We start from the raw sequence: 139,078 nt of genomic DNA, 5'->3' as shown, positions 1-139,078 counted from the left end.
CAGCCCTCACCGTTCTCCTGGGCAAAGCGGGAGGCCTCCAGGAAAGTGACCTCACGCTCCAGGTCCAGGTCCTTCTTGTTGCCACAGAGAATGACCACGATATTGGGGCTGGCCAGCGTGCGGGCGTCCGTCAGCCAGGCGGCCAGCGAGTTGTAGGTCTCCCGGCTGTGGAGAAGGGAGCCAGGAGGGAGGCGGACGCGGGTCGGGGGCAGCCCAGGCCCCACCCCGCCCCACTCCGTGCACCCACCTGGTGATGTCATACACCAGCAGGGCTCCAGCCGCCCCTCGGTAGTAACTCCGTGTCACCGACCTGTGGGGCCAGGGGGACCCAGTCACCCCCGAGGCTGGGGTGTGCCCCAGGACTGCCCCCCTCTGCGGAGAGAGACTGGTGGTTCGGAAGCCCCCCTTCACTGCTGGCCCATCCCCCTAAACCCGGCCGTGGTCTACAGTTTCTCCCACTTGCAGTCTCTCTGTTTCCCTCAATCTCTATCGCACTTAGCTGCCTGCCTCCGCCTCAGTCTCCCTACGTTTTTTTTCATTTTTTAAAAGTTTTTGGCCATGCCATTTGGCCTGTGGGATCTTAGTTCCCTGACCAGGGATTAAACCTGGGGCCGCGGCAGTGAAAGCACTGAGTCCTAACTACTGGACGGCCAGGGAATTCTCTCTTCTTACCTTTGACTCTCTCTGTGTCCCTGTCTTTCTGCATCTCTTCATTGGTCCGTGCCTTTCTGTCTCTTGTGTGCATGTGTATCTTTAATTCTCTATTTCTCTCCATCTCTGTTGCTCTGGCTCTGTCGTCCTCACCCTTTCCCATTCATTCATTCATTCATTCATTCAACATTTTCTGTCATCCCCCCTTTGCCCAGTCCTAGCCAAGCACTACACAACTACATCCGCTTGGCCCTCTCCTGCTCTGGTTGGGGGAGGCCCCCTTCCCAGAGTGGCCGACTGTCTGCTTCTCCCTGGAACAGGCTGGGTCCCTCTGGAACTCAGGCAATCATGCCGCATTTATGGAGCACTTGCGGCCAGCCCAGTGCACGTCATACACCTATCTCCCCTCCACCCTCTCAGTCTCTATCTCTGTGCACCTCACGCAGAGAACTCACACACAAATATTAACTCAGCAGCTACTCAGTGCTGCCCAGGGACCACGCTTCCCCATGGACTGGATTCCCTTGCTTCTCTCTCCCTGCTGTCTGTTTCTCAGACTCAGGGTTTCCATGTGTGTGTCACCTTTTCTGCAGAGATGTCCTGAAGACATACTGTGTGCTGAGTCCTACACATTTCCCTCTCCCCACAAAACATCCATTTCTCCATCTCTCTGGCCACCCCTGTCCCACTCTCCCTGTCTCTCACCTCTGTTTCTCTTTGAGTCTCCTTATCTCCCTTCTCTTTCTCTTCTCTCTTAGTCTGTCTCTCTTTCTCTCTCTCTTCCTGAGTGTTTGTATCTCTCTTTCAAGTTTCCTTTTCTGTTTTAGTCATTCTCTGTCATTCTCTACCCCTCGCCCCACCTCAAGCATCTCCTTGTCTCCAGGCCTCGTTTCTCCCTGGGGACAAGTCTCCGTCCCTCCAGCCACATGGGTCTATCCCACAGAGTCTCGCTAGGGTCTGCAGTCCCTCCCTGGCCCTCTCACTCTTCATTATGCTTCCTTCTCAATCTCTTTTTCTCATTGTCTCTGCCGTCCTCTCTCCAAGATGCCTTCTTTCTTTGACTGCATGGACCTGCTCATCAGTCTCTTTCTCTCTCTCTCCCTCTACCTTGCCTGCCCTCTCAGCGTCTCCTTGCTCCTGTCATTATGTTTCCAGGTAACTCTGCACGCCTCTATCCCTCCTCTCTCCTCCCCTCTCCCCTACCTTCTCTCCATGGGGGCCCAGCCCACCTACCGAAACCGCTCCTGGCCGGCTGTGTCCCAAATCTGTAGCTTCACGGTCTTCCCACCCACGTTGACCACCCGAGATCCAAACTCCACGCCGATTGTGTGGTTGGAGTCCTGTTTGACTGGGAGTGGGAAGGGGAGAAGAGGCAGTGCGGGGGCTCAGAGGATTCCCTGTCCTCCAAGGCCTCCTCAGCTGGTACAAACCCATTCTCATTGCTGGGGTGACTGAGGCTCAAGGAGGGCCTAGCAAAGAGCATATACCAAGGTAAGGACCAGGCAGCCAGCACTGGAGTTGTACCTCTGGCCAGCCCTGCCCCTGCCCACCCCGGCAGCTGCCTACTTGCCCACACCATGGCCATGCCCACAGTTTAGTGCTCCCAGGACCACTGTCAGAAACTCACACTTATTCTCAATGAACTGATGAAGGAGACATGATTTGCCCGTTCCTGCACTGCCAATCACCAGGAATTTGAAGAGGAAGTCTGAGCAGATGGAGCCAAATTCAAGGAAACCCATGCAGAGAGAAAGATAGACATGAAAAGATGGAATCCAAAGAACATCACAATTATGGGGAGAGAACAGACACAGACAGATACAGAACAGTGGGTAAAAACTGTAACGGGTAATTCTTATATAGTGCTTACCACATACCAGTCACAGTTCTAAAGGTCTTTACTTACATCAACAACTCAACCCTCAGGAAAACTCTGTGAGGGAGATATACTAATAATTATCCCCATTTTCCAGATGAGGAAACTGAGGCCAGAAAGGTTAACTGACTTGTCCAAGATCCCACTGCTAGGTAGAGCTGGGACTCACCATTTTATCAAGGACTACAATCTTGCCCTTGTCCCCCACAACTCAGCTCCTACCACTTTCTGATTCATTCACTCCACTCCAGCCTCTGGCCTTTAGTCTACTCCCTAAAGATAACAAGCTGGTTCCTACCTCAAGGTCTTTGCATAGTTCCCTCTGCTTTTCTCTGTTTGTTGAATGAATGCAGCTCCCTCTGACCCCTAAACCAGTGCTCCTTTTACCGCACCCTGTTCTCCTACTTCCTATCTATCCATCCATCCATATTTTCCAATTCTCAGTCCCTCCATCCCTCCCTCAGCCCAAGGCCTTACCCCTATTCTCAAGCTTAAGCCCCACCCCTTGCCATTAGCCCCACCGCCTAAAGGACAACTCACCCCCAACCGCATTCCAGACCTCTCTCAGAGTAATCCCAGGGCCAGAGCATCCCTTCAGCGTCCCCCCAGCCCATCAAGGTTGATCCCTGCCATTCACAAATCAGCCCCGCCCCATCCACTCAGGCTCCGCCCAGACACATTAAGGCTCACCCTTCCCCTCAAGACCTACCATGATCCATCAGGACTGTTGCCCTCAAATCCCGCCCCAGATCTATTTCGCCCAGACACCAGACCCTCAGGCTCCGCCCAAACTGTTTAAGCCCAGCCTCAGACCCACTAAGCCCCTCCCAGCATCAACTAGGCCCTGCCCCATAACACCTGACCCCGCCCCCTGACATATAAAGCCCCGCCCCATACGCACAGGCCGCATCCTTTCTGGGCCCAGACCCCAGACCCCAGCTTCCGCCCACCACCCTCACCGTAGGTCTCAGCCATGACTCGGTCGCGGCCGCTTAGGGCCGCAATATGGCGACGCGGCCGCGACTGCTCCTCGGCTGGCAGCCGCTCCACTCGGGCTGCAGCCCCGGCTCCTTCCTACTCCCCGGGCCGGCGCCGCCACTTCCGCCTCCACCCCCCTCCGGCGCGACCCGCTAATGCTGCGGGACACCAGGCCACGCTTTCCAAGACAAGGATTGGCGGACTGTGCAGGCAGGGGGCGGGACAAAAGCGCAGATTGGTGGGGAGAGAGGGGCAGGGCCTAAAGGGGCGGGACCAGTACGAGCGATTGGCGGTGCCAGAGACGCTTCGCCGAGCAGAGAAACGGATTTGGCCGGGTGTCCGTGGGCAGAGTCGAGATTCCAGATTGGGTAGAAGAGGACTTGGGGGCGGGGATACGAATGCAAAGAAGGGAGCAGGGGTAGGAGCCGATCCAGAGCTGGGGCGTACTGATCTCTAAGAAAAGGAGGATGAAAGCTGGGATGGTACGCATGATACGCACAAATTAACCTCCTACCTCCCTTTGCGGATAATCTTCCAAGAAATCCTAGAAAACCTCTGCTCTGTGATTTATGTCTTCCTCATGGTCCAATTGGCTCATTCCCAATAGTTCAATAGTTCTCTTATTGGTCTAGAGAAGACACTATAATCCCCCAGTTTGGCTGTTTAGTTGTTCCATCTTCTCATCTGTTTGTAATATCTAAGTTTACGAGCCCACCTCTGGTACCCAGCTTGGAGCAAAGAGCTTTTAGTCCGTGAAATTCTGCCTAGCAACCACTGACGTTACCACAGTCAGTGGGTTGATTGGCTAGATTAAGAAGCCTGGGGAAACACTTCCTTTCTAGAGACCCACCACAAAGACCACCGAGACCCATAGTTTGCACTTGGCTGATGTATTTGCATAAAGTCAGGGAGAAACAACAGCAGAGACAGCGGTAGACTGAGCTCACTGGCAGTAGAAATCCCATTTCTGAAAAAGAGAAAGGGGAAACAGTGGGGAGAAAACTAGCAGTCACACCACAAAGGATCTAGTGGTTTTACCAAATGCTGCAGCCATAGGCGCCAGGTTTGGCTGCACAAGTGCTATGCAAATTAGCCTAGAGCCCTCTACCCTTTGCACCTCTCAATCGGACTAGGATTTAGAAATCACTCCTCATTTTTCAGATAAGAAAAGGCAGGGGATTTGTTCCAGCGCATACAGCTAGGATGCCAGGGAGCCAAGGGTAGGAGCATCTTTGCCCAAGGGCCCTCCCTCCAAGTCCCTGCCAGCCCCCAAGACACTCACATCTGTCTTCACATCAGTTTTGCCAGGCTTCAGGGTCTGGTCTTCGCGAACAATGCTACTGGGGAAATAGCCCAGGCGAGCAGCTACGTCTCCATAGTAATCTCCCTGAACCTGGGGAAGAGGAGTTAAAAGCCGGGGTCTGGGAAGATGGCAAGCTCACTCCTGCTGAAGATCTTTGCACTCTCTTCTCCCTGATCTCGACTTGGCTTGCTCCATCCTTGTCATTCCAATCCCAGCTTAAAGTCACTCGCTCGAAGGTCCTCCCTGACCACCCCATGTGAATTAGTCACCCAGTCACTTTATATTAATTCTCAAAGCAGCACATACTTGCTGATATTTTTGATGGCTTGTCTCCCTCCATTAGAATAAAAGGGGTCGTTCTTTATTGTACCCACCATAGTAGGTGCCCTAATAATTGCTAAACAAAGTAAAGTAGACCACAATAGCCTCCCCTCCAAAACTATATTTCAGTTCACTCCCTCAGATTTTCCCTTCAGGTGAAAAATCAGGGTGCACGCCCACCCCAGCCACCCTACCCTTTCCTCCTCTGTTCTCCCAAGACTCACGCTGCCTCCCCAGAAGAGCCGCCCTCGGCCCTTCAGCTTGGAGAAGACATACACGACTTGGCCCTGGCGTATGGTCAGGAAACGGCAGTCGGGGGCCACGTAGTCCTGAAGGGCCACGGCCATGGAGATGGGGTCTGGGGAAGGAACAGAAGGGAGCAACAGCACCCTCCCCACAGGCTAGCAATCCAAGCCCCCAACGCCCCCAACCCCCAACTCTTACGGCTGCATTCCTCGTCAGCACACAGCTTCCAGTCAGCCAGCTTGGGCATCGGGTAGCCCCCGGCACTAGGACCTGGGAAGGCAGACAGCAAGACAACACCAAGAAACACCGAGGACCAAGCCATCGTGGACTGTGAGCAAGAGAGTGCCTAAGGGAGGAACGGGGTCTCCAGTTCCCTCCTGCCCTCCCTCTCCAGCAGCACAAGGAAGCCTATGTTCGGGTCTTGTCCCCGCCTTAAACTAGTCCCAAATTTCACCCACACCACCTAGAGTCTGCTACCCAGCCAGAACCATTTCAAGGACAGGGTGAGGGCTGCCAGCACAAGGAAATACCCAGATAGGCTCAAGGCAGCCCAGGCCACTCCAAGTAAGAGCCACCCCCTCAACAGAGACGGGGTTAAGACAGGCAAGTTGATATTCAATTCCATCTTTTATGAGTTGGCTTGGGGACCTGGGCCCCTCTGCTCTCCCCCGCAGGGACAGAACCAGAGAAGCCAGTATGGAAAAACCACCTTGGAATTTCCTGTGCTGAGGGGCAGCAGAACAAGGCAGCCCTTTGATTGCCAGGAATAGCCCCAGCCTCCCAAGTATGGAGTGAATATTATATGTTGGACCTTAGGCTAGGCGATGCCCTACCACGATCACTATTTATCCTCATAAGCCACTTCCTGACTGGGTGACCTGGGCTAAGCTATTCCTCCTCCCAGAGCCTCACCTTTCTCATCTGAAATAGAAATAATAAAAACTAGTAGTTATTTATAGAGCATTCACCATGCATATTTTTATTAACTCAAATGTATACTCTGCACCCCCTTTAAGAGGAGCGATCATAACCCCATTTTACGTAGAAATGGAAGCACAGAGCCTTAAAGAACTTGTCCAAGGTTACAGAGTTGGGAAGTGGAGGGGCTAGATCTGGCTCCAGGCCCACACCCATCACTACTGATCTTGGAGCTCAGTCAGTTGCCCAGGGTCAGAATGAGAAAGCGGCAGAGGATTTGAACTCAAGACTCATTTCTAAAACTGTGCTTCAAACAGAGATCTACATGCCTGAAGACCCACCTCTTTCCTCAGGTATTCTCACCCCTGGTCAGCAAGTCCGAACTTTAGTTTTAGGGGAAGCGGATGGACACACACAGGCTTGGGGTGGGGAAGAATTCATCAGAGGCAAAGACTGGGCCTAAGCCATCTCCACATACCCAACACCCAGCACCAAGTACCATGAGAGCATCAAACAGCTCTACTCAAGTATCACCTACTCAGAGGGGCTTCCCGTGATCCCCCGTTACTGCTTCCCAGCTCCACCAACACATCACCCCATTATGTCAGTTCTGTTTCTATCAGAACCCAGCATTTGAAATTAGCGTGTCTATTTGCCACCGCACAACCTGTGCCAAGAACAGTACTTAGTGTGTAATAGGTACTCGGCAAGTTATCTGCTGAATTTATTCAGTGCTTGCTACGTGCCTGGTGGGGCAGCAGTGGGTGGGGGGGAAGAGGGGGGCAGGCGGTGCACCACAGAAAGAGTCCTCTTTGCACCGGAAGAAAATGAAGCTCAGACAGAGCGCAGACATCAACTGCCCATGGAGGAAACAGCCAGGGAGCCCCCCAGCAGGCGGACAGTAGAAACCAGGATCCACGGACCACAGACTCCGCGTTCCCACGAGCCATCTGCAATAACACTGTGCCATTTAGTGAAGACGGCAATCGCCTTCCCCTTTTCATCTTTCAGATCCTACAAGGTGAAAGTGTGCATCTGGTGCCACAAACCCTGATGTTCAAACGCTTCGAACACTGATGTTCCTCTTTAATGGAGGGAGTGCAGCAGGAGGAGGCTGGGGCTGAGCCTCGACAGGACAAAAATATCCAGGGAGAATTTAGCACTATGTCTTATTGTATTTATTTTTGTGGTTAATTTTCTACTCTGGCAAGTGATGGCACTTTCCCACCTACATGGTGTGAGAAAAGGTTTTAAGCTATATATATATACTTTAGTCGATTTAAAAATTGCCAGCTCAGGTGTATGACAGACTGTGAAGGAAGGTCCCCCATTCAATCTCCCCTTCTTATCCACAGCTTCAGCTGGGTACGTGACTGTCCAGCCAGGAACCACATTTCCTAGCCTCCCCTGCAGTCGGGGCACTGGAGGGGAGACTGGTTCAGCCATCTGCCTGAAGCTCCTGGCTGGCATCTGGCCAGCGGGGGAAGCAGCTGTGTGTGAACTGGCCACGCTCCTGGTACCAGCATCTCATCAGAAGCTTCCCATGTGTGAAGTTTAGGCACTCCCAACAGCAGCATTGACATCTTCCTGAACTCTAGAGACTGCAGCTCAATCGAGGGCTGCAAATTTGAATTCAAACGTCTCCAACCCAGACTGCCATCACTAACATCCTCCCGACGATTTCATGAATACCCAATTCCCTTCCCTTTCTTCCTGAAGTACCTAGAATGGTTTCTGTGGGACTCTTGCTATGACAGAAGGCATTTTTGTCTAGAAAAAGATGAAGAAAAACCTCTTTCTTAACACTCCATCACGTTAGACAATTATTGGAATCAACACACAAGTCTACGAAGTGAATGGTGTGCCATTAAAAGTGGCATCCTTGCACAGTACAGAACCTGGCCAACTGTACCTGGCAGCATGGGTTTTAATTTCCTGCCCTGAATGCTGACTGAGACAAAATAAAAATCTACCAAAGTGGTAAAAGGGGCTTTAGTTTGGACAATGTTGCTACACTATTCTGGGTTTTCCCAAGGTTGCAATCCCCAACATGCTGAGGCCCAAACGCTCAGAATATTCTGATGTGCAGGGAAGGGAAACACACAGGACAAGAAAATAAAAACAACAAATGGTTGTGGAAAAAACAAACCTCAAAAAAACACTTTAATTCCAGCCTAACAGCGCCAGGTGCAATGTCTGGGGACAGACTCTGGGTACAATGCTGTGTGGCGACCATTCACTCACACACGGCTCCAAGAAGGCCCCCGAGGGGGACTTACCTTCAGGAGGGCTGAGCCAAGGGGGGGAGGGGGTCGCCCCAGAACAGGGGACAGAGACATGGGGAAAGGGTGCTACTTCTTGGCAAAGGAGATCTTCATGGCGTTGTTCTGGGTGATCTTGAAACCCTGCAGGGCGTCGCGTGCGGCCCCTGCCTGCACCTCATTGTCAAACTCCACGAAGGCAATGTCGTGCCGCCCTGGGACCAGCCGGACCTCCTTGAAGCCAGGGAACCTGAGAGATGGTCAGAGACCTTAGGAATCCAGACTCAGCACTTCCCCCTAACATGCTGGCATCCTGGGGTAGGGGCCAGGAATGTTGCTAAACATCCCACAATGCAGAGGACAGCCCCAATAACAAAGAATTATCCAGCCCCAAATGAGTATGACGCTAAGTTGATAAACCCTAATATAAAAAAGTGCGCACAAAGGAAACATACCATTTAAAGAAAACTGTTAACATGAACACCCGTGCAACCATAACCTCCGTCAAGACAAAGAACACTGCCTCCTCCCCACCCTCCACGTCCTCTCTCAATCTAAGGAATCGTAGAGATAACCACTCCGGAAATAACCACCATCCCGACTTTCATGGTCTGCTGTTTCTTTCATTTCCCTCTTCTCATTCCTTACTTCCTTCCCCATTAGGCAACCATCCTCAGGTTTACTGGTTATCCTTTTCTCCATGAGTATCCTTAGAAAATATGCATTTTTCTGTGGAGATGGTATATGAATGCATGGCATTCTTTTCCTGTTTTATTCAGCTTCTCAAAATTGCCCCTCGGCATTAGCATAAGGAACCACGCATACTGCTCTTCCTGTTCCCTCTAGCTGCCACGTGGGGTGCAGTCGCGAGCACCTGCACTTGACCTCTCCCTTCTCCCAGGCTGCCTCCGGCTCCCTGCCACACTGTGAGGAATGCCCTACCCACAGCCCCTGAGGCCTCATGTTAGAATTTCTGTAGGATATTAGAAACATGTACAGATGAAAATGGTATAGGTGAACCTATCTGCAGGGCTGGAAGAGAAACGCAGACGTAGAGAACAGACATGTGAACACAGGGGGGTCAGGGGAGGGTGGGATAAATTGGCGATTAGGTTTGACATGAATACACTACCATGTGTAAAATAGATAGCTAGTGGGAACCTGCTGTATAGCACAGGGAGCTCAGCTTGGTGCTCTGTGATGACCTAGATGGGTGGGATGGCGGGGGAGTAGGGAGGTCCAAAAGGGATGGGATATATATACACATATAGCTGATTCACTTCATTGTACAGCAGAAACTAACACAACATTGTAAAGCAATTATACTCCAATAAAAAAAAAATGTGGGGGAAAAAAAAAGCAGCAAAGCCACCAGGTGAGCATGACTAAACAGTGGCCAGTTACCCTACACAACGCCCGCAGTGACCTGCATCCCATCTGCAGGGCACACAAGGTCAAGCATCCCCACCTCCCATACTTGCAGTCTAAACAGGCTGACTCCCACGAGTCTAGCCAGTGTTCAGCCACATCTCACTGTTGTTTGACTTGCCTATGTCCAATTTAGAGACTCCAAAGATGAGACCCAGAGCCTGGATCCCCACTGCAGCCCCATGAAGGCAGAGGACGGCCCACCCACCCTGGCCACTGCTGCCCTCCACACCCCGCCGCTGCAGGCCCGACTTCAGCCTCCTCCTTTTAACCTCTAGTCGTTGTCCCGCCTGTACAGCCTAAGCAGGCTTGGGACTCCACCAGCAGAATTGTGAAGCTCGTCCATCCCCATGGTGCCACCTCCTGGCCATCACCCTCTGGCCCCCGGTCAGCCACAGGCCCCACTTACTGGTTGAAAAGCATGGAAAGCATGAGCTCGTTGGTCTCTTCAGGCAGGTTGGTGAGGAACAAGATGTGATTTGGTGGATTTTCTGAAAGCTGCAGGAGAGTGACGGGAGCCCATTGAGTCTGGTTGGGGGTCTACAGCCCTCGTGCTCTCCAGCCCCTGCCCCACCCCACCCCCGCCCCTTCCTGAATTCTTTCTAGTCCTTCACCTGACATACCCTGTGTTGTTGCCTGCCTTGCCCCCACTAGACTGTAAGCCACAAGAGAGCACTGCTGTGCCCATAAGCAGGTGCTCAGAAGTTCACTGAATGAACCTAGGTGCAGCCTACCCCCACTCCAGCCTCACCATGACCTTCCAAAGCTTCTCCAACGAACACACCAATTTCTCTGTCCCCAGGGCCTGACACCATTGCTACATCCTCATCCTCCAGTATCACCTTCTCAGGGAGGCCTGCCCAGACCACCCAACCTAAAACAGTGCTCCCACTGGCCCCTTGCCATTCCTGTCTTCTGACTATAGCAGACCCCAGGAGGACCAGACACTTACAGGCTGTGCAGGCGGCATCTGTCCCGGCATAAGCTGCTGTGGAGGCATGGCCCCTGGTGGGATCTGGCCGGGTGCGAGGCCCGGAGGCGGGATCATGCCGGGGGGCGGCATGTAGGGCGGCTGGCCTGGCATGTGGTGCATGATGCGGGGTGCCTGAGTCATCGGCGGCATGCCCTGCAGGGAGAGAAGGGCAGGACTGAGAGGGGCGCCAGCAGGTGGGAGGAGACGAGCTTTCAGTGTCGGCAGGAAACAGAGAGAAGAAAAGGTTGTTACAGGAAACCCAGGGTGTGAGAGACACAGGGAGAAAGATCCAGTCTTGGAAAAGGCAAAAAAGGCACCCAAAGAGGGATGGATGGAGCAAAACAGACCCAAGGTCACAGTAGACATTAAATCAAAGAGTTTCGAAAAACCTTTTTTTTAACATATAAAAATTGGTCAGGGGGGGCTTCCCTGGTGGCGCAGCTGTTGAGAGTCCACCTGCCGATACAGGGGACACGGGTTTGTGCCCCGGTCCGGAAAGATCCCACATGCCATGGAGCAGCTAGGCCCGTGACCATGGCTGCTGAGCCTGCGCGTCCGGAGCCTGTGCTCTGCAACGGGAGAGGCCACAATAGTAAGAGGTCCGCGTACCGAAGGAAAAAAAAAAAAAATTGGTCAGGGGGACTTCCCTGGCGGTCTAGTGGTTAGGACTCTGAGCTTCCACTGCAGCGGGCACGGATTCAATCCCTGGTCAGGGAGCTAAGATCCCACGTGCCATGTGGTGTGGCCAAAAAAAAAAAAAATTGCCAGGAGGGCCTAACTTTGTTTAGAGACATATGAGTAGAAAAATAGCCTAGGAAAAAAAAAAAAAAAATTATCAACTAAAAGGGGTGGAAATAAACACTGTAAGCAGCATGCTGTACTCCTGCTTCTAAAAATAAACTTCATGGAGAAAGAAACAGACCCAGAGGACAGTGGAAGGCAGAGGTAGCTAGGAATGGTCAAGGCAGGTGCATGAAGAAGTGGGAGGGCTGGTGGCAAGGGGAAGGGAGACAGCCTGGAGGCCAAGAGCGTGTGCACCCAGGGGAGACAGGAGCTGGAATCACATCTAAGAGTCAAAGGTGGAGAGAAAGCTGGGCACAGAAGAGTGGAGAGGGTAAGAGTGGCGAAGCTCGATGGTAAGCCAGACACCATCACCGACACAAGACACAATAGAGCACAACCCATCAGAAAAGCTGACGTGGAGGTTCGGAGACCTGAGTGGGTCCAATTCGTCCATCTTTTCTTTAATACTCTGTGCTTTCTGTATCCTGTTTAGAAAACAGGATGTTTCCACTCTTCATGCCCTCACCAAGGTCGTAGACATTTTCCTGTTTTCTTCTAGAACATTTATTGTTGTAGCTGTCACGTTCAGGTCTATGATTCACCTCAAAGTAACTTATACATTGTTAAGGCAGGGCTAACTTTTCCCCTTACAGATATCCAATTGGCCCAGTATCATTTACTAGGAGAGAAAGTCCTTTTACCACTGGACTCCAAGTGGTACCTTGACATACATGGAGTGACTACATACACGTGTGGATGTTTCAGGACTCTATTCTGCCCCACTAGTCCATCTTTCTACCCTTATGCCAATACCATACCATCTTGATTACTATATAGCAGGCCCCCAGCTTTGTTCTCGTCTGCCTTGCTTTGCCTTTCCAGACATTTACAGACAGCCTGTCTGTCCCCACAAGTCCCTGCTGGGATTTTGATTGGAATTGTGTTGAATTTTAAATTAATTTGCAGAGAACTGAAGTCTTAATAGCAGTGAGTAGTCTTCCTATCCATTTGATGAGGTCATCTCCAGTTTCGCTCAGCCATGTTCTATAGTTTCAGTGGGTGGCCTTGCACACTTTTTGTTGAATTTACTCCTCAGAGCTATTTTTCAATTTGAAGTCTACTTGTTTGTGGCCAACGTGTAGAAATAAAACTGACTTTTTCCATACTGACCTTATATCTGGTGACCTTGTTAAATTAAATTCTTTTTAACCCTAACAGTTGATTAGTAGTTTTCTCTGGATTTTCTACAGACAGCAAAATCAAGGTCAAGGAGAAAGAGAAAACAAAACAGGGAGGCACAGAGAAAGAAAGATCCTGAGAAACAGGCAGGCAGGCACAGACATTTCCAAGTGGAGATATCGTCACTCACATGCTCAACCCCTCCCTAGAGAGAAGCACACAATCTCTCTAAGAAAAATGGAAGGGGGGTGTGTCTGAATCCACAAGGGGAGACCCCTCCCCACCCCACCCCCAAGCCAGCCCACGTGGCTGAGGAAGACCTGGTGGTGAGAAGGCCGCGTCTCTGGGCCCCAGCTTACCGGGACAGGCCCCTGGACAGCGCCCACCACAGGGGCAGCCGCCCCACCCTGCACGGCCTTCTTGGCCGCCGGGGTCTCCTGGCTCTTGGGCTTCCTCTTCTCCCGCTTGCGGTCCCGCTCCACAAAGGTGCCCTTCATCTTGGCAATGATATCCGAGTCAGTCTTGGCGTACTGGATGCGCTGCCAAACCGAGAGCAGAAGGGTTAAGGAGACTGGTCTGGGGCCAGACCACCCGGATGCCAAATCAGACCTTGCCAGGAGCTTGGTGAGTAATGTCACAGAAATCACTTGGCCTCAACGTCCTCATCTGTCAAATAGGGACTGCGGTATTTCCCAGTTCAAAGAACAATCGTGAGGACCATGAGTTAAAGTGCTCCCAAAGGTGCCTGGCACACAGCATGTGCTCAGTCAGTGGTTGCTGAGATTTTGAAGGGAAGATGATGCCCCAAGCATCAGGCCCAAGGCAGAAGGAAGGAAACAAGGTCAGGACAGGAACACTGTGCAGGGGGATTTCCATCACACAGGAAGAGAACTGAGTCTCCAGGCTAAATCTCATTCATTCAGCAGTTTATGAAGCACCTATATTTGCTCTGGCGGTACAGCAATGAGCAAATCACACAAAAGCCCCCGCTCTCATGGAGTCTGTTCGCTGGGAAAGATATGACAGAGATTAAAAAGTGAACTGGAGAAGGGTATGTGAGGAGTTGAGAAGAACTGAAACTTTCAGAGTGTGGCCAGGAAAGACCTCAGTGAGAAAACACTGGTGTAGAGACAGAGGGAGGGAGGGAGCCACGCAGACATCTAGGGAAAAGAGCATCCTGGCAAAGGAACAGCCATCAAAGAGCTAAGGAGTGCAGGGTGTGTTCAAGGAAAAGCAAGGAGGCCAACACAGATGAGGAGGGAGAAAGCCAGGAGCGATGGAGTGTTATAAGCAGGGGAGTGACGAGCTCTCACTTGTGACCCCCAAGGAGCGCTGTGGCCACGGGACGGAGAGTGGCCTGTGAGGACCAGGTGTCAGACCAGGGAGAAGGGTGGCGGCTGGGACCAGGTGGGTGGCAGTGGGGGGGAGTGAGAAGAACGGGTGGAGGGTTTTGTTTGTTTGGTTTGGGGGCTTTTTGGTTTTTTTCTTTTTTTTTTTGGTAGAGGTTTTGAAGGTAGAGTTGACGGGACTCACTGACAGAACTCACAGTGGCTCAGTGCTTCATATGGTCCAAGCAATGATTTCAGAGAAAAGCAGGAGAGGAGGGTCTACACGAAACGATTTACTGGTTTTAGTCCTCAAAAGTGAATTCCTGGCAGCTCCAGAGAAACGACGGAAGATGTGGCAACTGTGGGCTCGCATAGCCAGAGGCAATGACAAGCGGCCCACTCCAGAAGGAGGTGAGGGCTCCAGGCGGCCCCGCTAAACCCGGGGCCAGTGTCTTCAACATGAAGTGGCCTGCCTGGGACCTGCAGGCACTGACACTTCTCTCACCTCCCCAAGGGAACTGGTTCAGGGAAGCATATTACAATCAGGTGAAACTGGAAAACTGACTGAGGAACAAAGAAAAAAGCCCGAAGAACCAAAAACATCTCCCACTGATAACGGCAGGAATTCTAGTTCAGGGCAGGGACTTTAAGCCACGCCTCACCTCCTGGACAGCAGTCCCCATGGCCACCCACCTGGCCTCCTGAACATCCATAACCCATTTCTTCCCATCCCACGGCCCCTGCCCTGGTCCCGGCCCAACCCCACCACCTGGGAGCCAACCCAGCCTCACCTTCACAACGGAACCCCATCTCCCTCCTAACCCCCCTACCCAACAGCCACAGGCAGCCCCCAAACCCTCCCTTGTTTCCCCAGCACCCTCGGAATCAAGTCCACTTTCAGGACCAACTCCAGCTCCTTAGCCTGACTTCTGACTGGCTCTACAGGCCAGGCCCTCCCACCACGTCCCACCCTTCACTCCAGCTAAGGGAACTTGACTCACTTCCTCAACTACACATGCTCTTGCTTATCTCCAGGCCTTAGTCCACTGTCTTTCTCCCTCTCCTTCCCCAGCTACTCTTCTCCAAGTCTTACTCATCCAGAAAGGCTTCCCGGCAAACTCCCAGAATGGGTGAGAGGCCGCGCCTAAGCTCCCCCAGTTCTGTGCACTTGCCCGGTCGGTCCCAGCCCTAACCCCTCCGGGTCATCGCCATCTGGAGGCAGGCGTGTCTCTCCAACTACACTGTGGGGCCGAGAGGGCAGAGCTAGGCCTTCCCTTGATCACGGTGTTTCCACAGCCCCAGTGCAATGAACAGTGGATGCTGAGGACTAGCAAGAGAAACTCCCGTCCTCAATGGTCTGGACTACAGGCGACAGGAAGTCCAGACCCATCCAGCCTGCAAGAGCCTTGCACAGGCATACACCCATACCCTCCACACCCAGTGCTCACCATGGGCTTGTCGTAGAAGGGGAAACCCTGCATGGAGCGCAGGGCATTGGTGGCGCTGCTGACCTCCTTGAAGATGACAAAGGCCTGGCCCCTCATCTTCAGGCTTCGTGATACCAGGATATCCAGGATCTGGCCAAACTGGGAGAAGATAGCGTACAGGGACTTCTTCAGCTCTGCGGTGGGAGGAGGAAAGACCCATAGGTGACTGGAGGCCTTGGTATCATGTCCTGCATCTCGAGCTCCCCTTCGCAGAGAAGATGCAGCCCAGGAGGGAAACCATCAGTCCACTGACAACGAGTACAGAGCAATACCAGCAGCAGCCTAGAACCCCTCAAGTGGTCGTGTGCACTCCTCTGTGAGAGATCGACAGTAACAATACCTACCCCACAATGTCGCTGTACGAGGAACATGAGTCACACATACAAAGGACACACAGTAAATGCTTGATAAATGTGAGCACTTCTTCTCATTGTCTCCAGCACCTTGACATACGCCCCTCTGATGGGGCCCTGGCTGACTTCTACCACCTCATCTCTCCCCACACTCCACCTTCACTCCTATAGCTCCAGCCACACTGGCTTTCCTGCCCTTTCTCAGGCCCATCACAGCTACTCTGCCTCAGGACTTTTGCATTGGCTGCTCCCTCTGCTAGGAGCATCCTTCTGATGTGTACATGGCCTCCTTCCATTCAACCAGAGCTCAGCAGATATGTTGCCACCTGAGGCATTCCCTGACCACCCTGTGTGAATAGGTGCCCTCTCATGTCACTCTCCCCCACTCCTGGGACCCTACCTGCTCTTCCTTCATGGCATTTCCCACCTCTTGACATCATGTTTGTTTACTTGTTGTTTAGCTCTCCTTCTGAAGAGCTACAAGCTTTCTTATTTATCACCTTATCCCCATGAGCAGTACGGTCACCAGCACACAAACCTCCAAAAGCATTTGCATGAATAAAGGTACCATTAAATGATTTATGGAAATAACTTCACTAAATTCTTACAACTACTCCATGAAACAGCAGTTATAACTGTCTCAATTTTACTAACATGGATAGAAGCTCTCAGAGGATCTGTCACTGGCCCAGGAGGAGTGTCCCAACGGTGTTGGGAAGACCCTGAGGAGCCAGGACAAGGACAAGGGGCCAAGTCCATCCGAACCCAGTACCGCCATACCTCACTAGCGAACTGCCACAGCTGACAGCAAGAAAAGGGTACCAGTCTTATGCAAAGAAGGTATCTGAGCTTAAGATGTTTGGTCAAAGAGATACAGGAGAGGAAAGAAAAGGCGGGGCAGGGTAATGAGGGAAGCAAATAGCCAAAAATTCTGATGACATTTCTGGGCTTTTTGTCTCCACTCCCCGTCCCCATGAACCCAGTTTGGGCTTTAGTCATTCCGCTGGACTCTGGGCCTCTCCCCAGTCTCCTTTCTTGCCCACTCAAGTTCACCCTCCACAGCTGGAAAGATCTTTCACAATTAATTGCATCCCTTGCCTGGCTCCCCAAAGCCCTCAGGACAAAGTCCAACACCTCACCCAGCCCACAAGGCCCCATGAGCCAGAGTGCACCGTTCTCCATGAGTCATAGGCCTCTAAGTGCCAGACACAGAAAACTACAGTACATGTAGTTCCCAGAATGCCCTGGGCTCTCTTTTGCCCCTGGATATTTGCACGTGCTGGTCCAGGTTAAGAACTCTCTTCCCGGCCCGTGCGGGAGGGGGCAGGTGGGGAAGGATCCCCAGCGAGATCCCGAGGCGAGGCTCGCGCGCCTGCGCCCGACCCGCCCTGGCCCCCAGCTCCCACCCGGTAGGCCCGGCTCAGCCATGATCAAGGGGATCCTCATCTTTAACAACCACGGGAAGCCGCGGCTCTCCAAGTCCTACCAGCCCTTCAGTGAAGATACACAACAGCAAATCATCAGGGAGACATTCCATTTGGTATCTAAGAGAGATGAAAATGTTTGTAATTTCCTAGAAGGAGGATTATTAACTGGAGAATCTGACAACAAACTGATTTATAGACATTATGCAACATTATATCTTGTCTTCTGTGTGGATTCTTCAGAAAGTGAACTTGGCATTTTAGATCTAATTCAAGTATTTGTGGAAACATTAGACAAGTGTTTTGAAAACGTCTGTGAACCGGATTTAATTTTCCATGTAGACAAGGTTCACAATATTCTCGCAGAAATGGTGATGGGGGGATGGTATTGGAGACCAACATGAATGAGACTGTTACACAAATTGATGCACAAAATAAACTGGAGAAATCTGAGGCAGCCTTAGCGGGAGCTCCAGCCTGTGCTGTATCAGCTGTAAAGAATATGAATCTTCCTGAGATCCCAAGAAATATTAACATTGGTGACATCAGTATAAAAGTGCCAAACCTGCCCTCTTTTAAATAAAAAATTTAAAAGGCCACTCCCAGGTAAAATCCGGGGGAAATGTCATCTAAGTTTACCATGCAGTTGTTTACCAAAAATAGAGGAGAGTCTTAACTTTTGCTCTTGGATTTAAGTCAAGGTACTGTATAGAAGTTATGTAAAATCAGTATGGAAGTTCATTGTTGCTTTTCTTGCTCAGTGATTTTGAAGAAATTGAGTAGTTACAGTGTGATTTTTTTCTTTATTTTCTAAACTGCATTCCTATGGCCACCTAAGGCATGCCTCTATGTATTGGCTACTACAGTATTTTGAAAAGTGTTTGGGACATTTCTTTAAATTATGTATAACCCAAAATGTTGGTGTTTTGTATGGATCACAAATACAGCATTCCTTAATTCTTTCTGTTATTTGTCAGAATTGTTATTTAAAGAACGAAGTATATATTGTATGAAAACATTATGACCTTTTTCTCTTAGTTTAAATAAACTCCAAGGTAACTGGAAAAAAAATAAAAAAAGAACTCTCTTCCCCCACATCATAACATAAATAACATAAATACTGCTTCTTCTACCTGTTAGGCTTTTCCAAAATGTCTCCTTTTCTATGAAACTGAATGAATACCTCTTTCTAGGTGCCCCATCTCAACCCTGACAACTCTGCCTGTGCTTCCCCAATCATGGCCTTGGCTACTCTGGGATATCACTGTCTGGTAGCAGGTCTGTCATCCCTATTGGACTGTGGCTCCATGAAGCTAGGACCAGGACTGTCTCAGTCACCAGTGTGTCCCCAGCTCCACAAAGCACTGGCTGGGCACAACGTTCTAAAAGTATATGGGGGATTTACGTGGCTCGTTTCATTATCTTCAACCGCAACTTTATTGGTAACGTCAAACTTAATCCCAGTGAGCTCCTTTGGTTCCCCTAATAATTTTCTTGAGGCAATAAGAGCTAACGCTTATCCAACACTTACTAACCGCTGAGCACCATAAAAAGAAGCTGAATGGCTGAATGGAAGTTTATCTAATATAATCCCCATAACACCCACACAGAGAAGATATGACTTTGCCCAGTCTTCCTATATAGAAAATGAGTGTCAACAAAAAGTGGTAACTTGCTCAAGAAAATGGAAAAATATGTCTGATGTCAAGAATTGAGTTGTTAAGCAGAATTCCATAATGGTGGCGTCAACCACTTTTCAGTGCTGTGTGACCCTGGGCAAATCATATCACCCCTGAGTCTTAGTTTCCTAATCCGAGAAATGGGAAGAATAGGTCCTTCCTGCAGGGTTGCTGTGAAAGTTAAAAGTAACCAAGATTTATATTTACGTCAGCACCTGGTACCGAGTGTTAGCCATCAGTATTGTTCATTTCATTTTCATTTTGAAATGAAACATTTCATTGTGGGCTAATCACTGACCAAGACAGTTGCAGTTCTTACCTTCCTGGAACTCACAGGCCAGGAAATAAACAGCCCCATGACAGCCCAGAGCTTGAAGGGGGATGTCCAGGGTTATGGGAAGTCAGAGGCAGGCACGTGGGTGGAAAAGGGAGGGGGAAGGCATCCTGGAGGAGGGGTCCTGTGAGCTGAAACCTTGAAGCATGAGTAAGTGACCAGGTTAATGGGCAGAGCGTAAGATGAACTGAGGAAATGTTAAAGGCAGAGGAAGCAGCATGTGCAAAGGCCGAGGGGTTAACTCTAACAGTTTGAGTGGACAAGCCTAAGGAAGAGACATGGATGCTGGGGACAGAAGAGGGGGCCGGCTCTTGCGGGATAGCCTGGAGTCCGGACTATCCCGAGAACTCACCATCCTTCTTGATCTTCTCGTTGAGATTGTTGATATAAATAGTGTGGTTGGGGCGGGTCTCGGGAACTGCCATGGAGTGAGTTGCTGAGGTAGGGCTGAAAGAATGAAAAAGTCCCACTCAGCCTTGGGTATCTGCAAATCCTTCGTCCCAACGCGGGCTGTTTAGGGATCTTCCTTTCAAGAGGAAGTCAGGTAAAGCAGAGAGAAGAGGGAAGAACAGCTCGGAAAACAAAGCAAACCCAGGACACCGCTTCTCCCCGCGTGGTGAGGGAAATCTCGTGAGGTTTACTACGAGTCCCAGGATGCTCTACGCGACTCAGTAGGCGAGTGTCCTAGGTGGCGATTCCCACTGGCCCACGACCTCAAAGGCGGTCCAGGAGAAAAAGCCCGGATGTAGAGGCACTTAAGGAGGGAGGACGACTTTGCAGAGCCCTGGCCTCGAGCAGCAGGAAAAGAATTCCCCAACACGAGGCGCGGGAAGACCCGGGCGCCAAGCCCTCCACCCGCCAGGCACCCAAGGCCGCCTGCGCCCAAGGATACTCACCGAAAGAGTCGAAGCTCCCGCAAGTGGCTTCTGCTACGTTGCTGAGCGCCGACCACAAAACTTCCTCTCCTGGTCCCGCCTTTGTCTTTCTACAAGCCAATCCCTGCGCGGTAACCTGGAGCTTGGCCAATCAGAATCCTGGGCCCAGATTTTTGCCAATCAAAACGACACTTGGGTTCCCGCCTCGGCAGGAAAACACCGCCCACCGCCTGCAAGCCCTCCTCCTTCTGCGGCACTCGGGGCTACGGACCAATCAGTGAAGGCCGCGCCCCCTCTCGCGCTTCTTGCCAATCGGAACGCGGTTCTCGCGGCCGTCTCTTCGGAGGCCTTTCTTTGGAAGCCCCACCTCTCCCCAGCGGCTACGCGTTCTCTGTCACGTGATTGTTAAAGGGGCGGACACGAGTTGCGAGTTTTACCTCCGGGTTTGGGAGCGGTTGTGCTCTGCGGCCGCCATTTTGCTGGAAGGGGAGGCGCGTCTTACTTCCCGACTCCGTACCCTATCTCAGCGGTATCGCGGCTCCCCACGACCTCCAATCTATGAGTCTTCCCCTACCCACAAGACTCTTCCTGTTGCGCTCTGATTTCAGGACTTTCTCCACAACTAGGCCGTTTTCCCTGCCAGGTGTCCTTTTGACCTCTTGACCTCTGACTCAAAGGTCAGCTCTAAGGTTCCAAACTCGGGCCTGGGATGCGAAGGGGCGATCTATTCTAAATTCTCCAAGTCTTTAGCACTGGGGCCGTAAATCCCACGCTTTAGGTGCCTCGTCCCAGGTCTGAGCTTTCATGTCCTGAAATTGAACACCAGGTTTCCAAATCTAGCCAGGGATAAGAAGTTAACTCCTACTAAGTGTCAGTCTTTGAGCCCTGCATCCCAACTTATACCACAAATCTGGTTCCACATTAAAGGACCCCGTTAACCCTCAGATTCCTTGTGGTTTAAGTCAGCCTCAATCCCACCTCCCAAGGTTCCAGATTTTAGCCTTGGTGTTTTCAGTCCCACTGCTCCGGCCCGAAAATCTGGAACGCAGTTCTAAAACCTTCAAAATCTCCATCCCTGCGACCAGCACATTTTGGAAGATCCTTCCCTCTCTCATTCTCGATCTTACAACCCAAGTCACAGATCCTAAAATGATTTCTCCATGCTCTCCTTCTTTAGAGCCACCAATTCCTCCTCCCCAAACCCCTGCATCCCAGGCCCCCATAATTCCACCTCCTCCCCTACCCCCAAATCTCCCGGAATTAGCTTTTCCACCTTCTCCCTCAAGTCTCCAGACCCCTATCCCCCCACCACCCCCACTGCCGCCTCCACCCCCTACCACCAGGTTTTCTCCCCCTCATGTCTTCGGCTTGGAGAAGAGCCAGCTCCTGAAGGAGGCCTTGGAGAGGGCTGGCCCAGTCCCCAGGAGCAGAGAGGACGTGAAGAGGCTCCTGAAGCTGCACAAGAGCCGGTAGGGCCCCCATGCCCCTTCCCACCCACCCACCCAGGGTCTCACCCAACCACTTGTCCCCAGGTCGCTGCTGCCATCTCCTCTTGGGGTTTCCCATTTCCTCAAGGTCAAACAGTCTGACTGCTTCTGCCCCCTTCCTTAGACCCCTTCAGTGGCGGTGTGTCTTCAGCAATGAGGAAAGCTGCCCTCACAGGAGCACCTCGTCCAGTGGGAGAGACAGATCCCTCCCTCCACCGGTGACAGCCCAGAGTGGTCAGAGCCGTGAGGAGGGAGCCCAGAGGGAGTGCCCGACCGAGGCTGGGGGGTCAGTGGGGCCTGCCTAAGGAGGGGATCCCTGAGTGCTGTCGAGCAAGTTATGCCAGGGTACGTGATGAGGAGAGTAAACAGCTTGTACCCGGGCCCAGAGTGACATGAAAAGCTGTTCTTTTCAAGGACCTGCAAATATTTCTTTATTGGGACAGAGGAGGTGGCACATGTGGGGTTTCCCAGGTGGGCAGGAGCAGACCGCACAGGGCATAGGGGGGCAGGCGTGTGAAGGAAGGTGGACTGTCCCGAGGGCACTGGGGAGCTGTGGAATGGATCTGTGCCCTTCCAGGGAGGGAGAGAGACTGCCTTCGAGGAGTGGAGTGGTGAGATTGGAGTCTAGGGGCCCAGGAGGAAGCTGGAGCACCAGGAGATCAGGCAGGAGGGGAGGGGGCTAGACTTGGGCTGGGGCTGAAGGGAAGAGAGACAAGTGACCTGCCCAGACTCACCGAAGAAACTTCCAGCTCTCTAGACAAGTTTATAATCTGCACTAAATGCCCCAACCATAGTGAGGCAAATTTTTTGTTTGTTTTTTGTTTTGGCTGTGCTGCACAGCTTGCAGGATCTTAATTCCCTGACCGGAGATCGAACCTGTGCCCCTTGCAATGGAAGTGCAGAGTCCTAACCACTGGACCGCTGGGGAATTCCCCCATAATGAGGCAAATTTAATGCAAGTAACAACTACCTGTTGTATGCCAGATGCTGTTCTAAATGTTTTTACTTATTAATTTAACCTCAGCAATTCCATGAGACAGGAACTGTTTTTTTTTAATTGAAGTATAATTGATTTACAAGGTCGTGTTAGTTTCAGGTGTACAGCACAGTGATTTAGATATATATATATATGTAAAAACATACATATATACGTCTGTATATATTCTTTTTCAGGTTCTTTTCCCTCATGGGTTATTACAAAATATTGACTATATAGTTCCCTGTGCTATACAGTAGATCCTTGTTGTCCAGTAGGTCTTACTTTATAGACAGTAGTGTGCATCTGTTAATTCCAAACTCCTAATTTATCCCTCCCCCTGCAAGATAGGAACTATTATTATCCCATTTTCCACATGAGGAAACTGAGGCTCATAGAGGTGAAGTCACTTAGCCACAGTGCTTAGGAGAGGAAGGGCATGGCACTAGGGCTCCCTGCTTTGAACCACTGTGCTGATAATCATCTCCTTTCATCAGTAAGGTGCCCCCCTCAGCCTTACCCTTGCACTGGCTTTGGGATAGAAATATAAGCACATTGCCCGGCACCTCCTGAGCCCTGGTGGGGGAGTGGGGGAGGGGTTGGGATCACCAAAATATTCTGAGTGGCCTCCCCAAGAATGGGGCTGGTGAAGCCTGTGAGGAGTCTATCAAGGTGATCTCTTAGGCCTGGAGCAGTTGTTACCTGGTTTTGCTCAAGGCTGAGTGGAAGGGATTCCCACCTTATCTAACTGCCTGAAAAACAGGTTTGAGAGGGGAAAAACATTCAGAGTTTGGGTATTCATATTTTATGGCAAGACGAGAGAATTTTAAACATGAAATTTTTCTTTGCCCACTGGGGCCTCCTCCCTCCCATTTAGCGTGTATTGTGCATTTGCATTCACCAGACCTCCTTAGGGGATAACATTTCTTCTTGATCTCATCAAGGGTCACAACTCCTTAGGAGACAGCTTTCCTTCTTAATTTTGTTAAGGGATCGCAATGACCCATGACCCGTAACTTGCTTTGTACTTGTAGATCTGGATTGAGTAAACTGTCAATAGTATGTCATTTGGCATATAACCAACCCTTTGTCTCAAAAACTTATATATAACTGTGTTTTGATCTCTCACAGGCGGAACAGTCCTCAGGGCTTTCTGAGAGACTGTCTCCCAGGTTATAATCCTCAGGTTGGCTCGAATAAAAGTTTCTCTTTCTTCCGTAGATTGACTATTGATTAATTTTTCCATCCATGGTGTAGAGACACCCCTTCTAATAATTTAATCCCTCTGGCTCCTAGTTGCAAAGCTTTTGCACATCTGCTCTTTGCCCCTTCAGTAACTGAGAGAAAGAGCAGGGAGCAGCAGGCAGAAGGATGATTCCCACTGAGCAGATGAGGAAACTGAGGCTGGGGAGGGGAGGAGTCTCCACAGGAATGAAGGAAGTCTGACCCAGCCAAGAGCGGCCCTCGGGCCTCAGGACAGCTGGGCCCATGCTCCTCCCCTTCACCATCCCTGACACCCCATTCCCAGCCAGCCCTCGATGGGGGGACCCTAGGAGCTGGTTCCCGCATGACCTGAATGCGACTGTGATTCAGTTTCAGAAGTGACCTGCAGTGGATCCTCTTCTGTGCTGACCTGCCCTCCCTCATCCAAGAAGGCCCTCAGTACGTGCCCTAATCCGGGACCCCAACCCCTTGGCCGGCCGTGCGTTCTGAGCCTCTGCCCTCGCCAGGCTTTGTGAGGATTGACCCAGGAGTGTGGGAAGAGTGGGTTCATGCCAGGCAGCCTGGGGAGAAGGAGGAGGCCGAGGAGGGAGGGAGACGGGGAACCTACCAGGTGAGGGTCCTGGGTGCATGCGCAGTAAACAGTTGGAACGAATAAGCAAGTGAACAAACGAACCTGGTCCATTATCTCTGACTCCACCTTGGCACCTGCTCCTCCTAGAAGCCCAGGTGACATCTCTCCCTACCCTCCCACCCACACCCCCAGCCCTCCAGCCCTGGTTCAGGCCTTGGCCAGCCTCTGTCCCAGGAGGGGGAGTCAGGTCTCCCCACTTGGCCTGGGAGAGGAGAAGGGAACTCCCCCAGGGCGGCAAACCTGTTCCCCACACTCCAGTTTCCAGGCGAGAGGGGGCCCAGGAAAGACACGAGTTAGGGGTTGGGGGGCTGGGCCTGTGTCTCCGCAGGTGCGGGCTGGTGGTTAGGGGTTGTGGGGCTGGGCCTGTGTCTCCCCAGGTGCGGGCTGGTGGTTAGGGGTTGTGGGGCTGGGCCTGTGTCTCCCCAGGTGCGGGCTGGTGGCCTTGTGGATGGCAGGCACTCTCCTGGCGCCCCTCAGCAGCACCCCCCTGGAGAGACTGGTGCAGGTGGCCATGGAGAGAGGTTACACGGCCCAGGGGGAGATGTTCTCAGGTAGGTTGGGTGTGGAAGGGATTCAAGCCAGGTGTTCTGCAGGAGGGGACTGGAGAGCTTGGCTAGGACACACCGGGCACATAAGGGGGCTTTGTTCCATTCTTTGGGCCCTTGTCCCCCCCCAGTAGAGCAGAGTGTCACAGGGTGGACTCTGGAGCCAGGCCACCTGGGGTTTCCATCCCAGCTCCGCCATTTCCTACTGTGTGGCCATGGACAAGCAGCTAACCCTCTCTGCCCCTCATCTTCTGCATTTGTTAGAAGAGGTGATGGTCAAGGCGAGAGTTATAGGCGTTGAGTCCCGAAAGCCTTTGGCATGGTGCCAGGCACACAGCGATCGCTCTTTCTGTGTCTGCTCTGTCCCTGCAGTGACCGACATGGGCAGGCTGGCCCAAGAGGCACTGGGCTGCCAGGCAGAGGTGCTCTACGGTGGCCTGGGTGGTCCCAACAGAGACCACATCCTGCAGCACCTTGTCGCCGGACATCCCCTGCTTATCCCGTATCCCAGGGCCTGGAAGGGAGCAGCAGGGCAGGGGTGGAGACGGGTGGGTCCCAGAGCCACACCACAGCTTTGGCCTTAACCCCAGTGCCAGCTATGACGAGGACTTCAACCACGAGCCGTGTCAGAGGAAGGGCCACAAGGCCCACTGGGCAGTGAGTGCAGGTGGGTCCCCCCTCCCATGCCCTGTGCCCTCACCCTGGATCTCCCCAGCCCCGTCTCCCCTCCTCACATTCTTACCCTCGCACTGGCACCTCCCCACTACCCAAGGCAGGAACCAGGGTTGGGCTGTCCCTGTCCCTACAGGGTACTTAGCAGGGACCTGGCCAGCAACAGGTACTTCAGTGTCCGCCAATCAGGGTTTTCCACACACAGAAACTCAGAGCGCAGACAAGGATCAGACAGTCTGGGCTGCAGACTTGGTCCAGCCACTTCCAGGCTCTGTGACTCTGGGCCTCCATTGCCCTATATCTAGAGATCAAGGCGACAGTAGCACCCACATCATAGGCAGAGGACGTAAAACTCTTTGAATGGTGCCTGGTATGTTACATGTCTCAGTAAGTGTTAGCTACAGTCAGCATCCTCGTCTTTCCACCTGCCTGAGAGAAGGCCAGAGTTGCACGTCAGGTGGCCTGGATGGAGGCCCCCTTGTGTGCATGCCTCTCTGAACATTGCTCTTCTGGACAGCTGGTGACAACGAGCTGACGATGTTTGCACTGTTCAGTGCCGCCTTGGCACCTCCCTGTGCTGACAGGCTGTTGGAGGCCCGACTTAAAATGCCTGCAGCTCTAGAGCCCAACACCATGGATCTAAATCCCGGCCCAGCTGTCTGCCTGCTGGCCCGTGCTGACCTCTCTGTGACAGTGTGGGGATGGAGGCAGCACCTACCATGGAGGGCTGTGGTGGGACTCAGGGAGCCCCAGCCCCTCGTCAGGGCTCAGCTCCCACTCACAGCCTCCCTCTCTCCTCCCAGGGGTCCTTCTGGGTGTGCAGGGTATGCCCAGCCTCGGCTACAAGGAGGACCCTGAGCTGCCAGGCCTGTTCCACCCAGCACCCGGCACGCCCCGCCAGCCACCATCCCTGCCAGAGGAAGGCTCCCCAGGAGCCGTCTACCTTCTCGCCAAGCAGGGCAAGAGTTGGAACTACCAGCTGTGGGACTACGACCGAGTCCGGGACAGCAACCTGCAGCTGACAGACTTCTCGCCCGCCCGGGCCGCCGATGGCCGGGCGTACGTGGTACCTGTCGGCGGGGTGCGGGCCGGCCTCTGCGGCCAGGCCCTTCTCCTCCGACCACAGGACTCTGGCCACTAGCCTGCTGCAGCCCCGAGCCGGGGTGACAGGGCGCAGCCACAGCTCAGCTGTCACCATTCGCAGAGTGCCCCATCTTCTCCTCTGTACGACAGCCTGGGGGCTTAGGCTGGATCTCTGAGGACCTCCAACCAGAGATCCTTCATGCAGGGTCCCCCGCCCCGAATCTATCCCATCCCAGTCCTGGGCCTCGGCTCCCCCAAGCCCGTCCCCCAGTATTAAGCACCTACTCTGGGCTGGGGTTATAGCCAGGAGCCCCACAGACAAACTCCCTCTCTGCAAGAGAGAGACTGACAACCGCTGAGACCCCAGGGCTTGTCCACCCCACCTCAGGGTTGCAGCCACCCGTTTCTGGCTGCTGTCCGCCCTCTCTCTGGACCCCTTGCTGCTTCCCAGCCTCTGTCCATGTGGAGCCAGGGAAGCCTTTTGAAACGCAAACCAGGGACTTCCCTGGCAGTCCAGTGTTTAGGACTGTGCGCTTGCACTGCAGGGGGTACAGTTCGATCCCTGGTGGGGGGAACTTGAGACCCTGCATGCCACGCAGCGCAGCCAAAAAACAAAACGCAAACCAGGTCTCAGCACTCCCCTCCAGAGAAGCTGCCAGCATCTCCTCCAGCCCTCCTCTTGCAGGGCAGGGACTAAACTCACCCCGCCCCAGGTCACCTCCCTTACCCCAGGCTGTTCTTCCTCACGCTTTCTGCCACCAGCCAGGCATAGTGGTCTCTCAGGTGCCTAGGGTGTCCTGTCTCCCCCACCCCCCAGCCCTGTGTTACAGACAATTCTGTAACTGCTCTACCCTGGCTCCTTGTCACTTCTGGGAAGACTCCCTCTGGCTGAGCACCTCCTCCACCTGTGTGTTCTCCTGATTTAAAAACAAAAGCAAAAGCCTCTAAGACTAGTTATTTGCGCCAACCCCTTTACCCCCGTTAACTCATCAAATCCTCCAACCCTGTAAGGAAGGTACTAGATCCTCCCTGTTTGACAGATGGAGAGACTGAGGCCTGAAGAAGTGCAGTCACTGGCCTAAGGTCACATGGCTGGCAAGTGGCAGGGCCGGGGATTCAAACCAGGCAGAGTGTGTACCTGTACAGATGGGGGAGGGGGGAGAGGGAAAGACAGCATTTAACGAATACCTGTTGCATCCGTTCCGAAAGGGGAGGAACAGCTCTGTCTTGGTCACTGCTGTGTCCCCCATGCCCAACAAAGGCTTTTGTTAGAAACTACAGTGTAGTGTTTCTTACCTACCCCAGCCCTGACACCCTGGTTGGCACTGTATCTGGTGCACTGTCCTGGGAGCCCTGGAGGACAGGGCTTGGAGTTGTCTTGGTCACCCCTGTGTCCCCTGCACAGAGCCAGGCACAAGAGTAGCAACTCAGTGAAGCGGATGAATGAACCCGCCCACCCTGAGCCTGCCTCTACCCCAGACCATTATCCCATCACCCCACCCGACGCTAATGCTCCAATTACGAGCCTTGAGCCCACAAACCCCAGATGCAAAAGACAAAGGTGACTGTAAATGTGCTGTTTATTGGGGTGTCGTCATGGGAAGGCAGTGAAGCAGTTTTGCCTCCTGTTCCCCAGCGCTGCCCCGTCCTAACAACTACCTCTCATATAAATAAGTATAAAGATGGTCAGTAGAAAAGGAACGCACGTCCGCCGGAAGACCACGTTAGAGCTTTGGCTAAGGGCGGGGGGGCGCCTGTCCTCCCCAAGCCCAGCCTTGCGGGCCAGGAACCCAAAGTTAGGTGCAGGAGGAGGACAGAGGGGCTCTACCCACACCTCAGAGTGCTGGGGTCTTTGGTTTGGACCAGGTTGCAGGCCCGCCAACCCTGCACAGCAGGCCCAAGCGGGGCCTCTTCACAGCAGAGGCCAGGGACGGGGCCCCTCCCGAGGAAGGCAGCTGCTTCCCAAGCCTGCTTTTCCCTTTTCCTTCTGAACGCCCTTCCTGCCACCACAGTCCGCTAGGAGGAAGGAGACAGAAGAAGGTAAAGGGCAGGAGGAGGAAGTCCCGAGGCTGAGGCTGGTGCCTGAGGAACGAGCTTGTGCTGGTCACAGTGCTGGCACGGGACGTGGCTGTGGTTTCAGTCGGCAGGGGGGTCAGCAGAGTTCTCCCAGGCGCAGGGCAGGAGCCCATGGGGCCGAGGGCAGGTAGGACAGGGTGAACTGGGCCCTGCCCAGCAGTGGCAGCTCTCAAGTCAGTCCCAGGGTGCCACACCCTCAGAGCCCCTGTCAGCACTTGGAGGGACCCCAGATGAAGAGACTGGGCTGTAACTCTCCCGGGCGGGCCGACCAAGGGCTGCTACATTTGCTCACAAATGAGGTCTGGTTCTCGGGCCTGCGAGGGGCCAGCTCATAGAGGGCGGGGCTGACGAGGAGGCCGAGGTTACATTCATCCATGTGACAGGCCTGAGGTCACGCCTGTGCCCTGCAGTACATGCACTGTGTTCTCTCAGGGCGTGTGGTTTAGTTGTGGCCTCTGCAGCCCCTCAGAAGCCTTCCTGGCTGGTCAGGGGACCCAGTCTGGTTCTGACTCACCACGGGACCCAGCCATGGCACGCGCCTCTCGGGCTCTTAACGACCTCCCTACCCCAGAGAGGGTGCGGTGCCACCTGACCGCCAAGGCCCTCTGCATCGTCTGCACTGGTCCTGCGTGGTGTGCAGTGCAACCTTTCCCATCCCTGGACTTCAGGCCCCCGTGCATCTCAGGGCCCCTCCAGCCACACGAGCACCATCCAATAGATAAACGTGATGGTGGGTGAGCAGGTCAGCTATGGGCCAGGCCCTGGAGGAGGCGAATCACGTTGTCCAGGCCCCAGAGGTAGCCGTCCTCGCGGTTGCCCTCAGCCCAGGGCAGCCGGTGGCTGAGCGTCTGGTGGTCAGGCAGGGCCACTGTCTTGCCAAAGTCGATCATCCAGACCTTGGCCAGGCCGGTGTGGTCATGCACAAAGAGGAGGGAGCTGCCTACCACCTGCAGAGGGAGAGGCAGGAGGTTAGAGGGAGGGGCAGGCACTGGCCAAGGTCCCGGCCCCACTGACTGCTGGGCAGGGTGGCTGACGGCATGAACTTTGGAGCCAGGCTGCCTGGGTTCAAACCCTAGCTCTGCCACTTATGGCTGTGTGGCCTTGGGCAGGGGACTTAACTTCTCCTTATCTCTTTGTCCTCATATACAAAGTGGGAATAACAGAATAAGAGTACCATTTACCTCAAAGGTTGCTGTGCATATTATATGTGTGAATTAATCCACAGAAAGCTCTTAGAAGAGTTGCCCGTATAAACAAATGCACAACAGTGTTAACTGTTATCCTTTTTCAAGCTGGGGTACAAACTCAAATGCCCGCAGGATCCTGAAGCCGTCAGGGGGCCTGGCGGGGACTGAGGGAGTGGATAATGCCTCCCCGCGGGAAGGGGCAGCAACCACTCAGCCCCAGCTGATTGCTGCTGGTGACGCCAGGCAAGTGGCTTCCTTTGTCCGGCTCAGTTTCCTCATCTGTAGAATGGGGGTGATGGTAACTGCCCCGCCTCCTGGGGTCACTGCAGCATTCCACGTTCCACAGCTCACAAGCTGCCTCGTGGAGCTGGCCACACAGCCCTCCGGAGATACTGTTTTTTTTCTTTTTTAGTTAGAAATATATTCCTTCCCTTCATCTAACGCCAGGTTTGCAAGCCTCTCCCTTTTTCTAGGCGGGTTTCAGACACCAGTGCTCCCAGAGAACCCGGGTGACGGGGCAGGCGAGCAGGTGGCTGTCAGAAGAGGCAGACGCTGCCCAGCTCTGGATGGCTGTTGGCATGTGGCGAGCGGCCCAGGGTTACCATGTCTCTCTTGGTGTCAAGAGAAACTGGAAATCCCGATTTTAGTGTGAACTCTCATGTTTTCAATGTTGGCAACTAATTTTTTTTAAATGTTTAGTCACCGGGCAGGTGAAACCAAACCTGAGGACATAAGAGGTGGGGTCCCCAGGCCTCCTCTTTGTGACTTGCGTGTAAAGCTCAAAGGCAGTAACAAGGGTGATAAGGGTGATGTTTGGTGATAACAAACGTGACCATAAAAGCTGGCACATACTGCAGGGTTCCTATGGGCTGGGCTTTAACTATATTAATCCACTTAACCTTCGTTACACCCATGCGGCAGGTGCTACTGTTACCCTGTCCTACAGGTCAGGAGACAGGCCTGCGGAGCTGCTGCCCAGGCTCAGGTGGCTGGGATTCGAACACAGGCTGGCCTGACGCCCAGATCGGTGCTCTTTCAGAAGTCAGTGATACCAGGAAAGAGAGGACAGAGGGGCTTGAGGGGGGAGGCGGAAGAACTTGGAGACAGACACAGTGACGTCACCACGGACTTTCTGAGACAGCCCCAGAGAGATGAATGTTTCCAAAGAGACACAGGCTGCGGAAAGGAGAGAGAGGAAAGGGGAGTGGGGAGAGCCACCGAATGAGGAAGGCAGGTAACAGTAATTGTAAATAATCATGGGTATAAAATAATCACAAGAGCTACGAGTCAAGAGCACTTCTGCGCTCCTCATGGCACTCTGCATTTGCTCATCTCCCGCCTCAGCAGCTCTGTAAGGAAGGTACTATTGTTCCTCCCCACGTTAGGAGGAAACTGAGGCCTGAGAGGGTAGGTCCTATGCCCAGGGTCACCCAGCAGAGCCAGCCTTCATCCCAAGGCCACCTGGCTGGGGTCCATGCTCCTAACTGTCCCACCTCCCTGAAATCCCTCGTGCTGCCTACCCTAAAGAAGCAAACCCCCAGACTCGGGGCTTCCTTTTATAGATTTGGCCTGTGACCCTGTTGGTGGTTTCTGCTGGGTACCACCTGGACCCCGACACTCCCCCTCACACAGGGCCCTCTGTTCCCATGGGGGCTGGGGCTCGCACCTCGTGGGTCTTGAAGAAGGGGGAGTTCTCCAGAGCTTCGCGAAGTTCTTCTAGGCGTGCCACATACTGCTTCTGTGCATGAGAGGGAGGATTTCTTGGTTAGCTTATGGACTTTGTGGGTCCTTACCCACCTTGAGATCTGACCTCATCCCATACCCACAAAGGAGTAGGCATACCCCAGCCAGAATGGGATAAAGGGGGCCATGGGGAAATGGGAGGTGGAGCGGGGGCAGGGGTTGGATGCATCAGGGTGGCACAGACAAGAGTGTGGTTGGGGACTTCCCTGGTGGCACAGTGGTTAAGAATCCGCCGGCCAATGTAGGAGACACGGGTTCGAGCCCTGGTCCGGGAAGATCCCACATGCCACGGAGCAACTAAGCCTGTGCACCACAACTACTGAGCCTGTGCTCTAGAGCCCATGAGCCACAACTACTGAGCCCGTGTGCCGCCACAACTACTGAGCCTGTGTGCCACCACAAGAGAAGCCACCGCAGTGAGAAGCCCGCACACTGCAACAAAGAGTAGCCCCTGCAACTAGAGAAAGCCCATGTGCAGCAACGAAGAGCCAATGCATCCAAAAATAAATAAATGAACACAATAAATAAAAATTTAAAAAAAAAAGAGTGTGGTTGGTAGATTACATGAATACCCACAATTCCTAGCAGCTCCTCCCACCAAGAGGTGGAGTCTTTCCCTTGTAATCTAGTCTTGGTCAATGACTTGCTTTGGCCAATAGAACATGGCGAGAATGATGGTGGCCATTCTGAGCCTAGCCATCGAGAGGCTTTGCTTTTTCACTTGTTTTCTTGGCCCGCTGCTTCCACCGTGAGAACAAGCCCAGGCTGGTCTGCTGGATGGAGCCAGGAGCCAAGACAGTGAGGCAGCCACCAGACATGAGAGCAGGGCCCTCCCACCAGCTGGCCTGATGGTGAGCAATGCCAGCCAGTGTCAGCCAACCTCGGCCCAAGGCAAAAGACTGTTGACGTGGGAGGAACAACGATGGTGGTGGTCCTAAGCTGCTAAATTTGGGGGCATAGGTGTCCCGCTCACCAGGATTGCGCGGTTCCCATCCACAAAGTCCTCCAACATCTTTGTCACCTCCTCCAGCTTCCGCGTCTTCTTGAAGTTAGTGTTGCAGGTCCCATCGGCTTTCTACAGGATGAGGGGTGTCATACCTTTTCCTTCCCACGCCCAACACCAAGCAGCCTCAGGCACTTCCAGGGGCCACCTACCCACATCCAGGCTCACTCGCTGTTCAGGGGAAGCTAGCCCACCTGCCCTAGCCCCAAGTCATATTCCTGAGCAACCAGTACTTCAAGTCTAACCTTGAACCCCCTGGTTGAGCCAGTCTAGCCAAGTGGGCTTTGGAGCTGGGTGGATCTGGCTTTGAATCATGGCTCTGCTAACTCCTAGCTAGGTGGCGTTAAGCAAGTCACTTCACCTGCCTCAGCCTTGATTTCCTCCTCTGGAAAATGGGAATTGTGTTAGTATCTACCTCCTAAAGCTGGTATAAGGAGGAGGAGAGATTGGGTGTGTAGGATACACCACACAGTGCCTGGCACATAGTAAGTAAGCACTCAGTAAAAGAGACTAATGTTATTTTTTGTCTGAGAGGGGCACAGAGAGCCCCCCGAGTCATTCTGCCATGCTGTGCCAGGTGCCCTGTAGGCAATGGTAACATGGAGGTAACAGCACAGGTAACAGCACAGATGAGGGATGCAAATACTGAATAAGATCATCACAAAGGGAGATAAGAATAATGGAGCATAGGGAGTTATAAGGAGGTAAAGAGAGGGCCCTGAACTAGTCGAATGGAACTCAAGGAGGGCTTCCCAGAGGAAGTGAAATTTGGAAGGAGTCAGGAAAATGACTGGGAGTCAGTCAACCAGGGGAACAGGGGGAAAGTACTCCTGGCACAGGAAACAGCATGTGCAGAGGGCCTGTGGCAGGAGAGAACAGGACCCTTTCAAAGAAATGAAAGTGTTTCACTGTGCCATCTATAGGGGACTGTGGCACATCCACAAAGAGCTATTATAGAAGGAATAGGAAGGAAGAGAAGGAGGGAGGGAGGGATGGAGGAAGAGGATCTCCTATCTCTCTACGAAATGATATGGGAAACTCTCCAGGACTATGCCACCTTTTGTAAAAACGAAAAAGGGAGGAGGGACTTCCCCGGTGGTCCAGCGGCTAAGACTCCATGCTCCCAATGCAGGGGGCCCGGATTCAATCCCCGGTCAGGGAACTAGATCCCACATGCCGCAACTAAGAGTTCACATGCCGTGACTAAAAAGATCCTGCATACTGCAACTAAGACCCAGCTCAGCCAAATAAATAAATTAAAAAATGGGAGGAAAAGGTAGTATATACAACTGCATTTGTTTGTATATACAGGAAGAAATATAAGAAACTGATAAAGTGGCTCCCCATGAGGAGGGGGTGGTGGAGGGACAGAATGGGAAGGACGGCAAAGGGTTGGGAGAGAGATTCCTCCTCTACACCCTTCTATAATATTGTTTTGACTTTCAAGCTGTGTGAATAGCTATTCAAACAGTTAGATTTAATTTACAAAAAAAAGGAAGAAAGGGGCTACCCTAGTGGCACAGTGGTTAAGAATCCGCCTGCCAATGCAGGGGACACGGGTTCGAGCTCTGGTCCGGGAAGATCCCACATGCCGCAGAGCAACTAAGCCCGTGCGCCACAACTACTGAGCCTGCGTTCTAGAGCCCGCGAGCTACAATTACTGAGCCTGCGTTCTAGAGCCCATGCTCCACAACAAGAGAAGCCACCGTAATGAGAATCCCGCACACCGCAACGAAGAGTAGCCCCTGCTCTCCGCAACTACAGGAAGCCCGCGCACAGCAACGAAGACCCAACGCAGCCAAAAATAAATAAATAAAATAAACAACTTTTGAAAAAAGAAATAAAGAAGAAAAGAGAACATTTTTCTCCATAAGGAAGAAAAAGCCCCTCCAGCTGCTGTGCTGGATGATGGATCAGAGGAGGTGAGACCAGCATCTGGGAGGCCAGGGAGGCTGAGTCAGGAGAAGATGCGGCTGGACTAGGACAGGGTCTTGGTCTTGGGGAGGGGAAAGAAGATGGAATCAAGAGACCTTCAGGCAGATGGATAAACAAAACTTGGTCTGTGATAGACACAGGGGTAAGAGAGAAGCAGGAGCCCTCCTAGTGCATCTTTCCATCCTCTGCAGTCTCCTGCTCTCTCTCCAGATCTTGCTTCTTTCCTGCCTTCTCTGACACCCTGGTTCCTTGGGAAGCCCTGCCTCAGATCTAGCTCTTAGCTCTCTACAAACAGGCTAGCAGCTCCTGGCCCTCACCTTGATGCCCTCGATCCGGAAACCCAGGGTGGAGGTCGAGCTCACGGTCTCCCTCCACTGCATGTAGCGGGGCTTGGTGACTGCACCCTGGGCATGTTCCTCGGGGGTGGGGGCCCCAGGGTCCACAGCCACCATCTTCTCATACATGTCCTTCCGGGGCCGGGGCCGTTCTCGCGCCTTCACCAGCTCCTCCTCCAGGTAGGTCCTGGGACACAGAGGATATAACAAGGGAAATTATGAAGAACAAAGCTGGAGGACTTACACTCCCTGATATCAAGGCATGTTACAAAACGACAGCATGGCACAAGAATAGACAAATAGATCAATGGACCAGAACAGAGTCCACAAACACACACACGTACGTTCACCCAATTTATGACAAAGAAGTCACCACAATTCAGTGGGGAGAGGGCAGTCTTTTCAATAAATGGTGCTAGGTCAATAGGATATCCATATGGCAGTGAGGAGCGGGGAATGAATCTCGATCCCTACCTCAGACCATATACAAAAATTAAATCTAGGTGGATTGCAGATCTAAACGTGATAATTAAAACAAAGCTTGTAGAAGAAAACATAGGAGAAGACCTTTGTGACCTTAGAGTAGGCCGATTTCTTAAACACAAAGCTACTAACCATAATGAAAAAAATTGACAACCTGTACTAAATTAAAAGCCCTTCTCGGGACTTCCCTGGTGGCACAGTGGTTAAGAATCTGCCTGCTGGTGCAGGGGACACGGGTTCAATCCCTGGTCCAGGAGGATCCCACATGCCGTGGAGCAACTAATCCCATGCACCACAACTACTGAGCCTGCACTCTAGAGCCTGCGAGCCACAACTACTGAAGCCCGCATGCCTAGGGCCCGTGCTCTGCAGCAAAAGAAGCCACCACAATGAGAGGCCCGTGCACTGCAGCTGCAACAAAGAGTAGCCCCAGCTCACCGCAACTAGAGAAAGCCCACACGCAGCAACAAAGACCCAATGCAGCCAAAACTAACTAAATAATTAATTAATTTTAAAAAATACTTCTGTTTATCAAAAGACGTTAAGAGAGTGAAATGGGAGAGTTGGAGAGTGTGTGTGTGTGTGTGTGTGTATGTGTGTGTGTGTGTGTGTGTCTCCAGCAAAGGACTTGTATACAGAATATACAAAGAATTATTTATAATAAAAAGAAAAAGAGAGACCAGTAGAAAAATGGGCACTTTTCAAAAGAGGATATGCAAATGGCCAATCAATGCCCAAGTTGTTTGGTCATCAGAGAAATTGAAATTAACACCATAACTATTCACCAGAATAGTTAAAAGTAATAAAACAGGTAATACAAAGTGTTGATGAGAAGACAGAACAGAACTCTCATACACTGATGGCGGGAAACGATGCTGGTACAACCGCTTTGAAAATTGGCTTGGTGCTATCTTCAAAAATGTCCCCCCGACCCTTCACCTCTGCCCCATAGCTGCCTCTGAACCTACCTGCTGCCCATCTTGCAGTCCATGATGGAGGGGTTCTCAAAGTCTGCCAGGAGATCTTCCATCTGGTTGAAGGCCTGGCCATCCTGCTGCACCATGCCATAGTAGGCTGGCACGAACGGTCGCAGGGGGTCGCGCATCAGCTGCTCCAGGCTGCGCTGCTCATACTGACAGAAACGCTTTAGAATCCAACCATCCTCTCCTGCCTGGAAGTTCCCTATGAGCAGCAGTCAATGAGAGGGTCAAAAACTGAATGAGCAAGAGAATCCCCCCACCTCCTGTAGGTGTCAGGTCCTGGCCACCATCATCTTGCCTGACCCTTCCGCAAGACTTTCTCTCCCTACCAGCAATTCTCAAAATCTTGGCCAGAGGTGGTGAAGGAAGGACCTAGTTCTGCATTTTGTTTAAACAGAGTCCTGTTCACAGCACACTGTGTCCTCATTTGTTTTGTAATTTTGGATTATGAGCTCTCCATCAGCAATGGGAAGTTTTGTGAGATCTGAGTCAAGAGCATGACTCTCCAAAGCAGATTTGCATTTGCTTCTGCCTGGAGTCCCAGAGTGCTAACAATCAGGGCCTTGTTCATTTACAAATCTGGCATTTTGTGGGCCATGCAGATAGTGTAGATTAGTATTACAAATTCTTATTGAGGCAGATAGTATTTTCAGATTATGTTTTCCAAAGATGGCTGCAAAGTAGCTCATGTCCCACATGCTCTTCCAGAATTTTGCCACTCCCATCAAGAAGTGGAATCTAATTCTTTTCCTCTTGAATCTGAGAGGGCTTATGGCAGAAGCAACACTGTGACTTCAGATCTAAGTCATAAAAGGAGATGCAGGTTACACTTTGTTGGCAGAGACACTTGCCTTTCAGTCCTGAGCTACCATGTAAGAAAACTGATTATTCTGAGGCTACCATACTGTGAGGAAGCCCAAGCAGCTACACACAGAAGTCACATATAGGCGTTCCAGCTGGCAGCCCCAACTGAGAACCAGCCAACAACCAGCATCAACTGCCAGGTGTGTGAATGAATGAACCTCCGAAGGTCTCCAGCTTGCAGCCTTCGAGTTGTTCTAGCTGAATTCCCAGATATCACAGTGCAGCAACAAGCCAGCCCTGCCATGCTCTGTCTGAATTTCTGACCCAAAACTTATGAGTGTAATCAAATGGTTGTTTTATTCCACTAAGTTGTTTGTTTGTTTTTTTAAACCACCACTAAGTTTTGAGTTTTTCATTTTTGGTATTTTTTAAACTCAGCAATAGTAACTAGCATACATACAGATGGCAGGCCTGTGTTTACAGTTTTAGGGGGGCCTTGCCTTTCTCTGACTCAGTTCTAAGGATGAACAGGCAGATAAGTTCCCTTCCTGCCTCCCTTTGCTGGTGGGTACAGTTGGTCTAGATCAGCCAACAGCCTGTTTTTGTAAAAAAAGCTTATTGGAACACAGACACACTCACAAGTTTATATATTAACTACGGAGGCTTTTGTGCTGCAACAACAGAGTTGAGTAGTTTATATCTATTATCTAGCCCTTTACCAAAAATGCTAGATTCTAGGCCTTGTGCTATTATGTGCTAAAGAGATTGTGCTAGGTCCTGGGGAAAAAACATTATAGCTGTTGTTTATTGGGGGCCTACTCTGCTCTGGCCACAGGGTGAGGACAGGCACTGGTAATTGCCATTTATGAGGGGTCTGTCTCTCAATCTCAATATACATTTTGATTTTAACGCTTTAGTTTACCCTGCAAGGGAGGTACGATTATCTCACACTACAGATGAGGACACTGAGCCCAGTGAGGGAAAGTGACTTGCCCAGGGTCATCCACAAATAGAGAGCGGAACTCGGATTTGAGCCCAGGCCCATCTGTCCCCATGGTCGAAGATTTGCCCCCTGCCACCGGGATAACAGGAAACAGCCCTCCATCCTGATGTATGAATGGCCCAGCCCAGGCCTAAGCACTTCCCATAAAAGCCCCACAAGCTGGAGACTGTCACCAAGCCCATTTTACAGATGGGGGAACTAAAGTACAAACGGCAGTTCCTTCCCCGCCCAGGCGTCTCTGCCCAGCCCTGCCTGTCACCCACCCACCCTTCTCCCCCCGCACTCACCAGAGTGTCCAGACAGCTGGACCCAAGGGTAGTGTTTTCGGAAGGACACCATGAAGGGCGAATACTTCAGCACTGTCTTCAGCTTCTTCCACGGTTTGTTCTGTGTGGGGCAGAAAGGGTGGGGTCAGGGCTAAGGACGGGGATGGAGGGGGATGGCGCTGCTGCCATGAGAGGGAACCAAGGTGGACCTGGGTTCCTTAGGGGGGCTTCCTGGCATCCCTGGGCCCAAGCTTGTTGCGGTGAGCAAAGCTCACTGACTTCAGCAATCACAAACTCCCAAGAGGCCTCAGAAAGGCAGAGAAGAGTCTCTGGCCATTTGTCTCGGTGTCATCACTTTGTATCTGTGTCTCTCTGTCCTTCTCGAAGGAGTAGAGATAGGCTAGGTTGTGTTGCAGTCACCAGCAACTCCCAAATCGTCCCCCGACATATATACACCAAAAAGGTGGAAGCCTGCTGTCCCTGAATTAAGTCAGACCTTCCAGGGAAAATGATAAAGGCAGGAGTTGATGAATGGAGGCCGAACCACAGAGAGAGACAGAAACAGAGACAGATGACAAAGTGATGACAAAGACAGACAGGGACAAAGATGGAGACTGCAGCAGTCATGACAGCTGCTTACCAAATAGTTCCAGCTTGTCCCCCTACCAGGGATATCCTTGCCCTCTTGAACTTAGCTTTGGCCAATGAAATGTGAGCAGAAGTGTCACTTTTGGGTGGAAGCCTTAAAGCCAACGAGTGACTCTCCATGTTCTTTTCCCTAGTGTAGAAAGGGGTGGGGGACTGTAGGAAGAGAAACAGAGGCCGAGTGAAAACAGCATGGAGCAGGGCCGCCTCACCCACCACTGACCCACTGTCAATGTGAAGTAGGAACGAAAATAATCCTTTGTTGGGAATTCCCCGGTGGTCCAGTGGTTAGGACTCCGTGCTTTCACTGCCAAGTGCCTTGGTTCAATCCCTGGTTGGGGAACTAAGATCCAGCAAGCCTCGGGGCCAAAAAAAAAAAAAAAAAAATCCTTTGTTGTTCCAAGTCACTGAGTTTGGGGGCTGTTTGTCACTATAGCAAATCCTGACCTCTTCCAACTGACACAGAGATAGGCACAGAGTTACTAGAAGAGAAAGAAATATAGAAAGACAGAATGGGAGACACAAAGTAATGACAGAGAAAGAAAAAGAAACATAGATGCAGAGAAAAACAGAGTGAGAGCAACAAAAAAACAGAGAAGCAAACAGAAAACAAGGATTTAGTTGTATCATGTGGACTCAAGCAAGAGCTTCTTGAGACCTGGTTACTGCCTGATTCATTGCATTTGCATATGCACGCACACGCACGTGTGCACACGCGCGCACACACACGAATATCTTCTCTGGTCCAAGCACACAGCAGGCCCTTAGCAAGGATCAGGAGAATGAGTCCTCTCCAGAGAAAAAAGCTATGTGGCTCATCTCCCCCCACCCCGGGGTCAAGGCCATGTTCTCTCCTACCCCCCAGAGCCCAGCTACCTAGCAGACATCTAATGGATGGTGGGAAGGTCAAACACAGGCAGGGGTTGGACTGAAGGATTCAGGAAGGGCTATTCCCTCCCCTCTCCAGCTGCCAGCCGTGGAGAGGAGGTGATGAATAAAGGTTCCTGTTTACTAAGCACCTGGAACATTCCAGGCACAATGACAAAGGCTCAGTGTGCCATAACCTACTTAATCCTAAAAACACAACCCCAGGAGGACTGCTGACTGTGTTACAGAGGCGGAAACAGAGACTCAGACAGGTGAAGTCACCTGCTTAAATCACACAGCATAGTGCTGGGGTTCTACCTCTGGTCTGACTCCACTGCCCTGGGCTTATCCATTACAGCCCTGCTAGATTACAAGCCTTGAGGGCAGGGACTGGGGTTGTCATGGTTACAACTGTGTCCCCTGCCATGGCCTGACACACAATAGGTGCTCCAAAAATGTAGCTTGGGTTGAAAGAGGTTGATTAAATGTCTTTTTTTTTTTTTTATCATAAGCAGGTTCATTATCTTCTCTCTCTTCTTTCTTAGATCTGATGGTTAATCTGGGCTTTCTCAGGTGGCTTCATCATGGCCTCAGCTCACATCTCCTCCTCCTCCAGGAAGCCCTCTCTGATACCCCAGGTCTGGCCAGTCACCTTCTTTAGACTCCCACAACCCTCTGGGCTTCCCCCATCCCAGCCCTGAGCACTCTGAGCTGTCACTGCCTGGCGATGGGTCTGTCTCCTCCACCGGCCTGGGAGCTCCATGCGGGCAGTGTCTGGGTCACTACTGTGTTCCCAGCAAAGCCAACATGGGGCCGAACACAAATTCGGGACCCTGGGACTGTCTGTTGTCTGATTAGGAGGACAGGATGGATGTGAGAAGGAAGGCAGGCGGGGGAGGGGGGAGAAAGTAGCTGGGCCTTTAAGGTCAGATGGGATTTCAAAATGAAGCAAAAAGGAAGCGAGGGGTATCCTGGGTGGTGGGAACAGCTTGAGCAATGAGCGGAGGCAGGACGGCTGCAACATGTTCAGGGAACAGTGTGTACTTCGGCTCCCTTGCAGCAGCAGAAGGGATCAGGAGGGGAGAAGGGAAGCTGAACGTAGAAAGGAGCCTGGAGACAGGAAGCTGTGACACAGGACTGAACTCCTGATGGCTATCAGGCAGGCCCTGGGGAGCCATGGAAGACTCCGGAGCCGGGAACGTTCAAAAGTTAGTCAGAGCTGGGTCTTGGAGGCAGATTCTAGGGGATGAGGAAACACTGGAGACAGGGAGGCCTGGGAGGAAGGCAAGTTAGGGACGGATCCACAAACTGCAGGGGTGAAAATGACTGGGTTTTCAACTAAGCCAGCATTGAGTTAGAATCCAAGCTCTGACCAGACGTGGCCAACTCTAAGCAAGTGACCTCACTTCTCTAGGCCTATCTCTGTAAAATACAGATAATAATAATAATCCCAATCTTATAGTGCTTTTTTTTTTTTTTTTCTCCTTTTTTTGCGGTACGCGGGCCTCTCACTGTTGTGGCCTCTCCCGTTGCGGAGCACAGGCTCCGGACGCGCAGGCTCAGCGGCCATGGCTCACGGGCCCAGCCACTCCGCGGCATGTGGGATCTTCCCGGACCAGGGCACGAACCCGTGTCCCCTGCATCGGCAGGCGGACTCTCAACCACTGCGCCACCAGGGAAGCCCTTATAGTGCTTTTATAAGGATTCAAAGAGTTAACACACATATAGCACTTGGAAAAGTGTCTGGTATTCAGTAAGGGTTTGAATCTCAGCTCTGTGTCTTCCAAGGTCTGTGACCTTGGATGAGTCTCTGTACCACAGTTTCCTCGTCTATAAAATGGGGATCATAGTATCTACCACATAGGGCTGCTGTGAAGATTAAGATGAGTTAATATAAGCAAAGAGCTTAGCACAGGGAATTCCCCGGCGGTCCAGTGGTTAGGACTCTGTGCTCCTAATGCAGGGGGCGTGGGTTCGATCCCTGGTCGGGGAGCTAAGATCCTGCATGCCTCGGAGTGTGGCCGAAAAACATAAAATAAAAAAGAAAGCTTAGCACAGGGCTGGGCATGAGCGAGTGATAGCTGTTATTTTTGTTTCTTCATTCACTCCAGCTCAGCTGCTCTGAGATGCCAAGGAGATGAGGGAGTAGGCAGAGGGAACAGCAATGGCAGAGAGCCCCAGAGGGTCAGCGCCTCGGCTCCGGCACAGGCAGGCTGGGGCAGGTCTATCTCTTACATCTGTGGCCACATGTGTGAGCACGTTCCTAAAGGGAAGCATGTGGGCTGAGGGGGGCTCAGGGCAGACTCCAGCCAGGGGCCCCAGGACAATGGGAGGACCCAGCAGGCAGACCCACCAGAGGCTCTCACACCTGCCTATGCGCTGACCCTCCCTCCCTGAACCTGCCCTGATGGCCTTCCTGATCCACCAGAGAACCACACCCAAGCTGCGGATGAGGGTGGAGGATGTAAACAAGAGTGTGCAGGAGCACCCTGGGGAGCTGGGGGGCAACGCAATGGGGAGATGGGAGAGTCCCTGGCCAGGCTGGGGGGTCCCTTAGCATTTTGGGTTCACACAGCTCTCTGAGAATCTGATAAAAGCTGGGAGCTCACTCTCTACAAAAGTGAATGAGCTAAGGGGTGGTGAAGGCTGATGACCCTTTAAGGCAGCTACAGGCCCCAGACTTAGAAAAGTGGGGTAGAAAGTACACCCTTTCTGTCTGCCTAAACTAGTGTTCTTTAGAGTTTGGGGTCACAGACTGTGATCCAACAGAAGTCACAGACCCTTGCTGCAAAAACATGTGTATACACACACAGATTCACACAATTTCAGGGATTCCTGGGTACCATGAAGTTGGCCAGTGGCCATCCATTTTAGACCCCAGGACCGGAGGCAGTGGGTGAGGGGAAATGAAGAGAATTAGCAAGAGGCTGCCTGGAGAGGGTTAGTAACCCTGCTGTCGGATGGAAGAGGTGCCTGGAGATGAAATTGCTGGTGGAGTTCTAAAGAACTTCTCAAAGGAAAGGCGGGGGCGGGGGATACGGGATCTGTGGGGATGTGGCTCAAGGGCAGGATGGGTCCCACTCACCCCAGACCTGTCCTCGGGGTCGCTGGAACCTCCACCCCCGGCCACCACGTCATCCTCAGACTCGTCGAAAGAGGAGGCAGAGGAGAAGCCTCCACTGCCCCCTTCAATCTGGGAGTGGGGTCCCACTGGCTGAGCCTCAGGCTCGGGGGTTTCAGGAGTGATGATGAGGCGGGGCACAGGGGTCAGGGGGCAACACTCCTGGTGAGAGTACAGGTGAGTCACCAACTCCCCGTGTTCTGGTTCCTCTAATGAGCCATCTTGGTTGGGCTCCCCCAAAAGGCAGTCTGTCCCAGGCTCTGTCTGGGGTCCATGAGTATCTTGTGTCTGGGGTCCATCAGTGCCAGGCTGTGGCCAGAAGCCATCAGTATCTTGTTGTGTTGGGAAACCATCGATGTCAAGCTGTTTCCAGGTTGTTTCCGTATCCTGTTGTATCTGGGAGCCGTCAATGTGCTGCTCTGTCCAGAGGTCTTTGATATCCTGTTGTGTCCTGGAGCCATCAGTGTACAATTCTTTCCAAGAGCCATCAGCATTTGGCTCTGTTGAGAGAGAGGCCCCTTCTGGCTGAGTCCGGACGCTGGACCTGTTCTGGTGGGTCCAGAGGTCATCAGCCCTGGGCTTGGCCCTCTCTGGCTGGGTCTGTGACCCATGTATTTCTAGCTCTGCCCAGGGCCCATCAACCCCTTGCTGTGCCCAGAGGTTAGCCCTCTCTGGCTGACACTGGAGGTCAGACCTGTGTGGATCAGTCCAAAAGCCATCTGTCCTAGTCTCCGTCCAGTCATCGGCTGTCTCCAGTTCTGACCAGTGGCTGCTCCTTTCTGGATGTGTCCGGAGGATGGACCTGCCTGGCTCCGTCTTTTGGCTGGGCCGCTCCGTCCCCGCCCCGGAGCCAGCTGCTTCAGGCTCAGCCTGTCCGTCGGTCCCCGACTCAGGCCCGAGGCCGGCCCTCTCGGGCTCGGTGTGGAGGTTGGACTCCTCGGTTCGGGCCCGGGGACCGCCCCTCTCCGGCTGCCCCGCCGGGCCCCCTGCGCCGGGCCCAGGTCGTTGCTGCCCCGGCTGCCGCCGCCGCCCCCCTCGCGTCGCCGCCAGTCCCATGCGGGCTGTCCCCGGCAGCTCCCCAGCCTCCGCCTCGCTCAGGTTTCCCCGGCACGGGCAGCGCCTCATGCCCGCTCCCTAGGTTCGGGATTCGACCGGGCCCAGCCCCTCCTGCCCCTTTAAATCCCGCGAGGGGTGTGGCTGGGGAGCCCCGACTCGCGGGTTCCGGCCAGCGGAGCTCCAGCCCGCCCAGCCAAGCAGGGGTTAACCGATACTTTCCCCCGCCCCCCCCCCCCCGCCCACAACTCCCGGGGAAGGCCCCGAAGCCCCGCCTCGCCGGACGTGACGCAAAGGGGTATGGGCTTTGTCTGGCCCCTCCCGTCTCCATTCGCGCGGTGAACCGCGAGCGCCTGGAGCTGGTCCAGGTATGGTGTGGGGCGCCGGGATCCTGGTCCCGGATCAGTGGGGCCCCTCGCAGCACCCTCGCAATTAACCCTACCTCCCCACACCCTCGAGTGACTAGGTTAGTCTCCCTATAACCCCCGGCGACGAGTCCAGCAGCGCGCCCATTCTTCACGCAGCGCCGGGAAGGACTGTCGAAGAGTTGGGAATTCCACTTGCGTGAGTTCGAGACCCGCCTCTGCTAGTTCCTAACTGTGTTACCTTGAACGAGTGACTTCCTCTCCCAACCCCCTGCCCCAGCCCCAGACTCAGTTTCTCACCTGTAAAATGAGGATACATTATATTACTTTATTGTTTTGAAAAATGTGTGTTCAATGCCACAAGAGCCAGTCACTTTTACCAACTGGGAAACTGAGGCCCAGAGCAGTAAAAGAATTTGCCTAGGGTTAAATGACGGGCAAAACCAGGGGGTCTTAATCTCTGAAGCTAGAACGCCTGGTTTCAAATCTTGGCTCCAGCACTTACTTCTTGGATGACCTCTCGCAACAGACTTGTCTCTTCAGAGACAACAGCATTTACATTTGTATACGTGCTTGTATAATGCCAGGAGCTGTACTTACCTCTTTATACCCAAAATCTTGTTAGGTAGGGATGATCATCATCCCCATTGCACCGTCAAGGAAACAGAGGCACAGAAAGGCAAAGCGGTGAGTGAAGATCACACATCTAGGGAATTCTGACAGTCCAATGGTTAGGACTCTGTGCTTCCACTGCAGGGGGCCTGGGTTCGATCCCTTGTCGGGGAACTAAGATCCCGCAAGCCGCCTGGAGAGGCCAAAAAAAGGGGAAAAAAAAATCTAAAAGTAGATTTTAACTTTGGCCCATCTAATCCAAAATTTGCGTCTTTGGTCACTATTTTTTAAAAATATTTATTTATTATTTTATTTATTTTGGCCGAGCCAGGTCTTAGTTGCAGCATGCATGCGGGATCTATTTCCCTGACCAGGGATCAAACCCCGGCCCTCTGCATTGGGAGTGCAGAGTCTTACCCACTGGACCACCAGGGAAGTCCCTTTGGTCACTATCGAGTGATACAACTTGATTTTGAGGCTGGGGGTGTTGGAAGAAGAGCCGGAAGTAAGAATATTTTCTGTAAATCAGTCCTGCCTCTGCTCAGAATCCTCAGTGGTTGCCATTCTACTCAGGAAAAAAAACCACAGTCTTCACCGTACCTGAGCTGGCTCTGCTTACCTCCCAGACCTCATCTAATCCTTGTCCCCTCACTCACTCTGCCCATTGGCATCTTTGCTATTTCTCTGAGATATCTTCCAGCACAGGGACTTTACACTGGTTGTTCCCTCTGCCTGGAACATTGTTTCCTCAGCTATTTCAATCGCTCCTTCCGGTATTTACTCAAACGATGTCTCCTCAATGAGGCCTTTCCTGACGACCCTATTTAAACGCACACTCTTCCCTCTTCTCCCTGCCCTTCCCTGGTTTGTTTTTCTCTTTAACAAGTGTCACCTTATTACATATACTTATGTATATTTTATTGTACCTCTCATCAGAAGCCAGCACCAAGAGGGCAAAGATTTTTGCCTGTATTGTTCCGTGCTGTGTCCCCAGTGCCTAGAAAAGCATATGGTAAGCGCTCAATAGAAATTTTGAAAAGAATAGTTTTTCTATAAGAAATTTCTCTCATGTATAGAGCTCTTGTTCTGTACCAGCTCCGTGCCAACCTCTCTACAGACACTATTTCACTGCATCCCTTTCTCACACTGAGCAAGAGGGGATGCCATGGCCCCACTTTATAAATGGGGACACTGAGGCTCAGAGCTCTGCCAACCTGTAGTCTTTGCTTGTAGCCACCAGGCTATTTGATATGATCTCATGTATCTGATACCAGGCTTGGTACCATGAGTCAGCCCTGTAGGATAAGTTATTGTCATAGGTGCTTTTTATATATTTTGCCCCCAAGAGTGAGCTGCCACCTAGCTCCTGAGTCAGACCCTTGTGTCTGGAAGAGTACAGGGGGTGGTTTCTGTTTTGAAACAGTCACCTGGAAAGGGGCGTTGGGCACAGACCCAGGGCTCTAAAATGAGTCATCTCTTTACAGACCAATGGGAAGTCATAGCAGGTCCCCCTAATGCATCATACATGCTGGGAAGCTGAGATCCAGAAAGTGTTGAGGCTCTTCTGAGGTCACGTAGCACAGGGACAGAGACAGGGAGGTCTGATTCCTGACAAAGGAGGTTAGACAGGGTTTGGGGGAGGAAGTTCTGTGTGGGGAGTGTCATATCCTCTCTCCCAATGGTGGGAGAGATGTCCCAGCCAGCTGCTTCTATTCCAGACTGAGAAGAGGGGTGAGTCAGTTTATTGGGGGGGGGGGAAGCAGGCTTTAAGCCTGTCCTCCCTTCCCCATCAACAACACACACACCCAGATGGGCTGGGAGCTGGTTTTCTGGGATGCCAAGGCTCCTGAGTCAGCACTGGGAATCTTTGGCTGAGTGTGTTCTGGAAAATGTCAGGCCTACAGGAAACAAAGGGCTCCCACTCACACCATCCTGCAGGTGGGCGGGGAGCTGAGAGAGCAGGGTGTAGGAGGGAACAGGGGCCCAGTGTGCAAAGGGCTGGGTGTGAGGGGGTTTATGCACACCGAGGGAAACAGTTGGTGAGCAAGACAGGGGGGTTATATGTGCAAGGGAGGAGGTTGGGTACCAGGATATGGGTATTTGAAGCTGAGGGTGAGTGTGCAAAGTGGAGGGGCTCCATGTGAAAGGGAAATGTTTGCTGGGAAGATGTGTGTTCAAAGGAGAGATGTTGAGCCTACTAGGGGTACAAATAAGGAAAACGGAGGCTGACAAAATGTTCGCGCCAAGTTGAGGTGTGGAGTTTGTAAAGGAGAGGAATGTTTGTAAAATAGACGTGTAGGAAACTAAAAGGTCCGCCGCGGACAAGGCACTTTGAAGTGAGTGGAAGGGCACAAAGTGGCACGTGAGCGCTTCGGCCGTGGCCCAGCCCACCCTACCCTACCCTTGGGCCGTGGCCCAGCCCACCCTACCCTACCCTTAGGCCGTGGCCCAGCCCACCCTGAGGCCCTTCCTCTGGCCCCGCCCCCTCACATACAGCGTTGCTTATTTTGTGCCAGTCAGCGATCTGCTCCTCCGTCATTCGCTAGCTGACCGGAGGGGGCGGGCATGAGAAGACTCCTGGAAGTGCAGGAGCCGCCCCACCCCCCCCAGCACGCGTAGCTGACCCAGAGCTGGGGAGTGGGTGCTTAGCAACCGGGGGAAGGCGGTGCCTAGCAACGACGAGGGTGCTCAGAGGAGTGGAGAGGTAGTCCTGGAGGATCTGTGGGTGTCTAGCAACAGGGGAGGACCCTAGCAACGGCGCGGAGTGGGACCAGGGGAAAGTGGTTTGGAGAGGTGTTTGGGAAGAGCTATGGGTTCTTAGCAACGAGAGAGGGAACCAGGCGAAACTGGGGGCCTGTTAACAAGGGAGGAAGTCTTTGGTGGTGGGAGTCTTAGGGTGGACACGGAGGAATGTGAGGCAAAGACGGGCAAAGCAGGGAGGTCAGTCCCACAATTCCTACCCGAATAATCCCTCCTCTTCTCCCCCAGACAATGTGGCTGGAGGTGGGGGGCCTACTACGGGGGACCTGTGGACAGTGGGGCCGGACTACTGGTCTGCCTTGTGGGGCCCTGGGGCCTGGGCCCCTCTGCTGGGTAAGAGGCTGGGGAGGGGTCTCCAAGGGGAGGAGGCTGAGGGAGGCTTCAGGGAGTCAAAGGACAGGGAGGGGTCTAAAAGGGCCAGGCCGATGGTACATCCTCCACTCGTTACCGGTGTTCATGTCTCTTGCAGGGGCCATGTGGGGGTCCTTGGACCCAAAAACTTCACCAGGATGGGCCTGGCAGGGGCCTGGGTGAGGAGGATATTCGCAAGGCACGGGAGGCCCGGATCAGGAAGACACCCAGGCCCCAGGTATCGTTGCCCCACACCCAGCAACACCCCATGAAGGCAGCTGGCCTCCCGAGCTTGGGGAAGGGGGTGGTGGCAGGTTGGTTGGACTTCCTGGGTGCTGTGTCCACCTTTTCCCGCTCAAACCTTCTCCCCGTTTCCCAGCTGAGTGACCGTTCTCGAGAACGCAAGGTGCCCACCTCCCGCGTCAGCCGCTTGGCCAACTTTGGGGGTAGGTATGACTGTGGGAGATTGTGACCTAGATCAGAGGAGGTGACATTTACACAATGAAGCAAGGGAGAGAGTGGATCAGAGACAGAGAGAGGAGGGAGATATGAAAAAAGAATGAAGGCAAAGTCCTGTAGAACCAAGAGAAATAGAGAGGAATGTTGTGTTTATTGAGAACTTGGAATGTGCAGGGCCCCATACACATGTCTCTGCACTGAATCAATGAGTGTTTGTTTCTGTTCTATAGATGAGGAAGTGGAGGCTAAGGGAAGTGAAGTGACTTGACCCCGGGTCATGCAGCAGGATTATTCAAACTTCAGGTCACAACTTGCATGAAATAATTTTCTTTTAATTATTTATTTACTTATTTATTTATTTTTGGCTGTGTTGGGTCTTTGTTGCTGCGCGCAGGCTTTCTCTAGTTGCGGCAAGTGGGGGCTACTCTTCGTTGCAGTGTGTGGGCTTCTCACTGCAGTGGCATCTCTTGTTGTGGAGCACGGCTCTAGGTGCGCGAGCTTCAGTAATTGTGGCACGTGGGCTCAGTAGTTGTGGCGCACGGGCTTAGTTGCTCCGCAGCATGTGGGATCTTCCCAGACCAGGGCTTGAACCCATGTCCGCTGCATTGGCAGGCGGATTCTTTACCACTGCACCACCAGGGAAGCCCTGCATGAAATAATTTAGCAGGTTGCAATCAGCATTAAAAAGAAGAATGGAGGACTTCCCTGGTGGTGCAGTGGTTAAGAATCCGCCTGCCAGTGCAGCGGATACAGGTTCAAGCCCTGGTCCGGGAAGATCCCACATGCCGTGGAGAAACTAAGCCCGTGTGCCACAACTACTGAGCCCATGTGCCACAACTACTGAAGCCCGCGCACCTAAAGCTCGTGCTCCCCAACAAGAGAAGACATCGCAATGAGAAGGCCACGCACTGCAACGAAGAGCATCCCCAGCTCGCCGCAACTAGAGAAAGCCCGCACACAGCAACGAAGACCCAACACAGCCAAAAAAAAAAAGAAGAAGAAGAATGGAAAATATGTATACATGTAGAGTAAGGGAAAGTCTTGTTTCATGAAGCATTATATATACATCGGTCTCTACCAGTTATAATGCAAATGTCTTCTTTACTGTGGACCATGGTTCAGGTTTTAAAGATACCAATTGAAGGAGTCAAATACACTGGTTAGAGCTTTGGCACCAGACTGCGCAGGGTTCAACAGGTGATTCTGCCGCGTCCTCACTTTGTGACTCTGGATAAGTTACTTAACTTCTCTGAGCCTCGATTTCCTTTTCTGTAAAATGGAAGTTTTTCTGTAAAATTTCTCTCATGAGGGTGTGAGGACAAAATGAGTCAATGCATAAAAGGCACTGGGAATGGTTCGTGGCGTGGAGAAAAGTGCTCAGAAAATGCCAACTATGATTATTTACAGAGATGGTGACAGTGAAAGAGGCAGAGTGACTCGAGATGTCTTTAAGGACAAGGAGACAGAGGAGGCGGAGGAAATCAGAGCCTAGACAGACATGCCGGGTGGACGGAAGGGCAGAGATGGAGAAATAACTGACTTAGAAAAGGAGAGGTGAGCATGAAGAAGAGGAGATGTGGACAGAGAAACAGCAGTCATAGGAAGACAGAGAGTCCTGGGGAGATCATTTCGGGGCCTTCTTACCCATGGCTGCACGCTAGAATCATCCAGGATGCTTAAAAGAAAAAGAATTCTGAGGCCTCATCTCAGGCCAGTTCAACCAGAACCTCAGTGGTAGGGCCTGGGCATCGTATTTACAAAAGCTCCTCACATGACTCTGTGTGCAGCCAGGGGTGAAAACCATTAACCCGGGAGACAGAGACAAGGAGAGAGGGATGGAGAAAGAGGTAGTCTCACCTCCAAGGGAACCTCAAGCAGGGAGAGAGTGAGTAAGAGACTGATTGGTAGACAGAGGGATGCAAAGAGCTGACTACAAAGAGTTGGGAGACAGGTGTACATAAGGAGAGAGAGGAGAGAGGGTCAGCAGGGTGGGGAGGGGGTGGGGGAGGAGATCTCCCCAGGGCAAGCGGGCACTCAGGCTCCTCTCTCACTCCCCAGGACTGGCTGTGAGCTTGGGGCTGGGAGCACTAGCTGAGGTGGCCAAGAAGTCCCTGCCCAGAGGACGTGTACAATCAGGTACGTGAGCCACGCTGTCTGGGGTTCACACCCTGGCCTTGCTGTGTGACCTGGGGTAAGTGGCTTCACCTCTCTGAGCCCCAGCTTCCTCAACTGGAGAATGGAGCTGATGATAACATAGCCACCTCTTAGGGTCGTGGTGGAGTGCTCAGAACAGGGTGAAGCTGCTGTCAGGATGGTGTTGAGTAGAAGCAGGTCATGAGAGAAAAAAATGTAAGCCATCCAGAGCTGAGTTCTTAACTGTGACCAGGAGAGGAAGAGGAAGCGTGAAAACAGGAGTGCCGGTGAGGGTCTGTGGACAACAGAGACGGACTGGGCTGTGTAGAGATCAGCATTGTGGGTACGATTCCACAACATGTCGATGTTTTGAAACAAAAACGGGTGGATATTCTAGATGAAAAAGAGACTAGAGAGATAATAACTGACAAATGGAATGTGTGAGCCATGGTTGGATGTTTGAAAAGAAAATAACTATAAAGGACTTCTGGGTGGGCTTCTCTGGTGGTGCAGTGGTTGAGAATCTGCCTGCCAGTGCAGGGGACACGGGTTCAAGCCCTGGTCTGGGAAGATCCCACATGTCGCGGAGCAACTAAGCCCGTGAGCCACAACTACTGAGCCTGCGCATCTGGAGCCTGTGCTCCGCAACGGGAGAGGCCGCGACAGTGAGAGGCCTGCGCACCACGATGAGGAGTGGCCCCCGCTCGCCGCAACTGGAGAAAGCCCTCGCACAGAAACGGAGACCCAACACAGCCAAAAATAAATAAATAATAAATAAATTTAAAAAGAAAAGAGAGAGAGAGATAGAAATCTAAACACTTTAAAAAAAAAAAGAAAAGACTTCTGGGGACGATTGGAAAAATCTGAATATGACTGGGTAGTAGGTATTCAAGAATTAGTGTCAATTTTCCTGGGTGTGGTGTTGGCACGGTGATCGTGTAGGGGATTATTCCTATTCACACAAGTTGAGTGCAAATCAGTCAGCAAAACTATTGGTCAGTGTCTGGGTACACATGCACAGATAAAGTGGGTGAGGCAGCATGTTAAAACATTGAATCAGGTGTGCAGGTATTCACGGTGCTATGAATCCAGTCTTTCTGTCTATTTGGATCTTTTTCAAAATAAAAAGTTGCGAGTAGGGCTTCCCTGGTGGCGCAGTGGTTGAGAGTCCGCCTGCCGATGCAGGGGACACGGGTTCATGCCCCGGTCCAGGAAGATCCCACATGCCACGGAGCGGCTGGGCCCGTGAGCCATGGCCGCTCAGCCTGCGCGTCCGGAGCCTGTGCTCCGCAATGGGAGAGGCCACAACAGTGAGAGGCCCGCGTACCGCAAAAAAAAAAAAAAAAGTTGCGGGTAGGTGGAGGAACAGGCTTTAGGGTAAGGCCAGACTGAATCTACACCCTGCTCTGCCACTTCTGTGCTGTGTGCCCCAAGGGCCAGGCACAGTACCTCTCTGAATCTCTTGCTTCCTCATTTTGAAAATTAAGGCATTGGTAGTTCTTACTTCCTGGGGTGTGTGGAGGTTCAGCCAGAGAATCCACAGAGACACTTAGAATTCTGCCTGGCACAGGCTGAGCCTTCAGTAAAGAACTCAATAAGTGTTTTATGAAATAAGTAAAAATAAACACTATTGAATAATAATATAATTTGTATACAGAACTGTGCACATATCATAAGTGTATAGTGTGGTTCATTTTCACAGAGTGGATGCATCTGTGCACCCAGATCAAAAAACCCCAGACCAGTAATTCTCAAACTTTTTGGTCTCAGGATCCCTCTACACCCTTAAAACTGAGGAATGGATAAACAAGATGTATTATATCCATACAATGGGATTTTATTCGGACATAAAAAGGAATGAAGGGGCTTCTCTGGTGGCGCAGTGGTTGAGAATCTGCCTGCCAATGAACGGGACACGGGTTTGAGACCTGGTCTGGGATGATTCCACGTGCCATGGGGCAACTGGGCCCGTGAGCCACAACTACTGAGCCTGCGCGTCTGGAGCCTGTGCTCCGCAACAAGAGAGGCCGCGACAGTGAGAGGCCCACACACTGCGATGAAGAGTGGCCCCCGCTTGCCGCAACTAGAGAAAGCCCTCGCACAGAAACGAAGACCCAACACAGCCAAAAATAAATAAATAAATTTATTTTTTTAAAAAAAGGAATGAAGGACTGATCCATGCTATCATGTGGTTGAATCTTGAAACACTATCCTAAGTGAAAGAAGGCAGAGACAAAAGGCCACTTTTTTTTTTTTAAGGCCACATATCGTATGATTCCATTTATCTGAAATGTACAGAAGAGGGAAGTCTACAGAGACAGAAAGTAGATTAATGGTTTCCAGGGACTCAAGGGGAGGCGGATGTGGAAAATGGGAGTGGGTAACTGCTAACAGGTTAGCAGTGATGAAAATGTTCTGAAATTGATTGTGGTAATAGTTGCACAACTGAATATACTAGAAGCCATTGAACTGTGCACCTTAAAATGGGTGAATTATATCATATGAATTATATCTCAATAAAGCTATTAAAAAATAGAATGAGAACCCCAAGAACTTGTTTATGTGGGGTTGTATTTATGGATATTTGCTGTATTAGAGATTAAAACTGAAAAAACTTTTAAACACAAGAATACACACACACACACACACACTCTCTCTCTCTCTCTCTCTCTCTCTCTCCATCAGCCGTCAGAGCAATGACAGCATCACAGGTCACAGCTTCTAGAAAACTCTACTGAACATTTGCGGGTGAATGAGAGTAAAAAAGGGCAAATAACATATTAATATTATTATGAAAATAGTTCTGATCCCACAGACCCTCCTAAAGGGTCTCAGGGCGCCCCCAGAGCACACTTGGAGAATTGCTGCCCTTGTTCTCCAGAAGCTCTTCTCGTGCTGCATTCTGGTACCTCCCCCCTCATTAAGGGTCACCACTGTCTTGGCTTCTGACCCCCTGTGATTAGTTTTGTCTGTTTCTGCTCCTTTATACGCATGTAATCAGACAGTGTATTCTCATACGTGTCTGGTTTGTTTTGCTCAGCATTCGATTTGAGAGATGCATCCATGTTGCTGTGAGCAGTTGTAGGTTGTTTATTCAACACTGTAAGAGTCACCCTGTGACTTCCACAATTCCTTTGTTCGTTCTACTGATGGTCATTTGGGTTGTTTCCAGTTTGGGACTGTTATGAATAACACTACCGTGAGCCTTCTTGGAGTATCTGTTGGTGGACACATATATGCCTTTCTCTTGGGGATATACCTAGGAGGCAAATTGCATCAGGTATAGGTGTGTGCTTTACTGGAAACTTCCCAGCTGCTTTCCAAAGGGCTTGGGCCATGGCACTCTCATAGGCAGTGTTGGCGTTCAGGTGCTCCACATCTTTGTCAACACTTGGTATTGTCTTTTTTGTTTTAGCCATTCTAGTAGGTGTGCAGTGGTGTCATACTGATTATTTTTGTGGTTGCCATACTAATGATTATTCTCTCCACCCCAGAAGGAGGCTCCCGGCCGGGCTCCAGCCTTTTCCTTTCGGAGGCCAATGCCGAGCGGATTGTGCAGACCTTGTGTACGGTTCGGGGGGCCGCCCTCAAGGTTGGCCAAATGCTCAGCATCCAGGGTACAGCATGATCCTTGACTCCTGACCCCTGACCTCAGTTCCACCCTACCCCACCTACCACCAAGCCCCAACTTCAGAGACTCCCACAGGGGCCCCTCCTGGCCTCTCCCCTCACTGCTTCCCTCTTCCCGATGTCTCCCTAGACAACAGCTTCATCAGCCCCCAGCTGCAGCGCATCTTCGAGCGGGTTCGCCAGAGCGCCGACTTCATGCCCCGCTGGCAGATGCTGGTGAGTGCCCAGAGGGGGAAAGGCTGGTGAGGGAGGCATGCCCCAGCTGCCTGGCCCTCCTGTCTTCATGGCTGAGCTCCCTGTCTCACTCTGAGCCTGTGTCCCCATCTGTTAAATGGGGACCACTACAGCACACATCTCAGGATTGTTGTGATGAGTATATGAGAGGATGGTGTAGAACACTTAGTCGAGTTCCTGGCAGGCTCAGGGCTCTGTCAGGGCTGTTAGAGAGGCGGTGAATGGGCTTCCCTGGTGGCGCAGTGGTTGAGAGTCCGCCTTCCGATGCAGGGGACACGGGTTCGTGCCCCGGTCCAGGAAGATCCCACATGCCGCGGAGTGGCTGGGCCCGTGAGCCATGGCTGCTGAGCCTGTGTGTCCGGAGCCTGTGCTCTGCAACAGGAGAGGCCGCAACTGTGAGAGGCCCGCGTACCGCAAAAGAAAAAAAAAACAAAAAACAAAAAACGGTGAAGTGCTGTGGTCAGGGACCAGACTTCAGGAGTTCAAACCCTGGCTCTGCCACTTACTGCCTGTGCGGTTAGACATGTGGCCTGCCCTCTCTGTGCTTCAGTTACCTCATCTGTGATTGGTGGTAGTGATAGCAACGGCCACATCATGGGGCTATGGAAATCAGTGTATGTGTAAAGCACTTTGAAGGGTCCCTGACACCCCGTGAGTGACATGCAGGTGTTAGCTCTTCTTATTACCGGTCTTTTAATTAAAGGAGGGAGTTGTCTGTAAATAGATTGGCACAGTGCCAGGCACTGAGTAAATGCCTGGGCAAGGGTGTGGAATCCAGAATCCAGCTGCCTGCCTTCTGAGCTCTGTTTGGCTCCCTTGCCATGTGACCCTGGGCAATTACTGCCCTTCTCTGAGCCACTCTATACAGGACCCAGCCCACAGGAAGCTCTCTGTAAATTTTAGCTCTCCTTTATCACATTAACTTTTGAGTTAATAATACAATATACGGGTATAATGAAGGATTATTATCAATCTTAACCCTACATAATAGCAATCCACACATCAGCCCACACAGCCTCGGGAGTATGGGCTCAGGCTGGGCCTCCCAGTCTGCCAGTGCCTGGCTCATCACCTTGGTCAAGAGATCTCTCTCTGAGCCTCAGTTTCCTCATCTGTAAAGTGGGGTAGCAGCCAAGAGCTTGGCCCAGGGCCCCGCGTGTGGTGAGCGGGGTTATTAACGGGCAAAGCGCTCAGCACAGAACGTGAACCCGGCTGCCTGAAACCATGATGATGATTGTCTTGACCACTATCCCCAGAGAGTTCTGGAAGAGGAGCTCGGCAGGGACTGGCAGACCAAGGTGGCCTCTCTGGAGGAGGTGCCCTTTGCTGCTGCCTCAATCGGGCAGGTGCACCAGGGCGTGCTGAGGGATGGGACAGAGGTGGCCGTGAAGATCCAGGTGAGAGGGGAGGTGGGGCGGGGGTGGGCTGGGCACCCGGCCGCCCCAGAGGGGTGACTCCCATCCTCCTCCCTTCCTCCCCTCCCAGTACCCAGGCGTCGCCCAGAGCATCCAGAGCGACATCCAGAACCTGCTGGCGGTGCTCAAGATGAGCGTGGCCGTGCCGGAGGGTGAGGCGCCCAGTCCACCCTGACTGTGGGAGGGTCGCCCTGAAGAGGGAAAGCGGGGCTGGATGGGGTGGGGGGGCGGGGGGAGGTGGAGGGCCAGCTCGGGGCAGGGTGTGCCCGTGTGTGTGTGAGCCTGAGTGAACGCCTCAGTCTGCGTGTTTGAGACAGAACAAAGGGACACCAAGGCGGGGAAAGCCCAGAGTAGTATGGGCGTGTGAGAAAAAGACAAACTCAGAGATGCCAACAGGAGCCCAGACAGAAATCCAGAAACAGACACACAGTGGGTGTGTGGAGAGGGACTGGAGGCCTGAGAAAGAACCGCAGAAACAGGAAGGGAGCGTAAGTGGGACCTCGCGTGTGTGTTACAGCATGTGAGACAGCGCCTGGGGGAGATGGAGCAGAGGTGTGTGTGTGTGTGTGTGTGTGTGTGCGTGCGTGCACACGGAAGAGCGAGCGAGGGAGAGAGAGAGGAGAGAGTGAGAGTCAGGCCCAGGAGTAAGCTTCAGAGACACTGAGAGCAGTGTGAGAGAGTATGAAAAAAAGGACAGAGAGGGACTTCCCTGGTGGTCCAGTGGTTAGAGCTCCACGCTGCCACTGCAGGGAGCCCAGGTTCGATCCCTGGTCAGGGAACTAAGATGGGAACTAAGATCCCACGTGCCACGAGGTGCGGCCAAAATATTTTTTAAAAAGAAAAATGGACAGAGAATAGGCGGCAGATGTGACTATGATAGGGGCCTAAGGACCGCTGTGTGTGCCTGAGAAAGAGACCCGAGCAGAGAGGCTTCCGCGGAGCCCGCAGTTGTGTGAAGGATGGGGGGGCGGGGTGCGTGGCCAGACAGTGCGGGGAAAAGGCATGGAGCGGACGGGGTGAGGGACGGTGAGACAGGGACAGGGTGAGAGGCACGACTGGCAAGAGAAGACATCCCTGAGCGGGAGCCTGAGGGGCCGGGCAGGGGGCGAGGAGCAGGCTGTGGCCTTCCCTGCCTGACGCGGCTGCCACCCCTCAGGCCTGTTTGCAGAGCAGAGCCTGCAGGCCTTGCAGCGGGAGCTGGCTTTGGAATGTGACTACCGTCGTGAGGCGGCTTGTGCCCAGAACTTCAGGTGAGCTGAGGCCCCTACAGGCCCCTGGAGGCCCCCTTCCTCCCTCCAGCTTCCCTCCCGGGCTGAGAGGGAGGTGGATGCCCTCACAGCCTCCGGCAGCTGGAGCCCTGGGGTAGGGCTGGCAGACTCTTTCTCTTCATTTGTTCACCCATCCATGCCTTCACTCATTACTTCGTTCACACCCTGTGTCCTCTGTGAGCTCAAGCAGGTCACTTCCTCTCTCTAAATGTCTCTACTTTCTCATCTGTCCAATGGGACGCAGAACCACTGCGGTCTGATGGGGGAGACAGACTTGTCAACAGGCACTCCGTCACACGAGATACCGTTACACCCACCGGACTAACAGAGATGAAGCAGTCTGTCTGTGTCAAGAGTTGGCGAGAATGGGGCTCCAGGGCATCTTTTGTACACTGTGGACAGAGGGAGAAATTGATACAAGCATTTTGGAGAATGGTTGGGCATCATCAAGCCTCAGTGTTCACATCCAACCCAACAGTTGCCCCCCTGGCTAAATACTCTAGTGACCCTTAATGCCAGTACACACCATCAGACTTTTCCAGAATACTCAGAGCAGCAATAGCCCCAAACTGGAAACAACCCAAATCTATCAAATTCATCCAACAGGATGGATAAATAAGTTATGGTATGTTCATCAGCATAATTCGTACAGCATCAAGAATGAATGAACTACAGCTACATGGAACAGTGGTTGTATCTTAGAGGCATCATGATAAATGGCAATTAATTACACCTCAGTGAGACCTTCCACAGCATGGAGCATGGCCCACACGTTTACGGAGCCCGGCTCTGTAGATACGAAGCCAGAGAAAGGGCAGTAGAAGGCAATGGCTAGGGGCATGGGCTCAGATGTGGGATCCAGTCAGGATCCAGTCCTGGGTCAGCCCTTAACAGGCTGGGTGGCCTTAATCCGCCCAGTGGCCTTAGGAGAACGTCCTCCTCAGGGGGAGTGAGAATAAAAGAGAATTGTGCTGACTGAACGTTCAGCAGAGTCCTGCCCTATGAGGAGCGGATCAAACGTCAGAGATTTGACAAACAAGGACAAGAATACAAGCCCCCAAAGCAGGACCTGGAGATGGAGAGTGTCAGGTGGGCTGGGCCAGAGCACTCCAGTGTGGGGTCTGGGGAGACCACCACCTCACGGGGGGACCTCCCCGTGCTCTTAGGATAAAACGCACATCATTTCTCATTTCCCCGGCTCCTCCCCATCTCCCTGTCCCCCTACCCGCTAACTCCAGCCATCCCACAGGTCCCCAACCAGAGGCCTCGCTCATATTCTTTGCCTCCCACACCTTGCATCGACACACCTATCTCAAATCAATTATTGGTCTGTTTGTTTGTTAGAGTGTGGTCTCTGCTGTGTGTGTGTGTGGGGGGTCACGCCTGGGGCTCATCTACTGCTCTGTCACCCAGCATTGTCCAGCACAGGGATGGGCACCGAGCAAGGTTCTTTCCCTTGATTAGCCAGTGTTCAGAATAATGACTCCAAGGAGTGGCCAGTTGAGTATCACTGTGGACTCGGAGATTTGTATATGAGTGACTATTTTTTGGATGGATTAATTGATAAGTTCATGAGAAAGTAATGCTTAATTAATACACTGAGTTCATCCTGGGGCGACCAACAGAGAAGTGTTTCCAGAAGGGAGGTGGTAATTGGGTCTCCAGCGGCACCCAGCTTAGGGGCAGACACAGAGTGGGTGCCATGGAGATATTTGTTGAATGAGTAAATGCGTGAATGAATGAAATGTCTGAATGAATGTCAATCCAACCAGGTACGGGCCATCACTCCAGACAGACAGGAAAGAGGAGGGCAGGAGGAAAGGCAAGACAAAGGCTGTTCATGGAAGACTCCTCAGAGGAGGGGGAGGCCTCAAGCAGGACCACAGGGGCCTGAAGTGTTAAGTCCCATCCCCACCCCTCCCATCCGCCCCAGGCAGCTGTTGGCAGACGATCCCTTCTTTCGGGTGCCAGCCGTTATTCAGGAGCTGTGCACGACGCGGGTGCTGGGCATGGAGCTGGCTGGAGGGCTCCCGCTGGACCAGTGCCAGGGCTTGAGCCAGGACATCCGGAACCAGGTACATGGGGCTCCTGGGACAGTAGGGAGGGTGCTGCTCTGGGGCACAGCTGACAGGGCAACCCAGACCCATGGTCCCTCTCCAGGCCTCAGAGGGCTTTACAGGGGCACATGGCTCTGAGATGTCTGTTACTCCTTCCCACCCCAGATCTGCTTCCAGCTCCTGAGGCTTTGTCTTCGGGAGCTGTTTGAGTTCCGATTCATGCAGACGGACCCCAACTGGGCCAACTTCCTGTACGATGCCTCCAGCCACCAGGTTGGTTCCTTGTGTTGTGTGTCAGGGTACATTAGCTGCTGTAACAGATATTTCCCAATATGGCAGCAGCTCAACACAGTAGTAGTTGATTACCCATGTAACAGGCTGGAGTGGCCCTCTTCCATGCAGTGTGTCAGGGACCCAGGCGCCTTCCCTTTTGTGAGTGTGCCATCCCCTCCAACTTGAAAGGCTCTCCTTCCAGTGCAAGGGGAAAGAGAGATTGAGAGGGTAACCCACTGTCTAACTGCTTCGGCTGGAAGTGACCCATCATTCCCTTCACCATTCCACTGATAAGAACTGGTCATGGGGCTAGTCTAGATGCATGGGATGCTGGGAAATGGAGTCCCTGGCTAGGCAGTGGCTTCCTAGTGGCAGTGGAGAAGAGGGAGCACCACTTTTGCAAGACAGTCATCATTACCACACCCATCATTCATTTAGAACACACCAAGCACCTACTGCCTCTTGAAAGTGATGCCAAGGCAACCCTGATCCTTGCCTTCCCAGAGTTCCCAGTCCAATGCAGGGACCCATCACCAGACAGTATGACCTGTAGTTAATACCTTGATGAGGAAGCACAGGTGAGGGGCCAGTGATGGGAGAGGCACAGGGGGCAGTGGGAAGCCAGGAAAGGTGGCTGACCCTGCCTGGAGTGGGTGGGGTCAAGGAAGGTGAAACCAGAAAGATGAGAGAAGGACAGCCATCTAAGGAGCAGGGAAGAGCATACTTGGCAAAGGACACAGGCTGTCCAAAGGCCTGGGGGTGACAGTTTGGACTGAAAAACTCTCAGCGTGCATGGTTGCTAAGTGGCTCTCCAAAGTGGTCTGTGCCATTCTGTCCCCAGAGGGGTCTTTCTAAAACACAAATCTGGCCAAGCTGTCCCTTCTACAGCTTCCAACACCCTCAGGATCAAGTGAGCCCTGTGCTGAGTGTGACATGGCCCCACTTAGTCCAGCCTCAGTCCCTTGACACCCTCTTCCCCCGCAAGTGCACAGACAACCTGAATCCCTCCAAGGCTCGCACCCCAGCGGGGATGTTTTCCTTCCTCGGGTGTGGTGATAAGAGGCCTGACGTCGATTTACTGGATCTCAACAGCAGTTTTTGTTTTAAAAGGATAGAATGTGTTGTAGATGGGAGGATGCATATTACTTCAGGACACTTTTGTTTTATGTTTATGTGTGCATGTGCACTGGTGCCCAGGATAATCTACATTTCTTTTTTTTTTTTTAATAACTTTATTTATTTTATTTATTTATTTTTGGCCGCATTGGGTCTTCATTGCTGCGCGCGGGGTTTCTCTAGTTGTGGCGAGTGGGGGCTACTCTTCGTTGCGGTGGGTGGGCTTCTCACTGCGGTGGCTTCTGTTCTTGCAGAGCATGGACACTAGGCACGTGGGCTTCAGTAGTTGCAGCACGTGGGCTCAGTAGTTGTGGCGCGTGGGCTCTAGAGCGCAGGCTCAGTAGTTGTGGCACACGGGCTTAGTTGCTCCGCAGCATGTGGGATCTTCCTGGCCCAGGGCTTGAACCCGTGTCCCCTGCATTGGTAGGCGGATCCTTAACCACTGCACCACCAGGGAAGCCCCTAATCTTCATTTCTTACCGTGGGTTATGATAAACAGTTTGAACTCCACTGTCGTAGAGAAACTTACACACATGTTCATGGGGTACTGCTTTTTTTTTTTTTTGCCGTTTTTTAAACATTTCAACTTTATTTGATTCATTTTATCTACATTCTTTATTTCATTTACTTTAAATATTTATTTATTTATTTATTTATTTATTTTTGGATGTGTTGGGTCTTCGTTGTGGTGCGTGGGCTTCTCCTGTTGCAGAGCACGGGTTCTAGGTGCATGGGCTTCAGTAGTTGTGGTGCATGGGCTCAGCAGTTGTGTCTCGCAGGCTCTAGACCACAGGCTCAGTAGTTGTGGCACATGGGCTTAGTTGCTCCGCAGCATGTGGGATCTTCCCGGACCAGGGATCGAACCCGTGTCCCCTGCATTGGCAGGCGGATTCTTAACCACTGCGCCACCAGGGAAGTCCCTTTTTTTTGAATTTTTGAATTTTATGTTATTTATTTTTTTATACAGCAGGTTCTTATTAGTTATCTGTTGTATACATATTAGTGTATAGATGTCAATCCCAATCTCCCAGTTCATCCCACCACCACCTCCCCACCCCACCCCGCCCCTTTCCCCCCTTGGTATCCATACGTTTGTTCTCTACATCTGTGAGCACTGCTTCTAATAGCAAAACCTAGAAATAACCACAGTGCCCATCAAGCAGATAAATACGATATATTCATGCAACAAAATCTTACATGGAAGTGAAAAAATGAATGAATGAGCTAGAGCAATGGGGATGAATTGCAAAACCATGTCGAACACAAAGAATTTGCAGAATATTATAAATACCATTTATATGACGTTTTAAAATATGCAGAACATTAGTATGTTTTGTTCATGGATCCACATATGTATAGAAAACATAGCAACACATGCATGGGAATTTCAGGAAACAATTTACTAATAAAAATAATTTCAGGAAAGTGGTGACCCTGGAAGAGAGGGTGGGGATGGGGGGAGGTAGGATCAGGCCCCACTTAGATTGGTAGTATTTTATATTTTAAACTGGGTGGTAGGATTTGTGGGTGTTGATTTTACTTTCCCATATATTTTATTATTCTCCAGATTTTTTTTTCTGAGCCTAAAACATGTTATTATAACAACAACTAGGACCCCAAAAATAAAAACCAGGTCCCTTCAGCTTCATGTGGGGGTGGATTGATGTATGGAGACCGGAAGCCAGGAGCCCAGGGGAGGCAGCTGGGCGGGGACTTGGGCAGGAGGGGCAGTGTGTGTGGAGAGAGGGACAGACCCTGGCCCCCCCATAGACAATGGGCAGCACTGGTGGACTCCCAGTGTCCCTTTCACCATCCTTCATTTCCAGGTGATCTTGCTGGACTTTGGTGCAAGCCGGGAATTTGGGACTGAATTCACAGACCATTATATCGAGGTGAGTTCCCCCAATCCTGGAGTCTCTGAAGGGTGGAGCCTCAAGCTAGATAGTAAGGCTTGTAGAGAAGGAGAAACACAATATCTGGAATGAAGAAATAAATAATAGTGATATTAATAGCAGCTAACAAATACCAAGCACTTAATATTATGTCAGGCACCGTTTTAAGTGCTGTACATGTGGTAACTGATCTGAACCAGAAAGCAACTCTATGAGGTGAGGACCATTTTTAACCCCATTTTACAGAGGAAGTAACTGGGGCTCTGAGATGTTAAGTCACTTGCCCAAGGTCACAGCAGACCTGGGATTCAAACTCAGGGAGTCTGGTTACACAGCCCATGTTCCCAACCCCTCACTAGCTGCCTCCTAAGAGAAAGGCCCACGATGGCCAGCCTGTCACCTCCCCACACCTGATGCTGTCCAGGGCCTTGGTGTCCAGCCTTGTGCTCACATACCTCCCCTCCAGCTGCTCCCTATTGAGCAGTTCTCTCTTTGAGAAGTGTTTCCTCACTTTATGTTGCCCGTCCTTCCCACCCAGAGGTTGATTTGTCTCAGAGCCCACAGAAAACACCATCTCATTAATTCGTTGAGGTTGGACATTCGACCTGGGTCTTCTTTTTTTTTTTTGGTTGTGTTGAGTTCATTGCTGCATGAGGGCTTTCTCTAGTTGTGGCGAGCAGGGGCTACTCTTTGTTGCGGAGCACGGGCTCTAGGTGCACAGGCTTCAGTAGTTGTGGTGCACAGGCTCAGTAGTTGTGGCCCACGGGTTTAGTTGCTCCGTGGCATGTGGATCTTCCCGGACCAGGGCTTGAACCCGTGTCCCCTGCATTGGCAGGTGGATTCTTAACCACTGCACCACCAGGGAAGTCCCTCAACCTGGGTCTTCTAATCACTGGGTCATCAATTCAAACGTTCTCTGACCCCCCTCTGTGCCTAGTCCTATTCTAGGCAATACTGGGGACAACAGTGAGCAATGCAGTCTAGGTCTCTGCCTTCACAAAACTCACAGTCCAGTAGGGGGACAGACAGAAAGGACCAGAGTGATCAGGGCTGAGATGGGAGAATCACGGGGGACTGAGGGAGACCGGATGAGGAGCCTGGCCTGACCTAGGGGGTCAGGGAGGGCTTCCTGGAGGAGAAGACATCAGAGTTGAGACCTGAGGGATGAGGAGACCAATCAGGAAGAAGCTAAGGAGGGTACTCCAGACAGATAACATGGGCAAAGGCCAAGGGGTGAAAAAGGATATTCTGACTAGAGCAGCACTTCTCAAACTTTAATGTGCATGAGAACCCCACCACCACCATGATCATGTTAAAATGCAGATCCTAGGGGCTTCCCTGGTGGCGCAGTGGTTGAGAGTCCGCCTGCCGATGCAGGGGACGTGGGTTCGTGCCCCAGTCCGGGAAGATCCCACATGCCGCGGAGCGGCTAGGCCCGTGAGCCATGGCCGCTGAGCCTGCACGTCTGGAGCCTGTGCTCCGCAACGGGAGAGGCCACAACAGTGAGAGGCCCACGTACTGAAGAAAAAAAAAAATGCAGATTCTGGTCTGGAGTTGGGCTTAAGATGCTGCCTTTCTAACATGCTCCCAGGTGATGCCAAAGCTACTTGTACAGGGATCACACTCTGAGTAGTAAGATCCTAGAAGACCAAAGGGAAGTTCCCATTGGGACTGGGCAGGCAGGTGGGGACAGAGCAGGAGCCAGCAGTGAGGCTGGCAGTCACTCTGGGTCTCTGAAGCCATGCTTTGCAGCTTGTACGTTATTTGGGTGCCCTGGGGAGCCATGGAAGGGATTGGAGCAGGGGAGGGACATAGAATTTGGAAATTCCTGAGTAACGAGTGGTCTTTTAAGACAGGCCTGGGAGCCTGGGCGGGTGGGGGTTGGAGGGGGTTCTGGCCTGAAGACTGGGGGATGGTGGGGCCACCCTTTAGGTGGAGACGAGAAGGAATTGGTAACCCCCCTCCCCCCCCACCCCCCCACACATAGAGGCTCCTTGGGGCCCTTTCTGCAGGCCACTCGAGGCACAAAGCCGAGGCCTCTCTGGGTAGCTGGGACGTCCCCTGCCCCTCCCCACCACAGGCCTGTTCCGCACGGCCCTCCTGCCTCCTCCCCAGCCTTTTCCAGTTTAAGAAAGACCTGTCACACTGACCCCCCAAGGACCACAGGCGTGACAGATGGCCAGACAGGCTGGGGCAGGGGGAGCTGGGACAGAACAGAACCGCCAGGTTTAATCCTGCATTCCCCCTCCTCCCAAGGAGGGGCAACTCAGTGGTGAAGGGTTCGTCCCAGCTCCCCTCTCCTTGCTGTTCCCCACTCTGAGCCTGTTTCCTCGTCTGTGAAGTAGGGACCCTCCTATTTACCTCTTAATAGTAATAGTAGCTCATAATATTTATGGCCTTTCCTACACGCGGGCACCGTGCGAAGCACTCCACAGATATACCTCCTTCATCCTCCAAGATCCTGGCCAGGAAGATGCTTTCATCATCCCCACTTCACAGATGAGAAAGCAGAGGCCCAAAAAGCAAAGCGACTTGCCCCAGGGTCAGCCAGCAAGTGGCAGAGCTGGGATGGAGCCCAAGCAGGCTGGCTCCCACTTCTGTCTGTCCATGTGCCCTCAACTCCTGCCCATCCTGCGTGGCTGGGGAGCTGCTTAGCTCCAAACACTGATTTGCTAAACAAGGGGTTTTCACCAAGGGCCTCCTGAGTGAGCGCCACTTGGGACTAAACCCAGCCGGGATCCCTGCCTTCCTGGGACTCCAAGTCCAGGGCAGGAACCAGGCATCAACAGACATCAACCAGGTGATCACAGAGATGGCAACCTCAGAGGCAGTTCCGGGTCATGATCACATACTTGCCCAATTAAGTGTTTGGACCCATGGGTACCACTTGACATCTGCTTTCCTCTGTGCTGTTTCACTGTGGTAGTTTCCAGGCAGGCTCTGCCTTCCCAGCCAGGTGGGCAGAACACCTGACCACTGCAGCCCCCAGGCTCTGGAACAGTCTTGAGAGAGACACAGACAGGGGTAAGGTGGGGAAGGAGAGGCTTCTAGGTGAGACGGCTTAGGTAGATGAGAACAGAAGTGGTTACTGGCAGGGCCCAGCTTCCAGCTCCCACCTCCAGACCCCTCCTTGAACCCCTCTGACCCTGTGCCCACATCCATCTCCCCAGGTGGTGATGGCTGCAGCCAACGGAGATAGAGACCAGGTCCTGCAGAAATCACGAGACCTCAAATTTCTCACAGGCTTTGAGACCAAGGTTGGGAGAGATGGGGCTGGTGTCTCTTGGGGGGAGTGGGGAGCTGCTTCTCTCTACTGGGGAAACTGTGGATGAGTGAGGAACTCTAAGGGGGCTGCTTATCTGTTCTGGGGAGCAGGGAGGAATGGGGGCTGCTTGGCTACTCGGGAATCCTGAGAAAATGGGCACCACTTACCTGTTCTAGAGGGAGGAATGGGGGACTGCTGGTGGATATGGGGGGGTCGGGGAACAGAGGCTGCTTCTCTGTTCTAGAGAGAGTAAGGGCTATTTGTCTACTGGAGGCCCTGAGAGGACAGGAAGGGCCCTTTCTTTTGGGAGGAGTAGGGGGCTGCTTGTCTCTTAGGGGCTCTGGAAGGGGTGGAGGCTGCCTATTACTCTTTGGGGAGTTGGGGGCTTGTGTTTATACTTGAGACTCTGGGGGAATGGAGGGCTGTATGTCCACACTGGTTGCCTCTGGTTTCCCCGACCCCTAGGCATTCTCGGACGCCCACGTGGAGGCCGTGATGATCCTGGGGGAGCCCTTCGCCACCCAGGGCCCCTACGACTTTGGAGCGGGTGATACTGCCCGCCGTGTGCAGGGCCTCATCCCTGTGCTGCTGCAGCACCGGCTTCGCCCACCGCCTGAAGAGACCTATGCCCTGCACAGAAAGCTGGCAGGGGCTTTCCTGGCCTGTGCCCGCCTCCATGCCCACATCGCCTGCCGGGACCTCTTCCAGGACACCTACCACCGCTACTGGGCCAGTCGCCAGGCATAGCCACTGCCCGAAGCCTCCTAACCAGAGGGATGTCTGCTCCGACCCCTCAGAGACTCCATCTCGGGATTCCAGCCCCATAGCAGGCCATCCCCTGCTCTGAGGCCTCCTCCCCTCTCTGCTGCAGGTCTGGGGACCCACCTTGGGCTTGGGACTAGGGAACTCCAGCTTCATAGCCCCGTATCCTGCTCTCCCCACTCCAAAGGGAGCATCCAGGAACTCCACCCAGCTATTAATTTATGTCTGTCAACATGTGAGAGAGCCTTAGGCCCCTCCGCACTGCCATTGTGGAGATCAGACTCACCTAGACGGGGAGCCCCTGACCTCTGCGTCAGGTCTCCCCCCACGATGTGGCCGGTGTTTGAACCTTCGGTCCTAATAAAAGTGGCCCTCCCCTTCCCCCAGCTCTTTTCTCTGTGCCGAGGGGAGCTGGCAGGCTGCCTCCAGGTGCAGATGGCCAGCCCCCCTCCTACCCTGTTGTCCGAAAGCCCCAGTCCTGCCTGGGCCATCTGTTGCGGGGACCCTCCTTCTCCCCTTTCCCTACCCCCCACCCTGCCCCTTCCGCACGTGCTGGCCACCTGCTCCGAAGGCTGTGGCAGCTGAGAAGGCCTCCCATCCCCACCCCCACCCCCACCCCCCACCCCCCGGCTCCGCCACAACACACACACCACCTCCCAGCCTCCTGGATCCCTCCACTCGGCTCCCAGCAACCTCGCTTTTGCTAATGGGCCTTAATGCCCCTGCCAGCTGCTTTGCCAAACCCACAGGATTGGGCGGGTGCGGGGGCACTTGGGCGGCCAGAACCGCTCCCCGGTCCCAGCCTGGCGCCCCCGCCCCCAAAGCTGAACCGATCGCGCACCCGGACGCCGGGGTCTGTTCATTCCCCCTCCTTTCCTGGCAAAAGTGCCTCGTCACCGCTTCTGCCCGCCCCCGCTGGGCTGGGAGAACCGTGGGGTTAGCTGAAAGATTTGGGGATGAGGGACCGCGAGGCGCCTCCCGAAGCAAATCTTTCGAACGCGGAACTTAAGGGGATCTGAGGTCAGGGGTCACGGAGGGGAAGGGAGCCCACGCCCGGATGGACCTAGGGGAACGTGTCAGCGAGATTCACGTGCGTGCTCAGCCCAGGACTGGCCAGTGGGCGTGGCGGGGCGGTGGCCACACCGGAGGAGGCGGAGTCGTGGTTGCGTATAGGCGTGGCCTGCTGGTCAAGGGGCGGGGTCTCTTTGCATATCCAGCAGGCGGCGGGGCTGGGGCGGGGAGCCGAAGCGGGAGGGGCGCTCCCCCGCCCCTAGAACGGAATCCTCCCGGGAGCGGAGCAGGCTAGCGAGCTTGCATCCCGCACCATACCCCGGCCCCCGGCCCCGGCCCGCGTCAGACCGAGCTGCCGCCGCCGCCACAGCAGCAGCAGCACTCGGGGATCCGGGCCCAGCCGGGGTCGCGGGAGGCGGGGGCGCCGGAGCCCTGGATGTCCCGCAGCGCGGCGGCCAGCGTGAGAAGGGCGGGAGAAGGGGGCTCGGGTGGGGGGCGGCGCCGCTGCTGATGTGGCGGAGGGTGGGAGGCGGCCGCGGCGCCCGGATGGAGAGAGGGTGCCAAGGCTGGGGAGGGTGGTCCTGGGTGGGGGTCCAGGGATCGGCTCCCCTCCAAGCCAGATCTTGGGAGACAGGGGTCTCGGGCACAGGCCTTGTCTTGCCAAGGCTCTGGAGATACGGATCCCAGACAGAGACCTCCCACTCAAAAAAATCAAGGACAGGGCGACAGATTCTAGGTACAACTCCCTAAGCAAGATTTTGGGGATGGGGTCTGGGACGCAACCTCCTTATCAAGTCAAGGCCTCTAAGAGGGGATTCCAGACCAGACGCAATCCTTAACCCCTACCGGCCTGAGGGGCTCTCTGAGCACAGCAATCCTCTAGGCAAGGTCTTGAGAATGGGGTCCCCGGGCCCCCACAGCTTCCCCACCAAGCCAAGGCCCTGGGGGGATTCCTGGCACAGTCCGTCCCCAGGCCTCAGAGGCGTCCGGGGCACAGCATCCCCCCATGCTTGGGCGGCGTCCCAGGAACAGACCCTTCTCAAAACAAGGTCTCTGTGCCTGGGACTCTATCCCCCCCAAGCCTGAATAAAATAAGGGGAATTTCAGGCAACCCCACACACAAAAAGGCTTGGTCAAGGGTCCCAGGGCACAGGTCTCCTGGGCCACCCTCTTTGTCCCTGGGGCCGCCCAGCTGTCTGGGAGGGGCCCCACGCACAGACAATGCACCGCCTCCCCCTCCGGTTCTGGCCCCCCAGGCTCCAGGATTCAGTCTGGGCCAGGGGGCGGCTCCCCAGGGACCTGGTGCAGCCCTGTCTGTCTGCAGCGTCTGCGTTGATGATGGCTTTGTGTGTGGTACCTGGGGGGAAGCGGGGAAGCAAGCGATGGGGAGGTGGCTAAGAGTGTGACCCTGTGTTTTTGTGACTGTGGCTGCCTGTGTGTGTATGTGTGTGAGCTGCAGCTGGTGACTCTGAGGAATCGTGTGTTTCGTGCTTGTGGTTGTGTCCGATAGCGTCTGTGATTGTTTCTCTGTATGTGACCCCAGCATTTGTGTGGCTGTGTATGTGTATATGACAGCTGCTCGCTCACTGTGCAGAGCCCTATACTTTTCAGTCTGTCTGTGTTTGAGTGTGTGCATGGTTGTGACTATGTGGTTGTGTCTTTATGTCTTTTGTGACCCCATGTATGTACCTTGGTAACTCTAACTGGGTATGTGACAGTGTATCTGTTGAGTATGGGGTTGGGCATGTGTGTGGCTGACTGAAGATGTGGGTGGAGTTGTGACTATAAGTGGAGTTGTGTCTATGACTCTGTGTCCATGTGCGACTGTCCTAATGACTTCGAATGTTTGTGACTGTGTCTCTGATTTTATATGTGTGTCACACATGTGCTTGTATGACACACAACTGTGCCTGCAACTTTAGGTGTATGACTGCCATTGTATACGAAGTCACATTGTGCTTATGTGACAGGTTGTGTGCTGGCACTGTGACTTGTATGTTTGTGGTTGTGTGTTCAAAGCCACATCTATGTGTGTGGCCGGGATTGTATAAATGACTACATCTAGATTTGTGTGTTGATACTGAGTGATTCTGTGCATTTATAGTGTGTACCTGTGATTTGGGTTATATATTTGACTTGGAGTCTGAAACCCTGACAGACTATTAATAGTGGGTTATTTCATTGCATGTGACTCAAGCTATAGGTGTGTCTGTGTGTGGTGGCGCCAGTGATTGTGTGTGTGTGGGGGGTGTGTGTATGTGACTGTGGCTTCTGTATTTGTGTGTGACCTGCATGTCTGTGACGCTGGGTGACTCTATATACTTGTGTCTGTGTCATGGTCTGTAAGAGTGTGTGTCTGTAGCTGTGTGGCTGTTTGGGGTGGGTGGGTGTGTGTCCCTGTATGCGTGCTGGGCAGCTTATGTTTGAATCTGTGTGATTTGGTGACAGAGTGACTGTCTCCTCACTCCACACATGACTCTATCCGGAACTGTGTCTTCTGTGTAAACACAGCTATAAATGCTCTGTCTGGGTCACTGTATTTCTAAGCACATACCTGACTGTTTGCTTGTGTGTGTGTAATGGAAATTGTATGCTGATGTCTCTGTCTGTGAGATGTTGTGTGTCTCTCCACATGGGGACTGTGATCGTATGTGGCCCCATACTTGTCGGTGTGACTTACGTGTTTGCAGGAAGAGAGACCGTGTGTTTCTCTGTGATGGTCTGACATGGTACAGCTGGGGGTGGGATGGTGGGTGACTGTGAAATAGGTACCATGACCGTGATATATGGCTGGGTAACGTGGACACTCATGCTGTGGGACTTTGCATACATGACTGTTTCTGAAATGCGTATGGCTGTGACTCTGAGCCACTGAGTGTCTGGCTGTGTCTGAGTGTGGCCGTCCTTGGGGAGAACTGTCTCTGGATGGTTGTATGCATGTCCTGAGTTTGTGTGCCCATTTCTCTCTAATGCATGGGCCGTGGCCATCGGGGTCTGTGTGTGTGCTTGGGTATGGAGAGCCATCCATATACGTGTGGCTGATACCATGACCAAATGTGTGCCTCTACGACTGGGATGTATGGCTGTGTGACAGTGTGTGACCAAAAAGGTGTGTTGGTGTGACTGATACAGTTGGGGTTGAGTGTCCTTGTGCAGCTGTGTGCCGGTCGATGATTGAACACATGTGGCTGTGGCTGGGTGTGACTGGGTCTGACCAAATGTGTGTCAGTGTGTCTGCGTGCATCCCTGACCAGATGTCAGCAGGCAGCAGGGGAGCTGTATGTGACAAGTGTGTGTGCCTCAGAGCTAATAGGTGACCTCCTGCGGGTGTGATTCTACACAGGTGGGTCTGTAATGTGCGTATCTTGGTTGGGTGCCCGAGGAAACAACTGTCATTGGTTGGCCATGGGCTGCCCCAGTGGGTGTGCCCGGACCCAGCTCTTTGTATATGGCAGAGAAAAGAGAAGTGACAAAATATCAGTTACTGATATGACCAGACGTTTGTGGCAGTGCCTGGGCAGCCTGGGACTCTACATACCTGTGGACAAGTGGTCTGTAGCAGAGACTGTATGTCTGTGAACTTGGATATGTGGCCAGGTATTTACAGTGGCTGTGACTGTTGACGTGTTTCTGTGTGATCCAGTGTGTGTCGCTGTGGTTGTCTCTGTGCGTAATTGTGCAGAGCTGTGACCAGGTTCTAGGGACAATTGGGGACCAGAGTTGCATGTACACATGTGACTGTATGTGTGTGCGCAGCCCTGGACATGTGTCTAGAGGGCAGGCCACCCCCCTTCACACCATCCCCTTGGGTACAGACAGCCTCCTGAGGCCAGGACATCCCCAACAGATGCTCCCGAAACACACCTACTCATTCCTGGGCCCTTGCAACCAGGTGGCTGATTGCCTTAGTAACAGTTGCTATGACAACCAGGGCTCTCATCAGAGATCCTGAGATGAAGGGGGGTTGGCTGATGTCCAAAGAGGGGGTGAGGTAGGGGACTGCGCCCTATCCCAAGCCAGCTTCTCAACTTTTCCTCCCTCCCCTGGGCAGGGCGGACCCAGGAGGCCAGAGCAACATCTGCCCCCTGCCGCCTGTGGGGCCCTGGGGCCCCCTGAAACCTCCAGGACGGAGCCAGGTGAGTGGCCAGCTGGGGACAGGGCGAAGGCTGAGTGACTGGGTGGGTCTGCCTTGCATAGCCAAAGGAACTGTCCCTGCGGTCACACAGGCTTCATCACACACACAAGTGGACACCCCCAAACGACTTCCCGGCACACTCAGTGACCTCGTTCACAGACACACCCACCTAGACTAGGTCTCTCTCTCTCACACACACACACACACACACACACACTTAGACACTCAGGCACACACCAGCATCCCCACACCCACAGGTTCACGGTCACACAAACATACAGACACAATCCTAGACAACAGCCAGACTCCCTCACAGGTGAGCACAGACACTCACCAGATACAGACTCAGGGACTCTCAAGGGATGCAGTCTTGTACAGTCTCCCCAGCAACACACACAGACCCACACTTTGCAGTCAACAGCCGCACTTTCACAAGCAGACACAGCCTCACAGACAGCACCCGTGTGCTCGTGCCTTCACAAACAGCTACACTTTTGCACACGCAGTCTCACAAATAACACTCAGCACTCTCATAGACAACAGCCACATTCCCACACCATCACACCCTCACAAATAACACTCACAAACACACTCTCAAAGATGACAACCTCATGTCCTCACACACCCTCACAGATGCACAGTTGCATACAGACACACCCCCAGAACAACACTCATGGACCCACATTCTCTGCAACAACACCCACCTTACCTGACCCAGACACACCCTCACAAACAACAGCCACAGACACAGCCTCACCACCAACAGCTGCACTCTTGGACAGATGTGGTATCTTGGGTAACTCTCACAGACACACACTGTCATGGGCAGTGGTCATCAAAGACAATAGCCACATCTTCACACAGACACACAGCTTCAAAGACAACAGTCACGGACACACCCTTTCAAAGACAACAGCTTCATGCTCAAACACAGACCCATCCTCACAGGCAACATTCCCTGACACACACTCACCACCACTCTCACACACAGCTACTCTTCAGCCACAAGCTTCAGGGACCTACACTCACAGACGACAGCCACACTCCTGGACACAGACATCCCCTCACAGACAGCATTCACAGACACATACTCTCATCAACAACCATTCTCAGACCTGCGTCCTTCCGTACAGCCTTCAGCTATATACACACTCACAGACAATAGGTGCATGCTCAGACCTAGACACCCTCACACAGAACACTCAGGAACACACCAGGGAATTCCCTAGTGGTCCAGTGGTTGGGACTCCGCGCTGTCACTACTGAGGGCACGGGTTCGATCCCTGGTCGGGGAACTAAGATCCTGTGAGCCGCGCAGTGAGGCCCCCCCAAAAAAGGAACACACCAGCTGCACACTTGCTTGCACACACAGGCGGAGTCTCATCTGTTGGTGCTCTGTCCTAGGTGTCCCCTCACACTCCTTCTGGGACTCAATATGGCTTCTCAGTCAGCAAAGGCTGTCTTAGTGACTGGCCACCACCTCCATCCCTACCTCTGAAATCACAGGTGCACGCCTCCCCAGGGGCCTCTGCCTTAGACACATTTGTCAGAGGGGCTGTATCTCAGAGTTGCAGAGACCCACCCCTGTCCCCAACACCCTCTGGCCTGGGCTCTGAACCTCAATCCCTGGACCTTCTGAGTCCCCCACATCGGACCCATGCAAGTCTCAACTCCTGTGCCCTCTGACCACCTCATCCCCTGACCTCGTACCCATAAAACCCCTGACCTCGTGACCCCTGACTGCTATGCCCTCTAACCCCAATGTCCTCCACTGCCTTAACTTCCCATTACTTTGGATCATCATGCCTCTTGACTGTCACATCCCAAATCTCCAGACCCCTAAAAGCTGTGACTCACGACGCCCGCATCTCAGACCTCCCTGCCTCTTAGCCCCATGCCTTCTGAATCCCCACTGCCGACTCTCCCACTCCCCTGCCTTCCAGTTGCCCCCTTTGTCGGTATCCCCTAACTGCTGCTAGTCTATGTTCCCTGGATGTCATGTTCTCTGACCCAGTGACCCCCTAACCCTGTAGCCCTACTGCCATGTTATCTGACCCCTTGCTCCCTGAGCCCTATTTCCCCCCACCTTGAGCCCCATGCCTCTGACCCTTGACTCGCACCCCTGTCTTCTGTCAGCAGACGGGGCGGGCACCATGAACAAGCTACGCCAGAGCCTGCGGCGGCGGAAACCAGCCTACGTGCCTGAGGCGTCGCGCCCACACCAGTGGCAGGCGGACGAGGACGCGGTGCGCAAGGGCACGTGCAGCTTCCCGGTCAGGGTGAGTGGGCGGGGCTCGTGTGGGCGGGGCTGCGGCGGTGTGCAAGCTGTTCGCTGTGCGCGTGCGTGTCCAGTGTCTGTTGTCCATTGCCCGGTGAGGTGGCTGAGACCCAAGAGACTTCACAGCCCCGAAGAACTGCGCATCCTGCAGAATGCAGACCGCACCCAACAAGACCCATTCTCTTGTGCCAGGAAAATATTAGCTGGGGTGGGGTTGGGGGGCGTCCCGCCTGGAGTCACGCTATTCTGTGGGAGCTCACAGTTTCCAGGGGGGCACTGGGAGGTCACAAAAATTCTGTAGCATTTGCAAAGCCCTCTACTGTTAAGTGCGTTCTGGTTTAGACAACCACGACCCTTTACAACACACACGAAAATTTATAAGGGAGATAGCAGGATTCAGGTTCAACTCTCCACTCATTCCCTTCCTGGTTGGGTGACAACAGACAGTGGTCACAGCGCCCCCCTCCCACCTTGTTTTCCCTTCCCCTAGAAGCGGACCTTGCGAGGGAGGGGCTGCTGGGAGGTGCAGGAAATGCTGGTGAGAGTGAGGAAGGGAAGGCAGCCAGTAAAGGGTGTCTTACTAAACTATAGCTGTGAGCAACTGAGCTTGATGCCACTAGGGAACTGTGGGAAATCGAGCCATCCCACCCACGGGGTGAGGGAGCTGGGGCGTGTGTACCCCAGCTCCTATCAGTCATTGCCTGGGGCCAGTCCTGAGGCGCAGATGCAGACGCTGGCACTCAGAAGGACAACAGGGATGTGTTAAAGGCCAAGGATAGAGGCAGGGTGGGAATCATTACTCCACGTTGTGCTTCAGTTTTCTCACCTGTATATCTGGGATAAGAATGGGGTACCCAGACTTCCCTGGCAGTCCAGTGGTTAAGGCTTTGTGCTTCCACTGCAGGGGGGCATGGTTTCCATCCCTGGTCGGGGAACTAAGATCCCACAAGCCATGTGGCGTGGCCAAAACAAACAAAAAAGGGTCCCCACCTTGCAAAGTTGAGGTAAAGAGTAAATGAGTTGGGCTTCCCTGGTGGCGCAGTGGTTGAGAGTCCGCCTGCCGATGCAGGGGACACGGGTTCATGCCCCGGTCCGGGAAGATCCCACATGCCGCGGAGCGGCTGGGCCCGTGAGCCATGGCCGCTGAGCCTGCGCGTCCGGAGCCTGTGCTCCACAACGGGAGAGGCCACAAGAGTGAGAGGCCCGCGTACTGCAAAAAAAAAAAAGAGTAAATGAGTTAATTCATATGATGTGCTTAGGACATTGCGTGATGCATCGCAGTGGCACAGGGAGCGCTAGGAATGATTGATTACTGTGCTTATTTCATGCTCTCCCATCCCCTTCGCACCAAGTACCTGGGCCACGTGGAGGTGGAGGAGTCCCGGGGGATGCACGTGTGTGAAGATGCTGTGAAGAAGTTGAAGGCGGTGAGTGAGAGGCCGGAGCAGGGAGGGGGCAAGGTCAGAGCATTAGAGCCAGCCCTGACCACACCCTCTGCCCTCCTCCTCCGCTCCAGATGGGCCGGAAGTCTGTGAAATCTGTCCTGTGGGTGTCAGCCGATGGGCTCCGGGTGGTGGATGACAAGACCAAGGTAGGGGGCCCGCGGGCCTGGGAGTGGGCACCAGTGGGACCCCCTCCTCACCCAGTTCGAATGGGGCTAGGGACGCCTTCTCACCCACCTCTAGGATGTCCCTCCCTTAGGGACCTTCTAGACTCCGCCGTGTGTTCCTGTAACATGTTGGCACCTCTCACAGTCATAATTCAGGATTGAGTCCTGTGGCTATTTGTGAACTGGCATGGATAGGGTGTGAGAGCACAGACCGTAGAGCAGCGACCTCAGCTCGCATCCCAGCTCACCCACTTACCAGCTGGGTGACCCTGGGCCTGAGGGGTATGAGATTTAACCCTTCCATGCCTCCCTTGCCTGATCTGCAAAAATGGGGATAAAAATGGACCCAACCATTAAATGAGAAAGTATATGCAAATAGTTTAAAACTATGCCTGGTACAGCAGAAGTGTTCTGATCAACGAATGTTAGCTGTTATGTGCTTATTGTCTGTCTGCCTGGCCAGATGGGAGCACCGTGGGCCAGGATCGGGTATCTGTTTGCTCATCATTGAATTCCCTGCCCCTAGCACAGAGACTGCCCAAGGAGACATCCAGTGCATGGAGGCAGTTAGGTTAATGACTGAACAGGATTGCCACCCTCCAGCAAGCTTTGCCTGACTCCCGTCCAACTTGCGTCAGGCACGTCTTCTTGCTCCCGAAAGGCCCTGAGGCTCCCCGATCCCAGCCCTGAGCCCTCTGCCTGTGCCTCCCTCATTACAGCGTGGCTGTGACTCTGGCCAGTCTCCATCTGATGATGAGTCTGATTCCTGCACTAAACTGGGAGCCCCATGTGAGCAGGGCCCACAGCTGTTTCAACAAGTGCAGGATCCCCACCCTGTTCAGGACAGGATATAGAGCAGACACAAAGGGAATATTAAGTGAATACATGAGAGACAGTACACATGCCTTTCCTGGCCTCCCTGGTGCCTCCCAGGACCTGCTGGTAGACCAGACCATCGAAAAGGTCTCCTTCTGTGCTCCTGACCGCAACCTGGACAAGGCTTTCTCCTATATCTGCCGTGATGGGACCACCCGCCGCTGGATCTGCCACTGTTTCCTGGCGCTCAAGGACTCTGTGAGTATCACCAAAGCCCAAAGCCAGCTGACTGTCTCCCATGCCCTGGTGTCCCACGCCCAACCCCAGCCCGCTGTGTGGTGTCAGGCGAGTCACTCACCTTAACCTCTCCTCTCCGTGACCTCATCTGGAAAAGGGAGTGTATTCACAGCCCCTAACTTAGAGGATTATTGTGAGACTTGAGGGGGTTGATACAGAGTATTTGGAACAATGCCTGGCATATAGGAAGCACTCGGGAAAACATTAGTTCTCATCCTCCTCCTTGTTATCAGTAGTTCTTCATGTTTCTCTAACTTTTCTCATTGAGGAGCATATACATACAGTAACAGGCGCAGATGGCCCAGGCACAGCTCCGTGAATTTTTGCTTATTTTTAAACCTCACCCAAGTCAAGCTGTAGTTTCCTGCCCCCAGCAGCCCCCTTGGGCCCTTCTGAAACAACACCCCCCAGGGTACCCACTCTTCCTTCAGAGTCGATTCATTTTGCCTGTGGTTCTTTATATTTTGCGGGGGAGGGGGCCGTCAACATCCCCTCTGAGAATCTGATGAAAGAGACAAATGGACTGTCTTCTGAGAAGCATTCTCACAGGATTCTGAGGCTTGTGACAGAAAACCCTCAGATACCAGTGATTTCGGTGAAATAGAAATTTGTGTTTCATGTGAAAGACATCCCTAGGCAGGCAGCACAGCGTTGGTGTCACTCCTCTCCACTCAAGGGCCATGGCTCCTTTTATCTTGTTGCTATGCTGGAGTATGGCTTCCACTCCATGATCCAAGATGAATGTGCGTGCTCCAGCCTTCACATCTTCATCCCAACTACATAAAGGAGGGAGGCATGAAGAGGGGCACACCCTCTGCTTTTTGGGAGGTGTGTATTGGCCTTTTGTGACCTATTGGCCTTTTGTGACCAGCTTCTTTCGCTTAGCATAATGTTTTCAAGGTTCATCCATGTCGTAGCATCGTATCAGTACTTACTCCCTTTATATGGCTGAATAATATTCGTATGGATATACCACATTTTGGATATACCATATTTTGCTTATTTATCCATCCATTGATGGACATTGGGTTGTTTCCACCTTTTGGCTATTACGAATAGTGCTTCTCTGGACATTTATATGCAAGTATTTGTTTGAATACCTGTTTTTAATTCTTCTGGGTATATACCTAGGAGTGGAATTGCTGGGTCATATAGTATGTTTAAGTTTTTTTGTTTTTTTGGGTTTTTTTGCGGTACGCGGGCCTCTCACTGTTGTGGCCTCTCCCATTGCGGAGCACAGTCTCCGGACGCGCAGGCTCAGCGGCCATGGCTCACGGGCCGAGCCGCTCCACGGCATGTGGTATCTTCCCGGACCGGGGCACAAACCCGTGTCCCCTGCATCAGCAGGCAGACTCTCAACCACTGCGCCACCAGGGAAGCCCCTATGTTTAAGTTTTTGAGTAATTGCCAAGTTGTTTTCCTTGGTGGCAACACCATTTTACATTCCCACTTGCAATGTATGAGGTTCCAATTTCTCCACATCCTTGCCAACACTTTTTTTTTTATTCTAGCCATCCTGTAGGTGTGAGTGGTATCTCATTGTGGTTTTGACTTGTATGTCACTAATGACTAATGATGTTGAGCATCTTTTCCTGTGCTTATTGGCCATTTGTATATCTTTTCCAGAGAAATATCTGTTCAAATCCTTTACCCATTTTTAATTGGGTTGTTTGTCTTTTTACTGTTAAGTTGTAAGAGCTCTTTATATATTCTGGATACTAGATGCTTATCAGTTACGTGATTTGCAAAACTTTTCCCCCATTCTGTGGGTTGTCTTTTCACTTTCTTTTTTTTTGGCTCCGTGGCATGTGGGATCCTAGCTCCCCGACCAGGGATTGAACGTGCGCCCCTGCTTTGCAAGCACAGACTCTTAACCACTGCAATGCCAGGGAGGTTTTTTTTTTTTTTTTTTTTTTGCGGTACGTGGGCCTCCTAACGCCGTGGCCTCTCCCGTTGCGGAGCACAGGCTCCGGACGCGCAGGCTCAGCGGCCATGGCTCACGGGCCCAGCCGCTCCACAGCATGTGGGATCTTCCCGGACCGGGGCACAAACCCGTGTCCCGTGCATCGGCAGGCGGACTCTCAACCACTGCGCCACCAGGGAAGCCCTCGCTTTCTTGATAGTGTCCTTTGATGTGCAGATGTACACATTTTGATGAAGTTCAATTTATCCTTTTTTTTTTGTTATTTCTGCTTTTGGTGTCATATCTAAGAATTCATTGCCAAATCCAAGGTTGCAGAGATTTACCTCATGTCTCATTCTAAGAGTTTTATAGTTTTAGCTCTTATATTTAGGTCTCTGATACATTTTGAGCTAATTTTTGTAAATGGTGTGAGGTAAGAGCCCACCTTCCTTTTTTCTCACGTGCATATACTGTAGCCAGTTGTTCTAGCACCATTTGATAAAGAGACTACTCTTCCTTCATTGAATGATCTTGGCACCTTATTGAAAAGTAATTGACCATAGATGTGTGGGTCTATGTCTGAACTCTCAGTTATATTTCGTTGGTCTATATGTCTCTCCTTATGCTAGTATCACACCGATTTTTTGTTTTATTTATTTATTTATTTGTTTTTGGCTGTGTTGGGTCTTCGTTGCTGCGCGCGGGCTTTCTGTGGTTGCGGCGAGCAGGGGCTTCTCTTTGTTGCAGTGCGCAGGCTTCTCATTGCGGTGGCTTCTCTTGCTGCGGAGCATGGGCTCTAGGCACACGGGCTTCAGTAGTTGTGGCACGCTGGCTCAGTAGTTGTGGCGCACAGGCTTAGTTGCTCCACGGCATGTGGCATCTTCCCAGACCAAGGCTTGAACCCGTGTCCCCTGCACTGGCAGGCGGATTCTTAACCACTGTGCCACCAGGGAAGTCCTGTGAGTTTTTCACAAATGTCCTTTATAAGGTTGAGGAAGTTCCCTTCTATTCCAACTTTGCTGAGTGTTTTATCATGAAAGGGTGCTGGATTTTGTCAAATGCTTTTTCTGTGAGAATCGAGATGATCAAGTGGGGTTTTTTCTTCATTCTACTAATGTGGTTGATTGATTTTCATATGTTAAAACAACCTTGCATTCCTGGAATAAATTTCACTTGATTCTTTTAATATTCTGCTGGGTTCAGATTGCTAGCATTTTGTTGAGGATTTTTGTCCCCAAGTTTAACTTTAAGAGGTGGCTGAGCATCTTGTTTAGGGAACAGAAGTCAGACATACCTCATTAGAATCCCAACTCTGCTACTCACTTGTTATCATAGGCATGTTGACTGAACCTTAATTTCTTCATCTGTCAAATGGGTTCATAAGATTGTCCACCTCCTGGCACTGTTGTGAGGATTCCATAAAAGGATGCAAATCAGGGCTCAGCCCGGGGCTAGACAAGATTTCTGCTGACACATATGTGAGTTTCCCTGTGCCTGGCTTTGTGCTGCATGCCTTGCATATATTTGTTCACCTAATTCCTGCAACAACCCTGTGAATTGGGTGCTATTAGAGCCCCCATTTTACAAATGAGGAGACTTGGGTACCGGGAAGTGATTTTCTTGAGATCACATAGCTGGGAAGTGGGAAGCCAGAATCAATCCCAGTCTCTCTGGCCTTGGCGTCTCTCAAGTAGGCGCTCAAGAAACAGGGGTTGTTGTTTTTACCCCCAGTACTTTACTACAAAATAGTTTCAAGCATGTAGCAAAGTCGAAAGACTTGTACAGTCACCTGGACACCCCCCACCCAGATCCTGCCATGAACATTTGTCTGGGCTTACTTTTATCACTTGTCTCCCCATCTTATTTTTTGATGCATTTCAAAGTCGCAGACATCAGAATACTTCCCCCAGACACTTCAGTATGCATACCATTAAGTAGAATTCATATTTGTTTCCAGCTGTTTTTCTTTTGAAGTGAAATACATGATGACCACAAACCTTAAGTGTACATTTGCTGGGTTTTGACAACTGTATACACGTGTATAACCCCCCTCCATCAAGATCTAGAACATTGCCACCACCCCAGACTGTCCCCTCATGCTCCTCCTCAGTCAGTCTCTATGCCCACCCCTAAGAAACAACCACTGTTCTGATGTTTTTCACCATAGATTAATTTTGCCCATTCTGTAACTTCATATAAGTGGAGCCATCCAGGGACTTCCCTGGCAGTCCAGTGGTTAAGACTTCACTTTCCAATGCCGGGGAGTGTGGGTTTGATCCCTGGTTGGGGAGTTGGGATCCCGCAGGCCTTGCGGCCAAAAAACCAAAACATAAAACAGAGGCAATATTGTAGCAAATTCAATAAAGACTTTTAAAAAAATGGTCCAGGGCTTCCCTGGTGGCGCAGTGGTTGAGAGTCCGCCTGCCGATGCAGGGGACACGGGTTTGTGCCCTGGTCCGGGAAGATCCCACATGCCGCGGAGCGGCTGGGCCCGTGAGCCATGGCCGCTGGGCCTGAGCGTCCGGAGCCTGTGCTCCACAGCGGGAGAGGCCACAACAGTGAGAGGCCCGCGTACCGCAAAAAAAAAAAAAAAAAAAAAAAAAAAAAAAAAAAAAATTAAAAAAATGGTCCATATCAAAAAAAATCTTAAAAAAAAAAGAAATGGAGCCATACAGTATTACACTCTTGTCTCTGGCTTTTGTCCCTCATTTTGCAGATGTGCACTGAGGCCCAGAGAGGTGAAGGGACTCATCCGGAGTCACCCAGCATCCAGCTGCTGGACCCCGGGGCTCCTGGCGTCCGGTCTGCACTGCACAACGTCGCTAATCCTGCCCCAACCTCTTCCCACAGGGCGAGAGGCTGAGCCACGCAGTGGGGTGTGCGTTTGCGGCCTGCCTAGAGCGGAAACAGCGGCGGGAGAAGGAGTGCGGAGTCACGGCTGCCTTTGACGCCAGCCGCACCAGCTTCTCCCGGGAGGGCTCCTTCCGCCTGTCCGGGGGTGGGCGGCCGGCTGAGCGAGAGGCTGCCGACAAAAAGAAAGGTGGGCGCTGCCCGGAGGGCGAGGCGGGGCTGGGCACCGAATGGTCCCAGGGTGGGGCCAAGGGATCCAGATTGGGGGGAGAGCTGCAGAGGTACAGGGGCTCTACAGTTTACAAAGCAAAAAGGAAACACACACACACACAAAACCCAAAACAACATTTTTTTAAATTAATTTATTTTATTTTTGGCTGTGTTGGGTCTTCATTGCTGTGCACCAGCTTTCCCCTAGTTGCGGAAAGCGGGGGCTACTTTTCGTTGTGGTGCACAGGCTTCTCATTGCAGTGGCTTCTCTTGTTGCGGAGCACAGGCTCTAGGTGCATGGGCTTCAGTAGTTGTGGCTCATGGGCTCTAGAGCGCAGTCTCAGTAGTTGTGGCGCATGGGCTCAGTAGTTGTGGCACACGGGCTCAGTAGTTGTGGCTCGTGGCTCTAGAGCACAGGCTCAGTAGTTGTGGTGCATGGGCTCAGTAGTTGTGGCACACGGGCTCAGTAGTTGTGGCTTGCGGGCTCTAGAGCGCAGGCTCAGTAGTTGCGGCGCATGGGCTCAGTAGTTGTGGCACACAGGCTCAGTAGTTGTGGCCTGCGGGCTCTAGAGCGCAGGCTCAGTAGTTGTGGTGCATGGGCTTAGTTGCTCTGCGGCATGTGGGATCTTCCCGGACCAGGGCTTGAACCCGTGTCCCCTTATTGACAGGCGGATTCTTAACCACTGCACCACCAGGGAAGCCCCCCCAAATTTTTTTAAGTGAAAAATACAAAGCAAAGCACCAACCACAAAGTTTGGTTACAGTTTATAAAGCGTACTTCAGTTTAAGGAGTCCTCTGGGCAATATTCTGTTGGCCACAAATCCCAGCAAAGCTCACCGAGAGCTTTATTATCTGCTAACCCAGGGATGTTCCCAGGCTTTTCAAACTGTGTATCCACCCTGTTAATGGGTTGTGAAGTCAGCTTGCTGGGTTGTGGTTAGCATTTTAAGAAATGAAATGGAAAAGAATAGAAAATATCAGAGTAATTAAATGTAGTAAGGTTAAGTATAGTTCAATGATACTTTTATGTCAGTATATCTGTGTGTGTGTGTGTGTGTGTGTGTGTGTGTATGGAACGGGTTACCATGTTAACGGTATTTCTTATTCTGGGTTGCCATCATGAAAGTTTGAAAAATAACTGGTAAACTCTAACATTCTAGGTCAAAGGCAAATAGTTTATAAGTTCTCAAACTGTGGTTTTTAAATATACATGTATTGTGTGCTGAGTCAAAATGTAATTTTTAATTTTATTTTACTTTTTTTTTACTGTTTCTAGTTTTTACATTTTTGGAAAACACTGCTTAGAATTTACAAAGAATCCTGAATTGGGATTCAGGATAAAGGAGACTGAAGAGATTTGACAAATATTAATAAATGTAATGTGTGATCCTGAATTGAATCCTGGATATTGTATATATAGATATATATTCAACATTCAATTCAATATACATATATTGAATATATGTATATAAAATATATACATTGAAAAATATATCTATATATGAACATCCATAAAGGACATGAGTAGACCAGTTGGGGAAATTAGAATATAGACTGTAGACTAGCTAACAGTATCATATCCATGTTAAATTTCCCAAGTAAGAAGTTGTCCTGTGGTTCAGTAGGAGGCTGTCTTTGTTCTTAGGTACATGCTGAAGGTTTTAGGGTTGGGTAAGCTGTCTGCAGCTTACTCTTTTTTTTTTTTCCTTGTTGTTTATATATATTTATATTTATATTTTATATACAGTAGTGTGCGTCCGTTAGTCCCAAACTCCTAATTTATCCCCTCTCGCTTTTCCCCTTTGGTAACCATAAATTTGTTTTCTATGCCTGTGAGTCTATTTCTGTTTTGTGAATAAGTTCATTTGTATCTTTTTTTTAGATTCCACATATAAGTGATATCACATGATATTTGTCTTTCTCTTTCTGACTTACTTCACTTAGTATGATAATCTCCACGCCCATCCATGTTGCTACAAATGGCATTATTTCATTCTTTTTTTATGGCTGGGTAATATTCCGTTGTATATTATTACCACATCTTCTTTATCCATTCATCTATTGGTGGACATTTAGGTTGTTTCCATGCCTTGGCTATTGTACGCAACTCACTCTTAAATCATACTGAAAAAAGATTATGGAAGGAGAGACAGATCAAATACTGTAACAAGTTAACACTTGTTAAGAGTTAACAAGTATAACAAGTTAACACAGGAGAACATGTGTGCTCCTTGTTCCATTATTACATCTTTTCTGTAAGTTTAAAATATTTCTAGCTAAAAAGTTAGGAAAACAAGTTTTTATCACTTGCTAGAATATTAGAGTTTACAACATATGTTTTTCTTGGTAAACTATGTGACCATTTACAAACCTCTTGACAAAGTTAAGGAGTTCTTCACAGCTTACAAAATATTTTGCTGTTTACATCATCTATTAGAATTTATAAAGAATTTTATCATTGGTAAAGCAGATTACAAAGTATAGTTAACAGAGGGCCTAAGTACATATATTTTTTTAATGAAAACCTGTCTTTTATATATATATATATTTATTTATTTTGTTGCACTGGGCCTTAGTTGTGGCAGGCACGCTCCTTAGTTGTGGCATGTGACTCTTAGTTGCGGCATGCATGTGGGATCTCGTTCCCTGACCAGCGATCGAACCCAGGCACTCTACAGTAGGAGTGCAGAGTCTTAACCACTGCGCCACCAGGGAAGTCCCTATATGATATTTTATTGTTTGCAAAAGAACACACTGAGTACACTGAGTTTACTATTTATATGGGATATTCAAATTTACAAAGAATGTCACATGCTTTAGAGTTTGCAAAGGATTATGCTGTTTCCAAAGGATATTATACGTTCCAGGTACTTTGCATTGTAGAAAGCACTTGAGAGCTTGCACCGCAAAAATGAGAGTTTACAAAGTGTGGTATATGATTTGCCGAACACATCACAGTGTTTTGCCAATGATGCACTCATTCACAGTCTCAAGGCACCGCACATTCACAAAGAACTCTCTTCAGTTCAGGAGTTACGGAGCAGTGCACTTTCCACAAAGTTGTTTACCAAGCTTTTGTGGGATTCCAGAGCGTTGAACATTCGCTGCCTCAACTGACCCTCCCAGGAGACCTGGGAAGGCAGCAGAGGGATGTTTATCCCAGGTTTAGTTGGGGAAACTGGAGCCCGGAGAGGGGAGGAGACTTCCTGAAGCCCAAGGTGGTGGGGGGCAGAGGTGGTTTCCCAGTTCCAACCTGTCCTGGGCTGTTTCCACTGCCCCCAGCCTGGCCTGGGTGAGAGCCTCACCGCCCCCTCATGGAAGATGGGAGAAGCACTGGGCAACCTCCCTGCCCTCTTTGGGCCTGAGTTTAACCTCACTAGCATTCAGGCTGCGGCTCAGGTGAGGCCTTGATGGGAGGATGGCTGTGTGTTTGTGTATTGGCAGGGGTGGGGAGACCCTGCCATCGAAGAGCCCGCTTCTTATGCTGAGTGGGGAGACCAGGTACCTGCAGAGGACTGAGAACAGCCCCAGAGGGGAGGGAGCCCAGGCTGAGGGGCTGAAACAATCTGGAAAACTCCTCAGAGGAAGAAGTATGCTAAGCTGGGTCTAGAACAATGGGTAGCAACTGGAGGAAGGGAGGAGGTACTTGAGGTGGGAAGACTGGTGGGAGGTGACAGAGAGCAGATCAGATGGAATGATGGAGGAAGACAGCATGACGTGGAGAGACCAGGCCAGAGGGAGAGACGGGTTAGCGCAGTCATCTGGAACTCAGACTCTGGAGTCAGCCTGCCCCTTCCTTCACAGTATGGCTCAGGCAAGTCACTTGCCATTTTTGGGCCTCAGTTTCCACATCTGTAAAATGGGGATAATGACAATATCAACCTCACTGGGTGGTTGTGAGGACTGAATGAGTTAATACTTGCAAGGCACTTGCAACAATGCCTGATACATTGGTCATGCACCAAAAAAGTGTTTGTTAAATTAATTAGAAAGGGAGACAGGAGGTCTCAGAGGGAGAAATAGCAGAAGCAGCAGAGGAAGATGGATGAGGGACAGAAAGCTTGAGACACACAGAGGGTCAGGTTGGGTGATGACACCCCCACGGGCCTCCTGGGGAAAGTGGTCCTGGCTTGGGTGGGGATGAGCGACATTTGGGGGCTCTGACCAGCCTATCTTGAGGGCAGGGCACATTGGGTGAGGAAGGCAGCATTGGAAAACAATCAAGGGGTCTGGGTAGGAGAGGCCTCCAATGCCAAGGTGAGCTATCTAACCACCTGTCTCACCCATGTCTCCAGCAGAGGCAGCAGCTGCCCCAACTGCGGCTCCTGGCCCTGCCCAGCCTGGGCACGTGTCCCCAACACCGGCCACCACATCCCCTGGCGAGAAGGGTGAGGCGGGCACTCCAGTGGCTGCAGGCACCACTGCGGCTGCCATCCCCCGGCGCCATGCCCCCTTGGAGCAGCTGGTTCGCCAGGGCTCCTTCCGTGGGTTCCCGGCGCTCAGCCAGAAGAACTCACCTTTCAAACGGCAGTTGAGCCTACGGCTGAATGAGCTGCCATCCACGCTGCAGCGCCGCACTGACTTCCAGGTGAAGGGCACAGGTGAGCCTGGGGCTCAGCAGGAGGGAACACCGGGATCAGTGCCACTGTCTGTTGTAAGCAAGAGATAGAGAAGAGGTGGTACACACCATGATTTTTTTTTAACATCTTTATTGGAGTATAATTGCTTTACATTGTTGTGTTAGTTTCTGCTGTATAACAAAGTGAATCAGCTATATGTATACATATATCCCCACATCCCCTCCCTCTTGCATCTCCCTCCCACCCTCCCTATCCCACCCCTCTAGGTGGTCACAAAGCACCAAGCTGATCTCCCTGTGCTATGCAGCTGCTTCCCACTAGCTATCTATCTTACATTTGGTAGTGTATATAAGTCCATGCCACTCTCCCACTTCGTCCCAGCTTAACCTTCCCCCTCCCCGTGTCCTCAAGTCCATTCTTTACGTCTGCGTCTCTATTCCTGTCCTGCCCCTAGGTTCTTCAGAACCTTTTTTTTTTTTTAGATTTCATATATATGTTAGCATATGGTATTTGTTTTTCTCTTTCTGACTTACTTCACTCTGTATGATAGACTCTGGGTCTATCCACCTCACTACAAATAACTCAATTTCGTTTCTTTTTATGGTTGAGTAATATTCCATTGTATATATGTGCCACATCTTCTTTATCCATTCATCTGTCGATGGACACTTAGGTCACACCATGATTAATTAGCACTGCCTGCCACAGGCAAAGGAGAGGAGCAACATGTGATCAATTAGCAATGTCTGCCATCAGTCTGGGGGAGGAGAGCGGTAGTGTAAGCTGTGATCGATTAGCAATGTCTGCTCCAGGCAAGGGATAGCAAAAAGGTGGCATAAGTCACGATCAGTTAGTACTGTCTGCTGTACTTAGGGACATGAGAGCAGTGGCATATGTCATGATTGATTAGCAAGACTTCCATGGGCAAGGGAGAGGAGAGAAGCTGCCCAGATGCCATGTTTTTGCTCAAGAGGAGACTGAGGCACCATAGGCTAATGCTCCCTCCAAGCTTTTGGCCAGTAGAGCCATGAGATCTGGCCAGGTCAAGGATCCAGGTTCAGAGGAAAGAAGGATTGTGATTAACAATGTCTGCCTAGGGCAGGGAGAATAGAATGATGACAGACATCATGATCTCCTTACAGTGTCTGACTTGAGCAAGAGAAAAGAGCGAGGTGGCACACCACATGATTGATTAGCAAAGTTTGCCATGGGCAAGCGAGAAGAGAGAGCAGGAGTATTATGTTTTGCCCAAGAGATGACTCCCAGAATTTGGCTTATGGAAACATGAGGTGAAGGGCACAAGTGAGCATGGGGATCATGGGGTCAGGGTGCATAGTGATGGATTCGTGATGTCGCTTCTGGGTAAAGGATTGTGCAGAGGCAGCACCCATCATCATCGATTAGCCATGTCTTCGAGGGAAGATGGAATTGCAAGGACCAGTCCTTTCTTTCAGCATTTGGCCAGTAGAGCCACAAGGCTCTACTGGTGAGGGGTAAGGTGAGCAAAGAGTTCAATGGGAGAAAAGCATCATGTTTGATTACTAATGTCTGCCATGGACCAGGAAAAGGAGAGAGATGGCGTATGTTGTGATTTTAAAATGTATGCCGTGGGAAAAAGGGAGGAGAGAGGTGGCATGGAACTATGTTTTGCCCGAGGGAGACAGGCAGGAGAGCTGCCTTTCCTCCCAGCTGTCAGTGAAGTCATGTGGTCTGGCCCACTCTCCTGCTTCCATATGCCAAATCCAAGACACCTACCCGTTATGGCCCTGGGGACTGGTGTGGGAGGTGTTGATCTGTATCCAGGAGGCTGGGCTACTGCAAAAGGTGACTGCTGAGCAGATGCCAATGCTTGCTGAGAATGACGCACGCTCACTCCATGTTGTGCAGCATCCCATGTACTGCATGCACCCTCAGATTTGCTGTCCTCATTAAGTAACCTGCCATTAAGTACACCCCCAGGGCTGTCACACCTGCTCCCTGAGAGGTGGCAGGCACCCCAGACTTCATTTAGAAGCCTCGTGTGCCTGTAGCCAGTTGCCCACTTGCTTGGATGTAACTTGCCACACAGAAATTTCACGGACTCACACAGATGTCCCACTCCACTGCAGGTGTCACACACACTCAGAAGTCACACACTTAGTCATGGGCAATCAAAAATCACACACACTTGGAAGTTGCAGGACCAGGTGTTACCATTACACACACTTAGAAAGCACATATCCAATATAAACTACTGTATATAAAATAGGTAAACAACAAGGCCCTACTGTATAGCAGGGAACTATATTCAATATCCTGTAATAAACCATAATGGAAAAGAATATGAAAAAGAATATATATATATGTATATATGTATAACTGAATCACTTTGCTGTACACCTGAATCTAACACAACATTGTAAACCAACTATATTTCAATAAGAAAGAAAGAAAGAAAGCACATATCCAGATGTCCCATTCAGAAATCACACACACAGATTAACACACGCTCATGAACGACACACCTGGATTCACACAAACTTGTGTGAATCACAAGTCACATATGCTAATTCATGCCAAATTCCATACATCACGCAGGCAGATTGGCTCACGCTGGGGAATCACAATCGGATGCCACAACCTGGATTTCAGTCACACTCAGATGCCACCCCCCAGAAGCTGCACACCCATTTGGACTAATAGGCATAGTCATCATAGAAATGACCTGGAAGCCACCTACTGTGCCACCTGGGCAGCCCCACGTCACATCTGCTGACTCCTACAGCTAGTTTCTTTCTGATGCTCATAGGAGCATCACACACACTCCCTTGGAGATAGCCACTCGCTGAGCTGTCCCAGGCACTTGTCACACGCCACACTTGACGGTCCTCTTGTTTATTTGGATGGTGCCTTTTCTCATCCTAAGTACTCACGAGGCCACCACACCTGCTCAGCGTGTCCTGTCTTGCAGGCACAGGTGCATCTCTGCCCTCATGACATATGTTATGGGCCAGGCCTGGTGGGGCCCCACTTCTGCACTCAAAGCAAGACAGGTGATCCCCAGCCAGTGACCAGCAGCGTGGCCAATATCCATTCTGACTAGTCAATACTCTTGCCATACGTGGGGTTGAACATTTTTTATTTATTTTTTTGGCCGCGCCACGTGGCTTGTGGAATCTTAGTGCCCTGACCAGAGATTGAACCCGGGCTCTGGCAGTGAAAGCACCAAGTCCTAACCACTGGACCACCCAGGGAATTCCCTGAACATATTTTAAAATTAATATATATTGTTAAGCATTTAAAATATTTCTTCTGGTTTGCGGCTACATACAGCTCTTGAGGTCCTCCTTGGTTTGGGATCCCTGTGACTGTCTGCCATCAGATGTCACACACTACTTGGCTGTTGTACCACTCAGATGTCACACACACACACACACATGTGTGCAGTTACCATTTTTGTGGCCATGGCCACTTAGTTACTGCAGAGTGGACCCACCAACCCACACACCTTGTGAAGGCCACCTGCGGGGATGGGGTCAAGGGCAGAGCCTGGGCCTGTTCGCTGACCTCTGCCCTTCCCTGACTTACCAGTGCCTGAGATGGAGCCTCCCAATGCCAGTGACAGCGACAGCATCAGTGCCCTGTGTACACAGATCAGCTCATCTTTTGCCAGTGCTGGAGCACCAGCACCAGGGCCACCACCAGCCTCAACAGGTAAACTGAGCCCTTCTCTTGGGGTAGATGCCCTGCAGTGCCCCTCCTGCATCTCCCTGCTCCTTTCAGGGCTACTGCAGAGACTCTGGGAATCTTGGAATCACACAGGCTTAGAACCACGGATCATCTAAGAGCCACAGGATTACCATAGAACCATGGATCATTTAAGAGCTATGGGGTCATCCTAGAATCATGGAATCAATCACTTTAGAACCATGGATCATCTTAGAACCACGGGGTCATCTCAGAGCCGTGGGTTCATCCTAGAACCATGAGATAACATAAGAATTATGGGGTCACCTTAGAACCATGGGATCAGTTTTTAAACCTTGCTGTCTTAGAACCATAAAATCTAGAAACCTACGGCCTTTGAATCACAAGATATTAGAACCTAACAGATTTGGAGCCAGGAAACCTTGGAATCTTACAGCCTTAAAAGAGTGCTCTCTGAGAAAATAGTGCCAAGGAACCACCTTAGAGCCACGTGCTTATCCTAAAACCGTGGAAGCACCTTGGAATTACAAACAATGTAAATTTAGAACTCTAGAATCTTAGAAAACACAAACTTAAAAACACTGAAACTTACCCCCTATGTTAGAATAGTACACTCTGAGAAAGATCCATGCAATCCTAGAATCTTAGCCTCCTAAGACAATACAGTGTCAAAATATTAGAGCCAAGGGTGGTATTAAAAAATATTTAATAACAGGTTTGCTACTGACCAATCAGAAGGGAAGCCGGCCTGGGTGATTGTCAGTCGTGCCTATACTTTTTCATCTTAGGACCTTAGAATCTCAGAAATGAATTATTGTAGCACTGCATGACCTGTGGTCCAGGATGGTCGAGCCATTTGCCCAAAGCCCATGCAGCTAATGAGCAGAGCTGGATGCAAGGCAGGCGGCCTGGTCCAGAGTCTGATCCCCAGCCTGGGGTTCTCTCTGCTGCAGTCCATGCCCCCTAACTGCCCCTCTCCTCTCTCCAGGGACTTCTGCCTGGGGTGAGCCCTCCGTGCCCCCTGCAGCTGCCTTCCAGCCTGGGCACAAGCGGACCCCTTCGGAGGCCGAGAGGTGGCTGGAGGAGGTGTCCCAGGTGGCAAAAGCGCAGCAGCAGCAGGCAGCCTCGGTGCCTGCCGTGCCCCCCGCCCTGCAGCCCTTCCCCGCCCCCGTGGGGCCCTTCGACGCCGCACCAGCCCAGGTGGCCGTGTTCCTGCCGCCTCCACACATGCAGCCCCCTTTTGTGCCCGCCTACCCGGGCTTGGGCTACCCGCCCATGCCCCGCGTGCCCGTGGTGGGCATCACACCCTCACAGATGGTGGCCAACGCCTTCTGCTCAGCCGCCCAGCTCCAGCCCCAGCCTGCCACCCTGATTGGGAAAGCTGGGGCCTTCCCACCCCCTGCAGCACCCAGCGCCCCTGGAGGCCAGGCCCGTCCTCGCCCCAATGGGGCGCCCTGGCCCCCAGAGCCAGCACCCGCCCCAGCCCCTGAGTTGGACCCCTTTGAGGCCCAGTGGGCAGCGTTAGAAGGCAAACCTGCTGTAGAGAAGCCTTCCAACCCCTTCTCGGGCGACCTGCAGAAGACCTTCGAGATTGAACTGTAGCCCGAGTCACCCCATCATCTCCAGGAGCCCCACACCTGGGAGTGGAGGCCCATCCTCTCCCCAGTCCTGCTCCCTGGGGCTGCACCCTCCTGACGACCTCTCTAACCCTTCTCTCGACCACCTCCCACAACCAGTACAGAACCGACATTGTGACGCCCAGGTTGCGATGGGATGGAATTCAGGGACGGACCCAGCCTGGCTAAGGGACCCATTTCTCTGCCAGACTTAGGCTGGCATGGCCCCCTCTCCCCGGAACCCAGACACGGGGGGATGGCCCCAATCTCACCGAGTGCCCTCGGTTCAAGCTGTATTTCCCAATTTCTGTTGTTGACCTTCTACCTTCCGGTATTCGGTAGGATGGGGGAGGGATGCCCACCTGGGGGCCCTCCTCGGCCCCAAACGAGTGCCCACCCCAGTTTGGTCATTCCCCCGCCCCCATACACAGCACAAACAAAGGGCTTCCTTCTGCCCACCTGCTGCGTTCACTGCCAGTGCTGTGCTCACCCCTACCACCCCTCCCCTCCCCTTGGGGGCCCACATGTTCTTTGGGCCAGGGTCTCATGGGGGTAGGGGGCCAAGTTGGGGGCCCAGGAGGCAGGTAGGGGGAAGAGGAAGGGGAATAAGATGCTCAGTTACCTCACGTCGGTGCCCGCTGGGGAGGGGTCCGGGAAGAAGGCAGGGGGTGCCTGGCGGGTACTTTTCTATCTTTTATTTCCAGATTTTTTTGTATCTAAACTTGCAGATTTGTATTATACAAGGACAGCCAATAAAGGAAGAATATAATGGTGCCCCTCTAGAAGGCAGGGTGTGTGTGCAGGGGGGATGGTGTGGAGACAGAGCCTTTCCCCGAGTCATCTCCTAAAACCAGAGGGAGTAAAGAGGGTCTCCCTGCATATTCACCTCTGAGTCGTAGCTTGGGAGCAGGCAACACTGACCCAGCACTCAAGAAGTGGGTTATTAATGGGTACCCCAAACTAATCACTCCATTTCTGATTCTTATAGATTTTGAAACAAGGAATTAAAAAAAAACATATAATCTGCTGCTAATAACTTCAGTATTAAAATTTTAAATAATTACGTTTGGAGTAGCGTATCTTCGAGCTGGCGAATTCACGTTTCAGCAACTGCATTTTCCGTAACTTAGGCCAAAGTGTCATCTGACATGGCAGCACGTTTTTAAGTCTCTCTGTTGTTTCTTGGGTTCCTTGATAGAATCTACAAAGTTATATATTTTAAAATATATAATATATAAATTATATATTTAATTCTTTATAGCTCTCTAAAATGATGAGATTGGTTTCGTGAACCCCAATATTATATCCCCATTTGACAGATCAGGAAGTTGAGTCACTTACCCAAGGTCACACATCTGACTAGTTGGGGAGCTGGGATTCAAGCCCAGCTTCTGGTCGACCTCAAGGCCAGTCACTGAACCACCAGGCCATGAGGGAACAAGCCTAGGGTCTGCCCTCAAGGGTTTACATTACAGGCCATCAACTGGCTGGATCCTGGACTAGGGGACCTGTGACAGATGGCTCACCAGGGCAGCAAGAGTGTCCCCAGGGAGCAAGCAAAGGACTCTGCTTGAAAAGAGCCACGCTTTCTTAATCCAAGCCTTTGCAGATGTCATTTCCTCTGCCTGAAACACCCATTCCTGACACTGCACCGTCTCCCAGAAGAATGCTACTCATTCCTTTTTTTTTTTTTTTTTTTGGATTGCAGTTTGCTTTATTGTCCCCCAATAATAGAATGTCCTGGATGCCATTTCATACAGATGAGTCACATATAGATCTGTGTCACCTCTCTTTTAACACTTCATAGGATGCTACTCATTCTTCAGGCCTCAGCTCAAATATCTCCCCTTCTTAGAAGTGGAGCCTCTTCCAAGGCCCCGCCCCCATCCAATCCTTTCAAAGCTCTATGACCCATCAGGCTGAGTCAGGAGCCCTCTGCTGATCCTACAGGGCCCTGTGCTTCCCGCATCCTGGCCCTAACGCCTCTCTGTTTCCCCCAGCCCAGGCCTGACCCATTCTGGGCTGTCACTATCTGGCCCCCCACTGGACTGTCAGTGAGGGGTGGGTCTGGGGCTGTCTCGGTCACTTTGTGTTCAGGCACAAGGCCAGAGAAGAGGCAATCTCAGCAATTCACCGCTACAAACCGCTGGCGAGTGAGAGGGGCAGAAAAGGCCTAGGACTTGGATATGATTCGAACTACTGGTCTCATGGAGAAACAGGCCACGCAGCACACAGAACATAAGGGACAGAGTCAAGACCATCTTCCATGCCAGAGGCTGATCTTTACACAAAACCATTCTTCGCTGTGCTCAGAGCAGTCTTTCTCAGACACCCCTCCGTAACCCCCCTCCCCCCCACGCACACCAATCTCCGTAGAAGCAGATGTTTTGGGCCCGCGGAGCTCCACGGATCCCTTATCTCCCGAGGACCTCCCACGGACTCCTCTTAGCCAGTTTCCCCATTTTCCCTCCCACGCCCGATGGAAACTCTCGCTCTTCACGGCGCTTCCCTCTCCACAGAGACCATGGATCTGGGATTAACCTCCCACTCTCACTTCCCCCAAGCTTCGGCTCTCTTAGAATAGACCCGAGGACGCGGAGTTAACGCACCAGCCCAACCCAGTGGCCTCGTCCCACCTAACACCACGTGATGCACGCCCCCCCCCGCCCCCCCGGAGAGCTTGCTTAGGGCGACGTCCACAGGCGGCTGCAGCGCCCCCTTCCTGGTTCACTTTGGAAAGCTCCGCCCCCCAGGCGCCTCCTCTCCAGGAACCACCCCGGGCGGCGAGGACTGTTTTGGAACCTTCCACGCCAGACTGCGCTTAGCGCCCCGCCCTTTTCCGGAGCTCTTTGGAAAGCTCCGCGCTGCGGCCTCCTGGGGACCAAGAACAGACGCCGCCCCACTGGCGATCTGCTGCTCCCCGGGGGTGCTTCCGCCACCCTACGAAGGGCCACTCGCCGCCCTTGTTGCCTCTTGTCTCTCCGGAAACATTCCGCCGACAAACAACCCCCCGCCCTCAAGGCGCCGCTCGGACCTCGGGCTCCTGCAAGACCAAAAGGATCACGGTAGAGTCTCCCCGGGCGCAGTAGAACAGCGCCCCCGTGTGGCCCTGTCCTCCAGAACCCGCGGAATGGCCGGATTCGTGGGCTGCAGCAGAGACCCGCCAGACCTATGCTAAGGTAGAAAAAGTGTTTGAAAAAACAAAACAAAACAAAACAAAACAAAACTAGGCCTTCCCTGGTGGCGCAGTGGTTGAGAGTACGCCTGCTGATGCAGGGGACGGGGGTTCGTGCCCCAGTCCGGGAAGATCCCACATGCCGCGGGGTGGCTGGGCCCGTGAGCCATGGCCGCTGAGCCTGCGCGTCCGGAGCCTGTGCTCCGCAACGGGAGAGGCCACAACAGTGAGAGGCCCGCGTACCGCAAAAGAAAAAAAAAAGAACTAGCGTCACAGTCATGGACAACATCATCCTTCAGGGTCTGGCTCAGGCGTTCACTCCGCTAGGAAGTGCTCCCTGATTCCTCCCATCTGGATCTCCGCTGTCCCCCCTGTGCTTCCCCTATCCTGGCCCTGACCCCTGTGCCTGTGTCTCCTCCATCCATTCTGGCCCTGACCCTCTGGGCTGTCACTGGGCCTGTGAAGCCAGGGACAAGAGCTGTCTTAGTCACCACTGTGTCCCCAGCATCGCCCAGGGCAGCACAGAGTAAGGTTCAGACGACCTGCAGGGCACCTCCTGGGGAGAATTCATTTAGTCCCTCACACATATTTTGCTTAGTTTTGTTTAACAGTTTTGTTGAGGTGTATTCTACATATCATAAAATTCACCTGTTTTAAGTGATGTAATGATGCTGAGTGATTGTTTCTGCAGGGTTGTACAGCCATCATCACAATCCCATTTTTTTTTAAATTTATTTTTTACAATCCAATTTTAGAACATTAACGTCACCCTAAAAAGACCTCTTGTGCCCACTTGCAGTCAATTCCCATTCCCATTCCCAGCCTCAGCCCCAGGCAATCACTGATTACTTCCCTTCATTATGTATTCCTTTCTTCATTTTACAAGCATTTTCGGAATACTTGCTTCTATCAGGTGCTGAGTGCTGAGGATACACAATGACACACACAGGCCCTGCCCTCGGGGACCACAGTCTGGTTGGGGCGATGGCTAATGGGAAGATATATTTGCTCGCTCATTCCTTCATTCAAAAATATGTATTGGGGCTTCCCTGGTGGTGCAGTGGTTGAGAGTCCGCCTGCCGATGCAGGAGACACGGGTTCGTGCCCCTGTCCGGGAAGATCCCACATGCCGCGGAGCGGCTGGGCCCATGAGCCGTGGCCGCTGAGCCTGCGCGTCCGGAGCCTGTGCTCCGCAACGGGAGAGGCCACAACAGTGAGAGGCCCGCGTACCACCAAAAAAAAAAAATGTATTGAACACCTGTGCCAGCTACTGTTCTAGGCCCTAGGGATATAGCAGTGGGGGGAAAAAGAAAACATCTCTCTTTGTTGGAGTTGATATTCTAATGAGAGGATTAAAAAAAAGAAATAAGCAAGTAGATATGTGATTTAATGGTTGGAAGCCATGGCAAGAGTTTGTCTTCTGGTCTAAGAAGGACGGGAACCCATTGGAAATTTTCAGCAGGGGGGTGACATGATCTGATTTACATTGTGTAAAGGTTCACTCTGACTGCCACGAGGAGAATGGATTATGTGGTCGCCAGCAAGGGTGAGGGTCAGTGTGGGGGAGTGATGATGACCTAGTCTAGGGCAGGAGCAATGGGAAGGGGAGAGAGTGATGAGGAGATAAAATCAAGATATCAAGTCAAGGACCTTAGTGGGTCAGTTAGGGTAATTTGCATATGGACTTATAGTATTATATTAATCTTAAAGTTTCCTGGTGTGATAATGGTATTGTGCTTGTGAAGGAGAATGTCCTTGCTCTTACGAGATGTCTGCTGAAATAGTAAGGGTGAAATGTCACAAAATGACTGCAAGCAATTCTCCAATAGACCTTTTTCTATTTACAACTCTCTACCTATAGATATCTATATACATAGCTATCGATATATAGTCACCAGTTTTTAACAATTAGTCATCTCACTCTCACTTTCTATCAATATCTGTATCTATATCTATGTATCTAGAAAGAGAGAGAGAGAGCTAATTGTTAAAACTGGTGAATCTGTATCAAGAATATGTGGATATCCCTTATACTTTTCCTGCAATTTTTTTTTTTAAACAAACAACGTGGGGCTTCCCTGGGGGCGCAGTGGTTGAGAGTCCACCTGCCGATGCAGGGGATGCGGGTTCGTGCCCCGGTCCGGGAGGATCCTGCATGCCGCGGAGTGGCTGGGCCCGTGAGCCATGGCCGCTGAGCTTGCGCGTCCGGAGCCTGTGCTCCGCAACGGGAGAGGCCACAACAGCGAGAGGCCCGCGTACCGCAAAAAAAAAAGTTTTGGAACAATCTTTGAAAAAGCCTTCATTCACATTTTGTGGCTGCCCCATAACTAGTGTGATTGATCCGTGGTTGTGGGAGTTTGAGCATGATTTGCTGCTATAAACAGTGCCATGGTGGACGTCCTTACTGCTAAATTCTTCCGTGCACATGTGCACACAATAAAACCATATTTTATTGACCCCTTCCTCCCCTACTTGTTAACACCTCTGAAATCAGAATGCAGCTTACAACGCTTGTGGGTCATAGTTTAACTGGCAGTTTTTTTTTTCTCTCCTGGTGATTTGAAGTAACAACCCATCTTACCATCGATGGCCTCTTGGATGTGAATGGTCACTGGAGTAACAGTAATACTCAGAGAAAACACTCTTGTAACACTTACTATGAGCCAAGGTAACTCATAATAACCCTTGGGAGGTGGATACTGTTATTGTCTCCATTTTCCTGATTGAGCCACAGAGTTAAGGAACTTGCCCAGAGTTGCACAGCAAGGAAGTGATGGAGTGGGAATTAGAACCCAGGCAGTAGCTCCAGAGTCTCTTTGTATGTCTGAGTTTTGCAATATTTATTTATTTATTTATTTGGCTGCACCGCATGGCTTGCGAGATCTCAGTTTCCCAACCAGGGATTGAACCCGGGCCCCACGGTGAAACCCTAGAATTCTAACCGGTAGGCCACCAGGGAACTCCCAGTTTCCAGCATTTAGTACCAAGTTGAACATTGTAGTTGAGATGCCTCCCCCACCACACACACCCCAACCCTGTTTATACGCAAGAGACCCTGCTCCAGGTCCCAGATAACTGGATCAAAGAGATACCAATCCATCCACAGGGGCCCTTTGGACATTTGAGGCTGCATTGTCCTGTACACTGCAGCACGTTTTGAATGTCTAGCCATCCCAGGCTTATACATGCCTTTAGAACAGGTCTCAAAGTTTGGTCCAGGGTACCCTGGGAGTCTCCAAGACCTTTTGTGCACAAAGTTAAAATTATTTTCATAATATTACCAGGACGTTTTTCGCCTAGTTCACTGTCATTTTCTCATGAGAAGGGGGATTTGCCTGCCCTCTTTTTGGATCTGAGCAGGCTTGTGAGTTGCTTATAACCAGTAGCATATTGCAGAAGTGATGCTGCATGATTCCCAAGGCTAGATCAGAAGAGGTGAGGCTCTTTCTGCCTCTTTCGTTAAACAGAGACACTGAAGACCAGAGCTGCCATGCAAGAACTTTGACTGCCCTGAGGCCACCATGATTAGAGGAAGCCCAAACCAGCCCACACGGAGAGACCACATGGAGAAGCCCTGTGAGTACAAGGAGAGAGAGAGAGCTGCCCACACACCCCCAGCTGGTACCTCAACTGGGACACCCCACTGTCCCAGCTTCAGCCACCAACTAATTACATCCATATGGGATCCCAAGGCAGAACTGCCCAGCTGGACCCTTCCCAAATATCTGACCACAGACATGGTGAGAGATAAAAGGCTTACTGTTGTTGCTTTAAGCCACCGTGTTTTGGAGAGATTTGTTATCTAGCAGTGGTAACTAGAAAGAGGGTGGAGTACAGAAAATAAGGAACTTGCAGAGAATTGCAGCCTGGAGAGCTGAGAATAAGCATCTGTTGACAATAACAGCAGCTAATACTTAAGTGCTTTCTGTGTATGAGCACCATTCTAAGTGCTTGGCATTAATGAACTCATTTAATCCTCACAGCAACCCTAGGAAGTGAATGTCATTACTATCTCCGTTTTACGGGAAGCAAGGCAGGGAGGACATCGGGAATTGGATAAAAACGGAACTTGAACCTCAGCTGTGGCTTCAAGCAAAGGGCATTACTGTCGAGGAACATGTGACTTGGCTCAGCCAGTCTGGGCATTTGGGTGCACCCCAGGCCACAGTGATTGGCTCTGGCACGGCCGTGTGACCTCAGCTGGACAGTCAGAGTCAGCCTTATTACTTTGCTGGGGAAATCTGAGACAAAGGTGCTCCCCTTTACCTGGGGGATATGAATGAGGGTCCCTCTGGCCCAAAGGCTGCTGGCAGCTATCTTGGGAACTGCCGCTGGAAAAGGTGGGGCGGAGGGATGAGAAGAAATGGAGTCCTTGGTGACACTGCTGAACAGATGTGTCAGTTTTAGCTGACGCCAGCCAAGTGTGGAATTTCCAGTTACAAATTTCCTTTACAGTTTAAGCCATCTGAGTCAGCTTTTCTGTTGCTTGTGTCCAAGATTAATCAAAATATTTAACAACCAGTGATTTGGGCACTGAGCGATCAGCAGGCTTCATTGCTGTGCCTGATATTAAGGCTTTTTCCTCCCCTGTATTGGGAGGTCTGGGAAGTGGGGTGAAGGGGAAATTAGAGTGGTCACAGTGTGGAAAATGTGCAGATCTCGAGGAAGCATGATTTACCAACCAATACAGAAATAATTTAGTATCTCAACAATCAATGTAGCAAGATAGCTTGTCCAAGCTGTGAAAATTAATAAACAGAAGCCTCATTTAAAATGAAGTTGGGCGGCCAGAAGGGAGAGCTGTCATGCCCTGCCTCTCTAGGGCAATTATAGACCGGACAGGAAGAGATGTACCTTTCTGTTTTCAACAGGAAGAAGGTTACTGCCTTACTACCCATCAGGAGGAAGGAAGAATTTCTTCTTGCCCAGCAGCGATCCAGCCACTAAAAGGAGGCTGTTACAGCTCAGCCAAAGAAAAGCGATTAAACTTCAAGCTCCCAGTTTCTTCCACTGGACTCGGTTTATAACAGACCCTCCCAACTCTCCCTTCTCCTCTATAAAAGAATGTCCCTCTCCTTTGTTCTCCCCACTTGCTTGTGCTTTACCATAGAGTCCATGTCCCAAATTGTAATTCTCTGCTATTCCCAAATAAACCCATTTTGCTGGTAAAATACCTGGCTGTTTTATTGTTTTAGTTTTAAAAAGCTGAATATTAGCTTTACTTGCCAACTGACGCAACCCCCTTTTGGCATGTGCTAGCGTGAATGGATTTCTGTTTCCTACAACTGGGGGAAGAAAAAAAACCCTCTTATGAACTCTAGTCATGAATCAAACCTTCAGGAAATAACAAATAGCAGTGAAATCTCACTTTAACCGTATGAGGTCATTTCAGCTTCGGGTCAGGCAGAAACACTACGGAGATTTTGACTGTGAGTTGCCAGGGGATCCGCACCCTTTGGCCCAGCAATCCCACCACTGGGACGCACAAGGATGTGGATCGAGGCATTATTTATAATGGGAGGAAATTGGAAACAGCTTCAATGTCTGGCAACGCTGCCCTGTTGAGTAAACACCCTGCAAACATTAGAGATTGTGTTTATGCAAAGATGTTTTAACAAGGGAACAGCTTATGTTTTAAGAAGGGAAAAAGCAGGACTATATAAACAATTTGCTCACACAGTTATGTAAAACACACACACACACACACACACACACACACACACACCACTTTTCAAGCCTGAATAAAATAGAAAAGGCTGAAAGGAAATACATCAAAATGTTAACTACAGTAGTGATGTGGGATTGGGGAAGAGGTATTTTTGTCTTTCTAGTTTTCTGTATTTTCCAAATTGTGCTTAACCAACAACGAACTCTTCTTTTTAATCTTATTTTCGAAAATTTTAACTTAGGTCATGAACATTTCCAAACAGCTACCAAAAGCAGAGAGACAATAAACTCACATGGGCCCATCACTCAGCTTCAAGAACTGTCAACATTATGCTATTTTATCACCTTTCCCCTCTATTTGGAAATACTGAAAAAAAAAATACAAGTGATGGACATCATGTCCATTCTTAAATACCACAATGAACATCAAAGTAAACGGGGGGGCTGCATTTCCTTATATAACTCCAAAGCCTTATCACATCTAACAAAATTAACAAAATTTTAAATATCATCTCACAGCCAGTCCTTATTCAGGTTTCCCCCATCTGTCTCAAAAACATCTCTTTATGGTGGTTCTCTTTGAATTGAGATACAGACAAAGTACATTCACTGTTTGTTTTTTAAAAAATATTCTTATTTACAAACAGTAAAAGTCATCCATGGGTGTGTGTATGTGTACACCGTTTTATGAATTTTAATAAATGCATAAAATTGTATAACCACCGCCACAGCAGGATTCATGGCAGTTCTGTCACTCCAAAAATTCCCTCAGGCTTTGTAATCAAGTGTGTTTGGTTTTTGTGTTTCTGTATTTTTTCTTTTTTTCTAATGGGAGGAGAAAAGCAGTAATCGGAGGTGGTTGAAGCCCTGAAGTTATCTAAGATTTCAAAGCAAGGGTTAGGTAGGAGACCTGGGCTCCAGTCCTGCTCTCTGGCTTGGGGGTCTTCCTGTCTTGGAGAGGCAGTTTCCTCATCTGTAAGGTAGGTGCTGTGAGGACCCAGTGAGTAAGGAAGGGTGCCCAGGAAGCTCTCAGTGATAGCAGTGCTTAGTCTGACCTGCCCTTCCTTGTTTATTCACAGCCCCCCAGGCTGAGCCATCTCCTTGTCCGGGCACCAGGCCTGCACAGAGCAGCCATGTCCTCCTTATATCCTCTCCTCCCTCGCCCTCACAGCCAACATGACTCTACATTCTGTAGTTTCTACTTTCCGTGGGACTGGAATTCACCCCCCTCCTCCAGCCCAGAGTCCACAGGGCCTGTCCCATCTGGGTGCTTGCCTGGCCTCCAGCCTTCCCTTGGGTCACCTGGTCCCCTCAGCACCCTCCCCCCAGCCCCCAGCTTCCTAAATGTCACCACACCCTCTGGTGTGTCCCTGGATATCACAGAGACCTGCCAAGTGCCTCCATTCCCTATACAATATTATGTCCGGGCTTCCCTGGTGGCGCAGTGGTTAAGAATCTGCCTGCCAATGCAAGGGACATGGGTTCGAGCCCTGGCCTGGGAAGATCCCACATGCCGCGGAGCAACTAAGCCTGTGTGCTACAACTACTGAGCCTGAGCTCTAGAGCCCGCAAGCCACAACTACTGAGCCCACGTGCCACAACTACTGAAGCCTGCGCGTCTAGAGCCCGTGCTCCACAACGAGAAGCCACGACAGTGAGAAGCCCGCGCACCGCAACGAAGATTAGCCCCCACTCACCACAACTAAAGAAAGCTTGTGCACAGCAACAAAGACCCAACACAGCCAAAAATAAGTAAATAAATAAATAAATTTATTTTTAAAAAATTATTTCCCATAATAATCAGGAAATGAAATAAACAATATTAATGGCCAGAAAAGAGATGCAAAGGCTGAACTGTTCTCGGACCTCATATATATATAATCATGCCAATAAAAAAGAATTTAAAAATAAATACTACAGTACAAAAAAGAAAAAAAAAGTAGCATTGCTATTTATTCAAAGTTTATTGAAAGATTCAAAGTTGGAACTTGGATCCTTTGGTTACAGTCTGATGCAATAAAACTTCATGTAAATAATTGTGAGTTTTTTTCTCCTTGAGGAGAGAGAGAGATTGGGAAAGAGAGACACAGAGAGAAACCAAGAGAGAGCGTGCATGCAAGCAGGTTGCATTTCCAGTGGCTACTTTACAGGGAGTCTCAGCGCTGAGTCCCACCGTCCAGACATTGGGCCCTGAGCACTTGGGGGCCACGCTGCAAAACGACCCCCCCACCCCATCAGTACTAAGGGCAAGGGTATCGCAGGAGCATTACTTCCCGCTGCCTGGATGGGATTCAGAAATCCCATCCCTCCTTCTCCCTTTACAAGACCCCCTCCGCATACATCCCCGCCCCGGCCCTGTGCCCTGGCCCCGGCCCGCTCGCTGCCTGAGTTCTGAGTGGGAAGATGCGCTTAGTACGCTGAAGAAGGGAACTGAGGCGGCGGGGCAGGGCGTGCGGGTATAAAAGCACGTTGTGTTGGGAGAGAGAGGCCTGAGGGCCTGAAATGTCTTGTTTCTTAAGTTGGGTGGTGGGAACACGGAGGTTCATTCCATTTTCTTTTCGTTTGTTTTGTTTCTTGAAGCTGTTTATTGAAGTCGACGTGCATGCAAAACAGTACAGACTGTAAGTGTTCAGCAGGGTGAATTTCCGCCAGTTGAATGCACCTCGGTCACCAGCGCCCAGACCAAGAAGCAGTTTGGCTCCTTTCAGCGCATCTGCCCTCCCATCAGGGTCACCCTCATTTTGACTTCTGACGGCAGAGACTGTTTTATCCTGTCCTGAATTTGAAGTAAATAGAAGCAGAATATATATTATCTCGAGTATCTGGCTTTTTCCACTCAACGCAGTGTGAGACTCACTCTTGTAACCACGTGTAGTCATAGGTTGTTCTCATAGCAGATCCCGCTGTGTGGCTGTACCCAGTTTATTTATCCATTCTCTATTGGTGGCGAGGGAGTGAGTCAAGTGGAAAGAGTCCCCCAGGCAGAGGGAACGCCCAGTGTAAAGGTCCTGAGGTGAGAACATGTCTGGTGCTTCAGAGAAACAATAAGGAGATCCATGTGCCTGGAGAGGACTAAGCGGGGAGGAGAAGGGGGGACGAAACCAGAAGCAGATGGTGCCGAGTCGTATGGGCTACAGAGGGGGCTCCAGCTTTTACTCTGAGTGAGACGGAGCAGGGGAGGGACTGGATCTGACGTGGGTGTTCAGAGTCTCTCTAGCTGCTTGAGAAAGGGACTGGGGAGGGGGGCAGCGGTGGGAGCAGGAAGCCTGGGGAGGAGGGTGGGACACGGGTCACCGGAAGTGTTTAGGCTCAGAATACAATTTTTCTCTGTGTGATTAGTGATATATTTTATTCACTCCAACCATCATACTGTGTGATTTTATTGTCCCCATTTTTTGCTATGCTTCCCCCCCACCCTCACTAAGGCTTCTTTGAAGTGACCGCGGTTTTTGTTTGTTTGTTTTGTCTTGTGTTTTCTCACTCTTCCTTTTCCCTCCACTAATTTGGAATCTAGGCACCATTTCTATTCTTTCAGTAGTAATCCTTGAAACTTTATCATGCACACTGTAAAAAATCAGATCTGAAGTTTAATTAAAAGTTTAGGGCTTCCCTGGTGGCACAGTGGTTGAGAGTCCGCCTGCCGATGCAGGGGACACGGGTTCGTGCCCCGGTCCGGGAAGATCCCACATGCCGTGGAGCCTGTGCTCCGCAACAGGAGAGGCCCGCGTACCGAAAAAAAAAAAAAAAAAGTTTAATCTTCAGACCAAACACTACCTGGATCATAGAGCACTTTATCTCCCCAGTTCTACTTATATTGATATTGTAGTCCAGAATTTTAGATCTCAAAAAAATTTTTTTAACCTTTTTTTTTGGAGATCAATTCAAATTTACACACATTTGCAAGACTAAGAATAGCATAAAGAACATTCATATACTTTTTACTCAGGTTCATTTCTTGTTAACATTTTTACCCTCTTTAACATTTGCTCTGGAGACTTCCTGGTGGTCCAGTGTTTAAGACTCCACGCTCCCAGTGGAGGGGGCATGGGTTCAATCTCTGGTCAGGGAACTAGATGCCGCAACTAAGACCCAGCGCAGCCAGATAAATAAATAAACAAGTATTTTTAAAAAATTTTGCTCTGTTATGTTTGTGGGGGGAAGGGAATTTGTATAATTTGAAGCTAAGATACATACACATGGCCTTCTACTCCTAAATAGTTCAGTGTGCATTTTCTAAGAATATAGATGTTCTTTTACATAACCACAGTACAATGACTAACGTTCATAAATTTAACATTAACATGCAAAAGTTTCTTACTCTACTATTTGTATTCCAGTTTTGTCATTGACCCAATAATGTTCTAATTTATAGCATAACTTTTCTTCCAATACAGGACAAGAGGATATATTGTACAACACAGGGAATACAGCCTATATTTTTATAATAACTATAAATGAAGTAGAGCCTTTTAAAATTGTGAATCACTATATTGTACCTCTGTAACATATAATATTGTACATAACTATACTTTGCTTAAAAAATGCAGGACAGGACATCTTTTATAGGTAGAGTTGACAGAATTTGCTGATAGATTTGATGTAGGATGTAAAGGAAAATGTCAACTTCCTGAAACATTTTGGGGATTCACTGGACCCAGAGGCACAGATGATATACGTCAGGAACAGTCTCTCTGTTCATCTCCCAGCCCTGTTTTCCCTTGTGTTGGCTTCACTTTCAGACTACTCTTCCCTCAGGGGAGCCCCCAGTGCTCCAGGCCTAAGCCCTTCCAGCACGGCGAGTCTACGAGGGCCCTCCCCAACAACCCCGCAATGGTTCCAGGACTGACTCTCATTGGTCCGACTTCAGGGACACGCCCAATCCTGAACCAACTGCAAAGGCCAAGGGGAGGGATTCACTCATTGGCCAGGCCTGGAGTCTTCCTGTGGGATCAGCTAGGTCCCTACTCCAGACTTACTGGGCGTGGAGCCCAGCCATCTGCCTTTTAACAAGCCCTCCAGGTGATTCTGGTGCCCTTGTTTTAGGATAAAAGCTGAATCGCTACCACAAAGACACTTCAAAATATGATGACTTAAGTAAAAAAGTTTATTCTCACATAATACTCTCTCACATAATACCCACAGGTGAAATGATCCAGGCTGGCAACGTGGTGATCCAGGGACCCAGGTTCTTTCCACTCTAACACACAGCTGTTTGAAGCAATCCCAAGCCATCATATTACTTCGCTTCATGATTATTTTTGAACTGTTCAGAAAATGAACTCTGGAGACAAATTGCCTAGGTTCAATCCAGGCTCTGACACTTAGTAGTTGTGTGATCTTGGGTGAGTAGTTTCCTTACCTCTCTGTGCTTGAAATGAGGAAAATGCAAATGTAACAGAACCCATTTCATAGGGCTGATGTGAGGATTAAATGAGGTAACATGTATAAAGCAGCACAGTGCCTGGCACATAGGATGCACTATTTATGTATTACCTATGATGATGATGATGATGGTGGTGGTGGTGGTGAAGAAGAAGAAGAAAATGACGTTGACGGCGACGATGAAGACTGCAGTCAGCAGACCAAAGGCTGGAACCGGAGGTCGGTGCACGCTGTTGACTGTATAAGCATCAGCCACTAGGGGGCGCGGGCGGCTTGGGACGCGCTTGCTCCGTGACCGTCAGGGAGCGCTGCGGCGCTTGTCTGGCGAGCGTGGTGACAGTATGGACTATTTCCCTCTGGACATTCCAGAGGAGAACGCGCTGGTCCCGGCACGTGCCAAGGACCCCACAGCGCCGGGGCTAGAGGCTAGTGAGGAGGATGTAGGCAGGAAAAAGCTAGCTCTTTGGCACACCCTCCAGTCCCGGCGCGGGGTGAGAGGGAAGTTTGGGGCTCTCAAAACCCCACCCCACACCCAGGATACTGAAATTCCAACTCAAAGTTTTCCAGCAGTGTTGGCTATCCCAGTCCCCATTCCTGGGACATTTATACAGCAAGATGGTTGTGGAGGGTAATGGGATAACTACCGGCAGCCCAGGCACAGGCGCTTGAGGGAATGGGAGTATTTGGGAATTGCCTACAACGTTCGTGTGCTTTTCTTCTGTGAATGTCCAGAGCTTTCAACAGATTCTCAAAGGGATCTTTGAACAGAGACTGTTCAGAACGCTAGCTCTTCCTCCAGGAAGCCTTCCCTGATGTTCTCTCAGACTGGCTCAGGTGCCTCCTCTGGAACCCCACAACCTCTGATCTTCCCTATCCCAGCCCCGACCCCTCTCCTGTGCCTCTCCCATCCCAGCACAAATGGTCATGTCTGGCAATGAATCTTTTTTTTTTTTTTTTTTGCGGTATGCGGACCTCTCACTGTTGTGGCCTCTCTTGTTGCGGAGCACAGGCTCCGGATGCGCAGGCTCAGCGGCCATGGCTCATGGGCCCAGCCGCTCCGCGGCATGTGGGATCTTCCCGGACCGGGACACGAACCCGCGTCCCCTGCATCAGCAGGCGGACTCTCAACCACTGCGCCACCAGGGAAGCCCTGGCAATGCATCTTTGTCCCTCACTGGAGCTCCATGAAGGCAGGGACCAGGGATTCCTTGGGCACGAAAAATGTCAGCAGCATTGTCCAACACAAGGGCTGACATACAAAAGAAAGGGGAGGGGGCATTTAAAGGATATTTGCCTTCCTTACCTGCAGGCCTTTGCTGATGCTGTTCCCTCCACCTGGAACACCCTCCTCCACTGCTTTGTCTGGCTCATTTCCCCATATTGTTCAGGTCTCAGCTCAGACATCTTCTCCACGAGCCCTCCCTAGCTCCTACCTCTTAAGGCTGGGCTAAAGTTTGTGTTCTCAACACTCACTTATTACAAAGCAGATATTATATAGAAAATATTGTTGAATGAATGAATGACAGGTCAGTGTTTGGGCCAGGGTCCCTGTATTAGCTGAAGGGTCACTTCTTGACTCCCTTTGTAGAGTTTCTTTTTCTTTTTAACCACTTCATTGAGCTACAATTCACCTACCATACAACTCACCCATTTATTACTATTTTTTTAATTGGGGTATAGTTGTTTACAATGTTGTGTTAGTTTCTACTGTACAGCAAAGTAGATTCCCTGTGCTATACAGCAGGTTCTTATTAGTTACCTGTTTTATACATATTAGTGTATACATGTCAATCCCAGTCTCCCAATTCATCCCACCACCACCCCTCCTTTCCCCCCTTGGTGTCCATACATTTGTTCTCTACAACTCACCCATTTAAAGTGTACAATTCAGTGGGTTTTAGTACAAAGTTGTGCAACCATCTTCCCTCTGTGGAGCTTTGAGCCTCTCACAGTCTGACACCCCTCCCTGCCAAGGTCCCTGTGCTAAGTGTTTCTCACTGTCCCATTGAAGGGGAAAGAGTCTGGCCCCCAGGTGAAGAAGATCAGGTGAAGAACAAGATCTAGCCTTCTGCCCTCACCATCTGACCAACCACAGAGCTTGGCATTTCCAGGAAGCCCTCAGGTTATGATAACAATCACTGAGCACTTGCCAGATGCCAGGTGAAGTTCGAAGCACTTGACATACAGAATGATTCATGTAATCGCCACCAGCACTCCTGTAGAGTAGACACTATTGGTTGATCCTCCATGGGGCACCAGTGGGAATTCGACCCTTTCTGAAGCTCATGAGGGGTCAGGTCAAGAAGGAGCCCCTGTTCCCCATTTATACAACTTGAGCTGAACCTGGAAGATTAAAATTGATATCTCATGGACCAGACCCACAGGGTGGTTATAAAAAATATTATTATTTAAAATGGGGACATTTCCCTCTCTGTTCCATCCACTCCTTAAGCAGAATGTCCCTGGTTGCGTATCCTCGCCTTTGTACTTTGATTTTCTTATCCTGCACCTGCTTCCCTCTAGCGTCACTCACCTGGTCACTGAAGCATTTGAGTGTGAGAACCTAACACTAACAGGTGGGTGAAGAATGACTCAGGTACAGTCTTTTGTATTATTTTTTTTTTTTCCAGTGCCAATGGGCTCCCCCACTCCTGACTGTCCCCTGTCCTCTGAGCCTATGCTCATCCAGGCTTTCTGTTTTTTTTGGGAGGAGGAGACCTTTGGACTCCCCGCATGGTCAGGAAGAAGGCAGCAGCCACTGGGGAGGAGGTCCGTGCTGGGCTCTTTACCATCACACACACAGCTCATCCCCACCTCCACATGTCCTTGCACAGGCCACCCACCAGGACTGCCACTCCCTGCTCTGCCACAGCCAAATCCCAGCTGGAGGCCCAGGCCTGGATGCACCCCTCCAGTGACTACTGCTCCCACCTCCTTTCCATGGCCCACTTGTACCAGAAAAGCTCTAAACTTCTTTGGGGGAATTCCCTGGTGGCACAGTGGTTAAGACTCTGCGCTCCCAGTGCAGGGGGCCCAGGTTCGGTCCCTGGTCAGGGAACTAGATCCCACATGCATGCTGCAGCTAAGAGTTTGCATGCCACAACTAAGGAGCCAGCGAGCTGCAATTAAGGAGCCCGCCTGCCTCAACTAAGACCCGGTGCAATCAAATAAATTAATTAATTAACACTAATAAATAAATAAACTTCTTTGGGAAACAGAGGAAATGTGGGGTTCCCTGAGCAAAGAGGGAGTGCCCTGAGCAGGGGCTGAGGCTACCCCATCCCACCCCTTCCTGGGGCCTCACACAGCGGGAAGTGGGGGCTACAGACAGGATCTACTGAGAGGGTCAGGAGTATTAAAAATCCAGAGGTAAGACGTCTCTCGAGATCAGAGAGAGAATAAAACAGGGAGATAGGGAAAGAGAAAGACACAGCAACAGAGACCAAAAGACAAAGACACGGAGAATTAGGCAGAGGAAACAAGCAGAAAGGCAAGAGACAGAAGACAGAGACAAAGAAACAGACATAGGAGAAGAGCAAAGACCAAGGGAGGCAGAGATAGACCAAGTGACAGGGGCACGGGAATGAAGAAGTAGGGACGGCGAGAGGATGTGATTTAGTAGCTCAAAGAACAAACTCTAGAGCCAAAGTGGGAGAAACATTAGGAAGACAGAGACAGAAGATACAAAATAGGTGTTTTTTAATTGAACATTTTTATAAAAAGGAGCGGGAATATGAAGGGGACCATGGGCTAAGCCCGGGCCCGCGGCGTCCGTAGGAAGGGTTCTCCTCCTCCCCATCTGTCCCATCGACCATCCTCTGCTCCGGGTCCGGCATCCCTGTGCGCATGCGCGAAAGCAGGAGGGCGGGTGTGTGCAGCAGGGACCCCGCGTACGCAGGCGCGGAGTGGGCGGTCCACGGCTGCTGGAGCTCAGGCCCGGGGCCTGGCGGGCGTGCAGTGGTGCGGCTCGTGCGAGGGTGCGAATCCTGGGCGGCAGATGCAGCGGAACGAGCCATCCGTGTTGACGCAGCGCGCGTTGACGCAGAGCTGGGCGGTCGCCTCGGCCTCGTCACACTCGTTGATGTCTGGGGAGGGGGGGGATACCAGGAGCGCTGTTCAGAGCTGGGGACCCAGGAGCCCACGTCCCTGGCCCCTGAGGCTCCTGGTGCAGAGGGGTGTGGATGCTGAGCCTCCTGTTGGAGTGGAATCCAGCCACTACCACCTGTTGGCTGTGTGAGCCTGGGCAGTAACTTAACCTCTCTGTGCCTCAGCCTTGTGTTCTGTGAGATGAGTGTGGTAGCCCCTAGGACACTATGTTTTTGTTAGAAAAACAATACTAATGACGGTATGAACAACAATAAGTACTCACTCTGTGCCAGACATTGTTTTAAGTATATTACATGTATTAACTTTATCCTCCCAATAACCCTGTGAGCTAGGTACTGTGCAAACTGAGGCCTAGCGTGGGGAAGCCCCTTACCCCATGTCACACAAAAAGCCCACACTCTGCCCAGGGGGTTCGCAGACCAGCTCACAAAGACCCCGAGTGCCCAGCCCCCTTGCCATTTCTTGGCTGTGAGACTTTGAGGAACTCAGTTCTCTTCTCTGAGCTTTACACATAGGCCTCACTGTCATTGTAAATCAATGTTCACGACTCTATGAAATGGGTTCTACGACTATACTCATTTTTCAGGTAAGAAAAACTGAGCAAGGGACAGTGACCTGTCCGGGGTCACACAGCAAGCTGCTGGACTGAGCCTGAGGTCTATCCAACTCCCCCAGAGTCCCTGATTGTAATCACTCTGCTTTACTACTGTCTAAACTAGGCAGACATAATTCCTATTCGATGGGAAGACTGAAAGCTCTTCAAAGAGGTCAAGCAAACTGCCCAAGGTAGCCCTGGGAGTTCTTAGAAATCACGCCTGCAGGATCCTATCCTTCCATCCTGCTTCAAGCTCAGCCACAGTGCTGTGGTCAAGCTCCACTTTCCTCCCAGCCTGACCTGTCCTTCAGGCAAGCCCGGTCCCTGAGCAAAAATTACTTTCTGCTCCCCACCGGGGCTGGCCGGTCTCCTTGACGTCCCTGATTACCCACCCTAGTAAAGGCTTCCACCCTCTCTTGTACCCCACCTCCATGCTGGCCCCGGCCCACCCCTCACCGACGCAGGCCATGCGGGTCATGTCCAGGCGGTAGCCATCGAAGCAGTCGCAGGTGAAGCCCTCGGGGACACGCACACATCGGCCGTGGGCGCAGCCGTCCAGGATCCCACACTCCTCCGCCTCCAGCCCTTCGTAGGGCCCAGCCTGGGCGCCTGCGGAGAGTGCGGGGACTCCGGGGTTCGGGTGGGGCCGCGCCCCAGGTTCGGTGGGTCCCCTTCTAAAACTGCCCATCCCGCTCCAGGACTCTGGGGGGCGCTGTGAGGCCAGGATGTTTACATCGCTCTGCTCTCTAGCTTTCCTTCTGTCCTCATCGCTTTCTAGGAAGGTCTACAGGGATGTCTCTGTTCCTCTTCATCCGTGCTCTCTGTCGCTCTCTCCGACAATATCTCCGTTTTCCCATCTCTCTGAGCCTGTCTCTCCCGCGGCTTCTCTTCGTTTCTGTCTCTGTCTCTCCTCCTCCCCCTCCTTTCCTCCCTTCCCCATCTCCACTCCTCTGCACACCTGGCTTCTCATCTTAGTCCCCATCACTCGGGCCGCAGTACTCACCAGCATAGCTTCCACCTTCAGGCGACTCCTCAGGCTCTGGGACGGAGCCACGGGTGTCGCGGGACCGATAGCGCCAGCGGGAGCCCGGGCCGGGTGGAGCAGGAGCCTCGGATTCACCGTAGGGGCCACCATCGTCCTCAAAGTCGGGCATGTCGAAGGGTGGCGTCCCGTAGGGGGCCTCCCGGCGCGCGAAGGGCCCAGGTGGCGGTGGGTAGGGGTCATAGGGTAGGACGGGTGGCAGGTACAACTCAGGCCCGTACGGAAGGCCCTGGTAAGGTGAACCTAGGTCTGGGCCATACTCGTAGGGGAGTCCAAAGCCACCTGGCCGTGCGGGTCCATATGAGGGGGGGCGCAGCACATTGCACAGGGCCTCAAAGTCATCTGCGAACAGGAGCCAAGCCTAACAATCAGCCCTTGCTTCCTCGGCACCCATCATTCACGTCCCCCCTCGGGGAAGAGAAGCCCGAAGGAGAGGGTGGGGAGGGCCGTGGGCTGAGGCATTAGAGGGGCTTCAAAGGAGGAGACTGGGATTGCAGGCTTGGGATCAGGGGTTCTGGAGCCAGGATTGAAGGTCTGAGGACTGAGATGGGGATTCCAAGGCACTGGGATCGGGAGTACTGAGGACTGCGGCTAGAAATCAGGGTCCAAGTGCTGGAATTTGGGGGCCCATGAGATCTGGGGCTAGGGGCCTACAAAAATGGGATGGAGGTGTTTTAGGGACCAGGACTGGGAAGTACCAGGTGCCTGAGGGGTCAGGATGCATGGGAGGGGATCTGAACCATGGGACCTGGAAGTCAGAGGAGCAAGGGCCTAGGACTGGCACTGGTTTCCCAAGGGCTGAGAATAGGGAGACTCAGGGCTTTTTAGAGCCAAGGCATGGAGATCTCTGGAGCTGTGTGTTGGCTTCTTAGGCACCTGGATGTGGGTATCCAAGCCACTGGGACTTGGAGGTTTGCGAGCTATGACCAGAGTCTGTGAGCCAGGATGGCAGGATCTGAGCAACTGGTATTGGAGGTCTAAAGGTCCAGGATTTGGGGGAGGGGTCTCATGGTCTGTCCTGGGCTTCTAGAGACCAGGAGTTGAAGGTCTGAGAGATCAGACCTTAGGACCTTTTGGGACTGGAACTATGAGACCTGCTGAGTCAGGCCTTGGGGTTTCTGTGGTTGAGGCTTGGAGGTCTTTGGGTTATGACTTGGGGTCTAAGATTTAGGAATGCACTGGGACACAGGGGTCTGAGGGACCAAGTTTTGGGAGACCTTGGGGTCTAAGACTAGGAGTCTGAGGACCTGGATTTGGAGCATGAGGGGCAGAGTCTCGGAGTGTGGCCCAGGCAGGTGGCAGTACCTGAGTCCTGTGCTGGGCAGAGGGCACAGTCCATGCCCCAGGCCTCGCCATAGAGGCAGCAGCACTCTGTGTAGGTGGCCTGGCGATCCAGCCGAGGGCGACTGCACACGAGGTCAGCCCCCACTTCCTGCCAGCACACTCCCAGATTGTCGTCTGAGGGCAGAGACAGGATGCATCAAGGCGGGAAGAAACTCAAGCCCTCCCAAATGCTCAATCTCCTCCCTACTGGAGCAGCCCAGCCATCCTCTGCCTGTCACCAAATCCTTCTCAGCAGCTGTGATCTGACTCCCGGAAGTCCTCTGAGGTAGCTCCAGATGAGTACGGGGCTTGGTCTGGCACAAGGCTATCATATAGGAGGGTGAGAGGGTCTGAGAGGAGGATTCTATCCAAGACTGGCCGCTGCAGGGGCTCTGTGACCCCAGGGCAGTTGCTTTTCCTCTCTGAGCATTGTTGAATAAAGTCTCAGGATGTGGAAGGACGTTGTAGGAAAAGGGATTGGGAGGAGAAGAGACTTTGGGTCAGTGGGCAAAAAGAGAGAGAGGACCCAAAGAAATAAACACAAACACATCGAAAGAGAGACTCAAAGAAACAGAGGAAAGCAAAGATGCAGAGAGAAACAGACCTAAAAGCAAAGACAGAGGCAGAGAGTGTCAGAAATTCAGAGAAAGGCCTAAAGACAGAAACCCACAGAGGGGTGCAAAGAGACAGAGACCCACAGGGAAATAATAGAAAGCACACTTTTAGCACTTAGTAAGACCAGGTCCCATTCTGTTCTTAAAAATAAAATTCCTCAGAGCCACCCTATAAAGTAGGGGCTATTGCCAATCCACCCAATGTGCAGAAAGGAAGCTGGGGTCCAAGAGGCGATAAGGAACGTGCACGTGTACGCAGGGCCAGTAAGTGGCAGGGAGGCTCCTCTACAACCTTCGTCTTTAACCAGGTCCGCTGGCCTCTTGTTCCGAGAGTCAAACACCGAGACCGGAAGCTAAATGGGGCGTGAAGGGGCGTGCCCCGGGTGCACGCGGGAGGCTGAGTGGGGGTAATGAGGGGCTGGACAGCGTGGGAGAGACCTGGGCGGGGCTAACCGGCGGGGCGGGGCGGGGGGCGGGGTTACCGAGGCTCTGGCTCTCGTTGGAGACGCAGCGGCGCCCCGAGCCGTCCAGCACAAGTGGGGGCTCGCACGTGCAGTGATAAGAGCCTATGGTATTGACGCAGCGGCCGCCCTCACAGGCTGGCTCCTCGTCCGCGCACTCGTCGTTATCTAGGGAGGCATGGAGGAAGTGATCAAGAAGCAGCCCTCTCCCCTTTCCCATTTCCCCGGTGCATTGACGGTGGGATGGATGGAGTCTAGACTCCAGGAAGGACTTCCTGCTGGTGGTGGCCACATTCCAGAGAGGAGCTGGAGTGGCCAAGGGTTGGGAGAGTCCCAGGCGGGGGTGTGAGTGCCGGTGGAGGTGGGGTTCCTACCGATGCACTCCAGGCGCTGGGCATGATAGTAGTAGCCATTGCTGCAATAACATGAGTAGCCTGGGGCCGTGTTCACGCACACGCCGCTCTTGCACACCTGGTCTCGGAAGAGCTGGCATTCGTCCACGTCTGCGGGAAGGATGGTCAGAGGCACACACACCCCCATCAAGAGAGACGGGGGGAGGTGGGGGAGGCAGGCCAGGTTGTGGGGTGGGCTGGATGGGGGGTGTGTGTGTAGCTGCGGGGCATGATCAGGGAAGAGAAAGACAGAGATGGCAAGAGAGACCCAGAGGGAGAGATACAGAGGATAAGGGTGGGAGGGGGAGAGACAGAGATAAAGAAAACAGAGATAGCGTGAGACAGAGCTGGGCCTGGGGGCTGAGGGTGGGCGGGCCTTACCTCTCCGGAGGCTCGGGTCTCCGCTGGGCGCCAGGTAGCCCCGGCCGTGGGGGCACAATGACTGGTACTCAGCTGCACACAGAGACAAGGCTGAGCCCAGACACCCGTGCCCCAGCCCCTGCCTTGGGCCTGCCTGTGCCCACTTGCCTCAGTGCCCACCCTTCACTGCCCAAGTCTTTAGCCCCTGTGCCTGTTTGTATCCACCTCTCAGACTCGCGCCCACCTGGCTGGCAGCTCACTCTTGCCCGTGCAATACCAGCACCTCAGTCCCTTGTCCAAATGTGTCCCTTTGTCCCAGTCCCACGTCCACCTATTGCTACCCAAACCCTCCGCCCTGTGTCCACCCAGCGGCCCATGCCCACCTGTCTCGGTGCTTGGGCACTGCTGGATGCGGCAGCCGCTGCCCCAGCCCTCACCCACAGTGCAGCAGCACTCCTGCCACGTCACGTTCCGGGCCAGGATGTTGTCACATGCATCCGGAGCTGCCGTGTCAAAGTAGCACTCCCGGCGCCCGCTGCCCACAGGGCCCTGCCTAGGTGGGCTGGGCCGGCGGGACGGCGGTGGTGGCAGCCTGGCTGGCAGACTGGGGCTGGCGGGTACGTGGGGCTGCGGGCCCGGGAACGTGCCTGAGGAGACAGTGTGGGCTGAGCCTCCAGCCCCTATGTTATGGATGGGGAAACTGAGGCCCCATGTGGCAGAACCGACTCCACACCTCTCAGCCTCTGTCATCATCTCTCTCCCATTCTCACCTCCTCTAATTTCTGTACCTCTTGCCTCCCCATCTCACTCTCCCAAGCGTCCGGCCCATCATCCAAGCTGCAGTTCAGGTAGGAGAAGAGGGGATTTCCCTGGCCGCCTGGAGGCCTCCCTGGGGCCTCACATCCAACGTGTCCCAATCTGGTCTCAGAATCTTCACACCCAAATCTAGACCTAGGCCTGGACACCTCTCCCTGACCCAGGCAGCCCCACAGCCTGTCCACTTTGGCCTCTTGAGCCCCTCTCCCACCTGCCCTCTCCTCCCCTCCCATGGCCCTTGCCTTGGTCCAGCCCTGTCCTCTCTGCTCAGGTCCCAGCCCCACTCCAATCCACCTTCACATGGCAGCCAGAGGAAGTTCCAAAATCTGATCATACCCCTCTCCCGCTCAAAACCTTTCCATGGTGCCAGAGTGCCCTCAAGAAAAGTCCAACCTCCTGACCACGGTAATAAGTCAGTGTGGTCTGGCGCCTGACTCCTTCTGCAGCCTCACTTCTCCCCACCCCTTCCCTTGCTCTGTAGAGCATGTCACCCTGAACTTATTTCAGTCCCTCAAACATGTCGGGTCCTCTCTTGCCTTGCCAGGCCTTTGCCCTTGCTGTATCCTCTGCCCAGAATGCCCTCCCTCATCCACTTGGCTTGGCTTATTTCTACTCATCCTACTACTCTCAGTTCAGACATCCCCTCCTACAGGAAGCCCTCCCTAACTCTCCTTCAAGGCTGGGGAGGTACCTCCTCTGGATTCCCACCATGCCCTAGCCTTTCCCATCATAGGCTTGTTTGCTCTGGCCTGTGCCTCATCCATCCCAGTCCTGATCACTCTGGGTTGTTACCATCAGGTTATATTGCTATCTGCCCCCACTGGATTGTGAGCCCCTTGAAGACAGGGTGGTCTCTCCTGGTCACTACTGTGTCCCCAGGGCCCAGAAAAGGGCCTAAACTCAGTGAACATATGTTGAATGAAGTAATCTGGTAAAGTCAGAACCAGGATCTACATCTCCTGACACTGAGTCCCACACCCAGGTTAACTCATGTGTTCTGAAGGTTTTTGTTGTTTAAAACAACAGCATCGGGGCTTCCCTGGTGGCGCAGTGGTTGAGAATCTGCCTGCTAATGCAGGGGACACGGGTTCGAGCCCTGGTCTGGGAAGATCCCACATGCCACGGAGCAACTAGGCCCGTGAGCCACAACTACTGAGCCTGAGCTCTAGACCCCGTGAGCCACAACTTCTGAGCCTGCGCGTCTGGAGCCTGTGCTCCACAACAAGAGAGGCCACGATAGTGAGAGGCCTGCGCATCGCGATGAAGAGTGGCCCCCGCTTGCCACAACTAGAGAAAGCCCTCGCACAGAAACGAAGACCCAGGACAGCGCAAAATAAATAAATAAATAAATAAATAATAATAAAAAATAAAAAAAATAAAACAACAGCATCTGATGGCAGCTGTCCACATCAGGAATGGTTAGATCCCATTATTTTTCTGCGGGGCCGGCAGCCATCAGTTAAGTAGACATTGATCTCAGTCTCACCAGCAGACGTCCGAGGGGGAACACAGCGCCCAGTCATGGGGTCAAACTCCTCAGGGCTGTTGGGGCAGACACAGAGGAAGGAGCCTTCCACATTCTCACACAGGGCAGCTCCACACACACCCTGTAGCGTCTCACATTCATTCACATCTGTGAACAGGAGACAACAGGGAAGAGGGAGTCAATGGTTGTAAACTTCTGGAATTCCGTAAGTCTAAAAGTCTGGGCTTTGAGTGTGAGTATTTTAATGGCCCAGATCCCATCATCTGCTTATCTTTTGGTGACAAACCCTGAATTTCCCTTGGGAACACTCTGCTCCTCCAACCTAAGTTTTGAGCAGGCCAAGCAGACTGCCGCATTTCTCTGATTCAGAGACAGGCAGTGACCAAGCTGGGCCAATCAAAGCCAGTCCTGGGACTCATTCTAGAAATATGGAGAAAGAGCCTCCCTCTGTAGCCAGGGATGTCAAGCTAAGGATGTCAACCAGAGGTGCTAGGGCCACTTTTGTCATTGTGAAAAGAGAATCTGCCCGAAAATAAATGCATTAGAGGATAGCAGAGCTGGGAGAACAGCTAGCCTTGTTCCAATTCCTGGATCCACGTATGCCTGAAGTTCAAATATTTCCCAGGACTTCAGTTTAATGCCCTTTAAACAAATGAAGCCTGTTGTGTTTGCATTTGTCAAAACTAAGTGAGTGTATAATTAAGACTCATGCATTGCACTGTATGTAAATTGAACCTCAAATAAAAATATCTGTAAGCACAAATTGAACTCTGGTTAATGACATACATTATGCACAGAAGAATTTAGGGGGAAGTATATTGAAGCCTGCAGTTTAATCTTAAAATTCTACCCAAAAAATTTTGTGGATTAATGGAAAGATGTGTGAGGAAACAAGCATAACCAAATGATAATAATAGAATATAGACCATGGGTATGCTGATGTTTCATTCTACAGGCCTTTTAACTTTCTGTATGTTTAGAAAATTTCCTTGGGATTTCCCTGGCGGTCCGTGGGATTTCCACGGCGCTTTCACTGCCGTGGCCGGGGTGCAATCCCTGGTCGGGAACTAAGATCCCACAAGCCGCGGGGCACGGCAAAAAAAAAAAAAAAATTCCTCGTAAAATGTTGGGAAAAAAATAAAGGATGTTTATGTACACTTAAGATTAGTGCAGTTTTGGAACTTCCCCGGCAGTCCAGCGGTAAAGACTCTGCGCTTCCACCGCAGGGGGCGCGGGTTTGATCCCTGGTCAGGAACTAAGATCCCACATGCCGCGCAGTGCGGCCAAAAAAAAAAAAATTAGTGTACTTTTACTACTTTATGCATGCATTTTTAAAGCACGGCCCAAATAAAATCTAGGTAAATAGGGGTTCCTGAGTGACATGAAGATGAGCTTATATTCCAAGGTCTAAATTCCATACCCCTAAAGTTTACATGCATTCAGATCTATGGAGAGAAGCAGGGCCTGACAACCTCTTCCCCACCCTCTGGCCCCACCCACCCCCTGGAGCCCCGTACCCACGCAGTGACGCCCGTCCCGCGCCCCCTCGTAGCCCTGGTCACAGAGGCACTGGAAGGAGCCAGGCAGGTTCTGGCACACGGCATGGGCCCCGCAGAAGGACCGGTTCCGGCATTCGTCCACATCTGCAACCACCAGACAGTCAGGCCATTGCTGGACCTTCTATCCCCTCCACATCTCACCCATTGCCCCAGGGACACCCACCCTGGCATCCGCCCCCTGGTGTGGGTTGGTAGCCAGGGTCACAGGCAGGTGTGCAGCGGTAGGAGCCAGGGGTATTCTCACAGCGCTGGGCCCCACAAATCCCTGGGCCATATTCCTGGCACTCATCCACGTCTGCAAAAGAGTGGGGAGGGGATGGGGGAAGGAGAGGGGAGTCACAGGCCTGGATTCACAGGTTCCTGGTGCTGCTTCCAGTTCCCATGACTGAGAAGTCTCTGAATCTGGTATTCTAGGAGTCTGAGCTTCTAAAAATCAACAAGCATTGATACCTCTTAAGGCCTCATTACCATTTCTCAAATAGCCTAAACATGGTCCTGCCTCAGGGCCTTTGCACTTGCTGTCCCCTCTGTCAGGAACACTTCCCTCAGCTATCTGCATGGCTCCCTCCCTTGCTTCACTCAAGGGTCTAGGTCTAGACCTAGCACCCCTACCCCTACTGCCCTGTCATCTCTGTCCATTTATCCTGCTTTACTTTCCTTCTTAAACTTCTTATATCCATGTAGTTATTGGTATGCCAACTGTCACCTCCCTAGAATGCAAACTCCACGTTGGCAGGGGTTTGTGCCTGTCTTGCTCCTCATTGTATCCCCAGGGTGTAGAACAGTGCCTGATACCCAGTAGGTGCCCCCAAATGGTTTGCTGAATAAATCGAGTTCATATTTACATATTTATTGTCTGTCTCTCCCCCTAAAACGTCAACTCCATGAGGACAGGGATTCTGTTTTACTTATTGCCTGTTCTACTGCCAGTGTTGCACACTGTAGTTGCTTAATGAATTCTTGTGGAATTAATGAATGAGGTCCCATGAAACTAGCTTTCCTCGAATCGGGGGTCTGGCAACCCAAGAGCCCAAGGCAGTCCGCAGTCATTTCATCTGTTCCACAAAATGCTGACCCACACACCATCCCCCCCCACCCCCAAATCTGGGCTGCTTCTGGAAGCGAGGCTTGCCCTGTTTCCTGACAAGAGTGTCTTCCCCTATCCTCCTGTCTCCCCTCTACAAAAAATTATAAAGACACGCTGGTGGCTTGTTTCCACCACGATTAGGAGAGTCAAGTACACTGGTTGGGAGCCCTTTCCCTCCCCGCCCCCCAAGTCCGTGAGGCCTGGAGCCGGCTTCTGCGACTCTTCGTGGGGGTGGGGCAGTGGTCTCACCGTCACAGGTGCCCTCAGGGCCTGCGTGGTAGCCAGGGTCGCAGTCGCGGACACAGCGGTAGGAGCCGGGGGAATTCTCACAACGCTGGGCCCCGCACAAGGCTGGGCCCCGCTCCCGACATTCGTCCACGTCTGCGGGGGGGAGGCAGGGCAGTCAGATGGGAGAGGCAGGGAGGGAAAGGAAAAAAGGTGGGGGAGTCAAGGAGGGGAGAGGAGAGTCTGAAGAGGGAGGCGGGAGTCGCAGGAAAGGGGGAGGGAGAAAGCAGCAGAGGAGAGGCAGAGGGGGGAGACAAATGGGGGAGACCAGGACGCAGAGGGGAGAGGGACCAGGCAGAGGCGAGGCCTCTCACCGAGGCAGGAGGCGAGGTCTGGGCCAGCGCGGTGTCCTGGAGGACAGACGCACTCGAAAGAGCCGTCCGTGTTGGTACAGATGCCGCTCTGGCAGAGGTCCTCCTCGCTGCATTCGTCCACGTCTGCGGGACAGTGTCGGAAACCGCAGGCGGATCTCCTTTGCTTAACATTCCAAGCCGCGCCCCTCCACCGCCCTTTCCCCGCCCCTCCAGATCCAAGACCTTAACGCCTTCCCCACCTGCCTTAGGCTCCTCCCTTTCCTGCAAGCCCCACCTCTCCGACGGGTTTGGCTCCATCCTTTCCATTTACTGCCCAATTTATCCACACTCCACCCTTTCCCCTTTTGTCTCCCAACTCCGCCCCTCCCTTTCCCCACCCTTTCCCGATCCAGGTCCAGCCTGGGTACGGACCGAGGCAAGAGGCTCCGCGAGGTCCGGGCCGGTAACCGGGAGCACAAGTACAGGCAAAGGAGCCGTCGGTGTTGAGGCACTCGCCGTTGGGGAAGCAAAAGTCGCCCTCCAGGCACTCGTTCACGTCTAGGGTACCCAGAGATAGGGCGGCGGGGTTACCAGACCCGCCCCCGAGACCCAAGCCCCGCCTACAAAGGAGCAACTCTGTCCCCCAAGCCACACCCCGATGGCCGGTTTCTAAATTCCACCTGCAGTCCCTTAGTCCAGCTCCCACCTCCCCACCAGGCTTTACCCAGGAAGCCAAGTCCCACTCCCAGGCTGTCCAGCCTTTTCCCCGCCCAGCCCACCTGCGCAGGGCCCGGGCCGACCAGGTGGCGCCCGGTAGCCTGTCGCGCAGGTGCAGCGGAAGGAGCCTTCAGTGTTAGTGCAGTGGCCGTGGGGGCCACAGGAGGCTCCCGAAAGGCATTCGTCCACATCTGTGGGAATGGGGATTTCAGAAGGGGTTCTGTCTAGGAACACACTGATGGATCCCCTTGGGGGAGAGGGGTCTGAAGAAGGTGATGGGAAGTGTCTTGGGTTGGATATGAGGTGAAGGCTCCATGGCAGAAGTGGGTAGGGGAGACGGGTTGGGGGTCCTTGAGTCTGGGTTTCTGGGAACTCCCTGTGCCAGGATCCTGGGGTCAGGTGAAGGGACTCTGGACTGAGACAGGGGTCAGACATTAATTAGGGTAAGGGGTCAGGTATTATAAACCAGGATAATTAGGTGGCATTCTGGTGAGTCCGGGGCCAGAGTCTCTAGTCAGGGGTCAGGGTCCAGGATCATGAAGACAATCAGGCCCCAGGGAAGGGGCAGGGGCAGTGAAAGAGGCAGCGTCAAGCACCACACAGAGTCATGGGTTGTAGTCAGGGTTGTGGTCAGCAGTTACGTTTAGGTCAAATGTCACAGTCAAGTTGAGGGTTCATTGGTCACAGAGTCAGCAGTCACACTCAGGGCCAAGGGTCCTGGTCCAAATCAGGAACTGCAGTCTGATCAGGGGTTCATAGTCTAGGTCAAGAATTGCAGTCAGGCTCTGGGGGTTGTGGTCCAGGTAAGGGGATTGAGATCCAGGTTAGAAGGTTGTAGGCCAGGTCAGGGGTCATGATCTGGGTCAGGAGGCATGATGCAGGTCCAAGGTCACACCCAGGGCCTGATCTCACCAGTACATCGGCCATGGTGCAGGTGGTGACCAGCAGGACAGGCCCTGCACTGGAAGGAGCCAGGTGAGTTCACACACTCCTGCCCGGGACATGCCAGGTGGTTCTCACACTCATTCACATCTGGGGAACAGAGGAGAGGGTGGCTTTGGAGGAGTGGCCCAACGCCCTCTCACCCATCCACACTCCTCCCTCCCTCCCCGGCCTCACCCTCGCACTCAGAGCCGGCAGCACTGGGTTGGAAGCCCGTGGGGCAGACGCACTGGAAGCTGCCTTCTGTGTTCTCACACCGGCCATAGGTGCAGGGCGGGGGGCTACGGGCACACTCATCCACATCTGGGGCAGAGGAGACCAGTGGGGCTGAGGAAGGGGCCTGGACCCATCGCCATCACCACCCACCCCAACATTCTACTCTGGAGGAAGCGTCCTGGACTTTGTTCAGGCTGCTCCCTCCTCCCAGAAGGACAGACCCTTTCGTTGTTTCCCCATTAACGGTCTCTCCAGCTGCCAGGATGCGGCTAAGGCACCACCTCCTGCATGTTGCCTTCCCTGACTCAGAGTTGTCCCTTCCTCAGGGTTCCCACAAGCACAAGAGTATCATCGAAAACACGAGGAGGAATGGAGAGCACCCTCATATTTGGAGAAAGGGGAGAAGATGCTGGAGCCAGACCCTCGCCACCCCCTCAATACCCCCAGGCCTCTGTCCCTGTCCTCCTTCACTGAGCCCCATCTCTCTGCCTCTCTGTCTCCCAAACCTGTCTCCAGTCCCTACAGCAGATGGAGGTGAAGTGGCTTTGGACTCAGCACCCTCACCTTGGCAGGGGGCCCCCGGCCCACGGGAGCGGAAGCCAGCAGGGCAGGCACAGTGAAAGGAGCCTGCTGTGTTGTCACAACGGCCTGGCCCACAGGGTGGTGGCTCCTGGGCACACTCATCCACGTCTTCTTCACACGCTGAGCCCCGGAAGCCAGCCGGGCACACACAGCGGAAGGAGCCAGGCAGGTTCTCACAGACCCCTCGGCCGCACACGCCCGGGCTCTGGATGCATTCATCCACATCTGCTCAGAGCAAGCGACCCAGGTCATACCTCCTTTATGCCCCTTCCGCCCCCACCCCATGCTCTATTCTACCTCCCTGACCTCCTTCGCTCTGACCTTCCACCCTCCATCATTCTGCCACCCTGTCCCCGTGATTCTGCTCTCCACCTTCCATCACTCTGCCACCTTATCCGTCATCATTCTAACTCTATTCTCCATCCCTCTACTTCCTCAGTCCCTATTCAGCTGCTTGCCTGCTTCCTAGAACTCTGTCTTTCTGGTCCGTATCAGTGGGCCTCCTTAAACTCTGTCCTGCATAACCCTACCCCTTCCCCCATTAATGGCGTCTCCATCCCCCATCCCTCTGCTTCTCCATCCTCCATGACTCAGCCTTTCTGTTTTCCAACACTTGGCCTCTCCATCCCCAACAGGCTGCATGTCTGGTTGTCAGAGCCTGGCCTATTTCTCCCATCAATCAGCCTCCCTCTGCCTCATTGCTCAGTGTCTCCATCCCTCACCACTGCCACTCTACCCTTCCCCCTACATGCCCAATCCCTCACCCTGGCAGCTGGCTCCGTGGGGCGCAGCCTGGTACCCAGCGGGGCACACGCACAGGAAGCTGCCTGGCGTGTTCTCGCAGCGCCCACGGTCACAGGGTGGCGGCACGCGGTGGCACTCGTCCACGTCTGCGGGCACAAACCGCGTGGCTGGGACTGGGCCAGACACTCCGCCTCCTCGCCTCCCCCAGAAGGCCTGGGGAGGCGGGGAGGCGGGGATGGCAGGGGCGGAGTCAAGCTTCGGCCAGGGCCAGGTCGAGGCAGGAGCCAGGGGCGGTAGAGGGGCTCGGAGGGGCTCGGTTTAAGGCTGAGGCGGAGCTTCAGCGGGGAGGACAGGACAAGAGTTGGAGACCCAGCTTGGGCAGAGGCAGAGCGGGGGACCGTGAGGGGGGCAATTTGGGGAGGGCAGGGCCTGGGGAGGGCAAGGGCGGGAAGAACAGCTTTGGGGACCGAACAAAGGGAAGGCAGGAGCGAGGGAAGGGGTGGTTCGGGGACGGGGCACTGGTGTGGCAGGGTGGAAATCAGGAGTCATGGTGAGTAGATAGGTTGCAGCAGTTGTGAGACAGGGGAGGGGCCTTGGAGAGGGCAGGAGCTAGTCTGGAATATTGAAGGGGCGGGGCCAAGGGAGGGGCGGAGCCGGGACCCAGTCAAGGAGAGGGGCGGGACAGTAGTACGACAGGGACCGGCCCCGACGGGAAGGGCGGGAAGGGCCGGCTGGGCCGGAAAGAGGCAGCGGTGGGGCCGAAGTGAGAGCGGGAGCTGGTTTGGAGACGGAGCCAGGGGCCAGGGGCCAGGCCAAGGCAGTAGTTGGGCTGAAGGGACGTGGGGAAGAGTGCGAGGGCGGGAACTGCTCCAGAGGGAGAGCTGGAGCGAGACCCCAGCTGGGGTGGGGCCTGGATTTCTCACCCAGACACTCCGCACCCCGCGGGCCAGCTCGGAAGCCCGGCCCGCACACGCAACGGAAGCTGCCTGGCGTGTTTTCGCAGCGCCCGGGAGCACAAGGCGTGGGAATGCGGCGACATTCGTCCACGTCTGAGGGTACGGAGGGGTCTGGTCAGGAGGTGACAGGGTAGAGCCGCCCACCCCGCCTCCGTCCTCCCCCTCGGCCTGGCTCACCAATGCAGCGCATGGCCTGCGGGCTGAGCCGGAAACCGGAGTCGCATGCGCAGGTGTAGCCACTGGGCCGGGGAATGCAGCGTCCCGGGCCGCAGACCTGGGGATTACGTTGACACTCGCCTGCAGAGGGACCTGCGGGGGTCCAGTGAGCCAGGGTGCCCCCTTCTATGAATCTTCTGTCCCTTTCATCCCAGTTCAGTTCCCTCAGATCCCCTGCCTAAAACGCCCTCCCGGATGTCCCCCCTCAAGCCCAGTCTTCCCCCTCTGATGTCGCTCTCCTTTATCATGGGACATTCTCATCAGATCCTCTGCCTGAATCCTCCCATAATGCCACTCCAAAGTCTTCATTTTTTAATATTTTGCTCCCCAGTCTTCTGCCTGAGATATGTTCTAAGTGTCCTCCGTGAAAAATAATTATTTGTCTCATGTTAACTGAGCACTTACTATGTGCCAGATACCTCAGAGGCAGCTTGCTGAATCCTCACAATGATCCGCATTTTATAGATGAAGAAACTGAGCCTCAGGGAGGTTAAGTTGACCTTCCCAATTGACAGAGAACTTGCACCCAGGCTTGCCTGACTCCAGCTCCTGATGTAACCACCACCCCACCCTTCAAACCTTTATCTTTCCCCACCCATTCCTTAACTCCTCTGGCTGTCACATCCTTATCTGTTCTATTGTAGAATCTTCACTTTGGAGCCCCCCACCCCGAACTCCTGCCTGTAATACCCCCATCAGTGCCGCTGATTCCCTCTACCGCACCTGATTCAGGGATCTCTGGACCAGTCCAGGCAGGGATGCTGGGCAGGGGAAGCTCAGGGCCCGGACGGGGGGGCTCTGGCCTCGGTTCTAGCCGTGGCTCAGGCCGGGGTTCTGGGCGATGAGTGGGCAGAAAGCCTGGTAAAGAAGGGCTATCAACAGTGGAGACCTGGGTTTGGGTGTCCCCACTCATCTCCCCTTGGAGACAACACTCCCTCCTCCAGAAACCAGCTCACCTGTGCGTGGCCGAGAGGTGGAGGATGGGGCACGGGGCTGGCTGAGGGATACTCGGGGTGGTTCCTGGCCCAGGGGTCTGGTGTTGTAGCGGAGGTCAGAGGCCGAGTAATGGTAGCCAGGGCCAGCTGGGCAGATCTCCCGAAAACCCTCTGGACACAGGAAAGGGAAGAAGATGGGCAGAGAGAGGGCAGGAGAGTAGGGGGGAATGAGAGGGAAGGGGGGTGAAGGAGAGAGAAAAGCGGTGGGGGGGGGGCTAGGGTCTGGCCTTGACCGTGGGTAGGGCTTAGCCTGGGAGTGTGTTAGGGGTTTGCGTTGGATGCTGAAATGGGGTCTAAGAGTGACTGGGGGGACCTGGGGTCTGGGAGCATCTGGGGGGAGTGTAGTCTAAGGGAATTAGACCCAGGGATGTTCTGGCATGAGGGTAGGGTGGACATGGGACCAGCTTCAGGCCCCAGTGGCCAAAGAATGGGACATCTCAGAGGCTAAAGGTGGGACCAAGGATGTTTTTCCCTCTTTGGGATGATGGCAGGGACCGGAGTTGAGGGCAGGGTCTGGTTTGTTGTCTACAGGGATGGGGTTGAAGGCCAGGAAACAGTCAGGTCCATTGTGGGGTCTGGTTTTATGAAGAAGCAAGATTGCCTGGGAGGTGTCTCCGGGAGGGGCGTGTCTGGGGCGGGGCCCAAGGCGGAACCTAGGTTGAAAGCAGTGTCTCAGAAGCTGGGGAGGTAGCCAGAGCCTGGGGACAAGGTTGGGCAGGCAGCCTATCTCAAGGGCTAGGGGAGGTCGAGGCGGGGGGTGACGCTCGGCAGACACAGCCTAACTTCAAGGTCATGTGCAAGCCAGGGTGGAGTCCAGTCTGAAGACAGGCTGTCTCAGATGCCGGGCGCGTGGCCAAGGCTAGGGCCCAACCTGGTTGGAGGCGCTGGGGGCGGAGCCTAGAATGGGGGCTGTTTGTGTCAAGTCTAGAGAAAGGCGGGCAGGAGGCGCTCACCTGAGCCATAGGGTGGGCAGAGCTGGCAACCCCGGCCCCAGGCTTTGCCTACGCGGCTGCAGCAGCAGATCTGTTTGGTGATGTTGCGTAGAATGGGCAGCGAGCAGCCGCCGTCGCGGAGCACGCGGAAGCAGGGCCCCTTGGCCTCTGAGATCACGTGTTGGGCTGGGGGTGGGGGAGGAAATTCTTCAGGGCGGGGTTGGGAGTGTAGTGGGACTAGGGGATCTGGGAGGTAGGGGAATGGTCCCAGGGAGGGTTCGGTGGGTGTGAGGGGCATTTGGGAAAGCTCTGAGAGAGTCTGAGGAAGAGCTGAGGGGTCTGGGAGGTCTGAAAATGGTTTGGGGCTTGAGGAGAGTCTGAGGGGTGAGTGAGAGAATCTGGGAAGGATCTCAGGATCTGAAGAAGGTCTGGTGGTCGAGAGAGAGAGGAGGAAATTTGGGGGCTTGAGAGGAGCTGATGAAAGTCTGGGGATCCTAATCCAAAAGGTTTGAGGGGTTCATAGAGGAGCTGAAGAAGGTTCAGAGAGACTGAGGGTGAATGAGAGTCTGAGATGAGACGTTCTGAGGGGGATCTAAGAGTGACTGGGTGAACCTGGGGTCTGGGAGCATCTGGGGGAAGTGTGGTCTAAGGGAATTAGACCCAGGGATGTTCTGGCATGAGGGTAGGGTGGACATGGGACCAGCTTCAGGCCCCAGTGACTCACAGATGCAGCTGCTGCGGGACGAGTCAAGCAGAAAGCCGTCGGGGCACACGCAGGTGTATCCGCCATGCGTGTTCGCACACTCCCCGTGCTGGCAGCGCCCGCCAGTCTCGCACTCATCCACATCTGCGAGGGAAGGGGTGGTTCCAGTGGCGTCAGGGGCAAGCTCCCAGCCAGCCCCGTCCCAAGCTTCTCCCACGCCTGCCCCAGCTCACCTTCGCAGGACCCATTAACCCTTTCAAAGCCAGCTGGACACGGTCCATCTGGGACGCCCACTTGGTCGGAGTTACCTGTAGAGAGAGGAGAGGGTTGGGCCGGGGCGCGCGGAGCGAGATGGAGTGGGCGGGGACGAAAATGGGGTGGGAGGAACTAAAAGGTGTTGAGTATGGTTTGAGTGCAAGGTCAGCCTTAGGTTGGCGATCTGCATGAGTAGGCCTATGGCGCAAAGTCCGAGTGAGAACAGGGGAGCCAAAGTCAGAAAGTGGGGTGGGTGGTCCCAGACGGTATGGATAGGTCTAGACTGGAAATGATCCCCACAACGGGTAGGCATGGCTAGAATTTGTGTAAGGGTATAACTATGGGCAGAGTACAAGAAGCAGCCGGGTTCTCACTCCTCCCCAGCTCCGAGCACCTCGGGGACATCCTGGGGCTTACCCAGGAGCTCCGAGCACGACTGACAGTCGTGAACGCCCCAGGCCAAGCCGGCCCCTCTGCAGCAGACCTCCTGCGTCCGGAGCCCGGGCAGCGGGGACGCACACTGTGGGGAAGTGTAGGGTGAGCGCGCCCCCGCGCGGTAGCACTCTCCGGGCCCCTCCCCACCGGCCTCCTCTCACTTCGCCTCCGCGCAGCTCCCGAAAGCAGTAACCGAAGCCCGAGGCGTCCGAGTAGCCGTCCTCGCGCGGCGCGCTCTGTGCCAGCACCGTGTAGGGCGCTGCCGCCTCCGCCCGAGCCGCCGCCTCCGCCCGCGCCACTGCCTCGGCGTCCGCCTCCTCCCAAGGGCCGGACACACGCTCCACCTGGTGCACCACCACCGACGCCTCCTGCGGGTGCTCCACGTGGACGCTCACCATAGACGCCACGCCTGGAGAGAGGCACGGGGGTGGGCAAAGTGGGAGTAGGAATGGGGGAAAGGGCGCGCTGGAGAAGGGTACTTAAGAGAAGGTAGGAAAGATGGGAGTCAGAGGAACGGCAAGGTGGTGGACAGAGGGGGCGGAGGGGACTCCGGCCGCACTTTCCTCACCATGCTCATCGTCACGGTGGTTGGCCAGTGGCATGGTGTACACAGAGCGGGTGAAGCCTGGCATGGCCGGGGCCGGGGGTCGGGCGCCCGATGAGTGCAACTGGCAGAACTTGCCAGCGAAGTCCGGGGGACAGAGGCAGCGGTCAGGCTTCACGCACACACCTCCGTTGTGACAGATCAAGGGACACAGGACTAGGGGGAGAGCGAGGACACTCAGGGCCGGCAACCCTCCTTGCAGCCCCCTTGGGACGAGCGCACTCAAACGAGCTCAGTCCCTAACGTTGTAACTACACGTATCAAAGGTATCAAAGGTATCTCTCAGTTCAAAGTCGTTCCGCCATGAGCTGTCTTGAGTCATCCCCCCCCAACCCTGGCCACTTGCGTTGGCTGGGTCCAGTCGTACAGCCCTTGATGGTATAGCTCCGCCCACTGGGTCCACTCGCCACGCCCTCCAACTCCTTCTTCACTTTCATTTCACCCCGCCCTCCCTCTCGAGTCCCACTTTCAGGCCGAGTCCACGGCGTACCAGCCCCGCCCAGACAGCGTTGTACCCGCCCGTAGGCTCAGCCCCGCCCACTCTAGCTCTTGCCTTCGCATTTAGCGCCGCCCATCTTTTACTGTTCAGCCCCTCAGACCCAGCGCTGGTCACTTCCATTGACCAAACCCACATTTTGCCACTCCCTGGCACTACCCCTTGCTCGCAACTCCGTCTCCTTACCATTCTAGGAACGCTCACACCCCGCCCGGCAGAGTCCACTACGTTCAAGCTCCGCCCACAGGCTGTGCGGTTTTCCCCCCTCCCCTTCTACGCACCCTGCCCACATCACCTTCTTCTACCCGAGGGATTGTAAACCCCGCCTATCAAGGCGTCTAACCTGCTGCCTTTAGCCCCACCCACCTTTCTTTCCTCAAGTTAATTTGCCCTGGCTCACTCGCTCACGCTCCTCTCACCCCACCTCCCGGCTATCTGGACGTCCTAGCCACCCCCCGCCCCCCGCGCTTTGTCTCCTCCCACCTCCCCTTGGCTCCGGCTCTCCAGTTCTAGCTCTGACTTCCCGCCCCCAGTAGCCCCGGGGCGGGGCCAGCGGGAACGCGCCTGCTCTCCCCTAGGCGCGCCCTCGCTGGGCCTCAGGCCACCTCTGGGCGGGGCACTACCAGCTGTGCGGCGGGGTAAACAAAGAGGGGTGCGGCGGGGGCAGGGCGGCGGCTCCTCATTCGGGACCCTTGGGGAGCCCCGGGCCCGCTGAGCCAAAGAAGGCCGGACGTATCCTGCGAGGGCACCCCCTCCCTTTCTCCCCAGGGGCTGCCGGGAACAGCTGGAGACAGCTGTGTGGAGGGCAGGAAGGGGGCAGGCGGCCGGGGCCGTCCAGGAAGGCGTGTCTGGGATTCTGAGCCACACACTGGAGACAGGAAAGCATAGAGGGAGCCCCCTCAATTTATAAGGGTAAAGAGACTGCACTCCTGGGAGGAGATCAGTTAGAAGGCAGCACTCTGGGGTTCAAAGACCACTGGAGGTTTCTGGAACAGAAAGGGAGCCTATCCCAGAGGAAACGGAGGCACCCTTCAACAGAAGGAATCCCTTAAGTCCTTTGGAGGAGGGTTACCTAAAAACAGGACTCTAGTGTCTTCTAGGGAATGGCCAATTTGAGGGTGCTGAGAACAAGGTTTAGATGGAGAAGTGGGATTCTTGGGAGTCCCCAGCCCAAGAGAGCCTCAATTGTCTGGGAAGACTGTAAGATACTGTGGAATCCCCCCTCTCCTCTAAGCTAAGGGATTAGGTACCCAAGTCTTTTTGATTAATGGCTGCTTGAGGGGAACACAGTATCTGTAGTCCTCTTGGGAGGATCACTGATCAAGACCAATTCTGGGTTTCTCTGAAGATAGATGGATCAGAAGTTCCTGGGGAGGGAGTCAGCTGGAAGGGAAGGACTTGGATAGACAGGAATTGGGGATCACTTGGAAACAGAAAATAGGAGCCTTTTGTGGGAAGTGAATTCGACTAGGGAGCAGAGTTATCACTGTATAGAATCTGTAATCCGGGGTTTCCCCTGGATGTGGGGAGGAATAGCTGAGGGACAAAACTAGAGTCCTCTGGTGAGGGGCACAGTCTGGGGAGATTACATCAGAAGAATGTGAGGGAATTTCACTGAAGGGGCTGGTCTCCGGAGTCCATTGATAGCGGTGCAGAGGGGCTTAGGGCGTGAGGGCAGAGACTCTGGGCTCCCCTAGTTAGAGGAGTCAGGCCAGGACTCCAGGGTGCTCTAATAGGGGTCCTTAATTAAGTGGCAGGCCTCGGAGAGGCTTAACTAGGAAACAAGATTCCAAAATAGGAATCTGTTGGGGGGTTGCGGGTGGTAATCCAGCTAAGTCTGGGGGCATTTCCTAACCTCCAAATACACTTGTCTGTCTTCTCTCATCCTGAATGTAGGCCCCCCCCTCCCAGCACCCTGAGGGCCTCCACACCCAGGGCGGGCCGCTAGATGGGCACAGGCAACTCCATGTCCCACACCCTTGGAGGGCTGAGGGGCTGAGGACATCGAGGTCCTCCCGAGGTCAGCCCCATTCACAGACCCCTCCTTGTGCCTCCAGGGGCTTGGCACCCGCCTGGGCAAGGCTCCTGGCACAGGCCCGTTGAGGCTGGGCCGGGAGCGAGTGAGGGAAGGAGGGAGGAAGGGGAGGAGAGAGGGAGTGGCAGTGGGCGGGGGCTCAGGCGGGAGATGAGCTCACGCCGGCCAGGGCTGGGTTGGCTGGGGGCCAGGCTGGGCGAGTTCTCCGGCGCCAGGGGCCCCCACTCCCCACTCCAGAGGGCCTCCGGGGCTGGGGGCAGGTAGGCCCAGACCCTGAGAGCCCACCCACCACCATACCCTGGGGCCAACAGGTGGCCCACCCCCCCACCAAGGGCTCTCCATCTCTAGGGGAGCCTGGTGCGCACACTCCTCCGGTCCCCTCTGCCCCCAGGGGGCGCCTTTTCCCCTAGGCCTCCTGCCTGGATTGCTCTTCCACGTGCGACCCTTGCAACTCAGGGTCCTGCAGAGACCCTCCTTCTACGAACTCTTTCCCTCTCAGCTCTCAGGATCAGCTTTCCACACCCCAATCCCCCTCCTCACAGGCACTCCCATCCTAGACTTTCCTAATCCGTCCCACCCAAAGAAGCAGAAAGTGGAAAACCCCCCATGGCCCTGGATTTCTCCCTTGGACTCTGGGGACCCCCTACTCACAGTCACAGAATTCGGACCCCTTTCCCCCAAGACCCTCAATTCTGGTATTCCCCACTTTGACTCAAAGGCACAGAAGTCAGCCCCCAATCCCCTCATATGGGACATCACAGGTCCCTGAGAACCCTCATTGCTTGCGAAATCAAGACCCTCAGGACCCAACCCCAAAAGCCAGGAATTTGAGGCTCTCTTCCTTAAATAAGCCAGGGATTCCCCAGCACTACTGCGTAAAGAATCTGGACTCCCGCGCCCTGGGGACTGTCTCCCCCATCCCCGGGAATCCTCCTCCACCCGGGGAAGCCCTCCCTCGGGACCACCACCCCGCACTCACAGGCGCGGAAGCCGGGGCCCCCCGGGGCCGCCCCGCCGGGCGCGCCGCTGTCCACGCTGGTGGCGTTGCGGGGCGCGCAGGTCGGGGTGCAGCGGGGGCCGGTGGGCCCATGGACGCAGCTCAGGCCGCACACGGCCGGGGTGAAGCGCACGCGGAGGCGCTCTCGGGGCCGACCCAGCCCGGGCTGCGGCCGGAGCAGCGCCAGCAGCACCAATAGCGACACCCAGAGCAGCCGCGCGCCGCCCGCCATGGCTGCAGCGCCGCGCTCCGCCGCGCCGCCGCCCCAGCCCGCCCGAGGGGCCCGGCCGCGCCCGCCCGCCCGCGGGGGAGGGCGGCCGCGCCCCCGCTCAGGCCCCCCCTCCCCACCACTCCCTCCCCGGCGGCCGCGCGGGGGCGCGTGGGGCCGGGCGCGCAGCCAGAGGCGCGCAGGCTGGGCGCTAGACTCGCAGGGGGGAGGGGGGCGCCCCCTCTGCCCCCGCCTCGCACCAACAAGTGAATGGGGCCCGCAGGGGAGCGACGGGGAAGGGAACAGGTGGGGGCGGGCCCGTTTCCCCCCCAGATAGGGCTGAATCCATAAAGAGGAAAGAGTAGTGGGGGCCGCATTTGGGGAGGAGGCTAAAGGCTGTCTCTGCCTTAGTCACAGAGGAAGGAGCTTCATCTGGGTAGGCAGCTGTCATGGCACATCTGGGCAGCCAGGTGGCACATCTGGGGGAGAGAAGGGTCGGTGCACCTGGGCACATGAAGGAATTGGGGGTTTGGATGGTGGGCAGAACGCTGGAGGGGCACATTTGAGGACGCAGTCACATCTAACCAGGACCCTCACACCTGGGAGAAGTCAGAATGGATTAGGGGAAACGGTGGATTGAGACTGTGGGCGGGGGTCTTCACATCTGGCCGGAGGCCCACATCTGGAAGACTTTAGGGAGGAGGGGACACATCTGGGCTGAAGGCCACAGCAGGAGGGGGACTTCTGAGGGTGGTTGAGACTAGGGGGTGTGCTAGCCCCGGGGCCGAGAGCCGGAGCGGGAGGAAGGCAGGAGGACGGTTGGGAAAGTAGTGGGAGGCCTTTGGCCCCTAGCCGCCCCGCAGTTTTGGGCATTCGGTAACCAGGCAGGCGCCAACCCGCACAATCGCTTTTGTTGTCTGGGCAAGTTCGGCCGCTTTCTCTGCCGGGACAGCGCCCCCCTCTTCGACCGGCAGTGGGGAGCCCGGACGCTTGGCTTCCCGGCCCCACCCCCGCGGGTCAGCGCCTCTGGCCAGCGTCTGGCCCTGTCCCGGACTCACCTCTCGCTGCCGGACGCCGGGGTCCCTAGAGGGGTCTGCGTCCTGGGGAGGGGTGCTGAGCTACAATGGGGGGCGGCTAGGCGGCGGCTGGACCGTGGGAACCAGACGGCTTTATCTGGCCCGGAACCCCCGGCCCCCCGGCGGAGGAAGGGCGGATGTTCTTACCCCGGGACTGGCCGGCAGGGGCTCGCTGTGGGGGCCTCCTTCTCAGCAATGCCCGGGCCCCCGGCCCGCGGGGCCGCCGTCGCCTCAGCAGAGCTCGGGCTTCCTGCAGCCTGGGTGGGAGGGGGCAGAGAAGGAGCTGTCACAGTGGTTCGGCTGACCCCCCCCTCCCCGAAACTGAAAGAGACCTCCCACATCAGGAGGTCTCCCAGTGGAGGCTCTGCGACGCCCCCCACCATCTCTTTATGGGGACCAGGCCTTGAGCATTCTTGGAGGCTTGGAAGAAACAAAGTCAGTGGGAGAAACAGAGATGAGGAAGGGAGAGAGAGAAGAGAGACACAGAGGCAAAGAGACAGGTAACTATGAGAGAAAGAGACAGACGGAAAGAACAAATAGAGAGAGAGGAACATGGAGACAGAGACAGAGAGATAGAAACTGAAAGACCCAGAGACAGCGATTGGCGAGAAAAGGAGAAACAGAAACAGAGACACAAGTTGATAGAGAGAGCAAGGGAGAGGAGACCCAGGGAGCAGAGAGAAAGATGTGCCAGAAATGGTGGCAGAGTTGGGAGCATCTAGTAGGGGAGGGTTGCACACTCACGTCAGTGGCTGCCAGTTAAGGGACACCTGTTTCTTCCTCACGCTGAGGCTGGGCCTTGACAGCTCTGGGGGCACTGGAGTCAGGCACCACTGGGGGCCTGCACACTTTCTGGGCCGGCAGCTCTGGACCCTGCAGGAGGCTTCAGAGACAGCCAGGGACTAAGTGGAAAAGGAGGCGACTGAGTTCCTCTTTCATCCAGCTCTGCAGCTGGGACGAGGGGTGAGGAAGGGAGCCCCCAGCTCCTCTTCTCCTACCACCTTTCCCCTCCTACCTATACCTCACCTACAAGAACCCACCTCTGAAGCAGCGGCTCCTCCTGGGCGATCGGCCTGGGCAGCAGCGACAAGCAGCAACACTATAGATAGAAGGATGGAAGTCACTCAGGCCCCTAGCACTGTAGAACTCCCCAAAGGAAGGCAATGAGGGGTAGGGGAGGGAAAGCCAAGATAAGGTTTGAGGGTGCTCGAGATTGATGTGTGACCAATCTGAGGCACTGTGCTCGATGCCTCAGTTTCCCCATCTGTACAATAGGAGGCAAACTGGTTTAGGCTCTCCAGGGATAAAGGTCACAGCAACCTCACGTTTATTTTTCTTCTGAAGTGTTTGAGGTAAGGTATTATTGGAAAAGACATTTAATAGTCTTTTTTAAATGATTTTTAAAAAAAGAAGAAGACTGAAAAAGGATTTCTAAGCGCACTTCCAAGCCCGATCTGGGAATCTAGAACCCCGCCCTCCCCGCACTTCCCTGTCCTGGACTCAGCCGTCATCCCGCGGTTGGCCGGCAGATGGCGCCACTCCACAGGCCTCAACGGCTGGGGAGGGAGGTCCTCCTTTGACTATGGGTCCAGCAGGGTGCAGAGGTGGAGGGGGATACAGGAGCCGCAGCCCAGTACTGGGAATCCCGAGGCCTGAGTTCTAGCCCCTTCCTGCCCTTCCACGTTGTGTGTCCTGGAGCCAGAGTCTCCTGGTCTATGGGTCTCAGTTTCCCGCCTGACCAGGAGGAAGGAGTCGTTCTTGGAGGAATCTCCGCGCCGGGAGGGTCTCAGATTCTGGCTGGCGGAGCCCTCAGCTTGGGCGCAAGTGCGTCGCAACCAAGGGGCCCCCCAGACAAATCCATTATCCCCAGGCTAAGGGGGACGAGGGAAGAGGCCGCGCGCGCCGGCCGGGAGAGAGGGGCAGCGGGGGGATGCTGCGAAGGGGACGTCGGGCGTATGGACTCTTTTTAGATGGGTGCGGCCCAGTAGGGGAGGAGGCCGCCCGGGTGGGAGCCTTCCGGACCCCCGATCCTGCAGTCATCCCTCCCGCCTTTTCTCCGGGTTAACCCCTTCCCAGCCCCGCCCCCGGCGCGGCTCGGGTTACTAAACGCATTCGCAGAGACGGAGGCGGGAGCTGAGCCCGGGGCCTTTGTAACGGAGCGCTGGGCCGCAGGGCGGGGGTGGGGGCGGGGGGTGGGGGGGTACTGGGCAGACTGTTTCCTTCGATCTCGTCACCCGTAGACAGGAAGAGTGGCTATAACCCCCTAAATCTATAGGAAATTCTGGATTTCTTGCCGCGAAATCACTGGTACCTCATTCAAGCCTGGAATTCGCTAATTCTAGGAAACTAAAGCATCCCCCGACCCTCATGAAATCTGAGGGCCCCCCATCTCCGCACAAATTTCCACAAGCCATCAACCCAAAACTCCACTTCTTCCTCACTCATTAGGAAAAGGTCTCTTAATTAGTTCGGGCCTCCCCGCCCCCCAGAAAACCAGGACATGTCAACTCCCCCTTAAAGTGCCCTGATAACCTCCCATACTCTTCCTCCCTAAGCACCCAGTTAGTTTGGGGGACCCCATCCCAGCTCAGCCCCACCCATCTATCATCTTAGGAGAACTCAAAGCCCCATCCCCATATAAACTGGGACCCTTCTCCAAATAAACTCTAGAATTCCCTGGAGCCATATCCGTCTCTACCACACGGGAGGGGAATCCCTCCCCTCAAAATCTCAGTACACCTCGGATTCTAACCCCTACAAAATAGAGGGCCCTAATAAATTCAAGAGCTCTGGTTCTTCATCCTTATCACGAAGCAGTGGGTTCACATTCCCCTAAATCCGAAAGTCCTGGTCTTCCTAGACCTCCAGACTTATTGCGTAGAGGCGGCACAAGGACGGGGGGGCCGCAGCGGGGCTTACCCGGCCGGGCGGCCCGGGATCACCGCAACCTCGACGGCCTGGCTGGGGCTGGGGCCGGCGGCGTGGGCGGCGGCGGCGGCGGCTGCAAGGAGAGACAGCAGCAGCACCAGCAGGAGGGGGCGGCGGCCGCTGGGGCCAGGCAGCCGCATCGTGTCCGGCGTGGAGTCGCGCTCCAGGCGGCCAGTCTGTCCAGCGGGTCAGTCTTGGCGCGGCCCCGCCTCCCGCCCCCGCCCGAGGCCGACTCATTTTCTCCACAGTCCCAGTCTCAGGCTGCGAACTTCCCTCCAATCAGAGCCCGGTTCCGCCAGGGGGCGCTGCCCGCGCGACCAATCAGGAGGCGAGAGGGGAGGGGTTAAATAGACAGGTGCCTGGCATGGGGCTTCGGGGACCAGAAATTTTCAGTGCTGTAGGGGGTACTGGCTCAGTGAACCCCGTTATAAAGGAGAGGCCTCAAGTGTGGAGTTGCTGGGACTCCTCCCAGTCGACGCGCAGGCGGTGGGCAGATTCCCCTAAACTAGATTCCCACTGGAAGACCTCATCCCCTGGTTCACAGTCCTGGGAGAAGTCCATCAGAATTTGCTCCTCGACTGGCATAAATTCTGGCAGACCCCACAGGTGCCTACTTCTCACGTGAGAGACTTGGCATTCTGGGGGCAGAACGCCAATCCTAATCCTGCACTGAGCTCCAGGTCCGGCCCCTCTGAGAATCCCAGGCCCACTCTGGACCTTCCCAAAGGATTTGTCCCTTCTCAAAGCCCTGTGTTTCAGGGGTTCCAGGCTCAACAAACAATAGCTTGTTCCTCAGAAGGCTGTAGCCTCTGCCCCTCAGAGGACCCAGGCTCCGCCCCTGACCCACAGACTCCACTCCCACAGGGCTCCCGGCTCTGCTCTCCTATTTGCACCCCTCTTCACCACCACCCCTAGAGGGTACCACAGCCCCCTCCCTGCCTGAATATTTAAAGGCTCCCAAGCGCACCCCTCCAACTCCCAGAATTGCAGACTTTCTCCTTAAAGAATTCCAGTCCCCTCTCTTCCTAGGGACCTCTACCATTAGGACCCCCAAGTCACAAGTGGCCTTAGTCCCCACCCGCACCCGCTTTAGTGGGTTCTAGGCTCCTAGCTCTGCTCACAACCTTCCAATTCAGAGGGTCTCAAGCCCAGCCCCGCCCTTTCATTATAAATTCAAGGCCCCACCCTCTTTCCTCAGAATTACAAACCTCACCTCTCTGCTCCCAAAGGCATCAGAGCTTCAGAGCCTGCCCCCTAGTTGCCCCCTTCTCTGAGTTTCAGGCCACACCCTTTCCCATAAGAATTGGGCCAAGGCCCCACACTTAGGATCCCAAACCCTACCCCTTTCACGTTTGTCCCCCCTCCGGGGACCCCGTCTCTCAAAGCAGTTTCATTCTTAAGGTTCCCAGTTCTGTAGCCTTAGCCCCGCCCCGAGTAGGTCCCAGCCTCCGCCCACACAGGGTACTAGGCCTGACCATATGGCTGACCCCAGACTAAGAACAGCAATCAATTCAGCTTCGACTTCATCCCCAACTCCTGCTCCTTCTTCCAAGGGATGTGCAAGGAGGACAGGGGACCCCCTTCACCCTCCGCCTTACCTTGAGGCACACGGCCTGATTCACACAGCCACACTCACACCCGTTAACGTCACCTACAGCAATCCATGCCTACACCCAAAACTGACACCCAGAAGTCTGGGCCCACCCACCGTCCAGGGACACACAGTCCCTTGGAGCAATAACGACGGCACTCAGGCCCCACTCAGGGGCATTTGTGAGTTGTCCCAGCTCAGTGATCGAGTGCCTGGCTCTGCCCATTGAATATGCCCTGTGTCCCTGTCTTCATGTAGCTCCCACGATCCCTGCTAACATGACCCTGCAGGACAGTGTGTCCCTGCCCCCGTTGCCCCCCTCCCCGTCTCCTACCGTGTGGCTGGAGCATTTGCTGGGGGCGCTGCCGAAATTTCTCCCTTCTGCTTGGGATCCAGGGCATCTTCAATGCTCGTTGCTAGGCAACAGCCTCTGGCTTACCACTGCAACTTCCGGGGACGGCGTTGGCTTCCCCTCCCCGCCCAGAATTTGGAGTTCCCAGCTCCCAATCCCCCCCATCAGTGCCACTATCTTCCAGGGTTGTTTCTATGTCTCTCCTGGATCCTGATCTGATCTCGACCCTTCAGAATCCCTCAGAGCTCTAGAGCCCTGGCATTCCAGAAGCTTCCTCCATTGTATGTGCTCACACACGGGGTTTTATCCTGGTATTAAGAAAACAAACAAATCTTTTTAGTGTTCTTGATTTT

At 53.0% G+C, this 139,078-nt stretch overlaps 8 protein-coding genes and 1 pseudogene across 13 annotated transcripts in view; 4 read left to right on the top strand and 5 right to left on the bottom strand.

Annotated features, from left to right (window-relative positions):
* RAB4B (RAB4B, member RAS oncogene family) overlaps positions 1–3,502 on the bottom strand; it is a gene marked incomplete at its 5' end in the record, with an annotated part of 8,762 nt that extends 5,260 nt beyond the window's left edge. The window contains 5 exons of the mRNA XM_079723533.1: positions 11–165; positions 248–310; positions 1,885–1,999; positions 2,279–2,359; positions 3,487–3,502. Of these exons, the coding sequence (XP_079579659.1) occupies positions 11–165; positions 248–310; positions 1,885–1,999; positions 2,279–2,359; positions 3,487–3,502 (430 nt within the window). The remainder of the gene's footprint in view (positions 1–10; positions 166–247; positions 311–1,884; positions 2,000–2,278; positions 2,360–3,486) is intronic.
* A 946-nt stretch (positions 3,503–4,448) lies between these two features.
* On the bottom strand, positions 4,449–5,697 carry MIA (MIA SH3 domain containing; the record flags this gene model as incomplete). The annotated part of the gene is made up of 4 exons (XM_079723441.1): positions 4,449–4,472; positions 4,788–4,898; positions 5,354–5,487; positions 5,574–5,697. The coding sequence occupies 4 exons, from the start codon at positions 5,695–5,697 to the stop codon at positions 4,449–4,451; spliced, it is 393 nt and encodes a 130-aa protein (XP_079579567.1).
* A 2,728-nt stretch (positions 5,698–8,425) lies between these two features.
* On the bottom strand, positions 8,426–19,953 carry SNRPA (small nuclear ribonucleoprotein polypeptide A). Its single transcript, XM_079723365.1, has 6 exons — positions 19,875–19,953; positions 15,694–15,866; positions 13,277–13,456; positions 10,935–11,108; positions 10,392–10,480; positions 8,426–8,804 (listed from the first exon to the last, which is right to left on the bottom strand). The coding sequence occupies exons 1-6, from the start codon at positions 19,945–19,947 to the stop codon at positions 8,645–8,647; spliced, it is 849 nt and encodes a 282-aa protein (XP_079579491.1). The 5' UTR covers positions 19,948–19,953; the 3' UTR covers positions 8,426–8,644.
* On the top strand, positions 17,512–18,092 carry LOC307066112 (AP-3 complex subunit sigma-1-like; annotated as a pseudogene). The gene is made up of 2 exons: positions 17,512–17,581; positions 17,786–18,092. The product of its transcript is annotated as an AP-3 complex subunit sigma-1-like (transcript).
* A 1,593-nt stretch (positions 19,954–21,546) lies between the features above and the next one.
* ACTMAP (actin maturation protease) lies at positions 21,547–28,025 on the top strand (the record flags this gene model as incomplete). Of its 2 annotated transcripts, XM_079724431.1 has the most annotated exons (7): positions 21,547–21,866; positions 24,454–24,522; positions 25,142–25,266; positions 25,633–25,762; positions 25,857–25,927; positions 26,736–26,995; positions 27,951–28,025. In XM_079724431.1, the coding sequence occupies 7 exons, from the start codon at positions 21,547–21,549 to the stop codon at positions 28,023–28,025; spliced, it is 1,050 nt and encodes a 349-aa protein (XP_079580557.1). The 2 variants fall into 2 exon arrangements, with proteins under 2 accessions (XP_079580557.1, XP_079580556.1); XM_079724430.1 differs by lacking the exon at positions 27,951–28,025 and having other exon boundaries at positions 26,736–27,073.
* A 1,809-nt stretch (positions 28,026–29,834) lies between these two features.
* On the bottom strand, positions 29,835–44,588 carry ITPKC (inositol-trisphosphate 3-kinase C; the record flags this gene model as incomplete). Of its 2 annotated transcripts, XM_079724314.1 has the most annotated exons (7): positions 29,835–30,038; positions 31,945–32,016; positions 32,995–33,096; positions 35,277–35,481; positions 36,746–36,959; positions 38,852–38,951; positions 43,428–44,588. In XM_079724314.1, 7 exons carry the CDS (start codon positions 44,586–44,588, stop codon positions 29,835–29,837), a joined length of 2,058 nt encoding a protein of 685 aa, XP_079580440.1. The 2 variants fall into 2 exon arrangements, with proteins under 2 accessions (XP_079580440.1, XP_079580441.1); XM_079724315.1 differs by lacking the exon at positions 31,945–32,016.
* Positions 44,589–46,473: 1,885 nt separating this feature from the next.
* COQ8B (coenzyme Q8B) lies at positions 46,474–67,488 on the top strand. The gene is made up of 15 exons (XM_079723743.1): positions 46,474–46,505; positions 48,482–48,586; positions 48,723–48,842; positions 48,984–49,050; positions 51,122–51,199; positions 54,691–54,813; positions 54,957–55,042; positions 56,317–56,457; positions 56,546–56,627; positions 57,632–57,725; positions 59,677–59,818; positions 59,966–60,073; positions 63,016–63,081; positions 66,252–66,338; positions 66,812–67,488. The coding sequence occupies exons 1-15, from the start codon at positions 46,503–46,505 to the stop codon at positions 67,091–67,093; spliced, it is 1,584 nt and encodes a 527-aa protein (XP_079579869.1). The 5' UTR covers positions 46,474–46,502; the 3' UTR covers positions 67,094–67,488.
* Positions 67,489–68,451: 963 nt separating this feature from the next.
* NUMBL (NUMB like endocytic adaptor protein) lies at positions 68,452–92,087 on the top strand (the record flags this gene model as incomplete). Of its 2 annotated transcripts, none has more annotated exons than XM_079723741.1 (10): positions 68,452–68,579; positions 72,171–72,255; positions 74,394–74,533; positions 75,885–75,959; positions 76,049–76,123; positions 77,075–77,215; positions 82,008–82,197; positions 86,514–86,819; positions 90,369–90,491; positions 91,474–92,087. In XM_079723741.1, exons 1-10 carry the CDS (start codon positions 68,556–68,558, stop codon positions 92,085–92,087), a joined length of 1,773 nt encoding a protein of 590 aa, XP_079579867.1. In that variant the 5' UTR covers positions 68,452–68,555. The 2 variants fall into 2 exon arrangements, with proteins under 2 accessions (XP_079579867.1, XP_079579868.1); XM_079723742.1 differs by having other exon boundaries at positions 74,391–74,533.
* A 17,920-nt stretch (positions 92,088–110,007) lies between these two features.
* Positions 110,008–136,922, bottom strand: LTBP4 (latent transforming growth factor beta binding protein 4; the record flags this gene model as incomplete). 2 transcript variants are annotated; one of them, XM_079724428.1, is made up of 33 exons in its annotated part: positions 110,008–110,410; positions 111,484–111,636; positions 112,031–112,411; positions 113,375–113,527; positions 114,489–114,635; positions 114,842–114,970; positions 115,241–115,312; positions 115,603–115,866; positions 117,522–117,668; positions 119,039–119,164; positions 119,244–119,375; positions 120,417–120,548; positions 120,767–120,889; positions 121,178–121,303; positions 121,525–121,653; positions 122,375–122,494; positions 122,582–122,707; positions 123,185–123,427; positions 123,967–124,092; positions 124,870–124,995; positions 125,080–125,211; positions 125,842–125,976; positions 126,075–126,224; positions 127,067–127,231; positions 127,770–127,892; positions 127,982–128,056; positions 128,421–128,523; positions 128,600–128,847; positions 129,007–129,198; positions 134,002–134,111; positions 134,599–134,737; positions 134,895–134,953; positions 136,774–136,922. In XM_079724428.1, 33 exons carry the CDS (start codon positions 136,920–136,922, stop codon positions 110,256–110,258), a joined length of 4,890 nt encoding a protein of 1,629 aa, XP_079580554.1. In that variant the 3' UTR covers positions 110,008–110,255. The 2 variants fall into 2 exon arrangements, with proteins under 2 accessions (XP_079580554.1, XP_079580555.1); XM_079724429.1 differs by lacking the exons at positions 134,002–134,111; positions 134,599–134,737; positions 134,895–134,953; positions 136,774–136,922 and adding an exon at positions 132,553–132,802.
* Between the last annotated feature and the right edge of the window lie 2,156 nt (positions 136,923–139,078).

This window comes from Hyperoodon ampullatus, assembly GCF_949752795.1.
Source record: "Hyperoodon ampullatus genome assembly, chromosome: 18".
NCBI classification, from domain to species: Eukaryota; Metazoa; Chordata; class Mammalia; order Artiodactyla; family Ziphiidae; genus Hyperoodon; species Hyperoodon ampullatus.
The sequence above is the reverse complement of the archived record's forward strand: the minus strand, read 5'-3'. Positions and strand labels throughout refer to the sequence as shown.

Bases quoted from the DNA above. Each gene is read 5' to 3' on its own strand.
- SNRPA (XM_079723365.1), bottom strand. From the start codon at position 19,947: ATGGCAGTTCCCGAGACCCGCCCCAACCACACTATTTATATCAACAAT. The intron at 15,867-19,874 runs GTGAGTTCTCGG...CTCCCACCGCAG, and splicing joins CGAGAAGATCAAGAAGGATG to AGCTGAAGAAGTCCCTGTAC. The intron at 10,481-10,934 runs GTAAGTGTCTGG...ACTCTCCTGCAG, and splicing joins AGATGCCGCCTGCACAGCCT to CTTTCAGAAAATCCACCAAA.
- COQ8B (XM_079723743.1), top strand. The intron at 56,628-57,631 runs GTGAGGCGCCCA...GCCACCCCTCAG, and splicing joins GAGCGTGGCCGTGCCGGAGG to GCCTGTTTGCAGAGCAGAGC. The intron at 60,074-63,015 runs GTTGGTTCCTTG...CTTCATTTCCAG, and splicing joins ACGATGCCTCCAGCCACCAG to GTGATCTTGCTGGACTTTGG.